This window comes from Schistocerca serialis, chromosome 8 (genome assembly GCF_023864345.2).
Source record: "Schistocerca serialis cubense isolate TAMUIC-IGC-003099 chromosome 8, iqSchSeri2.2, whole genome shotgun sequence".
In the NCBI taxonomy this organism is placed as follows: domain Eukaryota; kingdom Metazoa; phylum Arthropoda; class Insecta; order Orthoptera; family Acrididae; genus Schistocerca; species Schistocerca serialis.
Window position 1 is genome coordinate 397985921 of NC_064645.1, and position 144179 is coordinate 398130099.

A 144179-nucleotide genomic window follows, 5' to 3' on the forward strand; every position below is an offset into this window, starting at 1 on the left:
CTTTGCAGTGAGCTCATGGAGGATGACGCTAGTCACTGACAAGTGCATATTTGAGTAGTAATTCTTTCTATTCTTCTTCTAGCAAAACTAATACCCAACATAGAACTGCATGCTTGCGTCACTATTATGTGTTCTTGTCTATTTGTAAGTGCCCTTAATGATGATGAATCATGGGCGAATGTGTTAATAAAGCCTATGAGCCCATTCTCCATCATCAGTTCATGAGGTATGATGCCAGTCGCTGACAACTGAGTACGTGAGTATTCTTTTTCATATTTTTTTCTTCTTTTAACAGTAACAACACCTAAAACATGCAGCTACGTACAGAGATTACTAACGTGAGTGTTCTTGTGTTATTTACGCACTCGGTGGCATGAGCTACGGGACTGGGGATGTACCAGCTGAGATGGATCAAGTATTGCTCGAGATAGCAGCCAATAGTATCCTGTGGACTAAGTATGAAACGGTAAATTCCTGAATGTTAGTAGAAACAATATAGACACCTACACATATCTTTAATTTTTTAATTGTGCATTATTCTTAATATTTTTCCTCCTAAATTTGTGCTGGTGATATGGAAGATATAATGGGTAGTGGAATTTTGCCTACAGTAACAGCAAGTGACACATCAACGATGATATACTCACAAAATGAGGTGAAACAGCCCACACTGCAGCCCATGATGCACCCTCAGCTAGCTCTGCAGCACTCCAGTTCATGTACCTACACTCAGCTGGCCATGAAGCAGCCCAGACCGTCGATATATCGTCAGTTGGCTGTGCAGCAAACCAGTCCATCAATGTACTCGCTTGGCCATGCAGTAGCAGCCAAGTCCATGAATGTACCCACATTCAGATGTGCAGCAGACCTATCTGTGAATGTAACCTCGGCTGGCTGCACAGCAGTGGTCGGGTCAGTCATCATCTGTGATTATGTTCCTGAGGCTGTATGTGCAGCAACAGTAGCTGCAACCAGATCTTTCGAAACCTGCGGTTCAGCCCAGTTCAGTGACGTCCCAGGCTGGTCTGCTGCACAGAATCATGACTCCAGCACATTTTCTGTAGTTTGGGCCACACTCTCCGTGTCCTGCTCCATCTCCTCAGCATAAGCATTGGAAATTTCAGAGGCATCATGTTGGGTTCAGCAGCATCAGCAGCACCCCCCCCCCCCCCCAACCCTGTTACTGGTCACAAAGTAAGTCCTGTCGTCGCGCTGGACTACTCAATAGTTGCTTGCGCTTTTGGAGAAACGATCTGACTTGCCCACATTGTGGGTTACGGAGATCTGACCACTTTCCTTAATGCTTGTGAAGCTGGTCTGAAAAGGGAGCTCCCTGGATACATCAACGATCCACAGTGTCTGGGAATTAAGTGCAAAGCAGTTCAACATCTACGTCTACATACACATTCCATAAGCCGCTGTATGATACATGGTGGACGGAACCCAGTACCACTACTAGTTATTTCACTTCCTGTCCCACTGACAAAAAGAGTGAGGAAAAAACCACTGTTTATATGCCTCCATATGAGCCCTAATTCTCATACCTTGCCGGCCGGTGTGGCCGAGTGGTTCTAGGCGCTACAGTCTGGAAGCGCGGTTCGAATCCTGCCTCGGGCATAGACGTGTGTGATGTCCTTAGGTTTAAGTAGCTCTAAGTTCTAGGGGACTGATGACCTCAGAAGTTAAGTCTCATAGTGCTCAGAGCCATTTGTACCATTTCTCATATCTTATTTTTGTGGTCCTTAATAAAATGTAGTTTGGGAGTAGTAAAATCATTCTGCATTCACCTTCTAATACTGGTTCTCTAAATTTTCTCAATAGAGTCCTTCAAACAGAATGTCACATTCACTACAGGGATTCTCATTTGAGTTCCTGAAGCTTCTCCATAATACCTGTTTGTTGTTCAGATCTTCCAGTAACAAATCTAGCTACCTGTTCCTGAATTGCTACGATGTTTTTCTTTAATCTGACATGGTGCAAATTCCACACACTCCAGCAGTATTCAAGAGTAGGTAACACTAGCATTCTATATATGATCTCCTTTGCAGATGAAACATACATTCCTACATTGTCCCAATAAGGAGAAGTCGACAATTCGCCTTCCCTACAACATCCGTCGCTTACTCCTTCCATTTGAAAGGGCTTTGCAATATCATGCACAGATAATCAAACAACGTGACTTTGTGAAGCAGGATACTACGAACGCTTTATCTTAACAATACGGATTTGCTTTCCTAGTCATTCGCATCAACTTACATTTTTCCATCCATACAGCCTGCTGCTATTCATCACGGCAACTAGAAAATTTGTCGAAGTCATCTTGTATCATACTACAGCTACTCATCTTGGACGCACTCCCATACAACGCTGCGTCATAAGCCAACAACCACTGATTGTACCCATTCTGCACGTCAGATCATTTATGTATTTAAAAAATAATAGTGGTCCTTTGCCACTTCCTGGGAATCTGCTGACGACACCATTGTCTCTGATGAACACTCGCCTTCGAGGCCAACATATTGGGTTCCGTTACTTAAGAAGTCTTCGAACAATTCATGCATCAGGGAACCTGTACCTTCTGCTCATACCTTCGTTAACAGTCCGAACTGGGGCACCATGTCAAATGCTTTTTGGAAATCTGTGAGGTGATGCATCTCCTGAAAGAGGGCAGTGATGTTATTGTTGAGCAGAAGAGCATTGTCCGGATTTGAGGGGCTAGTGGCGTTATATCATGGGGTGTGTCAGTCACATAGTGGTTCAGAATTTCTACCAAAAGCAGCATACTGTGCCATTTTCTTCAAATGCAGGACAGAGGGTCGAGTTAGGAGCACAGCCGTGTACTCCATCTCGATATATACTCGCGTGTCTTTGATCCACTTATTGGGGAGTGGGGGGTGGGGGTCTAGGTGCATCCCTCTTCCAAAAGACATTGCCGCTAAACGTAATTGTATTATGAAGTGCTCCTGAGTACATAAAAAACATCAGACGTTTGCAGGCATTACAATTTCCAAAGCAACGCCTATCTTGTAAAACTCTAGGGCTTTCCAGAACTCGAGAAGTAGAACTCAAATTATTCGATTCACTAATTCATTTTGGTAATTTATGAGCCAGAAGACGTGCATGAGTGCACCGTGCCGAACTAAAAAGTAAGTACTTTTCCAAATTAACCGGTAGGCGTCACAAACATGTAGAATGGTTCAAATGGCTCTAAGCACTATGGGACTTAACATCTGAGGTCATCAGTCCCCTAGACTTAGAACTACTTAAACCTAACTAACCTAAGGACCTCACACACATCCATGCTCGAGGCAGGATTCGAACTGGCGACCGTTACTAATCTCTAAAGGCAGAAAGAGACACTGTGAGTGAATGAAAAACATATCCCACCTAATATCTACCAAAATGACCAAACATCATGGTGTTCGGCATTTTTGCCACGATTCTTCTATTTATTTACCATAAGTGAGCATCTTGAAAGGCACGTGATTTTCTACTTGATCCAGGAACATGTATGTGTGGAAATGCCTACAGAGAACAAAAATTTCTTAAGGTTTAAGAACATCCACCATCAGTAACCATGTCTCTTCGTCTTTTATATCGACTTTAGGTGCCTCGTAACTTGTGTGGCGCATTGTGAACGTGTCTCCTCTGCCTCCCGTATCACGTTCACAGAACAACACGTACCTTACGTTGTATGCTCAAAGGATTCTAGTCGCAAAAAATTCGAATCTTAAATTGGGATAATCTTGCGACATGGTTGCTCGCTGATCTCTAAAAAAATTTATGGAAAGTGATCGCATTTACCGCAACAATATCCCCATGATCATTTCGGAGAAGAATGATGGTTTTTGGAAGCAGGCGGTTGAGATTCAGATTTTGGGGATCCCGTTGGATAGAAAAGCAGAAATTTACGTTGGGATCATTGATATCTAAAGGGAAAGTATCGCGGTTCAGCTAAAAATGCATCTATCTTCATACACCAACTGCCACTGTATTAGCTTATACCTATCAGCTGAAGAAGATCTCATTCTTATCTGGTTTGTTTTGTAAAGGGTTGCAATATTTGAAATGTGCTTATGAGTGAAACTGTGTGGTACATTTTGTCGTATGATGTGTTTATGGTGATATAATGATTTTTAAGATATTCTCTTCAGTTTATACAAATAATTCTCGTGGTGCAGCACTACGCTATGGCAGTTTTCTGTTTCGAACGATGTCCGCTGAACAATGATGTATTACACAAACATGGTTATTATCACCGATTTGAGTCTCAGTTTCGTAATGTACGTGCATACCGAACAGAAAACGAACTTTAATATTTATATTGGAAAATGATTATAAGGAAAAGACTCCGCGACAGTGGTTAGGACCAGACATCAAAAAAATGGAAATTAATTCTGGCGCAAATACATCCAAGATATCTGAAAAAACATTGTATACGGTTATTGCACTGCTTCTGTCCTTACGATCAATTTACTAATGCATTACACTGCTGTATGACCTGTAGAGAAAACAGTCTATTTCTGTACAGACAGGTAAGGTACAAGCTCTAACATAGTCATTACAGACATCTGTAGAACGACACGCATCACTGATGCGAATGTTTTATGGCTGACAAAGACACAAAATATATTAACCTATGATCTACTTGAGCCTGAAAACGAACGAGTTAACTTATAAACCTTTCACTGTTTCGTAGAAATTGTGTTTTGTTTCAGTTTTCAGGCTCGAGTCTGTAATCTCCGTAGGGCTATTTGCTTTTGAAATGAATGTAAACAATTAAGTCTGGAAGTTAAGGTAAATTAGGTAAATAATGTACTACACTTTCTTCGTGTATGGTTGATAACGTCATAATGAAGAACTTACCATCAATTAACAATACAGTGCTTGGTAAAAGTATACCGTGACATGAAGTAAAGCAGTGTATGTAAAGATGCGTTACAGGGTATGCATTTAACGGCAGTGTCTGGCCGCAACCGTGCTATTACCAGTACCGCTGCAATATGGATATAATTAATGGCAGTAGGCTGTTGGAGACAGTAGCAGAGGTGTGACTGGTGTTTTCCACCGAAAATGGGAACTTTTTCGTACAGATTGGACATATTTACCTATTTTCATATCTGTAAATGCTTCCCTTTCACTCTCGGCCTTGCTTCCTCTTTCTCAAGCAGACAGTGATGCAGTGCCAAGTCACTCACTCTAAGCAGTGAAACAATATTATTTTGTTGTTGTTCGAAAGACTCCGCGCGTTAAGTATAGGCACTCGATTTGTTTGTTGTCTGTGCGAATGTAGCACTAGGCAAAAGAGAGAGACGTTAATTTCAGAGAAGTAATACGCATGTTCAAGATCAGAGACACACACACAGGAAGAAGCAGATACAAGAACCTCACTCTGATAAATGATGCTGCTGTCGCTACCGTCCTAATAGAACATCTGCTGTAGTGAGCCGTAATTGTTTTGAACATGCCCTCTTAAGACTTCCCAACTGTTTCAAGCTTCATCACGTGTGTACCCGTGTTCGTGGGTAGCAACTTGGTCTCATAACTCGGTCGTAGACGCACTAAATTTACGAAGTTCCTTCTCTTACTGCTCTGGAAAAACGTAATAAAATTATTACGTACACATTTTATTGTTACTTCTTACATCATAACGCAGCAAACGCCTTGTGGCAAGAATATACGAGTATATCTATGATAAGTGAATTTTGAAGAGGTACGTCAAAAGCCTGTATGAATCACCAGCAGCAAAAAACTGTAGGTTCGTTGCCAACATGATTGTAACTGTCATAGAGTCTTTGATATTTGAACTGATTTTAACAATTATCGGAGGAACTGATTTTACGATGCATTCAAAATAATGTTTCAGTGTTCTGGAAAAGATGTGTATCCAGTATCAGTTCACTAGTTAACGTTTTGGAAATAGTTCGCTGTCTTAACAAAGAACCAAAACACCTTGTCTCCCTTATTCTTGGTAAATAACTATTTTTTATTATGTAGACCATTGATGACTCCTATACGAATATACGTGAAAAAATGTTTGGATTGAAACAAGATACACATTCACTTGCGAAAAACTGATAATATTTTCTAATATATAGGATATATAGGCAGAACGCCTGAAAATATTTACAAATTCCGGGGTGTCAATAAAGTTCTCTACCATTTAAGAAACTCACAGGATGGAAACTATTAGAGACAGAGAACCATGGTTTTGTTGTAAAAGGTTTAGCAGCTCCCAAAGTTGTGTAAGCCTGTCATTTATTGCCGATAAGAAATAGAGTGCGTCGAAATAGCGAGAGACCTGGAGAAAGCGTAATGTGTCACATGATATGCATGATCCCTTTTTGTGACAAAGATAGTTTGGAATTATCGATGCATGTATTGTAGGGCTCAACCGTCAAAATTAAGGACAAGGAGGTGGTTCAAAAGCTTTAAAGAGGCACGTGTTGACAGAGTACAAGCTACTTTCGAAAAATGTTCAAATGTGTGTGAATTCCTAAGGGACCAAACTGCTTAGGTTATCGGTTCCTAGACTTACACACTACTTAAACTAACTTATGCTAAGAACAACACACACACCCATACCCGCTGGGAGGACTCGAACCTCCGGCGGAACGGGTCGCGTAATCCATGACATGGCGCCCCAAACCTCGCGGCCACTCTGCGCGGCAAGCTATTTTTCGACACAGGCCCACAGAAAACAATTCGTCGTGTATCACGCCTATTGCAGGACGCAAGATCAACTGTCTACAAAGAGTAACACGAGCCGTGACGTATTTTTGTCTGAAAAACGCAGTATAATTCAAGCACTGCAGCCAAATCATCGTTCTCGGTGGTCTGTATTTGCGTGTTCCATCCACACTGGCCCCCACATATGCTGACAATGACTACCGGAAAAGGTTCCTGTTTTGAGACGAAGCAACGCTACAGATTTCGGGAGATGAAAATTGGTACGAAACATGGATTTGGTGTCCCGAAAGCCCACTTAACACAAGTCAAATATCCCTGACAGCCCTAAGCTCAAGTGTTTGGTGCAGCGTAATACACAGTAGGATGATAGGCCTGTTTTTCCTTCTCAGAGAAAGCCCTAACGAGAAATGTTTACCTGGACAGGTGGACTAGCTCCTCTGCATGGCCTTCACGTTCTCTCAGTTTCACGCCAATAGGCTTCTTTTGTGAGTTTACGTCAAGGTTCGCGTATGCACAACCCCAGACAATGAAAATATTAATAAATGAAGCAAGCTGCATGTACATATACATACAACCTCTCGGCAGGCTACCGTACCATGCATGGCAGATGGTACCACGTACTACTAATAAGTCATTTACTCTCCTGTTCCAATCACCAATCGAGGGTAAAAGACTGTCTATAATCCTCCACACGAGCCGTAGTTTATCTCATGTTATCAACGCGGACCTTACGCGAAAGATACGTTGGCGACAGTAAGGTTAATCTACCGCCAGTCTCAGATGCCGGTTATCTACATTTCTGTAATAGTGATAGCAAAAATATGTTGGTCTTTCCTCCAGTCAGAGCTGCTGATGCTACAGTGTTGACCTGTACATGCGCAGAGCTCGAATATTGCCTTGATGTTCTTAGAGCGGCGAATACGGCGCACACTGAAGTCATGGCAAAACTGTGACAGCTAATAAACATTTCACAACAAACCACGTAACTCTACCTCTAATAATAAACATTTTGTCATATTTTCAACCGATATGGGAGTTTATGGATGCCCTGTATTATCAGGATATATCTATTAGCGGTGCTATGTTAAACATACAGTCCGCGGCACAACCAACAAAAAGACATAGAGCATGTTAGGAAAGCTGCTGACAAGTTCATACAGAAAACCATTGCGATAGGCGTTGTCTTACAAGGGGAGGCCGCGACGTTTGGAACGCGGATTTACTGCAAAACTTCGTACACTCGTAGTACTCCATGACAACAACATGTGTAAGCAGTAGCGCGTACTTCTCAAGCCTTATTGAGAAAATCGCAAGATAATTTCGGTCGTCAAATATTTTTACCACGAAGCGGCGGCAGTCGGGTGGTTAGCGTTCGAGCAACGAAATCGCTGGATCAAGTCCCGTTCGTCAGTTTTTTTTATTTTCAGCACAGACATTTTATTTACTATTTATATTACAATTGATTTAATGGGAAAAATACGTGTAATCCGATGACTTTTATTAAATTTACAATGATATTTGGCAGTCTACAAAATTTTTATTATCACAAATAATTTCATATTCCTAACTATCGACTAGTAAACGACCAAACTCATAAAGTGATACTGAAAATGTATGCTTGTCCGTGATTTGAGAAATGCCTTATACCTGGGAAGTGCCCGAGACTACCTGTTACCTGCAAGTTTTGACCGGCACACACGGCTTTCGAAATATGTAAAATTAATCGTCGCTTTCGACATTACGAGTACAAGTTGCAGGATGGTATTTTTCGTTAAAACATGAAAAACATAAAGTTAAACTGCACCAGCTGCATTGGATAAATGCTATGTTTCCCAGCACGCAGGGTCTCTTGAGGTTTTCCGTGGAAAACAAACCTCGTTAACATTTTCAAAAACCTCTATTTCAGACGATTATATGGAAGCAAACCATACATAACGCAGCATTTCCTTAAATATCGGCGCTGATATCTGGTCATGCAGTATCGACTGTAATTTAATAGCGTCTTCACGATAAGCAATTTCTCGTTCTCTTTCGATGAAATACGAACAGTTTTGAAGACAAGGACAAGCATACATTTTCAGTGTCACTTTATGCGTTTCGTCGTTTTCTAGTCGATAGTTCTTTGCGATAATAAAAAATTTTTGAGTGCCAAATAACATTGTAAATTTAAGAAACGTTCATCCGATTACACGTATTTTTCCCATTATATCAACTGTAATATAAATAGTAAAGAAAATGACTGTGTTGAAAATAAAAAAAAGAACGTTTTGTGTTAGCAGAAGAGCCAACACAGTGTTACGAGTGGAGGCCGAAATGCACGCGTCTTAGCTCACGCAGGCTGGCGTGAAGAGGGAAGAACTATACTGACGTGAGGTCTGGAACATGACAAGGAATGAGAATTCAGAAAGCTGACGTAGCTAGTTTGATACTTAACTTTAATCCATTACTGATGAACGTCGCTCTTCACGGTACATGAGTCACAATATTATCTGTTCAGAATATATTATAGTAACTGAATATGGCGCCTTGCTAGGTCGTTGTAAATGACGTAGCTGAAGGCTATGCTAAACTGTCGTCTCTGCAAATGAGAGCGTATGTAGACAGTGAACCATCGCTAGCAAAGTCGGCTGTAGCACTGGGGCGAGTGCTAGGGAGAGTCCGCAGCTCGTGGTGGTGCGGTAGCGTTCTCGCTTCCCGCGCCCGGGTTCCCGGGTTCGATTCCCGGCGGGGTCAGGGATTTTCTCTGCCTCGTGATGACTGGGTGTTGTGTAATGTCCTTAGGTTAGTGAGGTTTAAGTAGTTCTAGAGGACTGATGACGATAGTGCTCCCATAGTGCTCAGAGCCAGTGCTAAGGAGTCTCTCTAGACTAGACCCGCCGTGTGGCGGTGCTCGGACTGCAATAACTGATAGTGGCGACACGCGGATCCGACGTATACTAACGGACCGCGGCCGATTTAAAGGCTACCACCTAGCTAGTGTGGTGTCTGGCGGTGACACCACAGAACGGATGAACGGGACTCGATCCAGCGATTACGTAGCTTGAAGGCTAACCACCCGGCTGCCGCCGCTGCATGGTAAAAATGGCCACTCACAAGTATATATTTGATGACTGAAACTACCTCGAGATTTTCTCAATAACGCTTGAGAAGTACGCGCTACTGCTTACTCATGTTGTTGTCCTCATGGAGTGCTACGAGTGTACGAAGTTCGCGGTAAATCCGCGTTGCAAACGTCGTGGCCTCGTCTTGTAAGTACTGCAGCACGCAAACCCAACACTGCGCGATATATCTTGTAGAGCTGTCGATTCGCTGCCCCATTAGCAGCTCCCTACTCATTAAAAAGAAAGCCCTGCGAGGAGAGAGGGAGGGATGGGCGGCTGGGTCTTCCCCGGGCAAATCCGAGCCATCAGACGCCCCTGTGGCGGCGCCACCAATAACGCGGCTGAGGGGGACAGGAGGACGCGAGGTGGCGCTAGAGCGCTGATAGAGGATAATTGCCCAAGTTTCAAGGGCGGCCGCAGCCTGATAAGTGGACTCCGGAAAAATGGCCTCTGGCGCCGCTGCCGCCGCTGTGGGCGCTCAGAAAATATTTGCGATAAAAGGCTGGTCTGGTCGCCCCGTGAAATCCGCTCCGCTGCCAAAGTGAGTGCAGTGCACTCCTCCTCCCCACAAATTACTGACACTGTTATTTTTCCACAGTTTTAACTTAATCACTGAGTGAAGAACAGTTGGGATTAGCGAAAAAAGTATTCCTTTCGTGTGAATATCATTCAGTGTATGTGTGGATAAAATGGGTGAGCACAGGAAATGAAAAAATGACAGTTCGGAAGAACGCAGAAACTGATCAATGAGAAAAGAAAATTAACTGACCAGGCTAGAGAGGACTGAATGACGAAACAATGTGAGAAAATAAAAGAATGGGAAAATAAAGGAAATTGGGAAGAAATGTACAAAAGGGTAAAATCCATAGCAAAAAGGAAAATAAACAAACAACGAACGTTAAATAAACGTGGGAGAGGACAACATATATAGAAGAGGAGAAGGAAGTTTGGATGGATTATATGGAAGAGCTATGAGGTTCACAGGCTTATAGCATCATCCTTATTTTGGAAGATGAATATGTTGTTGTTGTGGTCTTCAGTCCTTAGACTGGTTTGATGCAGCTCTCCATGCTACTCTATCCTGTGCAAGCTTCTTCATCTCCCAGTACCTACTGCAACCTACATCCTTCTGAATCTGCTTAGTGTATTCATCTCTTGGTCTCCCTCTACGATTTTTACCCTCCACGCTGCCCTCCAATACTAAATTGGTGATCCCTTGATGCCTCAGAACATGTCCTACCAACCGATCCCTTCTTCTAGTCAAGATGTGCTACAAACTCCTCTTCCCCCAAATTCTGTTCAATACCTCTTCATTAATTATGTGATCTACCCATCTAATCTTCAGCATTCTTCTGTAACACCACATTTCAAAAGCTTCTATTCTCTTCTTGTCCAAACTATTTATCGTCCATGTTTCACTTCCATAGATGGCTACACTCCATACAAATACTTTCAGAAACGACTTCCTGACACTTAAATCTATACTCGATGTTGAGAAATTTCTCTTGTTCAGAAACGCTTTCCTTGCCATTGCCAATCTACATTTTGTACCCTTGGTATTGAAAAAAATGGCTCTGAGCACTATGTGACTTAACATCTTAGGTCATCAGTCCCCTAGAACTTAGAACTACTTAAACCTAACTAACCTAAGGACATCACACACATCCATGCCCGAGGCAGGATTCGAACCTGCGACCGTAGCAGCAGCGCGGTTCCGGACTGCAGCGCCTAGGTCCGCACGGCCACCGCAGCCGGCTCCTTGGTATTGAATAGAATTGGGGAGGAGTTTGTGGCACAACTAGCCTAAAAGAAGGGATCGGTTGGTAGGACATGTTCTGAGGCATCAAGGGATCACCAATTTAGTATTGGAGGGCAGCGTGGAGGGTAAAAATCGTAGAGGGAGACCAAGATATGAATACACTAATATGAATATACATTAATATACATTAATGACTTGCCATTCTATATTTACGAAGATGCAAAGCTGGTACTTTTTGCCGATGACACAAGTATAGCTATCACACCCAACAGACAAGAATTAACTGGTGAAATTGTAAACGATGTTTTCCAGAAAATCATTAAGTGGTTCTCTGCAAACGGGCTCTCATTAAACTTTGACAAAACACAGTACATACCGTTCCCCACAGTAAATGGAATGACAAAATTAATAAATATATACTTCGATCAGAAATCGGTAGCTAAGGTAGAATATTCAAAATTTCTAGGTGTATGCATTGATGAGGGGTTGAACTGGAAAAAAACACACTGAGGATCTGTTGAAACGTTTGAGTTCAGCTACTTATGCTATTAGGGTCATTGCAAATTTTGGCGATATACATCTCAGTAAATTAGCTTACCCCGCTAATTTTCATTCTCTGCTTTCGTATGGCCTCTTATTCTGGGGTAACTCATCATTGAGTAAAAGAGTGTTCATTGCAAAAAAGCGTATAATCAGAATAATTGCTGGAGCTCATCCAAGATCATCATGCAGACAATTATTTAAAGAGGTAGAGATCTTCACTGTAGGCTCACAATATATATATTCACTTACGAAATTTGTTATTAACAATCGGAACGAATTCAAAAGTAATAGCAGTGTACATGCCTACAACACTAGGAGAAAGGATGATCTTCACTACTCAAGGTTAAATGTAACTTTGGCTCAGAGGGGGGTAAATTATGCTGCCACAAAAGTCTTAGGTCACGTGCCCAATAGTATCAAAAGTCTGACAAAAGGAAATGAAAAGAATTTCTTAATGGTAACTCCTCCAATCATTAGATGAATTTTTGGATATAGTAAGTGGGTAATTTCCCCAAAGCTCACAAAAAAATTAGAGTATTAAGGGTCATGGGAAAAATTAAAGTATTAAGTGTCATGTAATATTTTGTGTAATGTAATATCTTGTACAGATACCTTTTAATAACCTGACACGTTCCACATCATTACGAAGTGCTGTGTTCATAATCTATGGAACATGTACTAATCTAATCTAATCTAAGGGAACAAAATGAGGAAGACTTAGGTCTTATGATATTGAAATGGAAATTGCAGAAACCAATTCAGGAGCTCCAGGGGAAGAAAGCAATGGGTTACTACGGAATTCCATCTCAGGCAATCAGTGTCAGATGTAAATTCAATAGCCAAATTGACCTAGGGAGTAAACAGAATTTTTGACATGGCAATTGGGCCTCAAGTTCTACTTAAGACCATTCCAGTACCTTTATCTAAAAGCTTTAACACAAGAGAATTCAAAGACTATAAGACAATCAGTTTTATCAGCCTTCTACAAAGGTATACACTAAAGGCGATTGGAAAGAAAATTGAAGAAAACACTAGGGAAGACCAGTTCGGCTACAGAAATGGTAAAGGAACAGGAGATGCCATACATAGTCTGAGGATGATTAGGGAAAGAACGATAGAAATGGAGAATTCGGTGTATATTTGTTTTATGTTCTTGGAATACTGATTACTGGACAATATGCTTAAATAAGGATAGGTGGAGGCTCTCTGCATACATTACTGTATTATCTTTGCATCGACCTGTGAACATAAAACAGCTCTACAGTTCTTTAGTATGTAGAGTGCGCCTCACACGGCAGGATGGAACTTGAGTGTAGACAGTGTGTTAACACTAATTACACACCTTAACGAATTTCGCTACTGACGGTAGGTACTGCAGTACAAATTCACCGTACTCCAACATTTCGTTCACGTGTAATATCAGTGTCGGTTCCATTTCTTTGTACTTTCTATCTTGGTTTCAGTGCCGCAAATGATTTTTTTATTTTATTATCTCACACCACTGAAAGAACAATAGCACGCATGCTAATATAAGTATTTTAATGTAAGTTTGTTTCATTGTACTATGACACTTTGAGGAACATGTTCACCACTTATCGTTACCCTAGAAAACAGATGGTTAAATGTATCTCATTTGTTCTCTCTGTTTCCATACACAATATAAAAGGTAGCTGCTGATAATCTGTTGACCAAAAGAGTGGGATAATGAAGGTTCCTTTCATCAGCATCTCCTTATGATTCTTATGTATGGCTATATTTATAACAGTTAAAATTAAGAAAAGTAAAAGTAAAGCAGGGCGGCGGTCGACTAAAGTGTAAAAAGCGAAGTCACCGAAAGAGTCGTGATCGCTTTTCGTACGTTATTTAAACGTTTCTTGAAGATGACAGTGTGTGAAGGGGCACTGCATGTTGATTTAGTTAAACGAGGAGAAACGCAAGGGTAACGTTTCGTGCCCGGGTAATGAGCAAAAAAGATCAGTTGGACATACGGCCTGAAATGCGTTCCATGGAGGATACAGCCACTTGAAAATGGAGATAAAAAGAGGATAACAGTTTAACGTCCCATCGTCATCAGGTTACACGATAAATAAGTCTAATCCATAAGCCGTAAATTCAACTAAATACCTAGGTATTACAATTACAAACAACTTAAATTCGAAGGAACAAATAGAAATTGTTGTGGGGACGGCTAACCAAAGACTGCGTTTTGTCGGCAGGACACTTAGAAAATGTAACAGATCTACTAAGGAGACTGCCTACACTACAGTTGTCCGTCCTCTTTTAGAATACTGCTGTGAGATGTGGGATCCTTACCGGATAGGACTGATGGAGAACATCGAAAAGTTCAAAGAAGGGCAGCACGTTTTGTATTATCACGAAATATGGGAGAGAGTGTCACAGAAATGATATAGGATTTGAGTTGGACATCATTAAAAGGCGTTTTTCGTTGCGATGGAATCTTCTCACGAAATCCCAATCACCAACTTTCTCCTCCGAATGCGAAAATATTTTGTTGACACCGACCTACAGAGGGAGAAACGATCACTACTATAAAATAACGGCAATCAGAGCTCGTACGGAAAGATATTGGTGTTCGTTCTTTCCGCGCGCTATACGGGATTGAAATAATAGAGAATTGTGAAGATGATTCGATGAACCCTCTGCCAGGCACTTAAATGTGATTTGCAGACTATCCATGTAGATGTAGGTGTTTAGAGGCGGAGCACAAACTTGGATTACGAAAGGATGGAGAAGGAAATCGGCCGCCACTTTTCAAAGGAACCATACCGGGATTTGCCTGGGGCGATTTAGGGAAATCGAAGGAAATTTAAAGCAGGATGGCAGGATGGGGATTTGAACCGCCGTCCTCCTGAATGCAAGTTCAGCAGACGTAAAAGATCTTTGACTGTGTGGATTTCAATGATTGGAAGCATACATGAGAACATACCTGTAAGTGGGAATGCTCAGTTTGTACCAGCGTTTTACCTCCACGCTCCATATGTTCATATGTCCGTATTGACTTTTTCGCTCCTTATCCTCTTAGGAACCGTTCCCTGTAGTTTGTTCCTATTTAGCAGACTCGCACTGAATAACGAACAAGGTAATTCCTAATTGGGAGAGGCAGTGGAGCTGACAAGGGAATCTCCCCATCGCACCCCCTTCAGATTTAGTTATAAGTTGGCACAGTGGATAGGCCTTGATAAACTGAACACAGATCAATTGAGAAAACAGGAAGAAGTTGTGTGGAACTGTGAAAAAATAAGTAAAATATACAAACTGAGTAGTCCATGGGCAACATAAGCAATATCATGGTCAATATGAGCTCAGGAGCACCGTGGTCCGGTGGTAGCGTGAGCAGCTGCAGAACGAGAGGTCCTTGGTTCAAGTCTTTCCTCGAGTGAATATTTTACTTTCTTTACTTTTGCATAGTTATTATCTGTCCGTTCGTTCATTGACGTCTCTGTTCACTGTAATAAGTTTAGTTTCTGTGTTTTGCGACCGCACCGCAAAACCGTGAGATTAGAAGACGAAAGGACGTGCCTCTCCAATGGGAACCGAAAACATTTGATCGCAAGGTCATAGGTCAACCGATTCCTCCACAGGAAAACACATCTGATATATTCTATACGACACTGGTGACGGCATGTGCGTCACATGACAGGAATATGTTGTCGACCCACCAAACTTGTACACTTGGCGAATTCTTCTACCTTGCCCGATTTAGGTTTTCTTGTGAATGTGATAATCACTCCCAAAAAAGTGATGAAAACATAGAGTTTTTCACATAAACTTTTCACTCGATGGAGGATTTGAACCAAGGACCTTTCCTTCCGCAGCTGCTCACGGTACCACGAGACCACGGCGCTCCTGCGTTCCCAGTGTCCTTGATGTTGCATATCTTCCCATGAACTACTCAGTTTATATATTTTGTTTATTTTTTCACAGTTCCACACAACTTCTTCCTGTTTTCTCAATTGATCTGTGTTCAGTTTTTCAAAAAATGGTTCAAATGGCTCTGAGCACTATGGGACTCAACTGCTGAGGTCATTAGTCCCCTAGAACTTAGAACTAGTTAAACCTAACTAACCTAAGGACATCACAAACATCCATGCCCGAGGCAGGATTCGAACCTGCGACCGTAGCGGTCTTGCGGTTCCAGACTGCAGCGCCTTTAACCGCACGGCCACTTCGGCCGGCTCAGTTTTTCAAGGCCTATCCACTGTGTCAACTTATAACTAAATCTGAGGGGGGGGTGCGTTGGGGAGGTTCCCTTGTGAGAAGTAGCGAACACTGTGTTACCACACACTGGACAGCTGACCGAGCATGACGTGATAAGATGACAGGCGCCGATGACGATGGCCACGCTCAAATCTTATTTGTCAGTATCCAGTAGATGATTTCTGAACGATTCCTCTGTCGATAGTTCTCTTGATTTCTATTGTCTTTCTATTTTTCTGCTGCTGTGCACTTTGTTTCGTACTGGTACTGGATATGGTTTAGTACGAAACAATCATACCTCCCGAACTTCAATCTACAATTACAATCGCACATATTTACTGCCCACTTTGAAAAAACATTTTGATTGCTCTTTAAGTATTGGGAAACCTCTTGACTCTGCACTTCGGGTAATTCACGAAGGGTAGTTCACGTAGTTTGTTAACTTGACCCCTAATTTGTCCTGTGCCAGGGATCTCAACTCCATTACTGTACTCGTGAGTTTCACTCATTTGTTCATATGTGTGTGAAATCTTATGGGACTTAACTGCTAAGGTCATCAGTCCCTAAGCTTACACACTAGTTAACCTAAATTATCCTAAGGACAAACACACACACCCATGCCCGAGGGAACTCTAACCTCCGCCGAGACCAGCCGCACAGTCCATGACTGCAGCGCCTTAGGCCGCTCGGCTAATCCCGCGCGGCGAGCTTCACTCTTTGCAGTATTAAGAACATGCACATTTCCGCCCCTTCTTCTATACATATCGCCTTTCGGTCTGCACAAGGAACAACCTTTTCCCTTTTATCAATAAACACTTTACACGAAATCTGTTATTCACCTCTTCCTATTTTCAATCGTGCTTCATAGTAACTCCTAACACACATTGTAACAGGTGCTGCTTGAGATGGCGTGAGATGATGAGATTAATTAAAAGTATGATAGCACTGATTATACTTGATAACACTAACCGGCCGTGACACAAGCCTCTGAGAGGATTTGGGAAATTTTGACCGCGTGTCTGCCTAATGAATGAAGGTATCGGACTGTAATTTTGAATATAGTGCAATTAAGATAAAAACTAAACAGGCTTTAACTTTGGGGTTAATGAAAGTAGTAAAATTCACATACGAATGAAAAATCGAACGATCACCAGTCCAATTAGGCACATTTATTTGAAACTATATGTTTAAGAAAATAGAATATTAGTTGTTGGAGTGACTTTCATTAAGATTCCCTTTGAATAGCACACAGGATACAAACGGACACAGTGCAATCTAAGCTGTGGGTAGCAGTAGCTATCAATAATGCACAAACCAGTAATCATTGAAAGCCAACTCATAATAATAACAGCTATAATCCCGATCATTACGTGACTCAGTACTGAGATGTTACTGCAGGCGCCATGTCACTAATCGTGCGGCCACTCCCGCCGCCGGTTCGAGTCCTCCCTCGGGCATGGCTGTGAGTGTTGTCCTTAGCTTTAAGTTAGTTTAAGTAGTGAGTAAGTCTAGGGACCGATGACCTCAGCAGTTTGGTCCCTTAGGCATTCACACAAGTTTGAACATTTTTGTTACGGCAGGAAGCACCGAACTAAAATTGGGCATGGAGGGGCTTCTAACTTAAGTGACGTATAACAACCAGTAATAAAAATAAAAAAACAAATAGTATCACAATTACACTGTTTATACTGCAATTTAAAGAAATATATCAGATTTCCTTAGTGGCAATAATACTCCAACATCTTTTTAATAGGAGAACAATATAGTGGGGACCCATAAACTAGCTCTATGATTATTTCAGTAGCAAAATTTAATTTAACTAAAGTTAATTCTTGGCTTCACATGGAATAGTTTATGTTTGTACTTTTTAAGGCAAATTGTTCAACACTGAGCTCAATCAACTTCAAATAAATCGTTCATGATGGTAATCAAGGCTAAATTATATTTCAAATAAGTTTAACTTATGTGCCTTTTTCATCATCTGTGAAGTAGGTATTTTAGACAGTAACATTTACACAGGCAGGCACTGAATTTTTCCAAACGATACTTTGCTATAAATTAATACTACTTTAACAAAATTCTAACTAACTACAACTTACGCTAATCCTTGCACATTTGACAAACATGAATAAATCACTAGTTCATTTGAAACATGATTATCGGTTTTAAAACGCTTAGGAGAAAACCCTGCATAGGTTCACGATCAGGATGTAAGATATCGTTTCAAACACAGGTTATTATTAAAATCACTCACACAAATTAACTGATCCCTGCTCTGATACATATCTGTATGCATGAAGTTGGTGGAGCAGTGAGGAAGTAGTGGTGGCAAGCGACTTGGCGGATAACTGTACTCACGGCTCTTGATGACTGAATGCTCTATTAAATTTCTTCTTGGCGACGGATTTTTAACGTGTTAGAACCACTCCTTATTCCCTAGACTACCATGCAACAGCCAAATCCGCATCCGAGGCAAAATTCCTTGCAAAGCGGCTTCCAATTGCCTCCCTTCGAACCGTCGATGTGTACCGTGCAACGGCGAGCCACTGACTGCGTACTGTTCACATCATGTAGCTGCCCAGTTTGACCGCATCGCGCCGAGCCACTCCCGTTGCGGAGGGACTTCACTACATCTGTTACATTTTACAATACAAGTGCCCTAAGCATGAACCAGCTTCCAATATACAATGTTTTTCTTCTAAATATACACTGTAAGTAGGCTGTTTAGGGTTTTTATGGAAGTGAAACATGGACGATAAATAGTTTGGACAAGAAGAGAATAGAAGCTTTTGAAATGTGGTGCTACAGAAGAATGCTGAAGATTAGATGGGTAGATCACATAACTAATGAGGATGTATTGAATAGGATTGGGGAGAAGATAAGTTTGTGGCACAACTTGACCAGAAGAAGGTATCAGTTGGTAGGACATGTTCTGAGGCATCAAGGGATCACCAATTTAGGATTGGAGGGCAGCGTAGAGGGTAAAAATCGTAGAGGGAGACCAAGAGATGAATACACTAAGCAGATTCAGAAGGATGTAGGTTGCGGTAGGTACTGGGAGATGAAGAAGCTTCCACAGGATAGAGTAGAGTGGAGAGCTGCATCAAACCAGTCTCAGGTCTGAAGACCACAACAACAACAACGCCACGTAGCGCTCTGTATCAAAATCACTGGCTGTGCTGTGTGCAGTCTGTGGCTGGTTTGCATTGTTGTAGTACTCGCCATTGTAGCGTTGGGCAGTTGGCTGTTAACAGTGCGTAGCGTTGCACAGTTGGAGGTGAGCCGCCCGCAGTGGTGGATATGGGGAAGTGAGATAGCGGATTTTTGAGAGCGGATGATTTGGACGTGTGTCCATCAGAAACAGTACATTTGTAAGAATAGATGTCATGAACTGCTATATATATTATGGCTTTTGAACACTATTAAGGTAAATACATTGTTTGTTCACTATCAAAATCTTTCATTTGTTAACTATGCCTATCAGTAGTTAGTGCCTTCAGTAGTTTGAATCTTTTATTTAGCTGGCAGTATTGGCGCTCGCTGTATTGCAGTAGTTCGAGTAATGAAGATTTTTGTGAGGTAAGTGATTCATGAAAGATATAGGTTAGTGTTAGTCAGGGCCATTCTTTTGTAGGGATTACTGAAAGTCAGATTGCGTTGCGCTAAAAGTATTGTGTGTCAGTTTAGTGTTGATCAGAATAGGGAAAGAGCGAAATGTCTGAGTACGTTCAGTTCTGCTCAGCTATTTGAAAATCAAATAATGTAAGAGGTTTATCAACACAGTAATTCATTAAGTTTTCTAAGGGGACGTTTCATAACACATATTATAAAGTTTCATTATTTTAAACATCACTCAGCTTTTTCCATATATACCAGGTGATTAAAAAGGCAGTATAAATTTGAAAACTGAAGAAATCACAGAATAATGTAGATGTTGTTGTTGTGGTCTTCAGTCCTGAGACTGTGCAAGCTTCTTCATCTCCCAGTACCTACTTTAACCTACATCCCTCTGAATCTTGGTCCTTCATCCCTTGGTCTCCCTCTACGACTTTTACCATCCACGCTGCCCTCCAATACTAAATTGGTGATCCCTAGAGGCCCCAGAACATGTCCTACCAACCGATCCCTTCTTCTAGTCAAGTTGTGCCACAAGCTCCTCTTCTCCCCATTTCTATTCAATACCTCCTCATTAGTTATGTGATCTACCCATCTAATCTTCAGCATTCTTCTGTAGCACCTCATTTCGAAAGCTTCTATTCTCTTCTTGTCTAAACTATTTATCGTTCATGTTTCACTTCCATACATGGCTACACTCCATACAAATACTTTCAGAAACGACTTCCTGACACTTAAATCTATACTCGATGTTAGCAAATTTCTCTTCTTCAGTAACGCTTTCCTTGCCATTGCCAGTCTACATTTTATATCCTCTCTACTTTGACCATCATCGGTTATTTTGCTCCCCAAATAGCAAAACTCCTTTACTACTTTGTCTTATTTCCTAATCTAATTCTCTCAGCATCACACGACTTAATTCGACTACATTCCATTATCCTCGTTTTGCTTCTGCTGATGTTCATCTTATACCCTCCTTTCAAGACAATGTGCACTCCGTTCAACTGCTGTTCCAAGTCCTTTGCTGTCTCTGACAGAATTACAATATCATCGACGAATCTCAAAGTTTTTATTTCTTCTCCATGGATTTTAATACCTACTCCGAACTTTTCTTTTGTTTCCTTTATTGCTTGCTCAATATACAGATTGAATAGCATCGGGGATAGGCTACAACCGTGTTTAACTCCCTTTCCAACCACTGCTTCTCTTTCATGCCATTCGAGCATTATAACTGCCATCTGGTTTCTGTATAAATTGTAAATAGCCTTTCGCTCCCTGTATTTTACCCCCGCCACCTTCAGAATTTGAAAGAGAGTGTTCCAATCAACAATGTCAAAAGCTTTCTCTAAGTCTACAAATGCTAGAAAAGTAGGTTTGCCTTTCCTTAATCTAGCTTCTAAGATAAGTCTTAGGGTCAGTATTGCCTCACGTGTTCCAATATTTCTACGGAATCCAAACTCATATTCCCCTAGGTCGCCTTCTACTAGTTTTTCCATTCGTCTGTAAAGAATTCGCGTTAGTATTTTGCAGCTGTGATTTATTAAACTGATAGTTCGGTAATTTTCACATCTGTCAACACCTGCTTTCTTTGGGATTGGAAATATTGTATTCTTATTCAAGACTGAGGGTATTTCGCCTGTCTCATACATCTTGCTCACCAGATGGTAGAGTTTTGTTAGGACTGGCTCTCCCAAGGCGGTCAGTAGTTCTAATGGAATGTTGTCTACTCCCGGGGCCTTGTTTCGACTCAGGTCTTTCAGTGCTCTGACAAACTCTTCACGCAGTATCATATCTCCCATTTCATCTTCATCTACATCCACTTCCCTTTCCATAATATTGTCCTCAAGTAAATCGCCCTTGTATAGACCCTCTATATACTCCTTCCACTTTTCTGCTTTCCCTTCTTTGCTTAGAACTGGGTTTCCATCTGAGCTCTTAATATTTATACAAGTGGTTCTCTTTTCTCCAAAGGTAGATAGAGAGGTACAAATTGGCACACATGCTTGGAATGACATGGGGTTTGATTAGAACAAAAAAAAAAAAAAATACAAACGTTGACCGGCAGGTGGCGCTTCATCTGATCAGAACAGCAATAATTAGCATAACAAAGTAAGACAAAGCAAAGATAATGTTCTTTACAGGAAATGCTTAATATGTCCACCATCATTCCTCAACAATAGCTGCAGTCGAGGAATAATGTTGTGAACAGCACTGTAAAGCATGTTCTGACTTATGGTGAGGCATTGGCGTCGGATGTCGTCAGTCAGCATCCCTAGAGATATCGGTCGATCACGATACACTTGCTACTTCAGGTAACCCCGAAGCCAATAATCGCACGGACTGAGGTCTGGGGACCGGGGAGGCCAAGCATGACGAAAGTGGCGGCTGAGCACACGATCATCACCAAACGACGCGCGCAAGAGACCTTACACGCGTCTAGCAGTATGGGATGGAGAGCCATCCAGCATAAACATCGTACGTTCCAGCAGGTGTTTATCAGCCAAGCTGGGGGTGATGCGATTTTGCAGCATATTGGCGTACCTCTCAGCCGTCACGGTAGCAATTTTGCTGTCCAGAGCCATCTGTCGGACATTTTGTGAACTTTGTTTCTTTTCGGTTCTAATAAAACCCTATGTGATTCCAAGCATGTGTGTCAATTTTTACATCTCTATCTACATTATTCCGTGGATTATTAATTTTTCAAGTTTATAATGACTTTTTGATCACCCAGTACATTACAATACTTTAAATTTCCTTTCACAAGTCAATGACCTAAATCAATAAAGAATACACACTTCGTAATTACAGATACACAGTTACATAATATAAACCTACTTCTAATCGATATACGTGATGACTGGGTGTTGTGTGCTGTCCTTAGGTTAGTTAGGTTTAAATAGTTCTAAGTTCTAGGGGACTGATGACCATAGATGTTAAGTCCCATAGTGCTCAGAGCCATTTCAACCATTTCTAATCGATATAGTTGTAACAAACTGTCTGTCTGCCTAGTTCCCCTAATGAGCTCTCCTGCTCCTCTGCTGTTGTCCCGGCCGCGACCGCATCAGGCTCCATCACGGTTAGCTGAGATTTCAGTATTATAACTGATAATAAAAAGAGACAGCAGAGGTAAGCCTCAGAAAAAAGAGAAACAGACAGCTCTGATAAAATGTTGCACGAATTGTCCAACAAGAACACATTAAATGAGAGGTAACATGTTACAAATGAATTACTGTTACTGCGCACAAACTGAGCTAAGAAACTGGCGAGAACTACTCACGCTGCAGGTCAAGACATAAGAAAAATTTAACAGAAAACAATTTGCGAACATTGTGATGAATGGTCCTACCCACGAATTAAGAGAGAGTGCGCCGAGAGATAATTGAAATACAAACAGTAATGAGAATTGACGAGACCGGCCAGACAGGGGCGGTTTAGATCGCCATTTAAGAAGAAACATGATGCATTCTCACCCCAATAGTTTGCTATACACGCCATAGCTTCGCGTAGGAATTATTACCGGTTAGAAACCGGAAACTGATCACTGACAATACTGCAGCGAGTCGTGCGATAAATGGCCGCTATCGATGCAAGAAACCTGCACACCCGTGCTTCAAAGTGGCTTCTCACTAGCTGAAAATAGCTACACACCTCCTCCAACTGAGAACTGACTTCTGCTGGGGCGTCGATGGCGTCTCTTACCATTATAGTGTTCGAAGACCCAACAACCTTGCCTCCACCAGCAAGAAGACGAGTTCCACGACCAACGTAGCAGGTGCGCCTGTTGCAAACTTGTTCCGGCCCGTGAAGGCAGGGTATGCGGCAGACAGGTTGGTAGACCTTGAATAACGGTTATTTTACAAAAATGGTGGGTTGGAAGTGTCCCTCCGCCGCTATTGAAGCAGGACTGCAATTCAGACTAACAGCTACTTTGGCCTTCCGAGAATACGCCGTCTTGTACAAAGTCCACATTAATTAAACCGTGCATCAGAAAATCATAATCTTTTCACGAGCCAGGAGTGTGGTTAGGCAAGCTTATGGAGGTCCCTAATTTATGTGGAAAATTAATGTGGTTTGCTTTAATCGGCATTTGTTTCAATTGACTTTTAAACTGCAGGGCTGGTTCGCCCGTGACCTACACTCACGTTCATAAATTAAGGATAATTGCAGAATGTGGTGCCATACAACGTGGCACTACACAAAACTGGCACTAATAGAATAGGCACATTGGGAACCCACACGACACAGACCTGTAAGTCCACGGTATTGGTGATAATTTGAGAAAACAGTCCCTAAACACATGGGCTATAAAACGCCACTGTTCCCTGAGCATGTTCAAATGTGTGTGAAATCTTATGGGACTTAACTGCTAAGGTCATCAGTCCCTAAGCTTACACACTACTTAACCTAAATTATCCCAAGGACTCGAACCTCCGCCGGGACCAGCCGCACAGTCCATGACTGCAGCGCCTTAGACCGCTCGCCTGCGCGTGTACCCCGACGTCAATATGGGATATGATCACCATGCACACGTGCACAGGCCGCACAACGGATTGGCATACTCTGGATCAGGTGGTCGAGTAGCTGCTGGGGTATAGCTTCCCATTCTTGCACCAGTGCCTGTCGGAGCTCCTGAAGTGCCGTAGGGGTTTGAAGACGTGCAGCAGTACCTCGACAGAGAGCATCTCAGGCGTGCTGATGGACCTATGTCTGGAGAACAGGCTGGCCACTCCATTCGCCTGATATCTTCTGTTTCAAGGTACTTCTCCAGGATGGCAGCTCGGTGGGACCGTGCGTTATCATCTATCAGGAGAAAGATGGGATCCACTGCACCCCTGAAAAGGCGGATACACTGTTGCAGAATGACGTCCCGATACACCTGACCTGTTACAGCTCCTCTGTCAATGACATGCAGGGGTGTACATGCACCAATCATAATCCCACCCCACACCATCAGACAACGACCTCCATACAGGTCCCTTTCAAGGACGTTAAGGGGTTGGTATCTGATTCCTGGTACACTGGTTCATGCCCGATGAAAACCCGGCGAGAATCACTGTCCAGACTATACTTGGACTCGTCCGTGAATATAACCTGGGACCACTGTTCCAATGACCGTGTACTGTGTTCTTAACACCAGGATTTATGGGCTCTCGTGACCAGGGGTCAGTCGAATGCACCTTTCATGTCGTCGGGCGAATAAAACGTGTCTGTTCAGTCGTCTGTAGACTATGTGTCTGGGAACAACTGTTCCAGTGGCTGCAGTAAGGTCCTAAGCAAGGCTACCTGCAGCACTCCGCGGCCGTCTGCGGGCGCTGATGGTGAGATATCGGTCTTCTTGTGGTGTTGTACACTGTGGATGTCCCGTACTATAGCGCCTGGACACGTATCCTGTTGTAAGTAGGTTGTTTAGGTTTTCTTATTGGTAACGCCACGTAGCGCTCTGTATGAAAATCACTGGCTGTGCTGTGTGCAGTCTGTGGCTAGTTTGCATTGTTGTCTGCCACTGTAGTGTTGGGCAGCTGGATGTTAACAGCGCGTAGCGTGGCACAGTTGGAGGTGAGCCGCCAGCAGTGGTGGATGTGGGGAGAGAGATGGCGGGGTTTTGAACTTTGTAAGACTGGAAGTCATGAACTGCTATATACATTATGACTTTTGAACACTATTGAGGTAAATACATTGTTTGTTCTCTATCAAAATCTTTCATGTGCTAACTATGCCTATTAGTAGTTAGTGCCTTCAGTAGTTTGAATCTTTTATTTAGCTGGCAGTAGTGGCGCTCGCGGTATTGCAGTAGTTCGAATAACGAAGATTTTTGGTGAGGTAAGTGATTTGTGAAAGGTATAGGTTAATGTTAGTCAGGGCCATTCTTTTGTAGTGATATTTGAAAGTCAGATTGCGTTGCGCTGAAAATATTGTGTGTCAGTTTAAACACAGTCAAGTACAATTGTTCAAAGGGGACGTTTCATATGTCGACCCTCAGCCGAGGATACCTCACTGGAATCTTCTGATTTTTTCTTGTAGTTTGTGTAATTAGTGTAGATTTTGTTTATTGCTAGCGTGTAATTGTAGAGAGAATCTCCTTTGTAGTAGCAGTCTTTCATTGTTGTACAGTAAAACAGTTGTGGTATGCATGTAGATTTGCACCAAGTATTTTGCAGCTACGCTTGCAATTAACTAGATATCATTTTCAGTGCTATGTTAATGTGTTTTCTTATTTTGCTCTTCAAATTGTGCTTTTCTGTGTTGTTGTGTGAAATATTGTAACAATAATGGCGTGTAATCATATGTTATCAAGTTTGAGTGTGTCGTATTTGCGATGCTTTCTACAGAGAAATGTCAATAGCGAGGATAATGGCTTTTTTTTTTTTTTTTTTTTTACCTGTGCCTCTGAAAGGCACACACAAATGGTTTTTTTCCAGGCGATTGTCGTGCAGCTGAGTGCCCACAACGCATTACGTGCAGGTGGTGACTTAACTTTCTTACCGAAATATTTACGACACCAGTGTGCACTACAGTGACAGTCTCATATAAAAAATTTCACAGGTCAAGAATTTGCGTTACAAATCTGTAGAAACAAAATCCTGTAAATATAACAGTGTCCAAAAAATTTTCGTCGGCATTGTGGTACATTCACGCATTTACACACGTTTCATAACTCTTAAAGTACGATTCTTGGTTTCCAACATCCTTTTCCACAAATCAGAGTCCCTAAACACTACTCATTATTCCTTACCTTATTACACATATACATATTCGTCGACTCTTCTTCAATATTTCATCATAATAAATACTTAGTATAATCAAATTCCTCATATACCATCAGCTTATTGATCATAAACATACCTCAACAGCACAATACACATCTTCATCGTAATAATAACATCATAACACCTCAGTCATATCTCAAAAACGTCTTAGCTTTCTGCAATAATTTCAAAACCTAAAAAAAATTCTCTGCTCATTTCAATAGTGTCATCTACCTCAAACGTACTTTAAAATCATGCTCCCTTACCAAATACATCATTCAAAGCTCTCATAGTATCACAATGGTTCCGAAAAATATCAACAGTTCACAAAGTACAGACAAAATACAATTTCGTAAGTGTGAAGTTATCCAACGGTGTAATTACGTAAACATCTGTCACTGCCATAGTAAAAAAGTTTGTCTCTCTCAGTTACATGATCAGATAGCTATGTAATTCTGTGTTACGGAAATATGGTACCGACGTGTAAAGTTGTATAAGCAAATACTATATTAGCTAGGGCTCCTTGTGCTTGCCAAACACATGGTACACAAAGTAGGCGTGTACCCCCCTGAGGATTAATGTAATTATACCCTCAGGTGTTACAGATTGCAGCAATGGAATGAAATGTGTCACGGAAAACCTTGGTATCATTGTACTTCAAATATCTTTAAAAATAAATGTTTTAAGTACAAAATTAATCACTCAAATACGTGTACTGTAGCACTAAACTGTGCATCTTGTTGTAAGATAATCTCTGTGGAAGTGTCGTAGTTATCGTCCTCCGAAAGCTAAGTTCTGCAGAAGTCAATGTACTTACCTCATGATAAACAAAAGTGAAATGCTTTGCGTATAGATATCTTAGTTATTACTCTTATTGTCGTGATGAAGAAACTACCGTGCTGTAACGTATTGTTGTCCTACGGAAAAGGCTGTCTCCTTGTAGCTACACCACAAAAGTAAAACATGTTTTACTTTACAGAAGAATTCAGAAAAACTGTGCAGATATAAAACAGATACACTGCAAAAGCAACATTGTAAATTGTCACTCATTAGTAGCGTCGTGATAAAATCGTGTAGCTGTCACATAAACTAACGACTGTGTCATCTGGTATCTCACAGAAAGTACTTTAAATCCAGAATGTATTTTCAAGTAAACCAAAATGTTGCATTAAAATCTCATTAACAGTACTTGTATATGTTCTAAGTATGTAAGCCTTATAGTCGTTACATAATCGTGCAACTAACAAGCAAGAATGTACACACACAATAACACTGTGTTGTCTGTTCACAATAGCAATACATTCGTAATTTCTGTTTAAATAAGTTCTCTTGGTTCTTGACTGGATAGTTAACTTTAAAACATAGTTGCATGTTAACAGTTTCTAAGATTGAAAAAGAGTACTAGTAACGTGAAGTGAAAAATTTTATAGCAAAGACTAAGTTAAAAAGCAGATTATCTCTCAATGAATGGTTTTACATGTGAAATTTGGTGTAACCCTTTGCTCTTCCTAGTATGCAGAGTTTCAACTTTAACGCAATTATCATGTGGTATACGTCGGTAAAGAATACTGGAATTTTTCTCAAGGTTAGCGTCTATGTTATTTTTCTCTGAGCCAGCCGGCGCACGCGGCTGCCTGCGGTGCGAGTCATTGTCTGTCTCTTTGTTGGCGCGCGTCGTTATTAGGATTAGGAGACCTAACCTCTGCAAATTCACCTTGTCGAGAAGGCCCTGCCCTGGTTGAAGCTCGCCAGTTCTGATGGAATTCAGGTCTGTCGTTTTGTTGGTAGTTTACATATTTTCTTGTTTGTCGGTCATGTGGTGGAGAATTTCTCCCGGAATCATAACTGCGCGCTGAACTGTTGCGTCTGAAGTTATTCTGTCTCCCTTGATAACAATAGTTCTGGTTGCCATATTGTCTGTTTCTATGATTGTCTCTGTCAAATTCATTACTACGGAAATGCGATCTTTCTCTGTAACTATTACTCTGCCAGAGGTTGTCATATGGGTGGTGTGTTTTGTGTTCACGATTTGCATTGTAAGAATAGCCTTGTCGTGTATTATTTCTGTCATCGCAGAATTGTGACAGATGTGACCTGTAATTGTTGTGCTCCTGTTTTCGCGTTCCGCAATTGTCAGTGTCAATTTCCAGTTCTTGTAACAGTCCCTGAAAAGCTTCAATGTCGTCTTTGCAACGTCCTGCTAAAATAATATGTCGTAAATGTTCAGGCAGTTTGATTAAGCAAATGCGGATGAGTTCCGAGGGGCTGTATGGGTTTGACAGGTACTGATTCTTGTACAACATGTCTTCAAAATATGTCACAAGACTGGAGAATTCAGATTGTTCGAAATGTTTCATCATTATGATGCTATGTTTTACTCGGTCTTGTGTAGCTTGAGACCAATACGCTGAGAGGAAGGCATGATAAAATTCTCCTTCACTGTGACAATTGTGAATGACCGATCGCATTCTTACAGCTGGTTCATTCTCTAAATAGCCACACATAAATTCTAATCTGTGCTCTAATGACCAGTTGGGAGGAAAACAATGAGAGAATTGATGGAGCCATGCTTGTGGATTCTTAAATGTTTTGAATTTACGTGTAGTAATGAACAGCTTATAGTCAAAATCATCATGTCGGCGAGTCGCATGTCCGTCATTGTTACGTGGTTTCGGCGGTTCCATCTCAAAATTCGGTGTACCTTGCCAATTTCTTTCATAATTTCCGAAGTGCCCTGAGTTATTATTTTGTGGCTGCTCCGTATTTCTATGTCCCTCTTCCCGTATTGTAGCGCGAGTGGCCTCTGAAATACATAATTCTTGTATTACTTGTGTCAGCTGATCTTGTACTTCCCGGATTTCTCTTTGGTGTTGCGTATTAACTTGATTCTGATTTTGTTTGAATTTCCTAATTTGTTCGCACTCTTCTATGTCATTAAAGACTACCGGTTTTGTGTCATTCAGATTATCATCTACCTTCGTAGATAAGTTAGTGAACTGATCCGAAAGATCGGCTACTTTCTGCGATAGTGAACACATTTCCTCAGTGCGTTTTACTGAACCAAGTTTCAGAGCGTCCATTTGTGTTGAAATCGAATTTACTGTGTCCTTTAAGTTTTCCTGAGTTTTTGCAAGTTGCGTAACCAAATCGGTAGATGCAACTGAGTCAATTTTAGTCCACAAGGTCTCATGATTTTCATGAACAATGGTTTGCAGTTCTTTTATGGCTGCTTCGTGATTCTGTAATGCATTTTCATGCCGCGAAAAAATAGGTTGAAAATGCTCACAAATTTGTGTTTTTACGTCATTACAGACTTTTTTGACATTTCGATTCAATGTTATGTAACTCAGTAGTTAAATCTTCACGTGTTTGTTCAAGTGTGGTGTCTAACTTCAGAAGATTTTGTTCCATTGTGTCTAACTTTTGAAGCTTTTGCTGTGTTTGTCTCTGATTTTGTTCCATTTGTTGCATTAATTTCAATAATAATGTATTAGTGTCTGGAATCTGTTCCTCTATGCTTTTCGGAAGAGAATTTGCACCGGCAACATTCACACTTTGACAAGCAGAAAATGTGTTCAAATGGCTCTGAGCACTATGGGACTCAACTGCTGAGGTCATTAGTCCCCTAGTTAAACCTAACTAACCTAAGGACATCACAAACATCCATGCCCGAGGCAGGATTCGAACCTGCGACCGTTGCGGTCTTGCGGTTCCAGACTGCAGCGCCTTTAACCGCACGGCCATTTCGGCCGGCAGAAAATGTGTCTTGACTTATTTGAGAAAACGGTGAGGACGCAAAACCTGAATCTACAGTATTTGCAAGATTGTGTCCTGTCGTTTCGGATTCCTGAGGCGAGCTCTTGCCGACCGATCGATCGATAATGCTTCCCTGTTCACTAATTGTTTCACTGCCTACACCATTATTTGCAGCCCGCTCCATTTCCCTATGCACAATTACCAAATTACTACTTTGAACATTAGTTACTTCATTACTCGGCGGCGCTGATAAGCTACGCTCGTCGTCACTGTTATTTCTCAAAAATGGTTCAAATGGCTCTGAGCACTATGGGACTCAACTGCTGAGGTCATTAGTTCAAAATGGTTCAAATGGCTCTGAGCACTATGGGACTCAACTGCTGAGGTCATCAGTCCCCTAGAACTTAGAACTAGTTAAACCTAACTAACCTAAGGACATCACAAACATCCATGCCCGAGGCAGGATTCGAACCTGCGACCGTAGCGGTCTTGCGGTTCCAGACTGCAGCGCCTTTAACCGCACGGCCACTTCGGCCGGCCTGTTATTTCTCAGTTTACTTTGGAGCCTATTAGCAGTTAGTGCCTCCAGTAGTTTGAATCTTTTATTTTGCTGGCAGTAGTGGCTCTTCCGGTATTGCAGTAGTTCGAATAACGAAGATTTTTGGTGAGGTAAGTGATTTGTGAAAGGTATAGGTTAATGTTAGTCAGGGCCATTCTTTTGTAGGGATATTTGAAAGTCAGATTGCGTTGCGCTGAAAATATTGTGTGTCATTTTAAACACAGTCAAGTACAATTGTTCAAAGGGGACGTTTCACTGTCTACTGGAATCGTTGCCATAATATTGAGATCACACTTTGTGCACAAAGAGCTTCCAGTCGCTCTAGTATTCTACCCCTCATAACGTCATCAATATGTGTTTTTTGAGCCATTTTAAACACACAGTCACCATTAGCACGTCTGAAAACGTCTGCACACTTACTAGCTGCACCGTACTCTGACATGTACCAACACACCTCTGCATATGTCCACTGCTGCCAGCGCCTCCGTGCGACGACCGCAGGTCAAGTTGACCGCTTGGTCATACCCCGAGGTGATTTAAACCCGCAAACCGCGCACCAGAGCGTTGTTTCACCATGTATCGGCATTCTCCTTAATTTATGAGCATGAGTGTGTTTCAGTCGGCTCGTAATTTGAAGATAGCGCTTAATCTGCAATTAAAAGCATTAATTAAATTTCATTTTAGTGCTCTTTCTTGGTCAGCGGGCTAGACTAGCTGCTGCCGCGCTTCCACGTGTTTCGTGGCTAGGTAGCACAACATACCAGGGCTACAACTTCACGCACAGAAAATCGACATCTAGAATACATCCTTAGACGCTCGTGTCACGCTACTCAAATTCTTGGTTACCAATACCTATAATTTATGGAGCATGTCCTTTTATGGAATGACTCTTGTCACCCACAACATTAATTATTCAGATGTTCTTTATTCGAAAAGTTTCCAGTTCTTGCCTGTTGGTTGCTGCCTCCTTCCTGGTTCACTTCCGCCGACTGTCGAAGTGTATACTGCGTTCGCACGCAGTGTTTCTCTAATTACATAACCCTCCAGCAACATATCCCCTTTTACATCTTCGTGATCGTAATATCGGAGTGTTGTGAACATTCGAATTGACCTGAACATTAGTTTCCCTATAATTTACTTTGATATCTACTCTGTCATTTGCACATATTTCCTGCCTGTTTCATTTAGTCACAATGGCCTCCTATCGATTTTTAACAGATTATAAAAGGACTGAACGCGTGCAGTTACTGACGACTGTTAATTTCTGCACGCTTTTTAGCACTGTTCTAATGGCATGTGTCTCGTGCTTCTTCATTCACCTTTTCACGTAAAACACCTGAGTACAAATGGCAGCCCTGGCAATCCACTACCACTTTACATCGTGTGTATACGATACTGCCGCCGTCTCTATATGTGAGTATCACCATCCAATAACTTTTGTCGCCTCAGTGTAAAGAACTTTATCCGAAAGCACCAATGCGATCGCCTTCCTGTCACGGTATAAACAATAATTTCATAGTGTGATATAGTTTCCTGAAACGGAAGAGTGAGTGTAGTTCAGTTAAGCTCGGGAGTTTTAAGGTAAAACTTGACTGTTCCTCTAAACGATCGCCAGGTCAAAATCGACATGCTGTAACCGTCACTTTTTGCAATATTCACTGACATAATCCCTTTCCGAGTATGCTGTTGCATTAGCTCCGTACTTAACAATCATTTACAACCGTTCGCTCGACGAAAGATCCGTACCCAAAGACTGGAAAGTTTGCACAGGTCACACCAACATTCAAGAAAGGTAGTAGGAGTAATCCACTAAAAATTACAGGCCCATATCGTTAACGTCGATATGTAGCAGGATTTTGGAACATATATTGTGTTCGAACATTATGAATTACTTCGAAGGAAACGGTCTATTGACACACAGTCAACAAGGGCTTAGAAAACATCGTTCCTGTGAAACAGAACTAGCTCTTTATTCACATGAAATGCTGAGTGCTATTGACAAGGGATTTCAGATCGATTCCGTATTCCCGGATTTCCGGAACGCATTTGACACTGTACCACACAAACAGCTCGTAGTGAAATTGCGTGCTTATGGAATATCGTCTCAGTTATGTGACTGGATTTGCGATTTCCTGTCAGGGAGTTCACAGTTCGTAGTAGTTGACGGAAAGACATCGACTAAAACGGAAGTGATTTCAGGAGTTCCCCAAGGTAGTGTTGTAGGCCCTTTGCTGTTCCTTATCTATATAAACGATTTGTGAGACAATCTGAGCAGCCGTCTTCGGTTGTTTGCAGATGACGCTGTTCAAATGGTTCGAATGGCTTTGAGCACTACGGGACTTAACTTCTGAGGTCATCAGTCCTCTAGAACTTAGAACTACGTAAACCTAACCAACCCAAGGACATCACACACATCCATGCCCGAGGCAGGATTCGAACCTGCGACCGTAGCGGTCGCGTGGTTCCAGACTGTAGCGCCGAGAACCGCTCGGCCACCTCGGGCGGCTGGCGCTGTCGTTTAGCGACTAATAAAGTCATCAGAAGATCAAAACAAACTACAAAACGATTTAGAAAAAAATTCTGAATGGTGCGAAAAGTGGCAGTTGACCCTAAATAACGAAAAGTGTTAGGTCATCTACATGAGTGCTAAAAGGAACTCGTTAAACTTCGGTTACACGATAAATCAGTCTATTCTAAAAGCCGTATATTCAACTAAATACCTAGGTATTACAATTACGAACAACTTAAATTGGAAAGAACACATAGAAAATGTTGTGGGTAAGGCTGGCCAAAGGCTGCGTTTTGTTGGCAGGACACTTAGAAAATGTAACAGACCTACTAAGGAGCCCACATACACTACGCTTTCCCGTCCTCTCTTAGAATACTGCTGCGCAGTGTGGTGTCCTGACCAGATAGGACTGACGGAGTACATCGAAAAAGTTCAAAGAAAGGCAGCACGTTTTTTATTGTCGCGAAATTTTGGAGAGAGTGTCACAGAAATGATGCAGGATTTGGGCTCGAAATCATTAAAAGAAAGGCGTTTTCGTTGCGATGGTATCGTCTCACGAAATTCCAATTACCAACTTTCTCCCCCGAATGGGAAAATATTTTGTTGACACCGACCTACATAGGAAGAAACGGTCACCACGATAAAATACGGTAAATCAGAGCTCTGTACGAAAAGATATAGGTGTTCATTCATTCCGCGCGCTATATGTGATTGGAATAATAGAGACTTGTGAAGATGGTTCGATGAACCCTATGCCAGGCACTTAAATGTGATTTGCAGAGTATTCATGTAGATGTAGATGTAGATGTCCTTCCAGATATAACAGAATACTCAGTTTCTTTTCCATCTCAGGGTTCTTTGCCTCTAGGCTCCTCTCCTTCGCTGACGAATGACTTGGTACGCGATCATTAGCTTCATCATTTCTGCCGCACTTCATTTCTATAACACGCCCCCCCAAAAAATACCATCACCTACTGCTTATTCATCCTCAAAACCAACTAGTTCCTTTTCTCATTCGCCTCTGCTCGCTAACTGTGCGAAATACTGCAGCATCAACCTCCTCAATAACATCAAACATAAGCGGAAGGCCAGTTTTATCTGTAGAAATTCTTCCAATCCATATGTGGCATACAGCAAACCAGTGCATAACAGTATTGGTTGAAAACAGCCTTGGTTTCCATTTTAATTTATTTTCTTTTTTTCAACTACGCGTTTCGCCTTATTTAGGGATCTTCAGGTTGATCTTAATTTGGTATTTCTTAAAACGATTCTTTAGACAGTGTAGCCAAAGGGCATCGTCGAATACATCAGGCCAACATCGCCTTCGTTAAAGTCAGTAACAAAAATTGCAACCAAGACTGTTTTTAACCAATACCGAACTATCAGTTTAATAAGTCACAGCTGCAAAATACTAACGCGAATTCTTTACAGAGGAAGGGAAAACTGGTAGAAGCCGACCTCGGGGAGATAAGTTTTGATTCCGTAGAAATGTTGGGACACGTGAGGCAATACTGACCTTACGACTTATCTTAGAAGAAAGGTTAAGGAAAGGCAAACCTACGTTTCTGGCATTTGTAGACTTAGAGAAAACTTTTGACAATGTTGATTGGAACACTCTCTTTCAAATTCTGAAGATGGCGGGGGTAAAATACAGGGAGTGAAAGGCTATTTACAATTTATATAGAAACCAGATGGCAGTTATAAGGCTCGAGGGGCATGAAAGAGAAGCAGTGGTTGCGAAGGGAGTGAAACAGGGTTGTAGCCTATCCCCGATGCTATTCAATCTGTATATTGAGCAAGCAATAAAGAAAACAAAAGAAAATTTCGGAGTAGGTATTAAAATCCATGGATGGTTCAAATGGCTCTGAGCACTATGGGACTCAACTGCTGTGGTCATAAGTCCCCTAGAACTGAGAACTACTTAAACCTAACTAACCTAAGGACATCACACACATCCATACCCGAGGCAGGATTCGAACCTGCGACCGTAGCGGTCGTGCGGTTCCAGACTGTAGCGCCTTTAACCGCTCGGCCACTCCGGCTGGCAAAATCCATGGAGAAGAAATAAAAACTTCGAGGTTCGCCGATGATATTGTAATTCTGTCAGAGACAGCAAAGGACTTGGAAGAACAGTTGAACGGAGTGCACATTGTCTTGAAAGGAGGGTATAAGATGAACATCAACAAAAGCAAAACGAGGATAATGGAATGTAGTCGAATTAAGTCGTGTGATGCCGAGGGAATTAGATTAGGAAATAAGACACTTAAAGTAGTAAACGAGTTTTGCTATTTGGGGAGCAAAATAACTGATAATGGTCGAAGTAGAGAGGATATAAAATGTAGACTGGCAATGGCAAGGAAAGCGTTTCTGCAGAAGAAAAATTTATTAACGTCGAGTATCGATTTAAATGTCAGGAAGTCGTGTCTGAAAATATTTGTATGGAGTGTAGCCATGTATGGAAGTGAAACGTGGACGATAAATAGCTTAGACAAGAAGAGAATAGAAGTTTTCGAAATGTAGTGCTACAGAAGAATGCTGAAGATCAGATGGGTAGATCACATAACTAGTGACGAGGTATTGAATAAAAATGGGGAGAAGAGGAGCTTGGTGCACTACTTAACTAGAAGAAGGGATCGGTTGGTAGGACATGTCCTGAGACATCGAGGGATTACCAATTTAGTATTGGAGGGCAGCGTGGATGGTAAAAACCGTAGAGGGAGACCAAGAGATGAATACACTAAGCAGATTCAGAAAGATGTAGGCTGCAGTAGGTACTGGGAGATGAAGAAGCTTGCACAGGATAGAGTAGCATGGAGAGCTGCATCAAACCAGTCTCAGGACTGAAGACCACATCAACAACAGTTTTATCTGTGTAAACACGAAAATTGCGGCTTTTGAGCTTCTTAAATGAACTTATAAGGATCTGTATTTTCATTTGTAAATCACGCCAGCGACTCATTCTGGTTACAGCTGAGTAGGCTACACTGATAAGCCAGATCTTTGTGACCACTGTCCACCCTGACGTTGGATGCCGCCTGACGGTTTTGCGGGCAGGTGACGCGGTAACAGAAGTACGTAGGCGGAACAGACACGGACGGGGAATCATCCTAGCGGAGATATGGGCTGCAAATGGGGAAATCCACTGAGATAAGCGACTTTGACAAAGGGCAGATTATTACTGCACAGAGCCTGTGAGCGAGTATCTCGAAAAGGGCGAAGCTGGCTGAATGTTCACATGCTGCTCTCGTGAGCATATACAGCATATACAGAAAGAAGAAAAAGGACAATGAAACTATCACTAGGCGCTAAATGGTAGACGTCCACATCCTTTCATAGAAAATGGGGTTCGGAGGCTTGTCTAAACTTAAAAGTAGGATAAATGGTGATCTGCGGTATCTCTGCAGAAAGAGCATAATGCTGGTGAACGCACAAGCGTTTAGGAGCACACCGTTCATCGTACACTGTTGAACATGTAGCTCCGCAGAAGACCACCCCTCCTGTTCATATGTCGACCCAGCGACATCGTCAGTTACGACTACTGTGGGCAGGGGACCATCGGGATTCGATCAATGGTAATGCGTTGGCTCTTCGGGTGAATCACATTTTTGCTACATTACGTCCCTGGTCGTCTCCACAAGCGCTGTTATTGAGGCGAACGGCGCCTCGGAACGTGCAGGGAGCCAAGGACGCGGGCTGGTGGGAACAATATTATGCTACAGGAGATATTCTCCTGCTCTTGCATGGCACCGGTGGTAGTAATCGAAGAAATTCTGACAGTTGCGAATCATCTGCACCCCTTCAAGTCTGAAGTCTTTCCCGACGGCGATGTCATCTTTCAGCAGTATAATTGTCCGTGCCTCGGAGCCAGAAACGTACTGCAGTGGTTTGATGAGCACTGCAGTGAATTCACGTTGATGTCTCTGCCACTAGATCCGCCTGTTCTAAATCCTATGGAACCCATCTGGCTCGTTATCAGGCGCCATCACCGCATGCGGAAATAAGCGGCCAGTTATTTACGCGAATTACACTAATGGCCATTAAAATTGCTACGCCATGAAGAAATGCAGATGATAAACGGGCATTCATTGGACAAATATATTATACTAGAACCGACATCTGATTACATTTTCACGCAATTTGGGTGCATAGATCCTGTGAAATCAGTACCCGGAACAACCATCTCTGGCCGTAATAAAGGCCTTGATACGCCTGGGCATTGAGTCAAACGAGGCTTGGATGGCGTGTACAGGTACAGCTGCCCATGCAGCTTCAACACGATACCACAGTTCATCAAGAGTAGTGACTAGCGTATTGTGACGAGCCAGTTGCTCGGCCACCATTGACCAGACGTTTTAAATTGGTGAGAGATCTGGAGAATGTGCTGGCCAGGGCAGCAGTCGAACATTTTCTGTATCCAGAAAGACCCGTACAGCACCTGCAACACGCGGTCGTGCATTTTCCTGCTGAAATGTAGGGTTTCGCAGGGATCGAATGAAGGGTAGAGTCACGGGTCGTAACACATCTTAAATGTAGCGTCCACTGTTCAAAGTGCTCTCATTGCGGACAAGAGGTGACCGAGACGTATAACCAATGGCACCCCATACCATCAAGCCGGGTGATACGCCAGTATGGCGATGACGAATACACGCTTACAATGTGCGTTCAACGCGATGTCGCCAAACACGGATGCGGCCATCATGATGCTGTAAACAGAATCTGGCTTCATCCGAAAAAATGACGTTTTGCCATTCGTGCACCCAGTTTCGTCGTTGAGTACACCATCGCAGGCGCTCCTGTCTGTGATGCAGCGTCAAAGGTAGATCTCCGAGCTGATAGTCCATGCTCCTGCACACGTCGTCGAACTGTGCGTGTAAATGGTTCTTGTCTTACAAAGGTCCCGATCTGTTGACTCAGGGATCGAGACGAGGCTGCACGATCCGTTACAGCCATGCGGATAAGATGCCTGTCATCTCGACTGTTAGTGATACGAGGCCGTTGGGAACCAGCAGGGCGATCCGTATTACACTCCTGAACCCAACGATTCCATATTGTGCTGCCAGTCATTGGATCTCGACCAACGCGAGCAGCAATGTCGCGATACGATAAACCGCAATCGCGATACGCCACAATCCGACCTTTATCAAAGTCGGAAACGTGATGGTACGCATTTCTCCTCTTTACACGAGGCATCACAACAACGTTTCACCAGGCAACGTCGGTCTACTGCTGTTTGTGTATGAGAAATCGGTTGGAAACTTTCCTGATGTCAGCACGTTGTAGGGGTCGCTACCGGCGGCAACCTCGTGTGAACGCTCTGAAAAGCTAATCATTTGCATATCGCCGGCCGAAGTGGCCGTGCGGTTAAAGGCGCTGCAGTCTGGAACCGCAAGACCGGTACGGTCGCAGGTTCGAATCCTGCCTCGGGCATGGATGTTTGTGATGTCCTTAGGTTAGTTAGGTTTAACTAGTTCTAAGTTCTAGGGGACTAATGACCTCAGCAGTTGAGTCCCATAGTGCTCAGAGCCATTTGCATATCACAGCATTTTGTTCCCGTCGTTTAAATATCGCGTCTGTAGCACGTCATCTTCGTGGTGCAGCAATTTTAATGGCCAGTAGTGTACATGACTTGTGCGTAGACAGCTAATGCCACATGCTTCCACAACACTACCAACAAACTGTAGGATTGCTGATACACAGAATCATTGGTGTATGTCGTTCCAAAGACAGACAAACAAGGTATTAAGCAAATTGTCATATTGTTTTGGTTCAGAAGTGTAAGTTTTTAGGGTAGGATGGCTTGTCTGGCGTGGCGGTATTAAATTATATACCTGCCTCGCGAATTGGCCTCTTAGTCTCTGTATTAATGCAAACACTATTACAATTCGTAAAATAGTTCCTGAGATCAGGCTTCGCATACAGGCCGGAAAAGGTGTAGGTTGGGAGCACTCTAAGTCATCATAGCACAGCCAAATTGCACGAAATGTTTGTAAATTATAAAGAGAAACGTTCCTCGTGAATCAATCTGTCTATTAGTGGAAACCTTATCGTCATACCCGAAGTAGTTTCTAAGTTATCACTCACAGACAGACAGAAAAACATGGTGGTAAACTTTGTTGGGTATTAAATAATACTTTAAGACATACTGTTACTTTTAATTTATTGTTTGTATTGCTTGTTAAAACTCTTGTTCTGAAAAGTTTGTATGCTACAGCAGCACCCAACCTCAGTCCGTGAGGAGCAAGAGCGATGAAGTAACAACCAACATTTACTGAATTTTCCGTCGGTGTTTGGTTGAACAGGACTACAGGCCTAAAATTAAATCGGAAATAGTTCCTAATGTTGCAGAACATTAGTAATTTTTGATATTAATCAACTTATCGTTCGCCTTATGGTGACAAGTGTAGCCGCCCTCCGACGATCTGCTGTCGCCGGCTTCTCTGACGTAAGACGTTGATGTTGTTATCTACTGTCTATGTGCGACTTTCCGTTACATCTACATATCAGATGAAGCAGCCACAAACATCTCCACTGTATCGGCGACTAAATTTCCGGTTTTTCTAATAATAATAATGTTGACTTTTTGCACAGTCGATCACCCTTCATTTGTTGCTGCATTTTCGAAGAGAAGATAGTTAATTACTTCTTTGGATGTTACTTATTATTTCAACTTCCTATTTCCGACGTTAATACTCATCCGCACCGTTTCTGATTTTGTTTGATTTCTGTCCGACTGAAAATGAAATGGGAGATAGTTTTTAAGTCACAATTTACTCTTCGTAATATTTGGTAATCGAACCTTCCGCCATCCAGCGATACAGCTTGCAGCTTGCCTATGATTATCGTTTAGTAATACACACGCTATTTTGGAAATCACTTAAGACTTTCAGTAACAACATTTAATAATAATTGAATGATCATGAATGATTACGTTTTGTATATAAGGAAAAGGACTCTCAGGAATTACGGCAACTAAAATGTCCGTGATTTTTATAGTTCGTCACTCATGGATATTAGAACAAGGTATATGGTCCATTACTATACTTCTATACAGTCTTTGAAACTTCTTACACTTTTATTTTCACAAAGCTAAGTGTCCAGTTCCGTTCTTATATTAAATTTAACGTCCCTTCGTATAGTCGACAGATCCTATAATATTAAAGAGTTTAATACTGAACGGTACTTTCTCTCACTCACACAATTCCTCAGAGTCTGGTAGCGCCAGCCGGCCGTGCCACACGCAGCAACAGGTAAGTAACCTGCTTTGTGACACTTACGAGCTCCTAACCAGGAGCGAATTGTATAACAACTTTCGCGTGCTTTAATAGTTTAGTTTCTGGAGTTTCTGCGTGTAAATTAAAAATCTAATAGCCACAGTTCTCGCGTTTTTGTTTGCGCTGGAAAGAAAACCGATTTTGTGACTATTATAAGTTCCTAATCAGAGGCGAATTATTCAGTTCCACCTCAGTGCTTCGAAAGTTAGGTTTTTGAATCTCTGCGTATTAATCTGAATTATTGGAGACAGCGTCTGCGTTTTCGTCAGCGTCTTCAGTAGAGTTCCGCAGCACGTGCCGACAGTCAGTTTATCTGGGTAGTGTAGTATTCTACGGTTTTTAGTATGAATATGGCCTGTGATTGTTGTGTGCGCATGCGAGCCGAGTCGGTGACACTTCGCTGTCAGATCCAGGCTGTGAGGCTTCGGTTACACAGCTTGAAGCTGCAGTGGATGGACACCGCTGTTGTGGGCCGCACGTGGGGATCCAACGGACGTCCAGGAAGTCAGAGTCCTTCGATCGGTCCTCACCGGTGATCAACCCAGTTATTGCTCGCACTGAGGCTGACCCCTCACCTGTGGTCGAGTGGGAGGTCGCCCCGGGGAGAAGTAGGTGGCGAAAGACATCTCAGTGGGCCACAAGTAAGGCCTCCCCGGTTAGTCTGACAAACAGCTTTCAGGTGCTGTCTGTCCCTCAGCCAGATGCTGTCGCCTGTCCTGTTTCAGAGGATACCTCTCAGCCTGCAATACCCAGGCAATCACAGAGGGTGGGATTATTGATAGTTGGGTGCTCCAACGTTAGGCGCGTTATCGGACCACTTAAGGACATGGGTGCCAAGGAGAGGAAGAAAGGAAATGTGCACTCCGTGTGCATACCAGGTAGAATCATTCCAGACGTGGAACGGGTCCTTCCAGATGCCATGAAGAGCACAGGATGCAGGCAACTGTAGGTGGTCGCTCATGGTGGTACCAATGATGTGTGTCACTTTGGATCAGGAGAGATTCTGTCTGGTTTCGAGCGGCTAACAGAAGTGGTAAATGCTGCTAGTCATGCTTGCGAGATGAAAGCAGAGCTGACCATTTGCAGCATAGCGACAGGACCGATTGTGGACCTCCGGTACAGAGCCGAGTGGAGGGTCTGAATCAGAGGCTCAGACGGTTCTGCGACAGTGTAGGCTGCAGATTCCGCGACTTGCGCCAGAGGATGGTTGGCTTTCGTGTTCCGCTGAATAGGTCAAGAGTCCACTATTCGCAGGAGTCGGCTACACTGGTAGCAGGACTGTGTCGTGTGGACTGGGCGGTTTTTTAGGTTGCAGGGTCTCGGGAAACATAAAAAGGGCTTCAATCACAAAGGGTGCAGGCTGAGCACAGGAAGAACGTAATTACGGGAACCATCAGTATAGCAGTTGTAAATTGTCGCAGCTGTGTTGGGAAAGTACCAGAGCTCCAAGCGCTAATAGAAAGCTCTGATGCTAAAGTCTTTATAGGCACTGAAAGCTGGATAAAGCCGGAGATAAGCTCAGCCGAAATTTTTGCGAAGAACCTAACGGTGATCCGAAAGGATAGGCTAAACACGGTTCGCGGTGGCGTGTTTGTTGCTGTTAGATGTAATTTATCTTGAATTGAAGTAGATAGTTCCTGTGAGTTATTATGTGGAGAGGTCATTCTTGGCAACCGGAATAACATAATAATTGGATCCTTTTACCGGCCTCAGAATTCCGATGATGCAATTGCTGAAAGGTTCAAATAAAACTCGAATTTGATTTCAAACACGTACCCGACTCATACAATTAATTACAGTTGGTGGTGACTTTAATTTACGCTCGATATGTTGACGAAAATAAATGTTTAATTCCGGAGGTACGTATAAAACATCAACCGAAATTGTGCCAAACGCATTCTCTGGCAATTGTCTCGAGCAGTTAGTTCACGAGCCCACGCGAATAGTAAACGGTTGTGAAAACACACTTGGCCTTTTAGCAACAAATAATCGTGAGTTAATAGCGAGCATCAAATCTAATAGAGGGATTAGTGAACACAGGGCTGTCGTAGCGAGACTGAATATCGTAACTCGAAAATACTTCAGAAGTTAACGAAAATATACCTATTCAGAAAATCAGATAAGAATTCACTTGACGCCTTCCTGAGAGGCAAACCTCCACTCCTTTCAATTTAACAATATAAGTGTAGACCACATGTGGCATGAATTCAAAGAAATACTATCGGCAGCAACTGAGAGATTTGTACCAAATAAATTAACAAACGACGGAGCTGATCCTCGTTGGTACACAAAACTATTCAGAACACTGTTGCGGAAACAACGAAACAAACATGCCAAATTTAAACAGACGCAAAATCCCCAAGATTGTCGATCTCTTACAGAAGCTCGAAACTCAGAGCGGACTTCAATACGAGGTACTTATAATAGTTTCGACAACGAAACTTTGTCTCGAAACCCAGCAGAAAATCCAAAGAGATTCCGGTCGTAAGCGAAGTATGCTAGCGGAAAAAACACAGCCAATGCCTTTTCTGGGCGATAACAATGGAAATACGAGGTGCATTCAAGTTCTAAGGCCTCCGATTTTTTTTCTAATTAACTGCTCACCCGAAATTGATGAAACTGGCATTACTTCTCGACATAATCGCCCTGCAGACGTACACATTTTTCACAACGCTGACGCCATGATTCCATGGCAGCGGCGAAGGCTTCTTTAGGAGTCTGTTTTGACACTGGAAAATCGCTGAGGCAATAGCAGCACGATTGGTGAATGTGCGGCCACGGAGAGTGTCTTTCATTGTTGGAAAAAGCCAAAAGTCACTAGGAGCCAGGTCAGGTGAGCAGGGAGCATGAGGAATCACTTCAAATTTGTTATCACGAAGAAACTGTTGCGTAACGTTAGCTTGATGTGCGTGTGCGGTGTCTTGGTGAAACAGCACACGCGCAGCCCTTCCCAGACGTTTTTGTTGCAGTGCAGGAAGGAATTTGTTCTTCAAAACATTTTCGTAGGATGCACCTGTTACCGTAATGCCCTTTGGAACGCAATGGGTAAGGATTACTCCCTCGCTGTCCCAGAACATGGACACCATCATTTTTTCAGCACTGGCGGTTACCCGAAATTTTTTTGGTGGCGGTGAATCTGTGTGCTTCCATTGAGCTGACTGGCGCTTTGTTTCTGGATTGAAAAATGGCATCCACGTCACATCCATTGTCACAACCGACGAAAAGAAAATCCCATTCATGCTGTCGTTGCGCGTCAACATTGCTCCCTGCCGCCGCTGGATAAGCAGCTGCAGCAGCAAGTCGTATACTCCTAGCTCACTCATTAGTTACATAGTTTAATTCTTAATTTCTTTGCATGTTTTTGGTACTTGCATTGTTTAATTCATAAATTTCGGGCGTATTATAGTATTTAAGAGTTGTAGCATCGCGTTTTAGTACCTGAATAGTGTAAATTCGCGTAGTAGTTTGTCTTCTGTTTTTGTTTTGAACGGCCAGTGTCGGTTGGTCACAATTAGTGTGCTCCCTGCCGCCGTTGGATAAGCAGCTGCAGCAGCAAGTCGTATACTCCTAGCTCACTCATTTGTTACATAGTTTAATTCTTAATTTCTTTGCGTGTTTTTGGTACTTGCATTGTTTAATTCATAAATTTCGGGCGTATTATAGTATTTGAGAGTTGTAGCATCGCGTTTTAGTACCTGAATAGTGTAAATTCGCGTAGTCTCCTTCCGCCACCGAGCAGTGTCAGCAGTGCGCAAGTAGCTGCATTACTGCATTTACTAGGCAATCTTGTATTTTAATAAGCGTTTAAATTTTGTCGATTTGTTTGCGCTCTCTGTAGATTAGTTCAGACGTTCTTTGCAAAACAGTTTTTAGCATGGATAGGGACTGCAACTGCTGTGTTCGGATGCAGGCTGAGTTGGCATCCCTTCACTCCCAGCTTCAGGCAGTGTTGGCTTCGGTCACACAGCTTGAGGCTGTTGCCAATGGGCATCACTGTGGGGGTCCGGATGGGGGTTTGTGGGGGCGGCCAGCTCGTCCCACGCATCCCCGATCGGACTACGACTGTGGTTGCCCGGGATACTGCCCGCATTGAGGCTGATCCCTCACTTGTGGTAGAGTGGGAGGTCGTCTCAAGGTGTGGCAGGGGGCGAAAGACATTCCGGAGGGCTGAACGGAAGGCCTCTCCAGTTTGTCTGACGAACCGGTTTCAGGCTCTGTCTCAGGCTGATACTGATCTTTGGCCTGACATGGCTGCTTGTCCTGTTCCAGAGGTTGCCCCTCAGTCTGCAAGATCCGGGCGGTCGCAGAGGGTGGGCTTCTGGTAGTTGGGAGCTCCAACGTCAGGCGCGTAATGGGGCCCTTTAGGGAAATGGCAGCAAGAGAGGGGAAGAAAACCAATGTGCACTCCGTGTGCATACCGGGGGGAGTCATTCCAGATGTGGAAAGGGTCCTTCGGGATGCCATGAAGGGTACAGGGTGCACCCATCTGCAGGTGGTCGCTCATGTCGGCACCAATGATGTGTGTCGCTATGGATCGGAGGAAATCCTCTCTGGCTTCCGGCGACTATCTGATTTGGTGAAGACTGCCAGTCTCGCTAGCGGGATGAAAGCTGAGCTCACCATCTGCAGCATCGTCGACAGGACTGACTGCGGACCTTTGGCACAGAGCCGAGTGGAGTGTCTGAATCAGAGGCTGAGACGGTTCTGCGACCGTGTGGGCTGCAGATTCCTCGACTTGCGCCATAGGGTGGTGGGGTTTCGGGTTCCGCTGGATAGGTGAGGAGTCCACTACACGCAAAAAGCGGCTATGCGGGTAGCAGGGGTTGTGTGGCGTGGGCTGGGCGGTTTTTTATGTTAGATGGCCTTGGGCAAGTACAGAAAGGGCAACAGCCTCAACGGGTGCGGGGCAAAGTCAGGACATGCGGGGACGAAGCAGCAATCGGTATTGTAATTGTCAACTGTCGAAGCTGCGTTGGTAAAGTACCAGAACTTCAAGCGCTGATAGAAAGCACCGAAGCTGAAATCGTTATAGGTACAGAAAGCTGGCTTAAGCCAGAGATAAATTCTGCCGAAATTTTTACAAAGGTACAGACGGTGTTTAGAAAGGATAGATTGCATGCAACCGGTGGTGGAGTGTTCGTCGCTGTTAGTAGTAGTTTATCCTGTAGTGAAGTAGAAGTGGATAGTTCCTGTGAATTATTATGGGTGGAGGTTACACTCAACAACCGAGCTAGGTTAATAATTGGCTCCTTTTACCGACCTCCCGACTCAGCAGCATTAGTGACAGAACAACTGAGAGAAAATTTGGAATACATTTCACATAAATTTTCTCAGCATGTTATAGTCTTAGGTGGAGATTTCAATTTACCAGGTAAAGACTGGGACACTCAGATGTTTAGGACGGGTGGTAGGGACAGAGCATCGAGTGACATTATACTGAGTGCACTATCCGAAAATTACCTCGAGCAATTAAACAGAGAACCGACTTGTCGAGATAACATCTTGGACCTACTGGTAACAAACAGACCCGAACTTTTCGACTCTTTAAGTGCAGAACAGGGAATCAGTGATCATAAGGCCGTTGCAGCATCCCTGAATATGGAAGTTAATAGGAATATAAAAAAACGGAGGAAGGTTTATCTGTTTAGCAAGAGTAATAGAAGGCAGATTTCAAACTACCTAACAGATCAAAACGAAAATTTCTGTTCCGACACTGACAATGTTGAGTGTTTATGGAAAAAGTTCAAGGCAATCGTAAAATGCGTTTTAGACAGGTACGTGCCGAGTAAAACTGTGAGGGACGGGAAAAACCCACCGTGGTACAACAACAAAGTTAGAAAACTACTGCGAAAGCAAAGAGAGCTTCACTCCAAGTTTAAACGGAGCCAAAACCTCTCAGACAAACAGAAGCTAAACGATGTCAAAGTTAGCGTAAGGAGGGCTATGCGTGAAGCGTTCAGTGAATTCGAAAGTAAAATTCTATGTACCGACTTGACAGAAAATCCTAGGAAGTTCTGGTCTTACGTTAAATCAGTAAGTGGCTCGAAACAGCATATCCAGACACTCCGGGGTGATGATGGCATTGAAACAGAGGATGACACGCGTAAAGCTGAAATACTAAACACCTTTTTCCAAAGCTGTTTCACAGAGGAAGACCGCACTGCAGTTCCTTCTCTAAATCCTCGCACAAACGAAAAAAATGGCTGACATCTAAATAAGTGTCCAAGGAATAGAAAAGCAACTTGAATCACTCAATAGAGGAAAGTACACTGCACCTGACGGGATACCAATTCGATTCTACACAGAGTACGCGAAAGAACTTGCCCCCCTTCTAACAGCCGTGTACCGCAAGTCTCTAGAGGAACGGAGGGTTCCAAATGATTGGAAAAGAGCACAGGTAGCCCCAGTCTTCAAGAAGGGTCGTCGAGCAGATACGAAAAACTATAGACCTATATCTCTGACGTCGATCTGTTGTAGAATTTTAGAACATGTTTTTTGCTCGAGTATCATGTCGTTTTTGGAAACCCAGAATCTACTGTGTAGGAATCAACATGGATACCGGAAACAGCGATCGTGTGAGACCCAACTCGCTTTATTTGTTCATGAGACCCAGAAAATATTAGATACAGGCTCCCAGGTAGATGCTATTTTTCTTTACTTCCGGAAGGCGTTCGATACAGTTCCGCACTGTCGCCTGATGAACAAAGTAAGAGCCTACGGAATATCAGACCAGCTGTGTGGCTCGATTGAAGAGTTTTTAGCAAACAGAACACAGCATGTTGTTATCAATGGAGAGACGTCTACAGACGTTAAAGTAACCTCTGGCGTGCCACAGGGGAGTGTTATGGGACCATTGCTTTTCACAATATATATAAATGACCTAGTAGATAGTGTCAGAAGTTCCATGCGGCTTTTCGCGGATGATGCTGTAGTATACAGAGAAGTTGCAGCATTAGAAAATAGTAGCGAAATGCAGGAAGATCTGCAGCGGATAGGCACTTGGTGCAGGGAGTGGCAACTATCCCTTGACATAGACAAATGTAATGTATTGCGAATACATAGAAAGAAGGATCCTTTATTGTATGATTATATGATAGCGGAACAAACGCTGGTAGTAGTTACTTCTGTAAAATATCTGGGAGTATGCGTGCGGAACGATTTGAAGTGGAATGATCATATAAAATTAATTGTTGGTAAGGCGGGTACCAGGTTGAGATTCATTGGGAGAGTGCTTAGAAAATGTAGTCCATCAACAAAGGAGGTGGCTTACAAAACACTCGTTCGACCTATACTTGAGTATTGCTCATCAGTGTGGGATCCGTACCAGATCGGTTTGACGGAGGAGATAGAGAAGATCCAAAGAAGAGCGGCGCGTTTCGTCACAGGGTTATTTGGTAACCGTGATAGCGTTACGGAGATGTTTAATAAACTCAAGTGGCAGACTCTGCAAGAGATGCGCTGTGCATCGCGGTGTAGCTTGCTCGCCAGGTTTCGAGAGGGTGCGTTTCTGGATGAGGTATCGAATATATTGCTTCCCCCTACTTTTACCTCCCGAGGAGATCACGAATGTAAAATTAGAGAGATTAGAGCGCGCACGGAGGCTTTCAGACAGTCGTTCTTCCCGTGAACCATACGCGACTGGAACAGGAAAGGGAGGTAATGACAGTGGTACGTAAAGTGCCCTCCGCCACACACCGTTGGGTGGCTTGCGGAGTATAAATGTAGATGTAGATGTAGATGCTTGGCAACATGCCACACGGGCAGCCATGTGGTCGTCCGTCAGCATTCGTGGCACCCACCTGGATGACACTTTTCACATTTTCAGGTCGTCATGGAGAATTGTGTGTACAGAACCCACACTAATGCCAACTCTGGAGGCGATCTGTTCAACAGTCATTCGGCGATGCCCCAAAACAATTCTCTCCACTTTCTCGATCATGTCATCAGACCGGCTTGTACGAGCCCGAGGTTGTTTCGGTTTGTTGAGTAACCTCCCCACAAAAATTTAAAAGTGACAATATTTAATAGAAATGGGACCAGAGCGTAACCTCACTAGCAATTAAATTTAATGACAATAAAAGTGAATCGCAATCTGACTCAAATATAAGTTCTTCACAAAAAAATTAAAGTCCATTCAGTGATAAGAAAATCTCAGTGATAAAGATAACTCAATTAAACCGAAATATCGGTCTTTGGCCCTTGTGTAAAAATCAGAATTAATTTCTTACCTCATTGAAACTGCTTGTCAAATTTCTGCTCTTATTGTTGCCCACCGCTTGGAGGAACTGCATTGCAAATAATATATTTTTTTTTTGAAATTTAACTAAAACTTTTCTTTAAGGGAAGTGGAACGAAATCGTTAGTTCAATTAAATAAATTTTTTTTGTAAAAATTGCTTTGAAATCAAAATTATTATTGGGGCACTTGTTGGAAATTAATTACAATAAATAAACTTTACATTATCTGATGATTACCTACATTAACAATATACCTCATTCAGCATCTTGACCAGAATGCCATGTCGACGCTCGCCGACTGCGTCCCGCTCGCGACCGTGACAGGACTAGACCACTACTGCCGACAGGCTACATCACACAACCGCACTGGGCTGCTACTACTGACCGAGTGCACTGGCCTACTGCTACTCGCGTACTGCTCTACATGACGACTACTAGCGTACTGCTCGCAACACTCGCACGGTCAAGCGCAGACTAACCACGATAATAGGCTCTCTGGTCAAAGATTTTAACGTGCCTCACCATCGCTGCTACGTTACATACGTGTTTCATAACCCTCCACTGAGGGGGCAAAAATTTGGCAGCGATGGTGAGTCATTTGGACTTGCCATCGCAAGAAATTTTTACAATTTACAGAATATTCAAATTTAGTACATAAATTAAATGTGGTGCACACGCACCGAGTACAAAATATATCAGACAAAGACAAAATGTGAGTACAAAACATAGTAGCAAATCAGAAAACTGTATATACAAATTATTTGAAACATAACACAGTGCACAGGCACTGAAGAAATTCTTTAGCATATTCAGAACAAATAAACAGACTGGCAAAAAAAAAAAATCATGTTGACAAGTGACATGAGTGCACATGCACTGCAGTTGAGAACATATCAGTAAATGATGAAATGTATATACAATGAGTAACAAATCATATTGAAAAATGAGAAAAGTGCACAGGCACTGAAGTTCAGTAGAAAACATATTAACACCTAACATAAGTGCACATGCACTGTAGTTCAGAACATATCATCAAAAAAAAATGTATATACAATAGAAAAGACAAGAGTGCACATATACTGTACTTCAGAACAAATCGAAAAAATGTCTTAGGCATTTTCGCAATAAATAAACATAATGGCAAAAAAATCATATCGACAAGTGGCATAAATGTACTCGCACTGGAGTTCAGCAAATCTAAAATGTATAACCCATGAACATAAATGATGTTAGCAAAAAAATGATTTTCACTATGTGACAAGAATTAGGATAGGAAAGGGAAGGATTGCATCATGGTTGTAGCACTTTAGATTGCACACAGCTGTTCTGAAAGTCCATATCTTTCCAAAGAAATATAACACCAAGTGACACAATTTGAAGTTCTTTTCCCATCAGAATTTATCAGCGGAGCCAAGACACTGAACTGTCGTAGTAATGTTCCATGTTTTCATTTTGGCAGTACATTAGGTACACCAAACAGTGGGACCATAATAACGTCTTCATCGCTCACGGTGGTGGACAGCATGTCGTGTCAACACCACGCTCTTACAAGGCACACCAACGTAGAATTAGTGCAAAACCAAATATAGTGCTCCATGATCACTAGGATAGACAGGACAAATGGACATTGCAGTAATTCAGGGTAGTTAGCTCATAAGGTGAAGCACATTATGTCACATACCAGTCTTCATTAGTAGTTTGTGGCATTCATATCCCAGTTATTGAACATTTCTGTACCAAGTATGTAGTATTACAGAAAAATGTTCATTAATTGTTTTACATAGAATCAGTAACCTTCTTTTCCTAGTTACAAAGCATTATGAAATAATCGCCTTCTTTTCCAGTTACAAAGTATAGCATAGTTAATTAATCATTTGTCATTCCAATATAGTATTAATCATGAGCCTTCTCCTAATTACAAAGCATTATGAAACAATCGCATTCTTTTCCAGTTACAAAGTATGGCATAGTTAATTAATCATTTGTCATTCCAATACAGTAAGAATCATTAGCCTTCTCCTAATTACAAAGTATCATTAAACAATCGCATTCTTTTCCAGTTACAAAGCGTAATTAAGAATCATTAGCCTTCTTCTAATTACAAAGCATTATGAAACAATCGCATTCTTTTCCAGTTACAAAGTATAGCATAGTTAATTAATTATGTGCCATTCCAATATAGTAATAATCATTAGCCTTCTCCTAATTACAAAGCATTATGAAACAATCGCATTCTTTTCCAGTTACAAAGTATAGCATAGTTAATTAATTATGTGCCATTCCAATATAGTAATAATCATTAGCCTTCTCCTAATTACAAAGCATTATGAAACAATCACATTCTTTTCCAGTTACAAAGCATAGCATAATTAATTAACCATTTTCCAAGTGACATATTATTCATTGCTGTTCAGCATTACTCAGAACTTTCTCGAACTGGTATCACTATTTGGGACTGTTAATACATTTTTTTGTTAGCAATGCATTTCGTTGGGATCGATAATTAATTGCTGAGGCATAACACTATTTGCTTTTGACCTATTGCTGCAAATGAGGATGGTTAACGTCATTCGTCATGAGTCAGCTGTAGCAAGGTTATGTAACAAGGCAGTATATGTGATCACATTTATAAATGATAAACACAAATGGGTAAAAAATAAAAATGCAAGTACTAGAACAGGTATAATAAGTAACAGGTTTAGTAAGTATCATGAAAAGCTTCTCCTGAAAAAAAATACAAAATGGATTATTGACCTGAAAGAAGAAACGCATACAATGCTGAAAAGTAGTGAACTTCGAATTAACAGGTAGTGAAATGTGTATAAAAATGTGTTCCATAGCTGTCCTTTCCAAAACATTCCGTCATCCTACTATGCAATATAACACCTGCTGTCAAAACAAACTGCAACAAATACTTAAATAACTACATAGCATAAATACATAACTTCAACATTATCCTCATCTGTAAAGAAAAAACTTCATTATCAATCACTTCATTATCCATATTATCATAACTTCATTATTATCATCACCTGTAAAGAAAAACTTCATTATTCATAATAGCATATTCTTCATCGTTATTCATCAGCATTCATTATCATCTGCAAAAAATCACTTCATTACTCATTACACAACTATTCCTTATCTCTAGCATATTTCATCACTAAAACTAAGATGTGTAGTTCTGTCTGACAGCCTGCATCAATCACCTTGTATTCTGAAAGAAAAAATTAGTTAAGACTGCTATTCTACGATGAGTATAGTATATTCTTGTTAATGCTTGTTAATCCTGATCCATTTACTCTTCCCCATAAAGTTATTGCATCTTCTTTCGTTTATTCCATAGGTGAAATTCCCATTTCTGTTGAATTTATTTCTTACACGCATCATTTCTTTCTGAAATTGATGAACAGAGATTAATGTCTTGCATTTAAATCATATACCCACTAAATAATGACTGGTTAATGGCGACACAATTAAGCATACAGCATAACATGACAGAAAACGTAATATGTCAAAGACATTGACAGTGTTCAGATGCAAAATGTACAGAGAATATCACAATGCAGCAGCAAAAGAAAATGTAAAACAGTCACGATGTTGAGATATCATAGGGCAACAAAAATGTCAAAGTCAACTGGTGTATGTTATATCTTAGCTATTTCACAATGCATATAAACAAAACATGAAAACAATCGTACATAAAAAGACAAAATGTGACGTTCGTTGTGTTCAGCTTGTATGTAGTGTAGTTAATAGAGGCGAGAATTAAAGACTTTAATGGAGAGAGAATTTGATAAAATTAATACGTCATTACATAGAATTGCATAATTATTAATAAAATACGTAAGTTCGTCTGGAAAAATATGCACGGTCTGAAGTGTAACGACAAGAAGAGCGACCTGCTAACCTTACCTTGCCGGGCACTTGCCAATAAAAAATACGATAATCATCAGTAATTAGTCATGTGAATATAATTGCATTAGTAAATGGCATCATAGTGTGTTGAATCATACAGTGTCGTCATTCAATAAAGGGTTTAATATTTGACCAATGGTGGTTGCCTTTCGATTTTCTGGTTCTCAAAGTTTCGACGTGTACAACATTGGGGTGAGGGATGCTGCGAATCCGATATGGACCTGCGTATAGAAGTTCAAATTTACTGCACTTACCTTTTAATTTGCTGGATAAATAGTGTGTACGTACTAATATTTTCTGTCCAACGTGAAAGTCGCGGCGTGTACAAATCTGTTTTTGTTGTCTTCTCCGGCGCTCTGCGGCACGTTTGATGTTGTTCAGCGCAATGTCAATTATTTCATGGTGTCGTAGGCGACGACATTTAGGGAAGTTTACTAATTCTTTAATTTTATTTGGTGGTTCAACGTTTTTCAGTATAACAGACGGAGATAGCATAGTGGATTCATTTGGAATGGAATTAATTACATCTTGGAATGAGAGTATGTGTGTATCCCAATCAATATGTCTTTTGTGGCAGTATATTCGACACAGCTTACCAATTTCTTTCATTAACCGTTCACAAGGGTTCGAAGAAGCATTGTACTTGGATATATAGATCGGAGAAATGTTTCTAGCTCGTAACATGCGTGTCCATATGCCACATTGAAATTGTGATCCATTGTCAGAAATTACTTTCATCACATGCCCTACATGAAATAGAAAATGTTTTACAAATGTTTTCGAAACAGTTTTAGCAGTAGCTTTGCGTAACGGAGTGAAATTAACAAATTTTGAAGTGAGCTCAACAGCGACAAATATGTAGCAAAAACCTCTGTTAGTTCTCGGAATCGGACCAAAAATGTCTACAGCGGCCATATGTCTTAATTTAACAGGTATAATGGGATATAATGGAGGAATATGTGAAGTGGTGTCTGATTTAGCTTTCTGGCAAATTTTACAAGACGCTAAAACTCGTCGTATACGTTTTTCCATGTTGGTAAAATAACAGTTCTGTCTCAGTATAAGAAAACATTTTCTTGCTCCGTAATGTGCGTAACTTAAATGAGTGTACCATATTAATTTGTTAACCAGTTCGTCAGGAATGCATAATAACCAATTGTTGCTGTCAGGATGAGAGCGGCGAAACAGAATGTCATTGCGTACAGTGTAGTGGTTTCTAATCGTAACATTATTCTTATCTTCCCAAAGGTGTTTAATTTCTTTCGACACATTGTCTTTATTTTGTTCTTGTGCTATGTCCTGTAATGAAGATGAAATAAAGTTTTCAAATGCAACTTGCTGAATGTACATGACACTGAAATTTGTTTTGCAGAAGTTGGTTGCTACGTCTTGCTGATTGTTGCTGAGAGAACGCGATAGTGCGTCTGCTATAACATTTTGCGTGCCGGGAATGTGAACTATTGTAAAATCAAATTCCTGTAAATAAAGTTTCCATCTACTTAATCTGTCGTGAGTGAATTTAGCCGAAAGTAAAAATTGTATCGCTCTATGGTCTGTGTCAACGGTAGTATGTCTGCCATAAAGAAAGTGCCGAAATCTCGTAAAAGCCCATACAACACATAATGTTTCCAATTCTGTAACGGCGTAATTTCGTTCAGCAGGTGACAAAATGCGGCTTGCAAATGCGATGTTTTTGATTACTGTAGACCCATCTTCTTCAATTTCCTGGAAAATATGTACGCCTAAAGCGTTGTTGGAACTGTCGGTGGCAATGGAAAAATTTCTGGTAAGATCTGGGTGCGATAAAAGTGGTGCATTCAACAGAGCATGTTTCAAATAACATTCTCGTGAGCAAAATTCTGCGTGTCAAAAGTAATGTTTGCGTTACTGTAATATGCAATCTGTGCTGTATCTGGTTAAAATCTATCGTACGTGTTATTATTTACGGGAGGATGCTGTGGCATTTCGACTATTTTGAACTGCTCTGCTATTTCTTCCTGACGTCTTACGCTATGGATGACACCTATTGTCTGTTTCATTCATGATTATTTGTTGTTGCTGATGTTGTTGCTGCTGAAAAGATCGACTGTTATTATATGTACACTGAAAATTGTGCTCATTATTTTTACGTTGGTCATGATAGTCACTTCCATACGGTGCATTGCGATAAGAATTCAAATACTGTGTTTTCTATACGTAGTTGTTTCCTTGCTGCCATGCGTTATTATTTGTTGGAGCTGGGACTATACGTGCACGCGGCGAAACATTGAAGTTTGGTTGACCTTGTAGACTGTATTGCTGGTTAGGTATGCTAAGCGGTTGACTTTCATGCTATTGTGGTGAAAAAACATCTATTGTTACAAAAATGTGGTTCCAATTACCAATAATTTTACACATACTGATGATTACGATTTTATCTGTAATTAAAATTACGGCGGTAGTTGTCTTTACGGGAGTGCCTAATAAAATTGTCACATTCGGTAAAGATTTGTCATATGCGGTTTTCATTACATACTCTTAATCCTAGATATAGCAATAGTTAAAGAGCAGTTTTGATAGATATAAAGGATAGTAGAAGAAAAGGCAGCAGTGCAGAAAACTAAAGATGAAACAGCACTACTACAGCTCGGGGCCCTATGCTCGCTACGGCACATATTCATTAAAGCGCAATGAATCCCCTGAGGACAATTACGCACTGCAAATCAATTTTAGCTTTTGCGTTGCAAGAAATGGCGGTAAAATTCCAAAGGCAAATTGTTGTATCAGTGCTAATTCAAATTTCTGCATTATAGGCAATGCTGATGAAAATGCAAAAATTAATTGTCGCATCTGGTTCAAAGCTAGCTTCTGCATTACAGGCAATAGCGGTGAAAGCAAAAAAATAAATTGTCGCATACAGTGCAAATCGTGTATCTGTGTTCTGCCATTATTAAATTCCTTACATTTTCTTACAAATGCAAACTGCTTATTATCAACGTTCTCGTCACTGAATTTGAGAACACGTTCGGGTTTGTGTGAGAATTTGTTTGTCTGTGTCATTTCGCACTTCAAGTTACGTAGCTTTTCAGATTTTAAGTCGCGTGGCTTTTCGGATTTTAAGTCGCGTAGCTTTTCGGATTTTAATTCGCGTAGTCTCTGTAAATTGTTCACATTATACACGCTGCGTGAGTCAGACAAATGCTCGCAACGTGGCGGATTCTGTGACGTATTGGTGACTGAAATAGTTTTCAACTCTGTTACTGTAACACTTTCGTCAATTTGGTTGATCTGTCGTGCAAATTTCTCGTCAACTTCCGTATTCGGAGTGTGTGAAACTTCCACTGACTCTAAATTAATTTCGTCGCGAATCTGTACTGCGTTTTTAAGGCATTGTTCAGTGACTGCATTAATTTCGTGTATCTGTGTTTCGTTCGCTGAACATTGTTCAGTGACTGCATTAATCTTGTCTTTATGTGATTCTGTTGTGCCTACACGTGTGCTACTTAATTCTTGTGCAACAGTGCCAACTTCTTCATTACTGTTATTAGCACAAGCCTTAGTATCCTCACGTAATTGTTCTTTACTGTCCTGACATTGCACGGTAACAGCTGTAATCTGCTCACTAACTTGTTTGTTCTGTTCTTTAAGGTCGTCTTGTTTTTCGTTTGTGAGTTCGAAACATTTATCAATTGCTTCACTAAGTTGTTTGAAATGGTTGTCGAAACTTTCATCAGGTTGTTGTTTGAGTTTTTCGTTATCTTGTTTGTTATCTACACTCTGTTGTTCGACCTGTTCATTAAGTTGTCTGAAATTTTCATCAATTTTATTAAATTTTTTGTCCTGTTCTCTAAGTTGTTGTTTGAGATCCGCATTATTATTGTCTTGTTTTTTATCTAGTTGTTTGATAACTGCACTAAGTTCGTTCTTAAACTGTAGCATTATTGTCCTAAATTGATCCAAACTTAAAGTAGCTGTTGCATTCTCAGTACTCTGTGATGGAGTACATGCAATTGTCACGTTTTGTGTGACCATTTGGTCATTCTTTGGTTCACAAAAAGCTTTCCCTGTCAATTGTACACTCTCATTCACTATTTCGGAATTAAATAACTCCGGCGTACTTTGTGTATCCTGTTCATTTTCATTAGACAAATTTGTCTGTTCGTCACGTGAATTTAGTAAACCGGTTGTGTTAAGCTGGGCAGCGCTCATTACAATAGTGCGCCCAGCGTCATCAATTGTCGTCAAATCAACACAAGACACAATCGAGTTCGTTTGTTCATCATTAATGTCTACATCATTATTAATGGTTGGAACGCATTGATTGTCAGTGAACGCAGGATTGACATCATTACACTGCGTGTCACATGTCCTATCGGTCACGTTGTTTAAGTCGGTAATTTCGTTCATAATACTTCGCGATACACTATCCACAGTCTTTCGCGGCATTTTTACAACAGTCACAATTATTCACAAAACAATTAAGCACATATGCAAAAAGCAACAGTCACTAATACAACAGAGCAAACGAATTGCCGTTGACCTGTAGAAAGAAAGTCACAAGATTAGTCAAAGCGTTGCGCCAAATCCTAATTATATCTAAGCAAATAAGAGCAGATATCTGACTGTTTTTCAAAAGATTCTCAACGAAATACGATCCTGGACTGGGTGTCGCCAAGTGTAACCTCCCCACATAAATTTTAATAGTGACAATATTTAATAGAAATAGGACCAGAGCGTAACCTCACTAGCAATTAAATTTAATGACAATAAAAGTGAGAATCGTAATCTGACTCAAATATAAGTTCTTCACAAAAAAATTAAAGTCCATTCAGTGATAAGAAAATCTCAGTGATAATGATAACTCAATTAAACCGAAATATCGGTCTTTGGCCCTTGTGTAAAAATCAGAATTAATTTCTTACCTCATTGAAACTGCTTGTCAAATTTCTGCTCTTATTGTTGCCCACCACTTGGAGGAACTGCATTGCAAATAATATATTTTTTTTTGAAATTTAACTGAAACTTTTCTTTAAGGGAAGTGGAACGAAATCGTTAGTTCAATTAAATAAATTTTTTTTGTAAAAATTGCTTTGAAATCAAAATTATTATTGGGGCACTTGTTGGAAATTAATTACAATAAATAAACTTTACATTATCTGATGATTACCTACATTAACAATATACCTCATTCAGCATCTTGACCAGAATGCCATGTCGACGCTCGCCGACTGCGTCCCGCTCGCGACCGTGACAGGACTAGACCACTACTGCCGACAGGCTACAACACACAACCGCACTGGGCTGCTACTACTGACCGAGTGCACTGGCCTACTGCTACTCGCATACTGCTCTACATGACGACTACTAGCGTACTGCTCGCAACACTCGCGCGGTCAAGCGCAGACTAACCACGATAATAGGCTCTCTGGTCAAAGATTTTAACGTGCCTCACCATCGCTGCTACGTTACATACGTGTCTCAGTTGTCACACGATGTTCTGCCTTCATTAAACTGTCGCACCCACGAACGCACTTTCGACACATCCATAACTCCATCACCACATGTCTCCTTCAACTGTCGATGAATTTCAGTTGGTTTTACACCACGCAAATTCAGAAAACGAATGATTGCACGCTGTTCAAGTAAGGAAAACGTCGCCATTTTAAGTATTTAAAACAGTTCTCATTCTCGCCGCTGGCGGTAAAATTCCATCTGCCGTATGGTGCTGCCATCTCTGGGACGTATTGACAATGAATGCGGCCTCATTTTAAAACAATGCGCATGTTTCTATCTCTTTCCAGTCCGAAATAAAAAATATCGGAGGCCTTAGAACTTGAGTGCACCTCGTACTATAGACGACACTGCTGCCTAAGCGGAGTTACTAAACACAACCATCCTAAATGCTTCACAAAAGAAGACGAAGTAAATATTCCAGAATGCGAATCAAGAACAGCTGCCAACGAGAGTAACGTAGAAGTAGATTTCCTCGGAGCAGTGAAGCAACTCAAATCACTTAACAAAAGCAAGTCTTCTGGTCCAGACTGTATACCAATTAAGTTCCTCTCAGAATATGGTGATGCAATGCTCCATACTTAGCAACCATATACAACCGTTCGCTCGAAGAAACATCCGTACCCAAAGGCTGGAAAGGTCACACCAACATTTCAGAATTACAGGTCTATATCATTAACGTCGATGTGCAGCAAGGTTATGGAACATACATTGTGTTCGAAATAATGAATTACCTTTAAGAAAACCGTCTATTGACACACAATCAACATGTGTTTAGAATATATCATTCTTGTGAAACACAACGAGTTCTTTACCTGCATGAAGTGTTGAGTGCTATTGACAAGGGATTTCAGATCGTTTCCGTATTTATAGATTTCCGGAAAGCTTTTGACACTGTACCACATAAGCGGCTTGTAGTGAAATTGCGTGCTTATGGAATATCGTCTCAGTTATGTAACTGGATTTGCGATTTCCTGTCAGAGATGTCACAGTTCGAAGTAACTGACGGAAAGTCATCGAGTAAAACATAAGTGATTTCTGGCGTTCCCCAAGGTAGTGTTATAGGCCCTTTGCTGTTCCTTATCTATATAAGCGATTTGGGAGACAATCTGAGCAGCCGTCTTAGGTTGTTTGCAGATGACGCTATCGTTTATCGACTAGTAAAGTCAACAGAAGATCAAAACAGATTGTAAAATTAGAAAAGATATCTGTATGGTGCGAAAATTGGCAATTGACACTAAATAACGAAAAGTGTGAGGTCATCTACATGAGTGCTAAAAGAAATTAAACTTTGGTTACACGATAACTCAGTCTAATCTAAAGGCCGAAATTCAACTAAATACCTCGGAATTACAATTACGAACAACTTAAATTAGAAGGAACACGTAGAAATTGTTGTGGGGAAGCCTAACCAAAGACTGCATTTAATTGGCGGGACACTCAGAAAATGTATCAGATCTACTAAGGAGACTGCCTACACTACGCTTGTCCGTCCTCTTTTAGGCTGCGTGTTGTAGGATCCTTACCAGACAGGATAAACGGAGCACATGGAAAAAGTTCAGAGAGGGGTAACACGTTTTGTATTATCGAGAAATAGGGGAGCGAGTGTCACTGAAATGATACAGGATTTGGGACGGACATCAATAACACAAAGGCGGTTTTCGTTGCAGAGGAATCTTCTCATGATATTCCAATCACCAACTTTCTCCTCCGAATGCGAAAATATTTTGTTGACGCCGACCTACATAGATAGAAACGATGACCATGATAAAATATGGGAAATCAGAGCTCGTACGGAAAGATAAAGGTGTTCGTTGTTTCCACACGCTATACGAGATTGGAATAATAGATAAGTGTGAAGGTGGTTCGGTGAACCCTCTGCCAGGCACTTAAATATGATTTTCAGAGTATTCATGTAGATGTAGATGTGGATGTAGATTCTTAGTCTGTGAGCTTACGGCAGAAGTCTGTTCCGTATAAATTAATTAACTAGAGTCAACTTTCTTGCAGTTTAACAAAAGTGCCCTGATACCTTCCGTAGCATATCACACGGAAATACCAGCTATATCGCACGTCACAGCTACGTTGACATATTCAGAGCGCATAAAACAAGACAGGACATGTAACAATACTCGCGCATGGATTATATAGTGAAATTTAGAAACAAAAGTAGCAACGTTAAACCCTCTTTCATTTTCCTGAAGTGCTACTTTGCCACGGGTGTTATTTTAATGAGAAATTATATATCGATTATTTTAATCAAAACTTTTTCAGTGCTATTAATTATTTCCGATATTATTGATCACCTCTCCCCTTGTAACCTTCCCGTATCCTCTATATCTCTTTTGTTACGCAACCTTCCCTTCTACAATAACCTATGAAACCTTCCCTTAGGATTTCTATCTCTTGCTTAATAATAACAAATGAAATCTTCCCTTTGAAATTAATTCTCTTTCTCAATAATAATAAGTACAATCTTCGCATACAAATTTAAATGCTCCTTATTAAAAGTGATTTGCTGATTATTTCGACGAAACAAAGAATGTGTCGTCGTCGTGGCCCTCAGTCGTTACCTGCAATAATCCAAAACTGTTCCTTACCTTTTTTACTGTTACTGGATCGCCATCTGACTGCTACATTGAATTGCGTTATGAATATACTTACTCTGTTTTACTATACTCTATTAGCTGCTGGTGGGCTGTCATAATAAGTGGCTGTGTTTATTAACAAAGCTGACGGTATTCTTTAACAGCAAAGCTGACGTTATTCTTTAATTAATCTGACTGAAGTTATGTAATTCATAGTTAAACTTTTCTTGACAACAGTAAAATTTTGTAAAGTTTTATGTTGATGGTTTTTGCGATGTATTATAGTCAGTAATGCAACGCTGCTGGCAAAAATTAATTATATTCTACAAACGATTCTTCAAATATTTACTGTTGCTAATGAAATGATTTTACAAACGTTCAAACGGGACTTACTTTTTACAATAATCTTACATCTAACATTGCGCAAACATACCTTCAGTAGTCTTCAGCTTCCCAAAAAAAAGAAAAAAAATTCAACACTATTAGTTCCTCTTATGATAATAGTTAGCTGATGTCTCTGTACATCCGTTTATAATCTCTTGTAAATCATAGCTGGTGGCTGGCAGGCACACCGCTCCTCTCAACCTCTCGCTTCAAACCTGCTACCGACTTGCTTCACATCTCGCTTACTACTTACTTCCTACGAACGCTAAAGTGGGATCTCTCCCGCCAACAATGCATTCTGGTGCAGACAATTCCTGCTACCATTACAAAATATATCAATGCGCAGTCTTTCCAGCTCTTTTCTTAAAAGGTATCCATACGCGGTTTCTATCGCCCTTTTTAAAATTATATCAATGTGCGGTCCCTCCCGCGAACAGTACTTTGGTGCAGACATTCCCTGCTACCACAATTATTTCCAAAATGACAAATATTAATTATTCCTACTTAATCCTATTAATAAAATATAAACATCTTTCATACATTGTGGGTTGACAATAGACAATAAAAATATACACGTCTTACACCCGTATGAGAATAAACCTGATAATGTTGTTTTCAATTAAAAGAGTGGTTATAGAAGGAATAAACATGAAGAATACGGCGACATACATGCACAACGATAGTGTTATATAAATTAATTTTCTGCATTAGTGACTGGTTTATAGTGCCAATAATCATTTTGGAAATTCAGACGATCGTTTGAAGACAACGGTGAAAACCATTGAAACGAGTAGTGATACAATAAAGAAGCGACTGTGGCGGGAAAACTTACTTATACGTAAGCATTGGTCGTAGTCTTAATAATAGCGCACTTTGAAGATGAGATAACTATACCAACCAAGTTCTTTCTCTGCCATAGAGCGCGAATGCAATACGAAGGAGGAGAAATGTTTATTGCGCGTCTCTGTCTCATATCCCACGGCAGATTAGAGCAGATATATAGATATGCTTCTAGCTATTGTTTTGTTTGAGGAGACCGGAAGGAAGCAAACGCAGCCAACAAGAGGCCCTCTTTGATGTTTCTCGGCTGCGGAAGTAAGTAATTTTGCCACCAGCTTGTCTCATGAATACAACCAATCGAGAAGTTTCCGCAGCCGGGAGACGCGAAGTTTTCCGTGTAAACAGACCGCACTGCATCGCTGACATTCTCCGGCCGGCATTTCCCGACCGGCGGCCGCTTGTCATCTGTTGTCGGGGAGAAATATTTAATTGGAACGGGGAGGACACAAAAGCGGCAGCACAACGCCGTTTCATTATTCCGCTCGCCGCGGCGCTGCGCGGCACGCAATCTCCTGCCCCGAGAGCGGGGATAAGGAGTTATTACGGGAGCACGTCTTCATCTGGCATTCCGCGAACCGCCGCGCCGCCAACCTATTCCGAAGGGACTAAATTAAGGCCGAGAAGTACTGATGCCGGGGAAGTCGGCGCCGGGTCCCCAGAAAAAGCCACGCCGTACTTGGCGACTAGCCGAAAGCACGCAAACACCGCCGTGGCGCAGGAAGGGGCTGACCGCGACCGCCTCCAACACATTATACCAGCACTGCTTGTGCAATGACGTACATCTAGTATAACGCCGATAGTAGTGAGCAACAATATGAGATTTCAAAATTTCTTCACTTATTAGTCAAGTGTTGGGAGTATTTACTAGTCGAAAACTGAAGAATCCGTGAGAAAATTCTGGTAAGTACAAAACTATGAATTTCCAGATTTTTTCATAATTTAATAATTCAGCCAACATAGTTTAAGATGGTTTTTCTGACCTAGGCAACAGTCTGACTTATTTCTTCATCTTGAAAATGTGTGCAGGAGAAGAATTTCCATGCAAAGTGGGGGAATATTCTCACAAGTCCAGGGATTGCAAAATTTAAAAATGTAATGCTTCCTAGCCTGTGTAGGTCTGTCGCAGCTAATGCAGGGTGTTCGGAAACTCTTTCCTTGATTACATAAATAGGTAATTCAGGCTAGAAGTAAGATAGAAATATGAACTGGTGTCTAATTGTTTACAAACTATCAAAGGTTTTTTTCAGACATCAGTAAACTTCCACTTTTATTGTTGCCCAATGACAGTACACGTCGATATGACATTGCGGTCGAAATGCTATCACGTATTGAGGACGATGATGGTTATCTCAAAGAACTGCCTTTTCCGACGAAGCGACCTTTTTTGTCAGTGGAGTAGTGAATCGCCATAATGTGCGCATTTGGGTTTCGCAATCCCCTGGCGAGGTCATGGAGTGCACCAGAGGCAGTCCAAAGGTGAATGTTTGGTGCGCGCTATTGCGCGATCGAATTATAGGGCCATTCTTCTTCGCTGAGGCTACCATCACATTAGCAGTGTATCTGGACATGTTTCAACTGTATGATGTTCCTCAGCTGCTTCAGCATCACCCCGATGTCTTGTTTCAGCAAGACGGTGCACCGCCTTATTGAGGTTTGGACGTCCGTGCCTATCTCGATATGACCTTTCCTGGGCGATGGATTGGTCGTGATGGGCCAACGGTTTGGCCTCCTCCCTCTTCTGATATAACCCCATTAGACTTCTTTTTATGGGGCTATGTCAGGGACGAGGTCTACCGAACACGTGTACCAGATCTTGAAATCGTGCGGCAACGGATAACCACAGTCGTTGAAACGATCCCTTCAGTGATGTTGGCTAATGTGTGGACGGAAATTGAATATCGTCTAGATGTGTTACGTGCTACCAAGGGTGCTCATGTGTAAGTTTACTGATGTGTGAAAAAAACTTTGATAGTTTGTAAACAATTAGACACCAGTTTCATATTTGTATCTTCTACATCTACATCTACATCTATACTCCGCGAGCCACCTTACGGTGTGTGGCGGAGGGTACTTATTGTACCACTATCTGATCCCCCCTTCCCTGTTCCATTCACGAATTGTGCGTGGAAAGAACGACTGCTTGTAAGTCTCCGTATTTGCTCTAATTTCTCGGATCTTTTCGTTGTGATCATTACGCGAGATATATGTGGGCGGTAGTAATATGTTGCCCATCTCTTCCCGGAATGTGCTCTCTCGTAATTTCGATAATAAACCTCTCCGTATTGCGTAACGCCTTTCTTGAAGTGTCCGCCACTGGAGCTTGTTCAGCATCTCCGTAACGCTCTCGCGCTGACTAAATGTCCCCATGACGAATCGCGCTGCTTTTCGCTGGATCATGTCTATCTCTTCTATTAATCCAACCTGGTAAGGGTCCCATACTGATGAGCAATACTCAAGAATCGGACGAACAAGCGTTTTGTAAGCTACTTCTTTCGTCGATGAGTCACATTTTCTTAGAATTCTTCCTATGAATCTCAACCTGGCGCCTGCTTTTCCCACTATTTGTTTTATGTGATCATTCCACTTCAGATCGCTCCGGATAGTAACTCCTAAGTATTTTACGGTCGTTACCGCTTCCAATGATTTACCACCTATGGCATAATCGTACTGGAATGGATTTCTGCCCCTATGTATGCGCATTATATTACATTTATCTACGTTTAGGGAAAGCTGCCAGCTGTCGCACCATGCATTAATCCTCTGCAGGTCCTCCTGGAGTACGTACGAGTCTTCTGATGTTGCTACTTTCTTGTAGACAACCGTGTCATCTGCAAATAGCCTCACGGAGCTACCGATGTTGTCAACTAAGTCATTTATGTATATTGTAAACAATAAAGGTCCTATCACGCTTCCCTGCGGTACTCCCGAAATTACCTCTACATCTGCAGATTTTGAACCGTTAAGAATGACATGTTGTGTTCTTTCTTCTAGGAAATCCTGAATCCAATCACAAACCTGGTCCGATATTCCGTAAGCTCGTATTTTTTTCACTAAACGTAAGTGCGGAACCGTATCAAATGCCTTCCTGAAGTCCAGGAATACGGCATCAATCTGCTCGCCAGTGTCTACGGCACTGTGAATTTCTTGGGCAAATAGGGCGAGCTGAGTTTCACATGATCTCTGTTTGCGGAATCCATGTTGGTTATGATGAAGGAGATTTGTATTATCTAAGAACGTCATAATACGAGAACACAAAACATGTTCCATTATTCTACAACAGATTGACGTAAGCGAAATAGGCCTATAATTATTCGCATCTGATTTATGACCCTTCTTGAAAATGGGAACGACCTGCGCTTTCTTCCAGTCGCTAGGTACTTTACGTTCTTCCAGCGATCTACGATAAATTGCTGATAGAAAGGGGGCAAGTTCTTTAGCATAATCACTGTAGAATCTTAAGGGTATCTCGTCTGGTCCGGATGCTTTTCCGCTACTAAGTGACAGCAGTTGTTTTTCAATTCCGATATCGTTTATTTCAATATTTTCCATTTTGGCGTCCGTGCGACGGCTGAAGTCAGGGACCGTGTTACGATTTTCCGCAGTGAAACAGTTTCGGAACACTGAATTCAGTATTTCTGCCTTTCTTCGGTCGTCCTCTGTTTCGGTGCCATCGTGGTCAACGAGTGACTGAATAGGGGATTTAGATCCGCTTACCGATTTTACATATGACCAAAACTTTTTAGGGTTCTTGTTTAGATTGTTTGCCAATGTTTTATGTTCGAATTCGTTGAATGCTTCTCTCATTGCTCTCTTTACGCTCTTTTTCGCTTCGTTCAGCTTTTCCTTATCAGCTATGATTCGACTACTCTTAAACCTATGATGAAGCTTTCTTTGTTTCCGTAGTACCTTTCGTACATGATTGTTATACCACGGTGGATCTTTCCCCTCGCTTTGGACCTTAGTCGGTACGAACTTATCTAAGGCGTACTGGACGATGTTTCTGAATTTTTTCCATTTTTGTTCCACATCCTCTTCCTCAGAAATGAACGTTTGATGGTGGTCACTCAGATATTCTGCGATTTGTGCCCTATCACTCTTGTTAAGCAAATATATTTTCCTTCCTTTCTTGGCATTTCTTATTACACTTGTAGTCATTGATGCAACCACTGACTTATGATCACTGATACCCTCTTCTACATTCACGGAGTCGAAAAGTTCCGGTCTATTTGTTGCTATGAGGTCTAAAACGTTAGCTTCACGAGTTGGTTCTCTAACTATCTGCTCGAAGTAATTCTCGGACAAGGCAGTCAGGATAATGTCACAAGAGTCTCTGTCCCTGGCTCCAGTTCTGATTGTGTGACTATCCCATTCTATACCTGGTAGATTGAAGTCTCCCCCTATTACAATAGTATGATCACGAAACTTCTTCACGACGTTCTGCAGGTTCTCTCTGAGGCGCTCAACTACTACGGTTGCTGATGCAGGTGGTCTATAGAAGCATCCGACTATCATATCTGACCCACCTTTGATACTTAACTTAACCCAGATTATTTCACATTCGCATTCGCTAATAACTTCACTGGATATTATTGAATTCTTTACTGCTATAAATACTCCTCCACCATTGGCGTTTATCCTATCCTTGCGGTATATATTCCATTCTGTGTCTAGGATTTCGTTACTGTTCACTTCCGGTTTTAACCAACTTTCCGTTCCTAATACTATATGCGCACTATTTCCTTCAATAAGAGATACTAATTCAGGAACCTTGCCCTGGATACTCCTGCAGTTTACCAATATTACGTTAACTTTTCCTGTTTTTGGTCTCTGAGGACGGACATTCTTTATCAACGATGATAATGTCCTCTCTGGTAAGCCGTCAGGTATTTTATCGTTTCGCCCAAGGGGGGGTCCCTCTAACCTACTTCTAGCCTGAGTTATCGATTTACGTAATCAGGGAAAGACTTTTCGGACACCCTGTATTATCATTTTTTCACTGTCATGGTCGTTTTCAATGTTTCCACTTCAGTTTGTTTTGTGGCGTTTATGAAAGAACTTCTATCTAGCAATGTATTGCGTCGAAAAAAAATGTGACCCATCTGTTCAGGAAGAAAAAATAGTACGACTTTGGAGAGGCGGACTAAAAATAGAAAGACGTTTGGTCACATTAGCAATGCTTCAAAACGTTTAAGGCAGCAATCTCATATAACATATGAACCACGTAGAGTAAAATTAATTTGGTACTGTCAGCGATGAAAATAAAAGGAAAATAAAACGAAGTCTAGCGCAGTTGTTAGATCGGTTACTGCTGCTACAATGGGAGGTTATTAAGATTTAAGTGAGTTTGTACGTGGTGTTATAGTCGGCGCACGAGCGAAGGGACACAGCGTTTCCGAAATGGAGCTAAAGTGGGTATTTTTACGTGCGGCCATTTCACTAGTGGACCAAGAATATGTCCGCAGCTCGTGATCTTGCGGTAGCGTTCTCGCTTCCCACGCACGGGGTCCCGGGTTCGATTTCCGGCGAGGTCAGGGATTTTTCCTGCCTCGAGATGACGGAGTGTTGTTGTGTCGTCTGCATCATCATCATTCATCCCCATTACGGTCGGAGGAAGGCAATGGCAAACCGCCTCCACTAGGACCTTGCCTAGTACGGCGGTGCGGGTCTCACACATTGTCCCATAGGTTCCTCGGAGTATGGGACCTCATCATCATTACCATGAATATCAGGAATTCGGTAAAACACCAAATCTCCGACATCGCTGCTGCCAGAAAAAGGGACCAACGACGACAGAAGAGAATCGTTCAACGTGACAGAAGTGCAAACCTTCAGCAAACTGTAGCAGCTTTCAATGCTGGGCCATCAACAAGTGTCAGCGTTCGAACCATTTAACGAAACATCATCAGTATGGGCTTTCGGAGCCGAAGGCCCTCTAGTGTAATCGTGATGACTGCACGACACAAGGTCTTACGCCTCGCCTGGGCTCGTCAACACCAGTCTGATGGTGTTGACTGCAAACATGTTGCCTGGTCGGACAAGTCCCTTCAGATTGTATCGAGCCGCTGGACGTGCACGGATATGGAGACAACCTCATAAATCCATGAACCTTACATATGAGCTGGGGACTGTGCAAGCTGGTGGCGGCTCTGTAATGGTGTGGGGCGTGTGTGGTTTGAGTGATATGGAACCCCTGATACGTCTAGATACGATTCTGACAGGTGGCTCGTACATAAGCATCCTGTCTGATCACCTGCATCCATTCATGTCCATTGTGCATTCCGACGGACTTAGGCAATTCCAGCAGGACAAGTGGCACACCACACTTCCAGAATTACTACAGAGTGGCTCCAGGAACACTCTTCCGTGTTTAAGCACTTCCGATGGTCACCAAACCCCAGAGATGAATATTATTGAGCATACCTTTGATGCCTTCCAACGTGCTGTTATGTGTGTAAGTATAGACAGCTGACGACAATTTCAGTGTAGATGCACGCTACGTCCGAACTCTTGCGGGACTCATCCAACCAGAAGCCGCTGGCAAAAAAACAGTTAATTAACAATGGACATTACTAGCCCGTGAAAAGTTAAGAATTCGTGGCAGATGGTAAGCGTGTCAAGATGGCCAAGGCGATTAAGGTAGGAAATTTGGTTGATGTCCTGGTCCACCACAAATTTTTATTTGTCACAATTAAATTTATTTCAGTGACCAATTGCGGCCGAGTTCTTCGTTTCTTGTAAAATCTCTTGTTTAAGTGGTTCAGTCACAGTAGTCCCTGTACAGCGCTGGCGCCTCAGAAGAGAACATCAGGAGGCGTAGTGAAACGTCCCCTTTGAACAATTGTACAGGACTGTGCTTAACCTTACACACAATATTTTTAGTGCAACGCAATCTGACTTTCAGAAATCCCTACAAAAGAATGGCCCTGACTAACATTAACCTATGCATTTCACAAATCGCTTACCTCACAAAAATCTTGGTTACTCGAACTACTGCAATACAGCGAGCACCACTACTGCCAGCTAAATAAAAGATTCAAACTATGGAAGGCACTAACTACTGATAGGGATAGTTAGCAAATGAAAGATATTAATAGAGAACAAACAATGTATTTACCTTAATATCATCAAAAGTCATAATATATATAGCAGTTCATCACAAATTACAAAACTCCGCCATCTCTCTCCCCACATCCACCACTGCTGGCGGCTCACCTCCAACTGCGCAACGCTACGCGCTGTTAACAGCCCAGCTGCCCAACACTACAATGGCGAGTATTACAACAATGCAAAGCAGCCACAGACTGCACACAGCACAGCCAGTGATTTTCATACAGAGGTGGCGTTACCAATAAAAAAACCTAAACAGCCTACTTACAGTAGTTTTCGAGAAGCATCTCACACATTCAGTATTTGTATTACCCTTAATGGAACAATACGAAAAACATTTGCAAGCATATATTTAAGTCATTACATGGAATAAAGATTGGCAAGATGGATCATTTATTCAAGAACACAAGACCCGCCCACGGGCTTTAACAGATGAAACACGTGAAACAATAGGAGGACACATAAGTTAATTAAAAAGAAATAGCCACTACCGTTTAACGAAGACCGAGAAAAATTTCGTACCTGCCAGAATGCTTGAATATACAGGGTGAAGGGAAATTCGCACTCTCGCCTTCGAAGCCCAACTCCTCACATTCCAACGATAAAAAAAGTCTGTCACAAAATTTTCGTCCGGCGACTACATCCGGCAGAAAAAGATCGTTAAACAGTGTCAATCTGGCAACACTGTAACCACATGTTTGGTAAATAATACTGTGAGCATACATTTGTTCTGATGTACAGTTGGTGCTGTGGATAGCTTTTAGAGTTAGCATCCTGGAGATCGAGGGTTCGATCCTGGGCTAAGGCGAATTTTTTTATTTCCCGACATTTCGTGCTGTAATATACACCGTTTCTTAGATCACATGTATCCTAGATTTATAGCATTTTGTACCGCTGAACATAAAATATACGTGGTTAGACATATAGGAAATAGACAGTTGAAACAAATAACCTGTTATAGGACAGAATAACTACAAGATTTCGAGTTACTAAAGATGATAGCGCACTACAATGACACATCATCTACACACAGCAAAAAAAGTTTAGCATCGCCTCGGTTTTGAGAGTTCTGGAACCTGTACAGAAAATTGGAATAGAGATCAACATAAACGTCATTTCCTCCCTTTTTATTGCTCATGAAAACCACACATTGCAAGTTGTACCATTATACAGCGAGAGCTGCAGAGGTGGTGGTCCAGATTCCTGTACACACCAGTACCTCTAATACCCAGTAGCATGTCCTCTTGAATTGATGCATGCCTGTATTCGTCGTGGCATACTATCAAGTTCGTCAAGTCACTGTTGGTCCAGATTGTCCCACTCCTCAATGGAGATTCGGCGTGGATCGCTGAGAGTGTCTGGTGGGTCACGTATTCCATAAACAACCCTTTTCAATCTATCCCAGGCATTTTCGATAAAGTACTTGTCTGGAGAACATGCTGGCCACAGTAGTCGAGTGATGTCGTTATCCTGAAGGAAGTCATTCATTATTCAGCATGGTGGCGTTGCTGTCAGGGTTCCTCCGAGCCATAATCCGTAGGTAGTGGTCATCCACTGCATTAGTAGCCCTTGGGCAGCTTAATCGAGGCATTTCATCGACAGTTACTGCCTCTCCATGTCTCCTCCACGTCCGAACAACATCGCTTTGGTTCACTCCAAGACGCCTGGACACTTCCATTGTTGAGAGCCCTTCCTGGCACAAAGAAACAATGCGAACGCCATCCAACAGCGGTATTGACCGTCTAGGCATGGTTGAACCACAGACAACACGAACCATGTACACCCATCCTGGTGGAATGACTGGTACTGATTTGCTGTCTGACCCCCTCCGTCTATTAGGCACTGCTCATGCGTGGTTGTTTACGTCTTTAGGCATGTTTAGGGACATCGCTGAACAGTCAGAGGGACTGTGGCTGTGATACAACATCAACAGTCAAATTCTATCTTCAGGAGCTCAGGGAACCGGCGTGATGCAAAACTTTTTTTGAAGTGTGTACTTATGATTTACACTACATGTAATATGAGTACTCAGGTGTCGCACATTAGCAACCAGTGACAATAATAATGTCCATATTAATGACCGCATGTCCTTCACAACAGAATACTTTGTCCTCAGAACAAGAGATGCTCAAAGCGAACTCCCTGCACGTCCAATTGTGTCAAGTGTACCAAGAATAGCAACACTGCGAGAAATAACGCAGAAATTAGTGTGGGACGTTATGGCTCTTTTAGCTCCCGTTGTGTGGCCATAATCACGTCGGAAACCTTTTCACTTGAATAACCCTTATACGTCCATACCGCTATCCCATAACTTCCTCACAGTGTATGTACGTTGTAAACAACAATGATCCTATAACACTCTCTCGAGGTACTCGAGGAATTATCTTTACATCTGTCGACCTAGTCTAGTCAAGAATAACACAGTGATGCCTGACTCTCAGGAAGTCCTGAATCCAATCCAATTAAAAATCTGGTCCGATATTCGTATTTTGTTTACTAAACGACAGTGCGGAACGTTATCGTATGCTTTCTGTAAAACAGACTGATACTGTGCAATGTCAAAAATTTTGTGAAATGAAGAGAACAGATGACAACCTGCCGGAATCGATAACTGCATTAAAGCACATTAGGATTATTGTGTGGAACGTTAGCAGCCAATCCGCACTCTGGCTTTGCTACACTCTGTGTTAGGATTGTCCGTGCACCTTATGAGATGCCGCAAAGTAGACTGCCTATACAATTAGCAAAACGAGTATCATCCTTTGCAAGCCTTGTAACGCTGAACGCTCGAATCGTAATGATAACGATTAATTTTTACTTCATTCGATTCCGTGATCTGTTAGTGTACAGGTATTTTTAGAACACACCATGCGTATTCTCACGCCATGTTTCCTTAAGGTTTTTCGTACAAAGCGCAGGCTCGCTTCTTGGGTAGTTGGTTCTTCTCCACTCTTTCCGCCTACCACACGCGGAGCTGTATTCCTGGCCGTCTCCAGACAAACTCCGGCAGCCAAAGACAATGAATGAGTCGCATCCAGCAAATTTACGGCTTTTAATAAGCAAGGAATTCACATTTTAATAAAACTCGAAAGTTAATTTCACCTCCGGCGCTTGGAAAAAATGTACTCCGATTAAATGAATAATTCAAGTTATTTTCGCGTTGGCTGAAAATTGTTTTAATTTTTTCGAGTTATACGTCATGCTTCGTTAATAAAGAGTCAGCATGTTACTCGGTGAACCTCTTTTGTCTTTTCCCGCGTTTAATTTACGGAACTGTTGCTCCTAATATTAGATCTGGGAGGCGTACGTCTGTCTTTGGCATCTCACAGTTGCTGTTCCCTGGAAATACGCTGTTCCGTGGCTACAAAGCAAATCCTTATACGTCATTGTACCATTTCCAGTGAAGTGCAAGAAAAACTCATAGCGCATTTAATTTGTTAGTTGACGTACAGTTTCATATCTAAGCAGCCAGTTACATAAAATTTTTAATCTGTGGTACTTCATTTCAAAGAATTCCTAATAGATCTGTAATTAAGTGAAGTGGATAGGGCAACCAAATTTGGCTTAAAGCATGTATGTAATGAGTAGGAATTAAAATGTTTATTGATTTGATGAAATGGGACGGACTGACCACCTTTTTTAAAACAAATACGCAAAAATCCAAGATGTTAGAACGAAGGCTAAGAATTGGACATAGTGTGGTCTCACGAGACATTAGTTGAAAAATGAAAGAACAAGGAGAGGAAAATACCGTAACACAAATTACATAGCACATGGATAACTGAGCGTTTCACGTAAGGTAATGCAGTAAACGGTACTTTAGTTATAAGACTCGAAGACGTAAAAGGTTCAAAAATGGCTCTAAGCACTATGGGACATAACTTCTGAGGTCATCAGTCTCCTAGAACTTACAACTACTTAAACCTAACTAACCTAAGGACATCACACACATCCATGCCCGAGGCAGAATTCGAACCTGCGACCGTAGCAGTTGCGCGGTTCCAGACTGTAGCCCCCAGAACCGAGCGGCCACTACGACCGGCGACGTAAAAGGGAAGCAGTAGCTCACAGCGGAGTGAAAGAAGGTTGCAGCTAAACTCTCACAATTTTCAGTCTGGGCAGTGAATAGACAGTAGGGGAAAAGAGGGAGATATTAGAATGAAATTAAATTTCAGAGAATAGAAAAAAACTTACAAATATTTGCCAAACGAAATATAAGGGGCGATCAAAAAATTTCGTTCGAAGGCCATACATTCCAGAATAGATACGACAATCGGATAAAATTGCCATCAGCATTAAGGCAGTCATCCCACAGAAGCACCAGGCTGAAGACACCCGTTTAGTGTAACACTCTGTCCTCCTGTGCGAAGAAGACCGTAGTTGCCGGCAGCACTTCTCGCCCGACTGGAATTGTCGACAAATTAAGGCCTTTTTTAAGGGACTGAAGGCCTAATAATCGCTTGAGGAGAGATCAACACCAGGCGTAACTTCGACGTTACATCTGCGGTATGGTAACGTGCGTTATCACGAAGCAGCAGCATTTTTTTTCCCGGACGTTTCGCCTTAACTGCCCCATACACAATCTTCATTTTCCGATGGATGTCTGTCGGAGTTTCCTCGTGGCCACAAAAAAAAAAAAAAAGAATATATAGCAACAAGCTGCACCTGTTTGGACACATTTGGTAATAACGTCGATATAGTTCACGGTTCCGTACGCACGCCGGAAAGATACGAATGCCGAATAATAATCCCTTGCTTACATGTCGGTGCTTATATACATGTATCGGAGTCGCGTTACGTTGACTATACACCGCTGCAACGCCCTCAAACGAAAGTTTGTGATCGCCCCTGGTGCTGTGGGCACACATGAAAGGGCGTACTGGTCACTTAGCATCGGTGTAGATGGTGGAGACGTGGCAGATTGGCAGAAAGGAAGCTATCGTCTTTGGACGTGGCACAACTTGAATTACAATGAGGTAACAAACGTCATGGGATACCTCCTAATATCGTTACGTGTTTCCTTTTAAGCCGGGCGGTGTGGCCGAGCGGTGCTAAGCGCTTCAGTCTGGAACCGCGCGACCGCTACGGTCGCAGGTTCGAGTCCTGCCTCGGGCTTGGATGTGTGTGATGTCCTTAGGTTAGTTAGGTTTAAGTCGTTCTAAGTTCTAGGGGACTGATGACCTCAGCAGTTAAGTCCCATAGTGCTCAGAGCCATTTTAGTCATTTGAAATTGTTTCCTTTTAGCCAGCGTAGTGCAGCATGGAGAACAAGTCGTTGGATGACCCATGCAAAAATATTGAGCCGTACTTCCTCTATAGCATTCGATAATTGCGAAAGTGGTGCCGGTGCAGGATTTTGTGCTCTAACTAACCTCTCGGTTATGTCCCATAACGTTCGATGGGATTCACTTCGGCGGATCTGGGAGGCTAATACTTATTCTCGAATTGACCAGAATTTCTTGAAACCATCAGCGATCAGTTGTGGTCCGGTGACCTGGCGCATTGTCATCCATACACAGTCCATCGTTATTTAGGAACATGACGTCCGTGAACGGCTGTATATCTTCTCTAAGCAGCCCAACACGCAGAGCACCCAGTCCATTCCATCTACAGACAGCCCACAGCATTATGATGCCACCACCAGGCTGCACAGTGCCTCACTGACAACTTGGGTCGACTGCATCGTGGGGTCTGCGCCACACCCGAATCCTACAATCTAGTATTACCAACTGGAATGCGGACTCGTCTGACCAGGCCATATCTAGGGCGCAACCGATGTGGTCTCGAGAAAACGAAAGGCGCTGCAGGCGACGTCGTGATGTTACCAAAGGCACTCGCGTCGGTCGTCTGCTGCCATAGCAAATTAACGACAGATATCCCCGCACTGTGCTAACGCATACGTTCGTCGTACGTCCCACATTGATTCCTGCAGTTATTTCAAACAGTGTCACATTTTCCGGGCACTGACAACTCTACGCAAACGCCGCTGTTCTCGGTCGTTGAATAAAGGTCATTGGCCATTGTGTTATCCATCGTGAGAGGCAAAGCCTGAAATGCTGTATCCTCAGCATACTCTTGACACTGTGGGTAGCGGAATATTGAATTCCCCAACTGTTTCCTATATGAATGATCCAGGAGTGCAGTTCCAACTACCGTTCCAAGTCCAAAGTATGTTAATTCCCGTCTTGCGGCCATAATCATGCTGGAAACCTTTTCTCATAAATCAAATGAGCTCAAATGACACATCCGCCAACGCACTGACCTTTTATACCTTGTGTTCGCGATACTGCCGCCATCTGTACATGTCCACATTGGTATACCGTGCGTTTGGTCACCTTATTGTACGTTTCCCGTATTGCCTCATAAGAGGCTACTGGTCACACTAGCAAATAGACCTCCAAGTTGTCAGTCGAACAAACCACACACCTTCCGAACAGTAACTAACTGGAGGCGTCTAGCGTTGTTCGACGAGTCGCCATTTTGCGTCTTTTGACACAACGCAAGACGTCAGATGCACTGCCTGCTCAATGAAGCGTTTGACTCAGAGTGTGGAGCTTGGAGTTCAGGCCGAATGTGATGTGGTGGTGTTTCTGTTGTGGCGTAACAAGACAGCTACGCCACACTGAAGTAGCCAAAAGGCACGCGTAATCTCACGTAGGCTAGATAGAGGTCTGAAACAGGATACGTAATGAATGGTAGCAAGAAAAGTACGTAGCTATTATAATACTTAACTTTTAATCCGTCATTGGTTTACAACGTTCTTGATGAGACATTTCATACGATAACTGTCAAACTATGTTAGGCTAATGGCGCCTTGCTAGGTCGTAGCCATGAACTTAGCTGAAGGCTATTCTATCTACTCGGCTAATGAGCTATGCTTCGTCCGTGTAGTCGCTAGCAAAGTCTTCCGTACAACTGGGGCGAGTGCTAGTCCGTATCTCGAGACCTGCCTTGTGGTGGCGCTCGGTCTGCGATCACACAGTGGCGACACGCGGGTCCGACATGTACTAAGTGGACCGCGGCCGATTTAAAGCTACCACCTAGCAAGTGTGGTGTCTGGCGGTGACACCACAGTTTCTTGTACCATGATTTGGGCCACCCACTTGAGATTACCGTGAACATGTATTAGGATGTTTATGTCATAATTCTCGGTGACCGAGTGTGGAGCTTTCTTCTACATCTTCCTGTTGTATTACACCATCACAAAGCTGATAATAGAGGTGCTGGCAATGCTGTTACCCTTACGTCTCTGGTTTGACGAGTACTCAGGCACCGAGGCTGGTCTTCTAAATTAAGCGATCTTAATACCACAGAAAATTTGCGGGAAGATTTAGAACAGTGAATGAACGTAGCAGATGTTAGTCCCTTTACTCACTGGATCTAATCATCAGTGAGTGAATACAGCTGGCTGTAGTATACCTGAAGAAACTTGTACACTCCATTGTTCGCAGAACTGAAATCATTATGAAAGCTAGAAGCTTTCTCCTAGTTCCTCTCCTTCATCTTCTTCAACGTTTGTCACACAGTGTTGCGTGGTTGACTCTTTTGACTGTCTGCCTCCGCGTTGCGCTATTTTGTGGTTTGTGAGGGTGAAGAACAGCTGTCTTGAGGTCTACATGAAGTATGTCTAGTCAAGTTGCCTCAGTCTCCCAGAAATTCGTTTCCATCGACCTTCAACGAAAGCCAATGTTTGCTATTGTTTCTCGGTCTGCTCGAAGTAGGTGTCCGTATCTTGTCAATGAGAGATGGGACTCAGTAGCACGTCTGAGTTTCGTCTTTGGTTGCATGGTCATAAAGTGTCGGATCAAATGTCCACCAAAGCGTTTTAGTTCCCGTTACATTAAGTCGTAGCTCTGCCTGTTTTGTTGCTGACCAACATGCTGCATCATACAGGGACATTTGGCGGATCGCACAGCGACATATTTAGACTTTGGTCGTCTGGGATCTTCTGTTCGCTAAGCATACTATTCATTATCTGCCATTTAAGTCATGGGTTGTTAAAGCTGTATGAGATTTCAGAAACGAGTAGGTGATCTGCAGCGATTGTTTTACGAAGGTACCTGAAAATATTTCTTTGATGTGTAGCTTCAAGTAGTCTCTGTATCTAGATGTTGTCCAAACCATTCAAGGTGTGGTCGTTCAAAGTCTTCAGTAGCCAGAAGCACACCATCAGCAGTGGCCAAGCAGCTAATGTCTGAAGACTTCTGGTGGGCGTGACCATTACTATGATGAAGAATATGGGAGAAAATGGATATCCCTCAGGGACACCACAGATACAGGAAGGGCTCCTGGTAACCCTGTAGCAGATAGTACACGAGTTTTAGGGTTATAGTAGAGCATCCGCACTGATTCAAATAGTTGTTAAGGTATGTCATGCCCTCCAGATCAAGCCATATGAGATCACGTGGCACTCGCTCGCAAGCCTTACCTGTGACCAAAATAGCGAAGCAGAAATGCTTAGACTTCTTTCAGTGTTTCTCAACTACCAACTATATGGGTGTCTAAGTCGTTTGTCTGATACGAGTTTCATGTCATGTACGAACTGAGGATCAATAAGTAGACATTCTTTATTGGGGAGGGGGAGTTGTCATAGTTAATACGACACTACACTATAGTGTAATTCCAGAGTAATTATTTGGCACGAAGGTTTGCGAACGACAGTATTCGACGTCTCTTACGACTGATGAGAAACGATTATTTGAGTATTTGGACCGAGCTGGAGCGTTGGAATGCGCCGAGAAGCGGAGAGGCTGGCCTCGTCAGCGCGACTTGGCGCAGATGGTCGCCAATTAACAAGACCTGTCGCTCCCCTAATCGTTGCCCCTCTGCGGGCAGCAAAGCTCTCTCTCCCCCCCCCCCCCCCCCCCCCCCCTCAAGACATTTGGCGTTTCGTGTATTTTGTGATCATGGTCAGCAGCCAATGATCACCAAATACACGAAAACTACGGAGGTAACATTTGGAAAGCGGGATGATGATTCAAGACATCCACATATTTATCGGGCTAGTTTTATTATCGTCTCCCGGTGTTACCAACAAACTCTGTTCTTGGGCATCTCCATTCTATGAGAGTAGAAACCAGGGTTATTCGTCAGTGGCGCTGGTAGTCCTGGGGGCGTCCTTGAGTGGCGGCAACGGAGATTCGGCAAACAAGTAACTGAGTGTAGGGGAGAGGTGGTGCTGCGGAGGGGGAGGGGGGAGCGAGCTTTGCTGCCCGCAGAGGGGCAACGATTAGGGGAGCGGCAGGTCTTGTTAATTGGCGGCCATCTGCGCCAAGTCGCGCTGACGAGGCCAGCCTCTCCGCTTCTCGGCGCATTCCAATGCTCCAGCTCGGTCCAAATACTCAAATAATCGTCTCTCATCAGTCGTTCTTTAAATGGAATTGTATGGTGACTGAAGTACGGCAGTAGTTCAGTCTGAAGGACAGCAGTTATCACAGTCTAGCAAATCTCTGGAGGAGAATAAGTGTAATTGGCTGCTGACCGTTAATCGAAGAGGATATGTTCAATGCTAGAAAACTGATACACTTTCCTAAATGTCACGAACTATAGTATCGTGAAAGCAAATGGTCGCCTCAGTTGACAAGGCAACACCGTAGTGGAGGTCACTAACGAAGACGTGTATGGTGGGCGTTGACACCGAGATTGCTGGTTCGAATCCTGGCCGGGAAGGGGGAGAGTCGTACTCCTTGGTACTATTCGAGAAAAGTAGGTCTTGTGTCGCTACCGGATTTAACCCCATACCTTGTCTCATCTATATACTACACAATCACAACGTCACACTATACACACATTTATTACAGTTACGTAAACTCTACAGACGCATTTAAAACACAATTGTAACGCTTTGTGGAGGGAATGTGCGAGAAAAGTAGTCGTTTACTATTAAGCAGAGGGGCTTTCTTGCCAAAGCAGTCCAAATCTACATTGAAAATACCAACATCAATACCAAGAAATAATTAATGTAGGGTAATGAAATTTCGGAGATACATTTTGCTAGGTAACATATGTAAGTGTTTAACATTGCAAGATCACATGTTAATATAAGCGCGAGGTAAACCATTGCAAATGTGAAATGCTGGTACACCAATAACTGGTGTAGTCGCAACAATGTTGGATGCAGGCACGCAAACGTGCATGCATTGTGTAGAAAATTGCCGGATGTGAGTTTGTGAGATGGCGATCTGTGGCTGTTGCAGTTGGTCATTCCACACAGGGACGATTAATGCTGTTTGTGGAAGACACTGGTTTTGCGTCCCATGATGTCCCATATGTTCTCGAGTCAAGACAGATCTGGCGATCGGGCAGACCAAGGCAACACGTCGACACTCTTTAGAGCACGTTGGGTTACAACAGTGGTATGTGGGCGAGCGATATCCTGTTGGAAAATAACACGTGGAATGATGTTCATGAATGGCAGCACAACAGGTCGAATCACAAGACTGGCGCACAAATCTGCAATCAGGGTATGGGGGATAATCACGAGAGCGGTCCTGCCGCCATATGAAATCGCACTCCATAGCATAACTCCAGCTGAGGTCCAATGTGTCTGGAACGTAGACAGATTGGTTGCAGACCCTCATCTGCCCTCCTTCTAGCCAACGTACAGCCATCAATGGCACCGAAGGACAACCAGCTTTCATCAGAAAACACACCAGACTTCCACCATGTCCTCCAATGAGCTCTAACTTGACACCACTGAAGTCACAAATGACAGTGGTTTGGGGACAGAGAAATGCACGCTACAGGGCGTCTGGCTGCAGCAGACGCAATACGATGCACCAGGGCCATACGCCGAACATGATGGTCTTTCCTCCCATAGTACCCCGTGGCGGTCTGGAGCGCGGTCTCGTTGCGACCATACGTTGTTTTGACCAGCAGCAGTCACGTACAATGGTTACATTCCCCCCAGTCTTTCTGCAGTATCTCAGAAGGAACATCCAGCTTCTCGTAGCCGTTCTACTCGATCCCGTTCAAACTCGGCGAGGTGTTGATAATTGCATCTTTGTCGCCTCAAAGGCATTCTTGACTTACACCAGCTCGCCACTTCTAATCTCAAAGATGACTAACGTTCAAGACCTTTACAGCGTATATTTAAAGCAAACCTGATTTTCATGCTCATAGTGATGGTACTAGCGCCACTCTTTGGTGACTGTCGAGAAATTTAAACAGACATGATCTGTCAGATATAGAAACACGCCTACCGACTTTCGTTTAGGCCACATACCTCCTTCTTGGTGCTGCGATTGTTTTTTCGTCAGTGTGTACTGATGATGGCCTGATTTAGTTTTGACGCTTTGTCGGAAAGAACAGGCTGACTGTAATTTCAGTGTCGTGATTCATTAAAAAGTCCAGGTTACTTATTATTTACCGGAATTCTCTTCCTTTATTCTCGACCTAGACCTTAACCTACTCTTCGGTTAACTCTCTTTTCGTGACGTAGTGTAGGTATCTAAGCTTCCGGCACAGTACCAACTACCAAGAATCAAAACAAATGTTTATGACCAAATCTACGTATTTTTTATGTAGAATCTGATTCTGCAATAAACAGTGGGCGGTTCCCATATGAAATTTTAAAGTTACCTCCCACACCACCCCCAGGGCGCTGGGGTGGCGGGCTAATTTTAGCACCAGCAGATGTCCCCCACGAAAATAATGAACTTTGGATTCTACACATTTTTTCATGTGAAGCTTATTTCTCGAGTTATTCTAGTTTGTCAACTTAAAATTTACACCCTGTATAAAGAACGCTATGTGAATTGACGTGTACGCCGACAGATATTTTGTGACAACTAAAATATACGTACACGTTTCCTTTGCGTAAGAGTGACATAGTTGGTAGAAAATAAATTGTAGGTTATATAAAATGCCAGGCGCATAGAAGCGACACGTATTTCAGTCGCATGTCGTAGCATCGGCAAGACGATACCTTATACTTCCACGAAATGCCTTCAGCATGAAGTTTACAGTGCAGGTTTGCCACTTATAAGAAAAGAACGTAGATATACTGAGCAGTAATTTTAAGATTATCAGGAAAGTTGCACATATAACTCATCTCATTATTGGAAGTGGCATTGTGGTGAAGAAACTTCCTCCTCGCTCCGAGACCGTTAGTGCGTTAAGCAACAGCGGTAAATAGGCCACTGCACGGTTGTTTACGGAAGAAAAGACATCTAGGGCGGGTAGCTGGATGAAAGGATCATAAACAATGAGGTTACTAGACCGAGTCGCAGTTATAGATAACGCAGCAGGATTGAATGGCTTAGACATGAGATTATCTGCTGTGTTAAGTCCTAAAAGCAATAAAAATACAGTTGAAAACACAAAGATATTTTACTTATTCTAGGAATCATATATATTATTTCTCAAGTAAATCTCTTTTTCTCAACGTGTACTAATCTTGCAGAGCTGAATGAAGCATTGTCAGAAAGATTTCTTAATCGGCTTCGGAAATTGCATGCGATTTTGCGTGGAAAATTTTAAGATAAAGAGATTTTGGACTACCATAGACAAAAGGGCATCATGGATGCCCAGCTTAGTACAAATATTTTACGAAGCTAACTCTTTAATCACGAGTAAGAGACTCCCTTTCCATATTATCTTATTACAAATACCATTATATTTGTTTTAAAGTACTTATCGATGGGATAATTTGTGTAGTTGTCATAGGTAATAACCATGACCACTGCGGTAGTCCATTATCTGTGCCCGTCGAAAAAGTCAATTTCTCTAAACGAATATACCACTTTCGAAACGACGAACGTATTTGTCACTGTCACCTTGAATTGTGGTTTACCTTTTGCTACTGCGGCCTAAAGTGCTCACCGTAACTAAAAATATTTGTCGAACTAAAGTTATAGGTCATATGGCTCTACTAACAGTCGTTAATCTCTGCCGTGACAAACATTCCGAATGCAAAACACGTTTTTGTACACATGAAAACGAGTATACAAGTATGTTGCGTCTATATCTGATTATTATTTCACATCATTCGGTTAATTTTTAAAGATGTTCTCTCTGAAGCAGATACCCTTATCCCAACGACTACAATTATTCAAAATAATGTCATTATTTAAAAGTATGAAACTGTGAAAGTTTCACACGGATCCCCTGGTTTTATCGATTCCTCGAGAAGCTCAGAAATTAAGTTGCTTGTCTGTTTGAATTCCAGGCAACGGCTACTCATAAAGATAGAGCTCGCAGCACCTGAATATGACTACTAGGTTGGAAGCAGAAAAATGTAAACAGTACTCGGCTTAACACCCATTAGTCAACCACGCCGAAAAAAAGTGAGAAATCATATCTGTACAGAGATATTTACGTCGGTTCATTACATTGTGATGCCGTTAGCCTTAGGAGATACAGCCACGACAAAACTTTTCCACCTGGTGTGCAAGGTATGTGAAAGAGGGCAAATACCCTCAAACTTTGGGAAGAATGTAATAATTTCAATTTCAAAGAAGGCGAGTAGTAACACACTTGAATACTACTATTTTAGCAGACACAGACATGGGTAGAGACGATGTATAGATGCAACCACCTACAAAATCGTTTCAGGTTACTTAATCGAAAAAGTTGCAATACCGGTTTTGAATTGAGTCATCATCAGACAGCTTTCATGCTTTCGTGAAACTATACGATAAATTGGTTTGTAGAATAATTACTCTTGGATAAATAATAATTCACAATTAAAAAGTGTTGAATGCACTATAGACATTTCTAAGACTGCAACTTACTTGATATGTGCGCCTGGATCATTTGTTTTTACACACACACACACACACACACACACACAGACGAGCGTAGCCTATTCACGACATTATTGAGTCTGGACACAAAGCAGGGATTAAAGGTTAAAGGAAAGTGGGGAGAAATTAGAAAAAGGAATTAAAGTTCAAGGAGACGAAGTGAAACATTTGAGATTGGCCGCCGAAATTGTAAGTGTATCAACGAGAGCAATGGAAATGAGAGAGCCTTTCAATTGAATGGATGGTGTCTTGATTACGAGATGAACATTAACGGAAGTAAAATAAGGGCACCGAAATATGTTTGAATTAAGTCACGCGATGCTGAGGATATTAAACTGGGAAATGAGAGACTGGTTGGTTGGTTGTTTCGGGGAAGGAGACCTGACAGCGAGGTCATCGGTCTCATCGGATTAGGGAAGGACGGGGAAGGAAGTCGGCCGTGCCCTTTGAAAGGAACCATCCCGGCATTTGCCTGGAGCGATTTAGGGAAATCACGGAAAACCTAAATCAGGATGGCCGGACGCGGAATTGAACCGTCGTCCTCCCGAATGCGAGTCCAGTGTCTAATCACTGCGCCACCTCGCTCGGTAAATGAGAGACTGATAGACGGATTAGCTATTTGGGCAGCAAAAATTCTAATGGTGGCCGAAGACTTTTCTGAAGCTATTTGTGCGGTGTGTAGCCTTGTATGGAAGTGAAACGTGTCAATAACACAAGAGGAAAACAGAAGGTTTTGAAATGTGATGGAATATAAGAGTACTTGGGTCAAATGGCTCTGAGCACTACGCGACTTAACTTCTGAGGTCATCAGTCGCCTAGAACTTAGAACTAATTAAACCTATCTAACCTAAGGGCATCACACACATCCATGCCCGAGGCAGGATTCGAACCTGCGACCGTAGCGGTCTCGCGGTTCCAAACTGTAGCGCCTAGAACCGCTCGGCGACTCCTGCCGGCATATGAGTACTGAAGATATATCACATAACTAATGAGAATGCAATGAATCGAATTGGGGAGAGAAGAAATACACACCACAAATTAACCAAGTTGATAGAGCACATCGAGGAATAGACAATTTGGTAATGGGGGAGACGTGTGGTAAAAATTGTGGCGGGAAACGTATGGATGAATACAGTAAGCATGTTCAATGAATTCAGATATAAAGAGACTCCCACAGAATAGATTAGCATGGAGAGCTGCTTGAAATCTCTTTTCGGACTGAAGTTGCTACAACAACAGTGTTACTGGTGGTGTGTGCATCACTTGACATTTCATTACCATAATTTTCAAATCCTTTAAGGAGGTAATATTACCCTTTACGAGACAAAATATGTTGTTGGTGGACCGTGCATTCTCGGTTGATAGAATGAATTTGTTTGTTTCATTGTGGGTGTGTGTCTGACCTACCTGGTTTGGGTATGGGTACGGGTAACACAAAATATTGATCGAACGAGATATATTGCTAACACAAACATTTCCTTGAAACATTCCCTGTAGCTCATACTTTATTTCATGATTTTATGTTTATCGAGCTATTACAAGTTTGTTGAAACACATGTCCTTAGAAACTGGAATTTTATCGGCAGGTCGTTTCTTTCTGTGGTGGAATTAATATAAACTGGAAGAACGTGAAACAATAAAGTAAGTGTAACGAAGGAAGAAGTGAAATTAAGTACGAGAGAAAGAGTGTAATGTCATCAAAAACTGACTTCAATAACACTTTCTACAAATTTTTGGTATTAATTCGATAACGTGCTGTGAGCTATTTTTATACGACAGTGGGCGGCCAGAAATAGAGGATGAACGGTACGCATGAAGAAACTGGGAAATCTGATTGTGAATAAAAGGACTGTAGGGAAGTAGTCTACATTTCAGATACAAGTCTGAATGACTGTCATCTCCACGTGCCAGCGTTGATATTGCCGGACCAGTCTCCATTTAGAATGAACATTGTTACTGCTGTTCTTTATTAGATCATCTCAAGTAATGAAGTAATGCAAATCCATTACCTATTCACTCTGTCTACACGTACACGTAGGACTCACAACGACTGAAGCCGAATTAAACCAGCAACCGGATTACGGTAAGCACATCTAACGGTTGCTGGTGACCAACAGTCCATGCTGCTACTTCTGCGTGCGGCGACTGTTTTAAGCAAGAGCAATGTCCATTGACCTGCGTCACAATACGCTATTTTTACTCCATTTCATTTTCGTATTTATTTCTAAAAACATGGCTCGTATAGGAAAAGATTAGCTTGAAAAACTTAAAACGTGATTTGTTAGCTCGGCATGTTTCGTAATTTTTAGGCTAAATGACAACGTAATATAATCCGCACAATGGGCCTGTACACTCATGATTAGCTCAATGCAAAAACAAAAAAAAATCAAAAATATAATGAGGTTCATGTTGTGCTGCTACAAATGTCACGGACGTTATCTAAAAGTAAAAAAAGGCGAAGTCTATAAAAACTTATCTATCAAGCAAAAATATAGGAGCTCAAAATCGTTTCTTGTGTTTAGAATCTGCAAAACTGAATTTTCCACAGTGTAAATCTATGCCGTTTGATATCAAATGTTGCCTTGTTCTGTCGTAGTGCCGTATCGCTCGTAGAATGTGTCGTTCTATTCCATAAAAACCATTCTCGCAGCTCAGAAAGTTCAGAATAAATCCTTTCTTATATCAACTGTGTCTGTCATGTACCTATTGGAAATTTATACACCCTGAATGCTGGTTTGGTCCATCGTTTCCGCCGTTCCGTCCGTAATTACCTGAACGTTGACGGGGATGTAAACTCCAGTAAGCTGTAGATGGGGGCAGGCCGTCCCAGCGGGACATAATTGCGAGAGGATTGTGAGTTCCAGCATTTTCCCTAAAATCAAAAGAAACTTGCCGAAATGTTTCGTATTCATTCCAGCCGGAATTAGTATAAATGTTTCTCCCAGTTGTTAGCCACAGGAATGTTGCCAAACATCAGTGTTTGATAGCATTCTCTTGCCGTCATCCAACTTACTGAGAACTGAAATTCACGGCATCAGACCTTACCTAGTTACCATACGTTCTTCCTTTGCGTCGTACTGCCACCGTCGATTCGTCGATGTAGTAATACATCAGTCCCTTTGAACATCATTAATCGGTGTAGCATTACATCAGTCCCTTTGAACATCATTAGTCACTTTCTCAACAAGCAGTCCTTTCCATTTACAGCTCTTAATCACAATTGCAACTGCAAGAAAATATCACTAAGCTCAACTACATCTGCATCCATATGAGTACCTTGCAAATCACACTTAAGTTTATGGCCGAGCGTTCATCGAACCACTATCACAATAATTCTCCATTATTCCAACAGCGAACAGCGCGCAGAAGAAACGAACATTCCGTGCGAGCTCTGTTTCATCTTATTTTATTATGATGATCGTTTCTCCCTATGTACTTTGGCGTCAACAGAATACTTTCTCATTCTAAGGAGAAAGTTGGTGAATTTTGTGATATGATACCGCCGGAACGAAAAAAGCTTTGTTTTAATTATGTCCACCCCAAATCCCGTATCACATCCGTGACACACTCTCCTCTATTTCTCGATAATACAAAACGTGATGCTCTTTTTTAAACTTTGTCTATGTACTCCGTTAATCCTGTCTGGTAAGGATCCCACAACTCCCAGCAGTACTCCAAAAACGGACGGAGAAGAGTAGTGTAGTCAGTCTCTATAGTAGATCTGTTTGATCTTCTGAGTGTTCTACCGATAAAACGCAGTCTTTGATCCATCTTCTCCACAAAATTTGTTATGTGTTTTTTTCCAATTTAAGTTGTTCGCAATTTTAATTCCTAGGTATTTATTTGAATTTATGGCCTTCATATTTGAATCATTTATCGTGTAACCAGTGTCAATTTTTGCACCATACGGATATCTTATCTAAATCGTTTTGCAATTGGTTTTGATCTTCTAGTGACTTTACTGGACGACAAACGACAGCATCATCCGCAAACATCCTCAGACGGCTGCTCAGACTGTCTCCTAAATCGTTTATATAGATACGGAACAGGAATGGTCTGTAACGCTGCCTTTGGAAACGTCAGAAACCACTTCTGTTTTACTCGATGACTTTCCGCCAGATACTACGAAATGTGAACTCTCTGACAGAAAATCACGAATCCAGTCGTATAACTGAGACGATATTCCATAAGGAACCAAACTGATTACAAGCCGTTCGTGAGGAACGGTGTCAAAAGCCTTCTGTAAATCTAGAAGTACGGAATCAATTTGAGATCCCTTGTCGACAGCACTCAGCACCTCGAGTGAGTAGAGAGCTAGTTGTCTTTCACAAGAACCACGTTTTCTAAATACGTATTGACTGTATGTCAATAGGCCGTTCTTTTCGAGGTAACTGACGTAATAGATATCGCCGCATCATTTTCATCTACACGTTCAACCCACTTTCCGTACAATACAGCTTGTAGCTGCTCCTGTGCAAGAACGCAAAAATGCGTGTAAACGTTGTGGAGCTGCGTGAAGTAGCTGTTCAAACGTGCTGAAGAAGACTGTCTGGAGTGCACCAAGTCCACTTCTGATCGCAGTAGGTCTTACAACTGACGGACTTACACTAGCCTCAGATAGATCTTCGTTCGACCACAGTCAGACGAGACAAGTTTTTGTTGCAGTTTCCAAATGAAGCAATCATGCTATATTACAAACAGAGCATCGTTGTCAGATGATGTACCTGCAGGCTTGCACTTCGCTGCAGGTATGTCTCAGAAGATCGATAATCCCGTTCTGGTGATAACAGCAACTGTCATTTTTATCCATAGGTTAGGTATGAATTTCACACAATAGGGCTTCAAAACATTACATGGTTTCAGTGTGAGACACTTTCTGGAAAAGCGTTAAGACGAGAACGAATCTCATGTGTTAGTTACTTTTTGACCGTATATTGTATAGAGTTCAGAAAAAGGGACCGATATTCTAGTCAGGTGACAGCCGCAGACGTGGGATCGAACAAAATTTACCGGATAGCTATCGGTCGGCAATGCACCGCTGTAGACCCACGGCAATATAACGACAACCAATCAGCGAGTACCGCGAAGGTCAGTCGGTAGGTGGGAGCTGCTGCGTGCGTCCAGCAGTGTTGATTTGTCTGATGAAGATCGCTGCTCTCATCGCTTGTTGACGAACTCATGTTATTACAGTACTTCCAGCGCAGATGACTTGATAGTCAAGCTTTATACAGTGAATATGACAGAAAAATCACGCCCAACGTAAAAGTAAAGATGTGAACAGAAACTTCAAGTAGGCTTGAATTTAGCATTAGAGCTTGAATAACTACCTTGATCTAATTTTACAAGCGGCATTTCAGTAAATAGTGTCCACGCTCGCCATCCCTAGCATAACTGGAAACAGCTTCCTTCCCTCTTGTCTTGTAAAGATGTAGCTGTTGACCCAGCTGGTTTCTTCTTCGTTGGCCACAGTCTCTAAATTGCATGGTTTAAACATTGATAAGGAAGTGGCAAATGGGATAGAATTCAATGCTATTAAAATTTAAATTACAGAGTACTGTGATGCCATTAGATTTTTTTCTTTTTATAGAAGAAAAAGATAGCAAGAAAAAGATTCTGAGAGCCAGTCTATCATTATTCATGGCAAAGTTGCCGGATAATAATCATTTCTAGAGCACCACTAAAGACACAGCAGAAATCTCTACACGATCTTGGAATTCACACGAGATTAACGCAAGATGCCATAAGAACGCAATCCGAGGCAATTTTTTAACAACTATTCCGTCTCTACAGGTGTTCAGATTTTATACACGGCCACATGTATTACCTTCACGGAAACTTATCGTAAACTCATAGTGAGCTGTCTTAGAAGTTTGGCGCCTGCCTTCTCATGGCGCACTTGTCATTGGCCCACCTTTTCCGTAAATAACTACTGACAGTAACTAAAATATGTAATTTGCGTTTCCTGATGAATTGAGTGATTCTGGAATTATTATTAACCAGTTCTCAGTGCAAGTAACGTCATCAGCTGGTTGGAGCTTCATACTAATACCTAAACAGTAAATATAAATAATAAAAGATTAGTTTCTTGGCATCCAGCGTTGTAGGTGAATCTTGACTGGTTCTCTTTGGTCCAGTACGATAAGGCTCTTGATTGCCGAGCCGTTCCCACGCTACGTAACCATCCGGTGTGTCGTTCGATGAGTCTGCCTTCTGATCCTGCCTATTCACTAACCCCCGTAACAAAATTTTCCTGTACAGAGCATTAAAACCTGGCAACAAAAAATGTAAGGAACGTGGCCAGGGATGCGGAATAAACGCTACAGTAGCACTAAGTATTCATAGCCAGCCTACTTGTCTGTGGTAGCGGTAAATTTGTTGACGGGACACTGCATATAATTGACGATAAAGAAGCAGAGAACAATGTTAGGAAACTGAATATAATCATTTTTATATAAATTAAGCGATTTAAGCAACACAGACACCTTACCACGTGGAATTGACGAGGACAGCGAAAGGGTGCAAAAATGGGCAGCTCGTTTTGTATTATCACGTAATAGGGGAGAGAGTGTAGCAGATATGATACGTGAGTTGGGAAGGAAGTCATTAAAGCAAAGACGTTTGTCGTCGCGGCGAGATCTATTTACGAAATTTCAGTCACCAACTTTCTCTTGCGAATGCGAAAATATTTTGTTGAGCCCAAACTACATAGATAGGGATGATCATGAAAATAAAATAAGAGAAATCAGAGCTCGAACAGAAAGGTTCAGGTGTTCGTTTTTCCCGCGCGCTGTTTGGGAGTCGAATGGTAGAGAGGTAGTATGATTGTGGTTCGATGAATCCTCTGCCATGCACTTAAATGTGAATTGCAGAGTAATCATGTTGATGTAGATGTAGATGAATCACAGAACTTACCTGTTCCATACTTAATTGGTGTTTGGAGTGACATCTGGTGGATGCTATACGAGTTCGGCGTGTGTTACAGCCACTTACCAGTGTGGCGTGGTCTATCAGACATTAACAGAACTCGGCGGGATTTATGGCCACTTGCCGGCCGATTGCCTACAGTGCCAGTCCAGCGCTAGTTACATTTACTGTGTTACCTTTTCCCGCAGTTCCCAATGTAACATCACCACAAAACACCCTCTACCACACAATGTCGATAGGATGCACATTCTGCCTCAAAACATCGTTAAAAAGCACGCCCTGCCATGTAACGTTGATATGAAGCACACACTGTCACCCACAATCTCAACATAGTACGAAGCAACCTCTGCCACGAAACATCCCTATGAAGTATCCTCTGCAACGTAAAATTGCTGAGAAATGCCCTCCACAGTGCAACATCGTTATGAAGCGTCGTTTGTCATGCGACGATGGTACCAGTACCCTCTGCCACGGAACGTCGGTACGAAACACCTTGTGCCGTGTAACTTTGGTACAAACACCCGCCGTCAGGCAACAATGATAAGAAGTAACATATTCGAGTGATCATCGGTACGAAGCATCTTCTGAAAAAAAAAAAAAAATTACGAACATCCTGCACGGTGCAACAGTGGTACGAAGCAACAACTACCAGACAACATCGGCACCTGCCATTCATCGCTAAATGGCAACGGTATTGCTTTCACGGCGGCATGGAACTATTAATTTAGCAGAAATTAACACCTTTGCACGAAACATTTATAAATTATGTAGAGAACCTTTCTCGGAAATCAGTCTATCCATTAGTGAAAATGGTATCACAGTCGCTATATTAGTTCCTTAATTTAGCCTGAACATACAGATAGAACTGTGTCGTGGAGTGTTGTATATGTATAGATGATATAAGCTACGACATAGTCGCGGAAATATTTTTATGTATCCTAATAGAATAAAGCTTTATTGTAGTATGACATGTTTTGAATAAGAATGTTTTGTCACATAATTTAAGTTCATGTATTCTATATGAGTATGGTTTCTCTTCATTATGTCATAATTTATTGTTTGCACGATATAGTTGTAGTTGTATTTTTTTGCCTTTGCCTGAAAGATGTGAAGACGCTCACCATAGACCGAAGTCGTTATTCCGACGGCAGTTTTAGAGTCATTGACTAAAATTAAAGAAACAAAATCTTTGTTTGGCAAAGAAAGTTGAGTACCCAGAATATATGCTCCAATCTCAAAGATCCGAAAGATTAGAACTGCTGTTCTCTGTGACAGGCAGGATCACCACAAGAGTGCATTACTGTTGTTCGTGGTTAGTGTTGTTACCAGGCCTGGCAGAATGTACAGGCGACATGAACAGCGCCAGATGTTGGTTTGATCACCGTGAAGGACGTGGCGATGCCACGCACACATGCGAGACGCCGTGATCAGCACCTGTCAGTGTTTGAGAGATGCCTCAGTGAGTGTCTCCATTTGACCGGTTGATCGATGTGACATTGCTCAAAGCTGGATTGCATGGTGGCGTGAGGGCAGGCATAATTGTCATCAAGGGTCAGGTCGGCCATATCTGACAACTGGAAGGGAGTATCGCCATGTTGTGTACCAACACTGTACACCGCTTCGCATCTACACCTGCCGTTCGAGAACGAGTAATGGTCTCCCTGCGAATTTGTGTGTCATCACGCACCGTTGTTCGCAGACCAGCAGCAGCCGTAGGGAAATATCGCCCCGTGCGAAGGTTGCCACTGCAACACAAATAGCTGCGTTTGTATTGGCGCCATAACTGGGAATCAACGACGTCTTATGAATGACGTTGCGTTGTGCGAAACAGTGAACTACAGTGCTGTAATACCCCGAATGACCATCATCAATGAGTATGGCGGCGACCTAGGGAGATGTTCCAAACTTGTAACCACCCCACAAAAATTATTATATTGAAATTAAAATAATTATTATGGATAGCGATTCTAATTTTTGTGTGACCTCAGAACAAAATTGGTTCCCATTTATAATCTCCGTGCACAAATGCATTCACATTTAATGTACCCACAAAATTCTTTTCTCATTTAACGTAAGCTCGAAACAGAAAAATTCCTAAACCTAATAATAAAAAATAAATTCAGTAACCTGGTAAAATTTGGACGATAGCAGTGCTGCGTCATGGCCCTGCAAGATCATTCTGAATAAGAAGCAAAAATTCTTACCTCAATAAAAAAAAACGGCGAATATATCTGCTCTTACCTAAAAAAATTTTCGGCACAGCTCCGTGCAATGCTGGCTTATACATTTGTGATTTGTGAAAGGAAGCAACTGATTTTTTTGAAATGAATGCTTTTTTTAAAAAAAATTACTTTATATTACCAAAATTATTATTAGGACATTTTTAAAACATTTGGACGACAGCTCAGATACATTACTAGATATGCGCGACACTGCTTCTTTACCTTATACAATAATACTACATCTCCAGATTCCCGACCAGAGCAGACTGCAGACAAGCGCAGACAGCCTCAGACAAGCGACTAGCCACAACTAACTGCTACAGTAACACAGTTCGTACTGCAGTTAACACTGCTCTCTGGTCAGCGATTCTATATCGCAGGCAGCGCATACCTCTTACATAACCCTCCACTGGGGGGGAGGGGGGGCCAAAATTTGGCAGCGATGGTGAGTCAATTGGACTTGCCATGAGCAACAAATTTTTCTTAAGTAACTAAGTTTACAGTCACAGAATATATACACGTATATATATATAAGTGCAGAACATGAAATAAAATATAGTGCACATGCACTGAGTACAGAACATATCAAGCAATGACAAAATGTATACGCAATGAGTACAAAACATATTAACAATGACATAAAGTGCACACGCACTGTAGTACAGAACATATCAAGAAATCACAAAATGTATACGCAATGAGTACAAATCATATTAACAAATGACATAAAGTGCACACGCACTGTAGTATAGAACATATCAGGTAATGACAAAATGTATACGCAATGAGTACAAATCATATTAGCAAATGACATAAAGTGTATACGCACTGTAGTACAGAACATATCAGGCAATGACAAAATGTATACGCAATGAGTACAAATCATATTAGCAAATGACATAAAGTGCATACGCACCATTTTACAAGAACTAGAATAGGAAAGGGAAGGATTGCATCATGGTTCTAGCTCATTAGGTTGCACGTAGCTGCACTGAAAGTCCATATCTTTCTACAGAAGCACAACACCAAGTGAGACAATCTGAAGTGCTCTTCCCGGAAGTATTAATCAGTGTAGCCAAGACAGTGAAATGTCGTGTTAATATTCAATGTTATCATTTTGGTAGTACATTAGGTACACCAAACAGTGGGACCATTATAACATCTCCATCGCTCAAAGAGGTGGACAGCATGTCGTGTCAACATCACGTTCTTGTAAGGTACACCAACGTAGAATTAGTGCAAAAACCAAATATAGTGCTCCATGATCATGAGGCTAGACAGGACAAACGGATATTGCAGTAATTCCTGGTAATTAGGTCAGAAGGTGAAGGACATTAGGTCTTATGCTAGTCATCATTGAGAATTACGCTAGTCTATCAACTGATTTGAGTAATTGGTGGCACTCATCGCCTAGTTACTGAACATTTCTGTACTATGTATGAAGTATTACAGAATAACGTTCATAAATCATCTGATTATAGTGAACATTGGCACTCATTGCCCAGTTACAAACCATTTTATGCATTATTCGAAAGTGATCATTCAACAAGAGTTAATTAATGGCATAATATTTACATAATTCAGCTAGTTATAGTAATCATTGGCACTCATTGGCCAGTTACAAAACATCAGAAGTCATCCTTCAAAACAGGAGCTAAAGAGTGTAGCATCAAGCTACTAGTATTCATATATTTAGCATGTAAGTGACATAATACAAATATAAGGAACAGTGGCATTCATTGGCCAGTTACTAAGCATATAGCAAGTATTGAATATTACAAAACATTTTTCATCATTCAAGTAACATACGACATATTTAAAATAATTATTGGCACTCATTGGCCAGTTACAAATCATCAGAAGTCATCATACAAACGGGAGCTAATGAGTGTAGAGCATGTATGCACTATTACAAAATATCATTCACTATTACTCAGAACTCATTATTCAAGTGACATATGACATATTTAAAATGTAACACACTGTAACTATTACTCAAGGTCTGTGATTAGAAAAACATCTTTCAGTATTACTCAGAACTCTCTTAAACCGGTAGCATTATTTGGGACTGTTAATACATTTTTTTTATACTAGCAATGCATTGCGTTGGGATCGATAATTAATTGCTGGGGCATAACAATATTTACTCTTGACTTATTGCTGCAAATGAGGATAGGTAATGTCATTCGTCATGAGTCAGCTGTAGCAAGGTTATGAAACAAATAGAGTATATGTGATCACATTCATGAATAACACACACAAATGGGTAAAAAAAATGCAAGTACTACAACAGCTTTAATGACCAACTGCTTATAGCACATTAATTTCATGAGTAGCTTCTCCTGGGAAAAAATACAAAATGGACTATTAAGCTGAAAGAAGAAACGCATATTATGCAGAAAAGTAGTGAACTTCGAATTAACAGATATGTGTATTAAATATATATGTTCTCTAGCTGTCCTTTCCAAAACCTTCAGTCATCATACCATGTGACATAAGACATACTGTCAAAACGAACTGCAACAAATACTTAAATAACTACACAGCATTTCTTAACTAACAGTAAATATATAAACTTCATCATTATCCTCATCTGCAAAGAAAAACTTAAAGTGGTGCGTTTAGTGGCCATATAAAGTTTATCACTATCAACACCTGTAAACAAAAACTTCATTATTCATATCACCATAACTTCATTATTATCATCACCTATAAAGAAAAACTTCATTATTCATATTACCATATTCTTCATCACTATTCATCACCATTCATTATCATCTGCAAAAGGGCACTTCATTATTCAATATTCATATTACCATTTACTTCAAACAACTATTCATAGTATAGAGTTTCTTATTTCTAGCATATTTCATCTCTAAAACTAAGATGTGTAGTTCTGTCTGACAGTCTGCATCAATCGCCTCGTGTTCTGAAAGAAAAAATTAGTTAAGACCGCTATCATACGATGTGTATAGTATATTATTGTTAATGCTTGTTAATTCTGATCCATTTACTCTTCGTGACGAGGTATTGCATCTTCTTTCGTTCACTCCGAATGTGAAATTCCCATTTCATAGTAATCCACAGTGGTTTGTTTAATTTATTTCTTTTACACGTTATTGCTTTCTGAAAATGATGAACAATGATTAATGTCTTGCATTTAAATCATATACCCATTAAATAAAAACTGGTTTCTAGTGATATAAATGAGAATACAGCATAGCATGACAGAAAACGTAATATGTCAAAAACATAGACAGTGTGCAGGTGCAAAAAATGTATACAGAGTACCACAATGTAGCAGCAAAAAAATATAAAATAGTCACGATGTTGAGATATCATAAGGCAAAATGTCAAAGTCAACTGGTGTTTGTTATATCTTAAAGATTTCATAGTGTATACAAACAAAACAGGAAAACAATCATACATACATGAAGAATGGAAAATGTGCACGGTCTGATGTCTAACGACAAGAAAAGCGACCTGCTAACTTTACCTTGCCGGGCACTTGCCAAGAAAAAATACGATAATCATCAGTAAGTGTTCATATAAATATAATTGCATAAGTAGTCATAAAATATGTAAGTTTATCTGGAAAAATGTGCACGGTCTGATGTGTAACGACAAGAAAAGCGACCTGCTAACCTTACCTTGCCAGGCACTTGCCAAGAAAAAAATACGATAATCATCAGTAAGTAGTCATATAAATATAATTGCATAAGTGGTCATAAAATGTTAGGAAATGGCATTACAGTGTGATAAATCATAAAGTATCTTCATTCAATAAAAGGTTTGACGTTCGACACGTGGTGGTTCCCTTTGGTTTTTCTGGTTCTCAAAGTTTCCACGTGTACTACATCGGGGTGAGGAATGCTGCGAATTCGATATGGACCTGCGTATAGAAGCTCAAATTTACTACACCTATTCTTTCCTCTGTTGGATAAATAATGTGTGCGTACTAATATCTTCTGTCCAATGTGAAAGTCACGGCGTGTACAAACCTGTTTTTGCTGTCTTCTCCGGCGCTCTGCGGCACGTTTGATGTTGTTCAGCGCAATGTCAATTATTTCATGGTGTCGTAGTCGACGAGATGTAGGAAAGGTTACTAATTCTTTAATTTTGTTAGGTGGTTCAACATTTTTCAGTGTAACAGTCGGAGATAGCGTAGTAGATTCATTTGGTATGGAATTAATTACATCTTGGAATGAGAATATGTGTGTGTCCCAATCAATATGTTTTTTATGGCAGCATATTCTACATAGTTTACCAATTTCTTTCATTAGTCGTTCACAAGGGTTCGAAGAAGCATGGTACCTGGATATATAGATCGGAGAAATGTTTCTAGCTCGTAACATACGTGTCCATATAGCAGATCGAAACTGTGACCCATTGTCGGAAATTACTTTCAATACATGCCCTACATGGAATAGAAAATGTTTTACAAATTCTTTCGAAACAGTTTTAGCAGTAGCTTTGCGTAACGGATTGAAGGTAACAAATTTTGAAGTGAGTTCAACAGCGACAAAGATGTAGCAAAAACCTCTATTAGTTCTGGGAATCGGACCAAAAATATCTACAGCAGCCATGTGTCTCAATTTAACAGGTACAATGGGATGTAACGGAGGAATATGTGAAGTCGTATCTGACTTAGCTTTCTGGCAGATTTTACATTATGCTAAAACTCGTCGAATACGTTTCTCCATATTGGTAAAATAACGGTTCTGTCACAGTGTAAGAAAACATTTTCTGGCTCCGTAATGTGCGTAACTTAAATGAGTATACCAAATTAATTTGTTAACAAGCTCGTCAGGAATACATAATAACCAATTGTTGCTGTCAGGGAGAGAGCGGCGAAACAGAATGTTACTGCGTACAGTGTAATGGTTTCTGATGGTAACATTATTCCTATCTTGTCAAAGGTGTTTCATTTCTTTCCATACGTTTTCTTTACTCTGCTCTTGAGCTATGTCTTGTAATGACGACGAAATGAAATTTTCAAATGCAACTTGTTGAATGTACATGACGCTGAAATTTGCTTTGCAGAAGTTGGTTGCGATGTATTGCTGATTGTTGCTGAGAGAACGGGATAGTGCGTCTGCTACAATACTTTGTGTGCCGGGAATGTGAACAATTGTAAAATTAAATTCCTGTAAATAAAGTTTCCGTCTGCTTAATCTGTCGTGTGTAAATTTAGCGCAAAGTAAAAACTGTATAGCTCTATGATCTGTGTAAACGGTAGTGTGTCTTCCATAAATAAAATGCCGAAATCTCGTAAATGCCCAAACAACACTTAATGTTTCAAGCTCTGTAACAGAATAATTGCGTTCAGCAGGTGACAGAATGCGACTTGCAAAGGCGATGTTTTTAATTACTGTAGTACCATCTTCTTCAATTTCCTGAAAAATGTGTACGCCTAAAGTGGTGTTAGAACTGTCGGTGGCAATGGAAAAATTTCTAGTAAGATCTGGATGTGATAAAAGTGGTGCATCCAACAAAGCTTGTTTTAGATTGACTCATTCAGACTATTGATTTTTCATGTAAAAGTATGTCTCAGATGTCGTCAAAAGTAATAACATTTTCGTGAACAAGATTCTCTGTGTCAAAAGTATTGCTTGCGTTGCTGGAAGATGCAACCTGTACTGCATCTAGTCAAATTCTATCTGACGTGCTATTATTTTCGGGAGGATGATGTGGCATTTCCACTATTTGTACTGTTCTGTTATTTCTTCCTGACATATTACGTTCGGGATGATATCTACTGTCTGGTTCATTCATGATAATTTGTTGTTGCGGATGATTTTGCTGCTGGTAAGGCCGACTGTTATTAAACGTACGCTGAAAATTGTGCTCATTACTTTTACGTCTGTCATGATAGTCATTTCTATATGGTACATTGCGATAGGAATTGAAATGGTGTACGTACTGATTCCCTTGTTGCTGTGCGTTACTATTTGATGGAGCTGACGCTATACGTGTAGGCGGCGAAATATTAAAGCTTGGTTGACCATGCAGACTGCATTGTTGGTTAGGTATACTAACCGGTTGGTTTCGTTACTTTTGCGGTGAAAAACGTCTATTGTTACCAAAATTTGGTTCCTGTTGCTGATAATTTTGACGATACTGATAATTTAAATTTTGTCCTCTTATTAAAATTATACTGGTATTTCTTGTCATTTTGGGAGTGTCTAATGAAAATTGTCACTTTCGGTAAAACTTGTCATATCAGATTTCTTTACTCATTCTTAATCCTAGATAGAACAATAGTTGAAGAGTTGTTTTGATAGATATAAAGGATAGTAGAAGAGAAGGCAGCAGTGCAGAAAACTAAAGATGAAATAGCACTACTACAGCTCGGGGCCCTGTGCACGCTACGGCACATATTCATTGAAGCATAATGAATCCCCTGAGGTCAATTACGCGCTGCAAATAAATTTCAGTTTCTGCATTACAGGCAATGCCGGTGAAAATTCTAAAGTAAATAGTCGTATTCAGTCCAATTCTAGCTTCTGCGTTACAGGCCAAGCTGATGAAAATACTAAAGCAAATTGTCATATCCAGTCCAAAGCATGACTTTGTGTTCTGTCATTATTAAGTACCTTAAATTTTTTTACGGATAAAAATTGCTTATAATAACCGTTATCGTCTCTGAATGTGTGAACAGGTTCAGGATTGAATGAGAATCTATTTGTCTGTGTCTGTTCCGATTCTAAGTCGCGTGGTCTCTGTAAATTACTTAAGTTATACTGGCTGTGTGAGTGTGACAAATGTTCGGAACGTGGCGTATGCTGTGACGTGTTAGTGACTGAAACATTTTTCATTTCCGTCACTTTAATACGTTCGTCAATTTGGCTGATCTGTTGTTCAAATTTCTTATCGACTTCCGTATCCAGAGTGCGTGAAACTTCTGCTGACATTATTTTACACTCATCGCGTATCTGTGTTGCGTTTTCTGAACATTGTCCAGTGACTGCCTTAATTTCATCTCTAAGTGATTCTGTTGTGGCTGCATGTGTATTATTTAATTCTTGTGCAACAGATCTAATTTCTTCACTACTGTTACTAGCACAAGCCTCAATTTCGTCACATAATTGTTCTTTAGTATCATGACGTTGCATGGTAACGGCTGTCATCTGTTCAAAAAAATGGCTCTGAGCACTATGGGACTCAACTGCCGAGGTTATTAGTCCCCTAGAACTTAGAACTAGTTAAACCTAACTAACCTAAGGACATCACAAACATCCATGCCCGAGGCAGGATTCGAACCTGCGACCGTAGCGGTCTTGCGGTTCCAGACTGCAGCGCCTTTAACCGCACGGCCACTTCGGCCGGCTTGTAATCTGTTCACTGAGTTGTTTGTGCTGTTCGTTAAGGTTGTTGTGTTTTTCATTCGACCGTTTGAAACTTTCATTAAATTGTTATCACGATTCATTAAGTTGTTTAAAATGGTTGTCGTGTTTTTCATTCAACTGTTTGAAATTGTTGTCTTGTTTTTCATTAAGTTGTTTGAAGTTGTTGTTTAGTTTTTCATTCCACTGTTCGAGATTTTCATTACGTTGTTTGTACGATTCATTAATTCGTTTGAGATTTTCATTAAGTTGTTTGTGTTCATTGTCTAGTTTTTCATTGAGTTGTAGTAATAATGCCATAACTTGATCCCAGCCAAAATTACCTACTCTATTCTCTGTGCTGTTTAATGGTGTATCTGCAATTAACACATTTTGTGTAACCATTTGGTTATTCTGTGATTCTTGAAAATGTTTGGTAATCGGATGTGCACTGTTGGTCACTACACCGGAATTAAATAAATCTGACATATTCTGACTACACTGTTCATTTTCTTTAGAAATATTTATCTGTTCGTTATGTAAATTTTGCAAACCGGGTGTGTCAAACTGAGCAGCGTTCATTGCATCAGAACGTGCCGTGTCATCAATTGTTGTTAAATTAACAGAGAACACAATTGAATTTGTTTGTTCATCATTAGGATCAAAATCAATATTAGTGATTGGTACGCACTGATTGTCTGTAATTAGTGGATTATCACTATTTCACTGAGTGTCGCAAATATTATCGGTGAAGCTATTCGAGTCGGCTAATTCACTAATTGCACATCGCGATGTACTGTTAACAGTTTTTCGCAGCATTTTCCACAAATCAAAATTAAGCACAAAATGAAAAAAAGATAAAGCAAAAATGGAACAAACACAATTACAACAAAGAGCAATATATTGCCGATGATCTGTGGAAGCACGAGTGACAAATTAGTAAATGTGTTGCGCCAGATGCAAACTACATTTAAGTAAATAAGAGCAGATATATGACTACTTCTCAGAAATTCACAAAGAATTACGATCCTGGCAGGGTCGCCAAGTGTAACCTCCCCACAAAAATTATTATATTGAAATTAAAATAATTATTATGGATAGCGATTCTAATTTTTGTGTGACCTCAGAACAAAATTGGTTCCCATTTATAATCTCCGTGCACAAATGCATTCACATTTAATGTACCCACAAAATTCTTTTCTCATTTAATGTAAGCTCGAAACAGAAAAATTCCTAAACCTCATAATAAAAAATAAATTCAGTAACCTAGTAAAATTTGGACGACAGCAGTGCTGCGTCATGGCCCTGTAAGATCATTCTGAATAAAAAGCAAACATTGTTACCTCAATAAAAAAACAGCGAATATATCTGCTCTTACCAAAAAAATTTTTCGGCACAGCTCCGTGCAATGCTGGCTTATACATTTGTGATTTGTGAAAGGAAGCAACTGATTTTTTTGAAATGAATGCTTTTTTTAAAAAAAATTACTTTATATTACCAAAATTATTATTAGGACATTTTTAAAACATTTGGACGACAGTTCAAATACATTACTAGATATGCGCGACGCTGCTTCTTTACCTTATACAATAATACTCCATCTCCAGATTCCCAACCAGAGCAGACTGCAGACAAGCGCAGACAACCTCAGACAAGCGACTAGCCACAACCAACTGCTACAGTTACACAGTTCGTACTTTAGTCAACACTGTTCTCTGGTCAGCGATTCTATATCGCAGGCAGCACATACCTCTTACAAACTTCAGCTGTTTTGGAGAAGCACAGCTGTGTTACTCCCGACTGCAAGGTGTGGGTAGCCAACGGGTATGACTTGAGGACATAGCTGGTAGTGATTGAGGAAACTCATGGTACGGACGTACGTCACGGAAATCCTACTGCTAACAATAGCAGAACTAGCTTTTCTTAAAATTTTGTCTGTGGAAGTCGATTTTGTAGATTGTACTAACCTGGTAAATTTCGACTCTTAAGACCAAGATTATTGAGCATTTCAAGCTGTTTACTGAGGTGTTGGACCACGTGAAAATTCCGAAATACCTTTTGATGTCGGGTTTTGTGTTTGCAGAAGGGTCCAACCGTGAAGGCAGTACGATTCCTTCAAGTTACTTGAAGGAGAATGCCTGTATAATCGTCCCACATTCCACCACTAGTAGATCTTTGCTGCTGTTTTGATGGAAATTTTTCGTGAATTGTGTTTTCTCGTAAGATATGTGGAGTTCTGACTTTCGCATTATTATTTGCAGTTTTTCTAAAGCGTATTTTGTTTCATCTTTAGTCTTAATGGTTACTACTAAATCGTAAATAGAGGCTCAACATTTAGCACTGGATCTGCGACAGCAGTTTCCCATGTCTATACTGGAGTGGTGTGTTTTCCTGTGGTTTATTTATTACTAGCAGAGAAACGCGGCGTTGCCCTGGTATATATTTATAGCTATGCGTCAACGTCTAGCTTCTGGCTTTGCGCTTGATGTATATGACTTCACATATCGTAAACTATGTGCCACACAATGATTTATTGTTGTAGGTACATTCTGACTCAGCTTCTACAAAATGTGTTGCAAATGGTATTAGTAACAACGAAGTGATAAATTCAAACCTCATGTATGAAGGGGAATTTATTGACGCATCTCACTGTTTATGACATCATATATTCTGTCGTACAATGGTATTTATATTGTAGATACATTCAGCGGCATATGGAGATATTGTCTGTGATATTTATTGCGAACAGAGTTAGTAGCAAAGGAATAATAAGTTTAAACGTCATGCATTTTTATGACGTCATATCTTGTGAAGTATGTCTCGCTCAGATTTATAATTTTACACTTATATTCAGTGGTAAATGTGCATACTGTCTGTTGAATGTGTCAGGAAAACATTTTGTGGTAAGCAAATAATAAATTATAACGTCACGCCTCATGCGGTACTTTTACTGCATGAACAGCAGAAAAGTAGTAAGCGATAAACATTTTTCCTATCATCACTCCTTACGGGTTATCAGCCACAGAAAATTTCATAAAGGTTTAAAATTATGTGTAAAGAGAGTTGCAAGTCGCTAAGTCTTTTCATTGTAAAGTACTGGAGGAATGAAGTCTGGCAATTCACTAATAGAGGGCTACGCTTCTTTTCCACCCCAACACCATCCCTTCGATATGTAGGTGGTTCTGATCCCCACAACGATTCTCGGCTGACAGTAACGGGTATGTGTACAAAGTTTGGTTGAAATCGGTCAAGTGTTTTTGGAGGAGACGTGGAACTCTCTCTCTCTCTCTCACACACTCACACACATATATATATATATATACAACAATTTTTATAATATGTGTGGATTTTAATTATTATTAATAACATTAATCATTGTGAGCAATGTTAGTACTGGTGCTGCCATTAATTTCTTGTCAGTCCGGTTATTTCAAATGACCTGAGATACACAGGGCGGTCCAAAAGCTTCTAACCTAACAAATAAAGATTGACTGATATTTCATAATACCAATTTATTTCTGAATGTGATACCTGTGTGCACTAACGCACTTACGGGCGCGCTCAAATAACCTCCGAAAATCATTCAAATAAAAGATCTTCGATTTCGAGTCCAAGCAAGCGTCCACAGCATCAGTCGCTGCATCATCATTGTCAAATCGTCGCTCTTTTTAGGTTTCAGAAAAGAAAAAAGTCTGATGGAGCCAAATCTGAAGAATATGGAGGATGATGTAACAATTCGAAAGCGTAGTCACGCAGTGATTCCAGTGTTGCTTTGTGCGCCCGTGCGTTGTCCTGATGCAAAAGAAATCCGCGAGCGAATTTTCGGCGCCTTTTCTTCATTAACTCTTCTCTCAAATGGTGTGAGAGGGTGCAATAGTATGATACATCGATATTTACGCCTTTTGCAAGTAATCCACCCTAATTACCCCTGCTGCATAAGCAGAAGGCCGATGCCATAACCTTACCGGCTTATTTTTGCGCCGCTGCCCGCACCTCGTGGTCGTGCGGTAGCGTTCTCGCTTCCCACGCCCGGGTTCCCGGGTTCGATTCCCGGCGGGGTCTGGGATTTTCTCTGCCTCGTGATGGCTGGGTGTTGTGTGCTGTCCTTAGGTTAGTTAGGTTTAAGTAGTTCTAAGTTCTAGGGGACTGATGACCATAGATGTTAAGTCCCATAGTGCTCAGAGCCATTTCATTTTTGCGCCCTTAATTTTTTCGGGGTAGGGGATGAAGATGTTTCCATTGTTGTGGCTGTTGTTTTGTCTCAGGACCAAAGTGGTGAACTCACGTTTCGTCCATTGCCACGTACTTTGCAAAACAGCCGTGTTCATCTGCTTCACAACACTGCACAGGCTCCCATCTCTGTACTGCATTCAAGTCTTTCGGGACCCACCGAGATGAAACTTTCCGCATTCTCTAAAATTCGCAACAATGTCATGAGAAATCCCACGGGAGATTCTAAATGTCGTTTCAATGTGCTGGAACGTCGTTCGACGAACCGGAAAAGTTTTATCGTAAATGGTTCAAATGGCTCTGAGCACTATGGGACTTAACTTCTGAGGTCGTCAGTCTCCTAGAATTTAGAATTACTTAAACTTAACTAACCTAAGGACATCACACACATCCATGCCCGAGGCAGGATTCGAACCTTCGACCGTAGCGGTCGCGCGGTTCCGGACTGTAGCGCCTAGAACCGCTCGGACACCCCGGCCGGCAGTTGTATTGTAAATGGTAGTGACTGTTTCATCAGTGCCAACGGTCACAAGCGTTCCGCTCCTTGGCACATTTTCCACACTTGTTCTTCCGCGTTTGAAGACGGGCGCCTTGGTTGTCACTGTTGCATAAGGCGGAGCGCTGTCCTTATGTGTATTCTGCATGTCCTCCGCAATTTCCTTGGGTGTCATTCCCTTTAAATGAAGATATTCAATCGTAGCACGGTTGTTGATTCTCTCGATATTCGCCATTTTGCTTACACTACGCTACGCGACGCATTCTAGCGGCAAAACAAACGAAGCTGGAGCAGCGAAATTTGACTTGCATACCCACAAATGGTCGCCATAAAAGTAGGTGATGTTATTTGTGCGACATATTACGTTAACTAACCCTGTATAGAGACTTTACGACCGTCCATCGTACACACTGAGCATCCTTCCGTTCTTACTGTTGTCATTTTAATTCTTTATAATATGATAATACTTAGCATTATTTCATTAAAGTGTGATGTAAAAGGATTTGTACTCGTAAAACCCTGGTATCATGTTAGAGTGAGCCTTAAGGTGCCAATCTGATCTGTTTAAGTAAATAAATTGCTACTTGCTTCATCATAACTTAGTAGCATACATCCTCGGAATAGTGAAGTAATTTAAATCACTTAACAAAAACAATTCTTCCGGTGCAGGCTATATATCAATAGGTTCCTTTCAGAGTATTCTGATGTATTATCTCTTTACTTAACAATCATATTCAACCGCTAGCTCCACGAAAGACCTGTATTCAAAGACTGGAAGTTGCGTAGTTGACATCAATATACAAGAAAGACAATACGAGTAATCTATAACCCTCCTACCTCTCCGGATAATTGGGCTCTTCTATATGACCGTGTACCTAAGTGTGGGAAAAGGTATTTACTCTAAAGAATAATGCAAAACCAAGAGAAGTAGATGATGTTATAACCGAATCGCCACTTCTCGGTACTTTAGCAATGACGATTAGAAACAAAGTTCGCTTAACTTTATATATTTTTATTACGTAAACTAATTTTTAATTAACGGTCGTTAATGGAAAATTGGGAAAAAGGTATTCAAAGTATGTCATTACTGAAAATAACCATCAGTCGCCAGTTCCTCACCGGAACAAGAATAATTAAATTGAAACAGAACTTTATATTCGTAAGCAATCTCACGTAAGAATAGTTATTGGCGTCATGACGTGGGAACAGTACCTAACGTAGTCTTTCAAGTACCGCTACTTCACACCACACATGTCACAGTAGTCAGATAACAATCAAATAGCAACACATTCAACATATTATAATTATTTTCAAAGCTCAATTAAAGTAGGATTGTTACTGGCTGTGGACAGAAACTTTTTGCTACGTTATTCACCGTAATACTGATTGTCGTAATTGTTAGGAAGCAGAAAGATTGTTTGAATTTACTCATTCGTAAGGACAGTCGTTTACCCAGCAGCTACTCTGATACTTCTTTGTAATAAAACTTATAAACTATGCCACAGGCTATAAATTAGAAACTGTGCTTTGACAGTGAAATTTACGTAAAATCTTACTACCAATTTTTTATTATGAAAGTTACTGTGTTTTTAGCAAATGAATTAATACTGGCTTTTGCACCATTCTATTTATGATATTATTCATACTACAGCCAAAGATTTCATTATTACGTAATTGTCCACAAGTTAGAAAAATTATCTTTTCATAAGCTAATAAATTAATTGTCACTTCATTTTCAGTTGATTTTCTGATTATCTTGGTTCGTACAAAGGGATAGGATGGATACTACTTAGATAACGACTTAGGAAAATTATTTTCGTGACAATGTGCACGAAAACAATGTTATTTAAGCAATTAAATTCCAACTACGCTGGTCAGACTACTACATTTCCAGTTAAAAAAAGTCTAGATCTTACTTCACTTTATGATGCCGTTGGTATGTCGAGCGGCTTCATTTAGCGGTAAAATAGGGCACAGGCTGGTCTCCTTCCCATACCATAGCCAATAACAAGGGCCCACAGTACTCTTGATGTCATGTGAATTACTCTTGCTGCATTTGTAATGTGCCCAATAAATGCCATACACATAGCTTGCCCATATTAAACATCCACCAAAACAACAATTTCAGTTTTCACTGCGCCCCATTTCGGAAACAGACTTTTTATCTCCACACTTTTGCATAGCCACACCGGCGAATACTCACAACGAACGACAACAACCGTCTCCTCGCGACTCCGAACTGCTACTTCTTTGGCGCGCTCGCACGCCCAGCGATAATGCATTTACAATGTGTGATACTCTTTGACATTAGCCAACGTTTATACTTACAAAATGTTAACATTCCATGCGTATTCTCTTTCTTAAATACCTAATAGAAAATTGTACCTTAACAACATATTTACAAGAATAATATTCAGCACAACTAATGAAACAAACTTCGTAAAACACGTAGAAAATATATAATCGTCCACAGAGTTGTGGAGTTCTAAATTCACTAAATTACAGGTCCATATCATTAACGTCGATATGCAGCAAGATTCTAGGTCATAAACTGTGCTAGAAAATTATGAATTACGTGGAAGAGAATGCTCTATTGACATATGGTCAACACGAATTTAGAAAACATCGTTGTGAAATGCAACCATCACTCTTCTCATACGAAGTGTTGAGTGCTACTGACAAAGCATTTCAAACTGACTCCGTATTTGTAGATTTCCAGAAGGCGTTTGACAACGTACTTCACAGGCGGCTTGTAATCAAATTGTGTGCTTATGGAACATGTCTCATTTATGCGACTGGATTCGTGATTTCCTATCAGAGAGAGCAAATTTCCTAGTAAGTGTCGGAAAGTTATCAAGTAAATCAGGAGTGATTTCTGGCGTTCCCCAAGGTAGTGTTATAGGCCTTCTGCTGTTTCCTATCAATATAAATGATTTAGGAGACAATCTGAGCAGCCGTCTAAGGATGTTTGCGCATGATGGTGTCTTTTATCGTCCAGTAAATTCATCATAAGATCGAAATTAATTGCAAAACGGTTTAGAAAAGATACCTGTATGGTACGGAAATCGGCAGTTGACCCTAAATAACGGAAAGTTTGAGGTCATTCACATGAGTGATAAAAGTAATCCGTTAAACATCATTACAGGAAAGATCAATCAAATCAAAAAGCTGTAAATTCAACTGAATACTAAGGGATTACAAGTACGAACAACTAAATTGGAAAGAACACATCGAAAATGATGTGGGAAAGGCGAACCAGAGACTGTGTTTTATTGGCAAAACGCTTAGAAGGTTCAATAGATGACTAAAAAGACTGCCTAAAGTACGCTTGTCCGTCCTCTTTTGGAGTACTTCTGGACGGTGTAGGATCCTTTACAGCCAGGATTAACGGAGTACATCGAGAAAGTTGAAAGAAGGTCAGCAGGTTTTGTGTTGTCGAGAAACAAGGGACGAAAGTGTCACGGACATGTTACGAGATTTGGGGTGGATATTATTAAAACAAAGGCTGTTCTCTTGCGACGGGATCTTCTTACGAAATATCAATCTCTAACTTTCTCCTCCGAATGCGAAAATATTTTGTTGACGACGATCTGCATAGGAAGGAACCATCATCATAATAAAACACGGGACATCAGAACTCGCACGGAAACATTAGGTGTTTGTTTCTTTCCGCGCGCAGTTCGACAGTGGAATAAAAGAGAATTATTGTGAAAGTGGTTCGATGAACCGTTTGCGAGGCACTTGCATGCTATTGGAGAGTAGCCATGTAAATGTAGATCGTCTACGCATCTCCTCTTTTTAGTCTGTTCATGGGCTGCAGGTGAGGAGATAAAGAAGCAGAACGCTCTCTGTGTCTAGATGGTCTGGCGTGACGCCGGACTATGGCGGACGCAGGGTCCCTTCAGTACGGCAAGGCAGAAGGGGGAGGGGGAAGCGGTTGGAGAGTGGGAGGGTTGCTCCTCTTATAATTATCCGGTTAGTAACAATCAGCCAACCCCTGCTGCAGTTTATGTCTTCACTCGTCAGGGGCGCCGCTCCATCATCTTAATAACGCCGCCCCAGCTGTCGGTTAATCTGATTTCGGCTGTGCTCCGGACGAACTGCCGAAATTCACAGAGGTCTCCACAACCGTGGCGAAACTCCAGCACTCTACTGAAAGAGGCACCATGTTTTGAAAGCTACCCTACCTAGCTCCTTTACGTGTCGAAATTTATGCGCCTCACCATTTCATATTAATTACGGGTGTCAGTTTATTTATGTTTGCACCGTATAGCTGACGCCGAGGTATGCTTTATGTTATAGAACTATCGTTTTGGAAGGGTCGATACGGTTTCCTGCTTATGGAAGGTCATTTTAGCGTGGTTTCGTGCCTGAAGCCAAGAGAAACAATTCAAATATTGCAATAATGTTCACTTGAAACTGATCTCATTATTAAGTAATAAACTCACTTTACACCACAGACCTCAGTGAAAATTAGGAGCTATTATACATGAGCTAATATAATAATCACCGTGGAGAGTAAAATCTTCACTGATTTTCGACACCTGAATTACGCGTCACGAGTTGCCAATCGATTAGTATAATAAATACGTACTAAAAATAAACAGACATTGAATCAAATAGCAATACCTATCTCACTTCATTTTTATTTTCGTTTGATACTGTCCAATTAGGGTCACGTTCCAATTTCAGTTCACCTTCTCCTCGGCATGTTGATATTTTCTCTTCGTCCGTACTGATTTAGTTTAGCTGGTTTCCCAGTCTTAAAACACTTCCATATTTAACGTAGTTTGTATCCTTTTCCCCGAGAGATCTGAATTTAGCTTTCTTAATCTGTTCCCCCTCACACTGTAATCCTCTTCGTTCGGGAAAGGGGCTTGGGGACGACAGCTGTAGACGACCCCCCCTCCCCCCCCCCCCCCCCGTATTTTCTTGGCAGATCACTTAGACAAGTGAATTTTGGGGAAATGATTGCGTAGTTCTACTATTGTCGGAACGTACGATCTCGGAATTTCAATGGTGAACATCTCCGCGATGCGCAACACATGTCGCTCAGTGTCTGCTATTGCAATCTGCTTAGCATGTCCGTTAGGACCTTGCGCCTTCTAAGCGAACTCTTTGGGATGACAGCGATAGTACCTCTACATCAGTCGCTTCGTCACGTAAAGAGCGAGATGCTGAGTTCTGTCTGCGAGGTACTCCTCAATAGAGATACAAATCTGGTCCGGTAATCTGTATACTTGTATTTCCTTCATTAATCTGCAGTGCGGAAGTGTACTTTCCGCCTCACAAAGTTAGAGATCAAACAAGTATTAATAGCCGACTTGCTGGTCCTCATGGGCTAACAGAACGAGCTTAGCTCCAAAAGATCACTGTCTGTCGAATCTATGTTGATTCTTATAGAGGAAGATTTCGCATTCCAGAAATTGCATAATAGGTGAGCATTTTCCATAAATCTACAAAATACTGACGTCAATGATATAGGTTTATAATGTGCATCCCCCCCCCCCCCCCCCCCCCCCATCTTGAAAATGCGAATGAGACACGTTTCTCCCTAATTGGTATCCTTCACTGTTCTTGCGATCTACGATAAGTTGCTTTTAGGAGGAGAGTCAGTTCTTTCGCTTAACCTGTGTAGAATCTCACAAGTATCTCATTCAATAAAGATGTCTTTCCACCGTTGATCGACTGTCTCAATACCTGCCATTTCGATGTCGTTGTGATGTCTGAAAGGAGGAAACGTATTACGATTTTCCACAGCAAAACGTTTCAGAAAACCGGGTTCAGTATTTGGGCTTTCTCTCTTTCATCCTCATTTCCCACGCCTGTATGGTCACTGAACGACCGAAAAAATTACTTCAGTACACTTATTGACTTAACGTAAGAACAAATTTTCTTATGATGTTCGGCCAGTTTGGATGGAAAATTTTTTCTTTAAAATTCGTGAACGCTTGTCTCATTGCTCTCTGACGCTCATTTCGTTTAGATTTTGCTTGTCATCTAGGTTTTGACTTCACTGCAATGCGTGATGAAACACTCTTTGCAATGTACGGCTATAGAACCGCGACCGGTCTTTCCCATTCCTCGCTACCTTGATGAGCTAATGTTTTTATTTTTAGGGTTTAATTCACATGAAATGCACACGTAAGAGATTTACATATGAAGTCCAACTCGCAATATGTTCTACTAAATGCATCTGTTCATAAATCATCAACGTTTGATAATCTTCCACATTTGCAAAATAGGCATGTTCCCCCTCCAAATAATTTATACACAGGTTTCCAGGTGGGCCTAATCTGTTGTTCGCCAATACATTCGACAGTTCAGTTCTGTACGTTTTCCGAGTTTTGTGCCTCCCCTTGTTACTGATGCTTAAATTTTAAATGATATTTGTTTGGATCACGTTTGTCTTTCAGCTACTAATGTTCAGTAAAGGACCGCATAACTGCTGCCTCTTTTTCCGAATAACTGTAACAGTATTACATACTCCCGCTAATTTAGTTCTTACTTTTAGTCTAGTCGGATTCTCTCATTTACATAATTTTTACATTTAATGGTTCCCTTTCAACATATTTTTATCTCAATTTTTTATAGCTCAAGAAAAAGACTCTCGGTCATACTGGTTAAGTGGAAATAAAAATAAAGTGCTAAATAGAAACCAGCGCCACATGCTCCACAGTCCTAAAAATAAAAGTATATTGTGACAATAACAGTGTGTGTCACACATTTCATTTTCCTAAAACAGAATTATTGTCACAATGTGTGGACCACAATGGAGCTAAACTCTCGTGGACGAGACATGAAACGTAGTCAACTCCAAAGAGCTAGAAGAGTAGAGAGAAGAAATAGAGGGAAACTCTACAGTATGCAGAACAGGTTGTCAACATGTTGATTACATAGAAAAATAAAGATGACGCCAATGTCTATAGAAACTAGGTCGAGAAATTATGTAATTCGTGTAGCCACGTCCCAAATATTGAAACTAATATTTAAAGGGCGAAATATGAGTATTTGGATCAGTAACCAGATACCCTTGACAGTAACTGAGCTACCTAAGTTCGTGCTGCAGTCTTGATGTTCGTCCCGTCAGCAGCCTGTTCGAATCCCACTGATACAAATAGCTCACTCTGATTCTGCGGTAAATGGAGAACTGTGTATGGTTCGCATCGCTAACCTGGATTTAATCCCACACCTCTAGGAAGCATCTCATGCAGTTGGGTCACGAGTAACAGTAGTCATGTTCACAATCGTGGGTTTAGAAATGCGGTTCGAAAAGAGATAAGCAGGAAGACAGATCAGAGTTTATATTTTTCACAAACGGATGATGTATGAGAGTTGCTTCCCATTAGATTACAGGTTTTTGTGACGCCAGAGAGGGCATACGGCTAAGGAAACAGGCCCCAGAAACTGATCAGCAAAATGATCCATCTGCTGCTGACACTGAGCTAAAGGCAGGAAACGGGTAAACTGCTCTTTACTAACTGATTCTTAAACTGAATACTCACGACTGAAATGTTAATTCACACTGGGAACTCTATCACAACACTTAATTTCAGTTGTCCGTTTAAAATATTGAAACCACCCACAATATTGAGGGATGTATACAAATTATTTTAGAAAATATCGAAGTATTGCCATACTCCTTGTCAGTCCTCTACGGGACTGTGGAACACGAGAAGGATGGTAACCGAAGGAAACAGTTGGATTCTGGGCTGACGATCAGCGTTCGAATATTATTAATATAAGACATTAGGTACGCTCGATGCGTAAACCAACAACATCAAGTACTCGTGAAAGTCTTATGAAACTATTTACCAACAAACCACTACCAATTAGTAATGTACATAGATGATAGTGAAGGAAAATGTGTGTTTATACATCACATATTACATTACGTTTCATATGATAAACAAGGGAACAGCCTCAGTAGTAAGTATATGACTCATGCCTTCATTTAAGGCAATGTGGTTATTTCAATGATGCAGTGCTTAAGTCTGCAGCACCACAGTGATACGTAACTTACAGAAGGGAAACACTTCCGAACTATTGGCGCGTCTATTATTCCTTTGGAAAAACATGATATTTGTGTAAGCTACTTAGATAGGAGGAGCTACATACAATACACTGGATTATTCATGTGTTACATTTTATCATGGCTGCTCCTCAGAGCAAACAATATATTTCTCTGGGAATCATCATTTTTGGACAGATCATCATCCCTAAAAAGAAAAGAAAAAAAATGCGTCTCTTTCCGCCAGTCTGACATCACAGATCATGAATAATCTGCTGTTTTCGATTACAGATGTTGTTACTGAAACCAATTAGGAATCGTACCTACGTCAAACCTGGTTTTTTACATTACTAAACTGATCTATATGCTACATATGCATCCATATTCTGCAAACCACTGTGGTTGTTTTCACCAAATGACTGGTTTGTTTTTATCATGTAAAATTATAATATCATCTGAGATTAGATACTATCCTATCACTATCTTACTTACATAATATTGTATGGAAAAAATTCATATACAACTGTCCCTTCTTCTAGTGTATTTCTTTTACTGTAATTTGAGCTTATGTGTATCCTCTGTGACGGTACTATAGCGGACACACATTTTGTAACTTGTTCTTCGACCTATCATCTTTGATTTTGGGTTGCAGTTTCTTTGATCAACTCTTTTGTGTTAGCCTACTAGGTCTTGTTATACCTGAGCAATGGTGCTGCGCACTAACTGCTGTCACAGGTTTTCGTGTTTTCAACGTTGTTTTTTGCTTGGTTAATACTGCGCTGAGGCGTTAAGAACCAAGTTCGTTTCGTTTCCAGTTGAGCAATGGTGTGTACATTCCTGGTTAATAGCATGTGTACTATGTGAAGTTGTTGCAGTAGATATATTTCGTAAGTACACTTAATTTTTTGGACGAATAACAAACTTGTTACTGTTCTTTGTGCTCGTTCAGAGCAACTTCCTTCACACATGAACACAAAATTTTACCGTTCCTGTTATACAAAGACTTGATCCCTAATATTAAGTGGCGAGGTCGACGTCACTTCGGAACTGCTTCCTAAGCCACGACTTTTATTGTTCTACGTTCTTTCTTCGCATTTGAACCAGACTTGGTTCTGCTAATGGAAAGTGTAGGTGGAACAAGCAGCAACTTCGATTTCCCAAGGATTAGTCTTCATCACAATATCTGTCTTATTTTCTAATGCTTCTGACGCTTGTAACAAGTAATTCCACTTGCATCGCTAGAAAGTATTGTCTACTATGTACGTTGTTATCTGTTATTGGAATTATATAATTACCTTTGATTTTAACCAGCATGTAACAGTAATTCAAAATGATTCTCCCCTTTGGCTAGCACTTTTTTCCACTGAGCTCTTCAATTAAACATTTCTACTTCAAGTTACGTATTTCGGGAGTGGTTCTTATCAATTTGGAAATGAATTCATAAATTAGGGGAATACAAAACGGTTACTCATTAACGGTTCTACTTCGCGCCGTTCGTCCTGCAGAGAGCAGCAACTGTTTGCGCCATCTGTTAGCGATGCTCAGAACCTCGCCATCCCTCCCGGGCGTGCAGAGCCACCTGTTGGTACAACCGCTGCTCTGCAATTCTGTGAACTACAGTGCCATCTCTTGGTTGACCAAAAACCACACGGACGCAAAGCTTCCTTTCCTTGTGCATCCTTCGGTTTCGTCGTCTACGGCTAATCGTTTTAACAAGCAGGCTGCTAAAACAATGTGTGGCCAGTAAAACAAGAGAGAATGTCAGTGTGTTTATTAGGTTTTTATTGCTGTATCAAGGTCAAAATCGGCAAAACATTTAAAAATGTTTTGATCTTCACTTTTAAGGGATCTGTTGTTGTGAATGGTTTACACATCCACCTTCACCATCGTTATAAACAACATTATTACAGGTGTGGCCATAATACTACAAGGTAGATAAAATGATGTCCAGCACAAGGGATGGAGAAAATAAGTACTGAAATACTGTGTATTATTTCATGGTTTCTGTATGACGATCCTGGTAAGACATAGTAAGTAACTTCTTAGTGTTTACTATTGAAGAGGCAAAACCAAATCAAATCTGTAGTTACGTCAGATTTAATTTTCTCATATTGTACCAAGTAGTCCCGTCGCTTTGTTTAACAATACTCTGGTTCCTTTGGTGTTAAACGCTACTCATATGTATGCCAATAACAGACACTAATTATAAGCCAAGAAATATAGCCTTTTCCCCTCTTACTTTTGAATTTAGCATGCCGAAAGTAAAGGGAAATTAATTTCATTAAAACTATGAGTGATACTTGAGGAAAATTACGAGGTCAAAGGTCATTTAGTTAAGCAAGTGATGTAACGTGTAGAAATCATAGTCATAATCATATCTTTTTAGTGAAATCAGTGCACTGACTAAGAAATAAAAGCAACAATTGTTGATCAACCACAAGCGTTTAAGAATCGCCAGTCTGATCGTAAATGATTATGGTTTCAGAATAAGGGCAATAGAAGGTCATAGTATTGTTAAAAGTCGGATTAAAAGGTGGCACTGTGACTTGTATATACGTCAGAAACCCCATTATTCCAGTTTCCTTTTACTCTCACCATTTAATTTATATAATACTAATTAGATCAGAAATACATGTTTCACTTAACCCTTGTTCTTCATTTGTTTTCTGAACTGGAAAAATATATTGAATCACCTCATCTGCACATCGTATGACTTAAAGTATAATCTGATAAATTACATTTGGTGTTTCAGGTGGAAGGATAAATAAGTTTTGCAATTGTCCAACATGCAAACAAGCTATGTATAGTTCTACGTGTGTGACAGACAATTGCTGATGTTTTAAATTCGCTCCCAACATTGGAATGTATGCCCCTGTGTGTCATTGATAGCCATATTGAATGCGTATCGATATTTTTAAAGTCCAGTGGTGAGTTAATTGAAATGAGTGAAATACGTGGTATGAATAATGACTTACCTTTCTTTTCCGGTTGATTTTTCCGTTTCTATTATGTTGTTTACGAGCTTTTTGCGAAGACATGTCGGAAACACTAAACGAATTTAGGAATGCTGGTGAATTTTATCCTCTTGCTTTGATCAACTTTGCTTTTGTGACATTATATTGTCTATCTTTCTTCCCATCGTATCGTAACTTTTGTATTCGCTCGGGACCTTTGCCTTTCGCGGGCAAGTGCTCTACCATTTTTCTTTTTTTTAATCTCATTTTGTTCGCTTTAGTTCGTTGAATCTGCTCGGGGCGGACGTCGTAAGACATCCATTTATGTTCGTTGTTAATCGTTTGACTCAGCTTTTTTTATTACAGAGGGCGCGTAACCCTCTGACCGAACACGCTGAGCTACCGTGCCGGCGAATCACGACTCACGCAGGGTACTCACAGCCTTATTTCTGCCAGTATCTGTCTCCTACCTTCCAAACTTTACAGAAGCTCTCCTGCGAACCTTGCAGAACTAGCACTCCTGAGAGAAAGGATATTACGGAGACATGGCTTAGCCACAGCCTGGGGGAGCTTCTGTAAAGTTTGGAAGGTAGGAGACGAGATACTGGCAGAAGTAAAGTTGTGAGTACAGGGCGTGAGTCGTGCTTCGGTAGCTCAGATGGTAGAGCACTTGCCCGCGAAAGGCAAAGGTCACGAGTTCGAGTCTCGGTCAGGCCCACAGTTTTAATCTGCCAGGAAGTTTCATATCAGCGCACACTCCGCTGCAGAGTGAAAGTCTCATTCAAGAATAAGTTGTTTATTTGTTAGAACTATTAATTCAAGGAAACATTTGTCCCTCAGAAAACTAATAATACACTCCTGGAAATGGAAAAAAGAACACATTGACACCGGTGTGTCAGACCCACCATACTTGCTCCGGACACTGCAAGAGGGCTGTACAAGCAATGATCACACGCACGGCACAGCGGACACACCAGGAACCGCGGTGTTGGCCGTCGAATGGCGCTAGCTGCGCAGCATTTGTGCACCGCCGCCGTCAGTGTCAGCCAGTTTGCCGTGGCATACGGAACTCCATCGCAGTCTTTAACACTGGTAGCATGCCGCGACAGCGTGGACGTGAACCGTATGTGCAGTTGACGGACTTTGAGCGAGGGCGTATAGTGGGCATGCGGGAGGCCGGGTGGACGTACCGCCGAATTGCTCAACACGTGGGGCGTGAGGTCTCCACAGTACATCAATGTTGTAGCCAGTGGTTGGCGGAAGGTGCACGTGCCCGTCGACCTGGGACCGGACCGCAGCGACGCACGGATGCACGCCAAGACCGTAGGATCCTACGCAGTGCCGTAGGGGACCGCACCGCCACTTCCCAGCAAATTAGGGACACTGTTGCTCCTGGGGTATCGGCGAGGACCATTCGCAACCGTCTCCATGAAGCTGGGCTACGGTCCCGCACACCGTTAGGCCGTCTTCCGCTCACGCCCCAACATCGTGCAGCCCGCCTCCAGTGGTGTCGCGACAGGCGTGAATGGAGGGACGAATGGAGACGTGTCGTCTTCAGCGATGAGAGTCGCTTCTGCCTTGGTGCCAATGATGGTCGTATGCGTGTTTGGCGCCGTCCAGGTGAGCGCCACAATCAGGACTGCATACGACCGAGGCACACAGGGCCAACACCCGGCATCATGGTGTGGGGAGCGATCTCCTACACTTGCCGTACACCACTGGTGATCGTCGAGGGGACACTGAATAGTGCACGGTACATCCAAACCGTCATCGAACCCATCGTTCTACCATTCCTAGACCGGCAAGGGAGCTTGCTGTTCCAACAGGACAATGCACGTCCGCATGTATCCCGTGCCACCCAACGTGCTCTAGAAGGTGTAAGTCAACTACCCTGGCCAGCAAGATCTCCGGATCTGTCCCCCATTGAGCATGTTTAGGACTGGATGAAGCGTCGTCTCACGCGGTCTGCACGTCCAGCACGAACGCTGGTCCAACTGAGGCGCCAGGTGGAAATGGCATGGCAAGCCGTTCCACAGGACTACATCCAGCATCTCTACGATCGTCTTCATGGGAGAATAGCAGCCTGCATTGCTGGGAAAGGTGGATATACACTGTACTAGTGCCGACATTGTGCATGCTCTGTTGCCTGTGTCTATGTGCCTGTGGTTCTGTCAGTGTGATCATGTGATGTATCTGACCCTAGGAATGTGTCAATAAAGTTTCCCCTTCCTGGGACAATGAATTCACGGTGTTCTTATTTCAATTTCCAGGAGTGTATTTATGATTGGTGTTAATTTGATCTGTTTCTCTTCATTAAGTCACAAATTACCCAGTTGACTGACAAGTCTGTAATTTTTGTTCTGAGAGAATTTCGCAATTGTTAGCCTTCTTACAATGTGCAGTCCTTTCTATCAATAATCAGACTTTAATGTTTCAAAAATGGCTCTGAGCACTATGGGATTTAACATCTGAGGTCATCAGTCCGCTTCAACTTCGAACTACTTAAACCTAACTAACTTAAGGACATCACCCACATCCATGCCCGAGGCAGGATTCGAATCTGCGACCGTGGCGGTCGCGCGGCTCTGGACTGAAGCGCCTAGAACTGCTCGGCCACACTGGGCGGCAATGTTTCAAGAATCATTTTCTTTAAAGTAATACACGCTCTCATCATCCTTAGTAAAGTGCGAATGTTTTGTCCAGTGATGCATTGCATTTTAATGTCACATGAAGCAGCAGGTAGTTACTGACAAGAAAAAGCAAATTAGAGAGCGTTATTTTGCTTCAGCTGCTACATCTGCTGATTTCTATTTGCTTTCGAGAACGTCAGTACATCAGATGCTGAGCAAGAGGTAAGTCACTTTTGTTTCAGGATAGATCTTACCTTGCTTTCTTCTGAGGAAACAGTACATAGTGTTTTGTTAAGCAAGCAGTTTAATTTTCAGTGAATAGTGCTCGTAAATTTATACGGTTACTTTTTTCTGAGTGGAGCAGCAATTTAATTTTGTGTTTATTCCAAGTCAAACGTTGCACTTAATATCATGCAAGGCCCATAATCTACTTCGGTATTAAGTTTCAGTTATATAGTTTTCACTGAGCACAGAATTAGTTTCCTTTGGCAGTTAATTAGATTCATTTTCGTTATTTCAAATTTTGCATTTCATTAAAGTTTTGTTTCACGACACTGTTCACATACGCAACGCATGGCCAACCAACAGTCAATACTGTTCAGTAGTTGAACAAGGTATCTCAAGCACATGTAACAAGAGAAGATAGTACTAGGAAACAAAATTTTCAGTATTAATACATACAGATAGTTTTTATTTATAGAAAGCTTACACATGTCGACCCTACTCGCCTAGGATAATCCTCTAGTTTTTCTGTTATTACGTAGCTAGACTACATCATAGGTTCTCGAAAGCAAACCAGCGTCTCGCATAGAAGCACTAACGTTTGTATTTTCTCTTTCAGTTGTTGTAATTTTACATTCCAATACTATGGATAACAATAAAGTATTCTGTCGTGCTACGAGATCGCAAACAACGTCACAAAGTAACGACTCAGTTATTAATGAAAGAGAACAAGCAGAACAGTCGTTAGGTATAAATAATTTATTTGAGATTTCAGAGCATCCAAATAACTTACCAGCAAAGAGGAGTTCTTTATTCGGAAACACAACAGAACAGATATCCAACAGTGGACAGGAAATTGCGGAAAGTCGCCTCAACGGTGCGAGATTCCGCAGCGACTACTTATTATGAGACTGTCGATTCTGGTCTGCCTTGCATTTCCTTCAGTCAAACAGTACACGTGCCTACATCTATTACTGACTATGCGCACTCAGTCGTTGCAAATCTAGTCAACATGTATGCCGAATTTAATAATCCATCTTTGTTAGAGTTGTTACCAAAGATGGACAAAACTCTTGAATAAAACACAAAATCACAAGAAGAAATAAGTAAAGATATCAAGAAACTTGAGAACAAACAGCAGAACTTTTGTGTATACGTCTAACAAGAGATTAGAAATGACTAACAACCAGATTTTACGAGGCTAGAGGCCAGGCTACGCAGCCGTTAACCTGAACAAAATAATTTAAGAACTAAACAGCATAACAACAAAGAAGAGCTATCGGAAAAATTTGTGAACAGGTAGATGCATTAAAATTGAACTCTGATGCATAAAGATAACAACTTTGGCGATTACAAAGAATGCAGAAGATTTGACAACAAAGACGCAAAATCTGTCTACAAATACTGACAGTGATCAGTGATCCTAATGTTACACATCCTCTAACATTGTCAGACACAACCAAATATCACGTCCTTTATAATTTTAATGAAAGTCAGGTTAAAGTCAGTCGACGATAGAAAAAGACATAAACAACCCGCGAGAGCAGTTGACTTGTATCGAAAGCTATCTAAATAGTAATGACGACACCAGTGACTTCATGTGTTCACGTTCACTCCCACGATCTGAAGCTAGTGATGAAGCTTAAAGTTCGTCGCGCCTTTGTAACTCTAACCAAGGAAAAATACTTATCACCAAGACATGATACTGAGATACCCGTCAGGCTCTCACCGGAGCGACAGCTTCTATTACAAACACGTTCTCACTGTTGGTAAATTCAATTTTTTTCAAAACTTTGGCAACGACTTTCACCTCCAAGCCTAATTTAATTGTATCAGTTTTTGTTCTCTCTGGGATAAGATTTGTCTTTGGGCCATAAAGTGCGATTCATGTGTGGATATTTCGGAAGAGAGCCAGCTGTGAGAATACGGACTGTAATCAGAGACTGTCAAAGTGAAACTAATTTTTATAGCGCTTTCCTGTCTGCTTGTCTGTTGCAAGCTACTCGAGATCGAGTAAAGCATAGTATAATAATGACACAAAATTTAGATCAATCTGACTTTTCTTGTCCGTTCAGTTATTTTGAGGAGAGGTTCTGTAGGAACCGATATCCTACAAACCTGTACAGTGGATCTAAGTTGATACGCATTTGCTTAACAAAATTGTCTTCACATTTGCGTCACGTAATATTAACGGGAAAATGCAGTGTCTGCTACAAGAACTGGACCTAGATACCAACAACCATATCACTAGAAAATATGACAACAGATATCGTGACTCTCGACATTCATCTCTGCCATACGATCGTGGAAATGACGAACGTTCTCGCGAAACTCATTATCACAGAAACAATTACCGACTCATACATTTGTTATGACAGTAACAATTTCCGTAGTGACGATCATTATAATGACAATCAACAGAACAGACACTATGGAAACCAACATAGACCTATAACAGCAACCTGAACAATTATAGATGCAATTTGTATTCTAAGGGATACAACTGTGATAAATCAGCCACAAAGAACTCATGACCAAACAGAAATTACAGAGTCATCAAAGTGGGGAACACTATCAAAACAATAACAGACAACAACACAGTCAATATTGGCAAAATGCGGGTAGAGGTAGTTGAAGTGAGACGGCCTAACCCGACCAGCAATCAGCGGATTGGAAACACCACACAACAATGACTCGCAACGCCGGAAGCTGACGACATTATAGACAGGACTGAAAATCTCGCCACCCAAACAGGAAATTTCGTACTTCTTGAACACATAAGAGGTACTTTATTACAGGTATCGGATATTACACAGAATGCTACAGTACATCCAGTGACACGCCCTAGTATATGTTTACTTAGGTAACTTGGTCTGCTGTTCTTGACTCAGGCAGTCCCACCTCTGTGATTAGTGAAATTCCATTTAACAGATGTACAAAGACAACAGACTGTGCTACATTACCTTTACGCTAACTCGAACTCCAAGGTGATATTTCAGGCTAAAGAGTTGATGTACATCAGACTTGTTTGGATTTCACATGTGAAGGCCACAAATATGTAATGATTTCTCAATTGTATCGCATTTGTTGACAGAAATGATATTGGGAGTAGACTGTTTAAAAGAACACAAAGCGATTTTAAAATTTAATGGTGCTGAGATAATCGTAGAAGCTGAAGTAAGTGAATTATTCTGAAGTTTGAAGACTAGGTCTCAAGATAAGAGGCTGAAGCTAATCGCCTCTGCTTTTTGTCAGACCAGGCAACATATTTTGCACCTGATTCTTTTATGATTACAAAAGTTGTACATGTACTTCTTGTGATGAAATTATTCAGGAAATAGATAAACACATTTTGATTCAAGACAAAATAGACAAAGTAGAGAATAACACTGATACAGATACTAGGAACCTTTTTGATATTTTGTATTCACACTCATTTATTTTTACGCACCATACAGGACCTATAAAAGTTTCCCAGCACAGATTTCAGCTAAAAGAGAACAATAAATTTTATGTTACTCCATATACTACTCCTGCTTGCTACAGACAGCAGTGAAAGATGAAATTCAGTCCTTGGGACAGCAAGGTCTCGTAGAACCGACGGTTAGTTCATACAGTAGCTCATTGCACATATTAGAGAGAAAGGCTGGATCGATCAAACTCATATTAGATTCAAGACAAATTAACACCCTTATCTTACCTGAGAGAGAAGGACTCCAAACCTTAGATGAATTACATCAAAATTTTTATTGTGTACAAGTCTTTCTGCTGTCGACGTGAGAATAATTTTCTGGCGTTCTGGCAAATAGGTTACCCCCCCCCCCCCCCCCCCCGCACACACACACACACACACACACACACACACACATTAAAAAATAGACTGCTTTTCTCTGTTTTGGTGTATGCTACCAGTTTTGCAAATTACTGTGGGGTCTTAACATTTCTTCTGCCACCTTCATTCACAGTTGAAACTCCAACTTATTTGGATACTGGAATTGGCACGTTATATATATATTGATATCCTCATAGCCAAAAAATCTTGGTTACAACGTGACCGTATTCTCAATAGTTTGATACAGATTTCTGAAGAATCAGGAATTACTATCATTTTGGAAAAATCGGAATATGGCAAGACCAGAGTAAAGTTTCTAGGACACATCGTCTCGTCTGGAGGCATAGAGCCTCATCCCAAAAAACTAGAGGCTATCAGAGGCATTCCTGTTTCTACAACCTAAAGACAAGTTTATATCTTCCTGGGTTTAAAGATCTTTTATCGTCGCTTCTTGAGTATGAAAATTCTGGCCATCTCAAAACTTTGTTCCCTTACTGTTAAAACACAGTATGGCTCTGGTACGAACAGTTGCAAACATGCTGTAGTTTATAAGGGTAGGGAATGCACTTTTCAATGCTCTGATCCTTCACACTCAGAAATGTCACGCTGTTTTTGTTTGGAAACAGATTCATCAAAAGCTGAGTTATGGCTCATCTACTCCAGATATTGGAGAAAAATTTTCTCATTCTGCAAGGGGGTGTAGCTTTTAATAGCCATGTTCTAATCAAATCAGGATGAAACTACTCGGTAACTGAACTAGAAGTCTAACAATTACTTGATAATTTTAAAAAATTTTGTGTTCTCTTGTTTAGAAAACACACTAAAATTTATCATGGATTACAATTTTTAATATTTTCAAAACTGAATCCGGCACTGAGTTGCCGAGTGGTTTGAGGCAACATGTCACGGATTGCTCAGCTCCTCCAACCAGAGGTTCGAATCCTCCCTCGGGCAGGAGTGTGTGTGTTGTTCATAGCATAAGTTAGTTTAATCTAACAATGGAAAACCCAGGATGGAATGCAACAATGTTATGAGAAGTGTGGGTTCAGCTGCCTGAGACTGCAGTCGTGTGTGTGAGTTTCGTTTGCGTGAGTGTGTGTACGTATGTGTGTCTATTGTTGACAAAGTCCAGTGGCCGAAAGCTTCAAGTGTGAAAATCTTTTTGTTGTGTCTATCTGCGACCCAGCATCTCCGCTATATGGGAGTAGCAATTTTCCTTCTCATAAAAGTTTTTAATAAGTTTGTTTAAGTAGTGTGTAAGTCTAGGGACAGATGACCTCAGCAGTTTGGTCCCTTAAGAATTCACACATATTTGAACATTTGAACAAAACTGAATCATGACAGATTAATACGTTGGTCACTGTAGCTTCAAGAGTTCCGTTTCACTGTAGTTCATATTCTTGGTTCACAAAATGTTGTTACTGACACTTTACCCCGTGCACCCATTGGCCTAGAAAAAAGTAATACGAAAAACAAATCTTAAGAAAAACTTCAGTATATTGTATATTCGGAAAGTTACCTTTGAGAACTTTATTGCTTTCTGCTTAAAAGATATTGCACGGGAATAGGATAAGAGTCCGGCCTGGAGAGACCGGAAAAATAAGCATGACAAAATAAACACGAGATAAGACAGTATTCCCTTGTACGCAACAGCATTCTCTTTAAGCGATGTACTATCAACGATTCCGTCTGGGTCTTATGTATTTCTGATGATTTCATAAATAAAGTTATTTGGCACAAGCTTCTCAGTTACACTCATTTAGGACCACGTAAGTGTTTCAGCAAACTTTGCACAAGCTGTTACTTCAATGAGATGGAAAAGAGATACAGAACATTTTCACCTGTGTGCACATTGTCTCAAATAGCAAAACCATCTACTGTGATACATCTTGCTCCACTGTTTCCTGTTATTCCTCCAAAGTTAAAAGAATAAGCAGCTTTAGATCTTCTAGGCCCATTCGTAAGAATTCAAAATGGGTTTTAGTATGTTTCTGTTGCCGCAGAGCTAACTTTCAAATTTGTTTCACTCACCCAATTATGGAGGGCCACTGGCAGAATTGTATCTCACGCATTTGTAAAGTATTTCCTACGTGAAGTAATCTCGGACAGTGGTACCCAGTTTCAGTCAGGCATCTGGGCAAGAACTTGAAGATTCACAGTTTAAAACCATATTCGTCTCTCTATTCTCAGCAAGATAATCTTTTAGAACTGAAGCGAAAAGTCAGCGAACTTTGTAAATTATTCTGTCATCGACAACATCCGAAATGGGATAGACAGATACACATCTTTCAGAGCATTTGAAACGAACTGACAATGGTTCTACTTCACTGCCTTAAGAACGAACAGCCAGCACACAGAATCAGAGAGCTTGTACCATTTCTTAAGTCACTTAAACTGCATCACAAATAGGTAATAGACCCAGCAATGAGTAACTTCAAGAAATCCACAGAGGCAAGGAAGAAGTTGCAACATGCTACGGCAAATGTCAAGAAGCTATACATTGGTCAGAAAGTACTTGTGAATTCCTTTCCTTTGCCACACAATAATAAACATCTAAGCCATGAGGTTTCCTTTACTTTTTTTTTTTGTTGACAGTGGACCTTACAGAATTTATCGAATAGCGCATGACAACTTAGTGGACGAGGAAACAATATGTACTAAAAGGAGTAACGAACTCCACCACATGCCACGTGTGAAACCATTTGCCGAAATGTCATTTTTGCATTTTGCTCAGATATCATCGTTCTGAAAATTACATTGAAATGTTACTGATATGTCAGACATTTCTGACAAATTATGTACTTTGGTATATTTTTTGATCATTTTTTTTTATTTTCTACATGTGGCACATGAGAGCATTATCCTGTTGAAGTACTATTTTTTTCTTTGGTAAAAAACCATACACCTTTTTTTCTTTGGATGAGATTACGACAGACATACGCATATATATGAAAACGAATTTGGTTATTATGGATATATTCCGGATTTATGAGACTTAGTGCCACGTGGGATGCACTGTTGAATAAGTTTTTATGATGACACTAGGCGGGGATGGAAAACATGAATGAGAAGAAAGTTGATTGAAATAGAGATGCAGTTTATCGTAAAATGAGTATTTTAATTCATAATCCATTTTTCCGTTTTGCATTTCAGCACTATCATTAATTTTCTCGCCGTGGCCTAGGTTAATGTTGTGAAATGTATATAACTTTGTTGTGTAATATGACTGTTGCTTAACACAGCAATTGCCATACGTGAGCTCGTCCATTACAAAATTATTGGTGGCCGACCGTATTGGCCGAGCGGTTCTAGGCGGTACAGTCGGGAACTGAGCGACCGTTACGGTCGCAGGTTCGAATCCAGCCTCGGGCATGGAATTGTGTAATGTCCTTAGGTTAGTTAGGTGTAAGTAGTTCTAAGTTCTAGGGGACTGATGACCTCAGAAGTTAAGTCCCATAGTGCTCAGAGCCAACCAAAATTATTGGTGCACCAACAAGCTTTTGACACTGATATTTTATTGACTTTTGTGATGACACCGGTGTTTAGCGTTTTTGTGATGACTTACGGGCCGTGCAGTCTTTAATCTTGGCAGCATGGCACTCCGCTGGTGCCACTAACCACTTCGGTAGCCGATATCGATCTGTTAGTATGTCACGAGCTAGGGTTTTTGGTCCAGGCGTGTGTTGTTAGTTGGCCCTGGTACAATCAGTTGGCCGGAGAGCACGTGTCTCGCAAGTTGTTGCCTTTTGGCGGACTCCGGCTGTCCGGCACGGGCGTCGAGAAGCCGCGAGTGATTAAATCTTTCGGAGCAAGCCTTGCCAGCGAGGCGCTCTCTGATGGACTGGTAGCGGCGAGGTGCGGGAAGAGCAGCGGACACAGCGTGCAACCTGGTTGGCATATTCTGGGCATATGCCGACTCTGGGAGCTTACGTTTTACAGTAGCTTGAAAACCACCTGTACGGATTAGAGGCAATGACCCAGGCTTGGAATCCTAGAGGACGCCTCCTTCACATCTGAGTGGAGTTACGTTTTCATATTTTTTGGTTACCTGAAATTGCGAGCCTACGTCTGTGTTAATGTGGAATTGGACCTGTTATATTAATACTCCTCCGAGTGATTGTGTGTATGATGATCAGTCTGTATATCTGGTCGAAATTTGTTGTTCCAAGCATCTTCCGTGCAAGAGCACGAGTATTCTGTTATAAGTTGACTCGACGTCCGTCCCCAGTAGCTCAGTGGTCGCCGGCACGGTAGCTCGGCGTTTTCGGTCAGAGGGTTGCGTGCTCTCTGTAATAAAAAAACTGAGTCAAGGAATCAACGATCAGCTTGAAGTGATGTCTTGTGACGTCCGCTCAGACAAAACGCAACGAATTATGTCGAAAAAATAAAGTGGTCAGCGCGACAGCATGTCAATCCTAAGGGCACGGGTTCGATGCCCGGCTGTGGCGGAGATTTTTCTCCGCTCAGGGACTGGGTGTTGTGTTCTCCTCATCATCATAATTTCATCCTCATCGACGCGCAAGTCGCCGAAGTCGCGACAAATCGAAAGACTTGCACCTAGCGAACGGTCAACCCCACGGGAGGCCCTAGTGACACGACATTTATTTATTTATTTGAATCGACGAAATTAAATTTGTAACATGATCTGTGCCGGAGGCAAAGTACTCTTGGTAGATGAGTATGCCTTATTCATTGCATCAGCAGCCGGTGATATTCCGTCTTCTAATTTACAAGTAAGTTTAAGCAGTGTTAAGCTTGTAACTTGTACGTGTAGTCGTTTCTGTGGTTAGTTGAGATTTCCTACATCTTAGGCATTCCCGACTGGAGTCTTATTTTCACAGATGACTGATCCCATCTGATGTGTGTTGGCAGGGTAGCGTTGGCAGCGGCCCGGATAAGAGACGTGTTTGGTTTCTGCTGCAACGGCACTTGAGTCGTCATACCATGTCTGGGTTGGACGGCAATCTAGTGCCTATACCATCCGCGTCGCGGTGGCTCAAGTTAAGTAGATCGTTTCACGCGTGCCACGGCGGAGTATCGCCGATTAATCGGGAACTATTAATGTGTCCTTTTTGGTTAATTCTTTAAGCTCATGCGGTTTAAGCATGTTTTGCAAGCCCGAAGTTTCTTTTCGAATTACCGGCCCTTTAACTACTCGTTAAACCTTGCACCTTTATTTGCTACTTCTGGAACGAGTTAAGTTTTAAGACCTTCTACTTATCAATATGAACTGTTGAACCTTTCCTTTGATCCACAGTCATTAGCTAACTCACACTGCTTGTTCCTCGTGGGCTGTGATAACAGTCTACTGTAGTTCTCATGTTACCTTGTATTTTGGGCAATTGTATTTTTATAAATGGTCATCGTCACCGTTTCTGCTGGGGTGTACCAGTTGGGAGTCACATTTAAACTGTATGTCCTCCCAACTCATTTTGTACGTTTGGCAACGGCATTTTTTTAAGGGTCATCGTCGTCGATTCTGCTGGTATGTACTAGTTGGGAGTCACATTTCAATTGTATGCCTTGCCAGTATGCGTGAATTTTGGGGGATTGTGTGTTTTATTGCTTAAGGGACTTTTACTAAGGCTTATACATTAAGAGCTTTCCAACAGTCACCATCAGTGGCGTGACGTGTTACCCTTCCTGTATTTTGGACTGGCGTTAACTACTTGTGTAACGTGTTACCCACGCTTGGTAACTGTTAGTACATTTTGTGGCTCTCATTTTAATTCATTTTACTGATGAAATTGTTTGTGGAATCCGACTGCAACGACACCTAGTTGGTCTGACCTCTCTCTTGTATTTGGAAACCGTATACTCCTGATTTCAAGCCCTGCCCTTAATGGTATAAATTGTTTAAGTTTGTTATTAATGAATGGTGCCTATTCAAGTTTTTTAAATGATTTTGAGCGTCGTTACTCTTTCACAATGTTTTTAAAATTGTAATTTAATGGTGTTTGTTAAGTAATAAAGTGCATTCCATGAAACAACAAATGATGAAATATGTGGGTCCACCTTTCATGCGATTTTCCTTAAAATTATTCCAATCCTATTTGTGAGGTATCAACATATTTTGCTTTAGTAACTAAGTTGCTTTTGTGATTAAACTCTTGTGCATGATTTGAGTCAGCCTAAGAATGTTTATCTGATTTTGTTTACTGACTTAATATAATGATTCTTTTGCTGTATATGCATAGGATAAGATACTTAGCTGCATTGCTTTTCTGATGAAATTTTTAGTGAATAATGTATATTTAGGATAAGCATTTACTCTGAGGTTATAAATAGGGTAAATATCATGACTAATAACAAAGTTCTGTACAACAGGTGTATGAAGACAGTAAGTCAACAGCATAGTAGGGACCTTGAATTGAGAAACAAAGGAGTACTAAGAAAAGGATGTAGTAAATGTCTGACTAGGCAGGTCGAATTAAATTGCATATGTGCCGTGGTTGAAGAAAATGTTAACTGTGATTTGTAAATTTGAGTATAGACAAGTTAAATAACGTTTCTATTATGTGGTTTGATGAGATAACGAAAGATTCGAAGGAAATTTGAATTTGATGATTTTGGCAAGTTGTTGTTGTTGTTGTTGTGGTCTTCGATCCAGAGACTGGTTTGATGCACCTCTTCATGCTACTGTATCCTGCGCAAGCCTCTTCACCTCCCCGTACCTACTGCAATCTACGTCCTTATGAATCTGTTTAGTGTATTCATCTCTTGGTCTGCCACCTTCAGAATTTGAAAGAGTATTCCAGTCAATATTTTCAAAAGCTTTCTCTAAGTCTACATCTGCTAGAAACGTAGGTTTGCCTTTTCTTAATCTATTTTCTAAGATAAGTCTTAGGGTCAGCATTGCCTCGCGTGATCCAACATTTCTAAGGAATCCAAACTGATCTTCCCCGACGTCGTCTTCTACCAGTTTTTCCATTCGTCTGTAAAGAATTCGTGTTAGTATTTTGCAGCCATAGCTTATTAAACTGATAGTTCGGTAATTTTCACATCTGTCAACACATGCTTTCTTTGGGATTGGAATTATTATATTCTTGTTGAAGTCTGAGGGTATTTCGCCTGTCTCATACATCTTGCTCACCAGATAAAAGATATGTGGAAAGTATGTTTCGGTGAAAATATATTGTGCATCTACATTTACATCTACATAAATAATCCGTAAGCTACCATACGGTGCCAGGCTGAGTGTACCCTGTACCACTCCTTACCATTGCCTTTCCCGTTCCTCTCGCAAATAGAGCGAGGGAAAAATGATTATCTATATGCCTTCGTATGAACACTAATTTCTCGAATCTTATCTCCATGGTCATTACGAGCAATGTATGTCGGCTACAGTACAATCGTTCGGCGGTCAAACTCAAATATCAGTTCTCTAAATTTTCTCAACAATGTTTATTGAAAAAGAACGTCGCCTTCCCTCCAGAGATTTCCATTCTAGTTCTCGAAGAACGAAGCATCTCCGTAACACGTGTTTTGAGCCTACCGGTAACAAATCTTGTAGTTCGCCTCTGAATTGCTTCGATGTGTTCCTTCAGTCCGACTGGTACGGATCCCAAACACTCGAGCAGTACTTAAGAATAGGTCAAACCAGTGTCCTACATGTTCTCTCCTTTACAGATGAACCACAATTTCCTAAAATTCTCCCAATAAATCGAAGTCGACGAGTCACCTGCCCTACCACAGTTCTCACACGCTCATTCCATTTCATATCGCTTTACAACATTACGCTCAGATATTTAAACGTCTTGACTGTGTTACGCAGGAAACTGCTAATACTGTATTAAAACATTACAGGTTTGTTCTTCCTATTCATCCGCGTTGACTTAAGTTTTTCCACATATAGAGATAGCTGCCATTCATCACACGAACTATAAATTTTGTGTAAATCTTTGTGTACCTTTCTACAGTCACTCAAACTCCACACCTTAGCGTACACCACAGCCTCATCAGCAAACAGCCGTAGATTGCTGCCCATAACGTCCACACAAATGATTTATGCTATATACAGGAAACAGCGATCCTGTCACAGCTGGCCGGCGTGGCCGAGTGGTTCTAGGCGCTACAGTCTGGAACCGCGCGACCGCTACGCTCGTAGGTTCGAATGCTGCCTCGGGCATGGATGTGTGTGATGTCCTTAAATTAGTTAGGTTTAAGTCGTTCTAGGTTCTAGGGGACTGATGACCTGAGCAGTTAAGTCCCATAGGCTCAGAGCCATTTTTTTGGTCCTGTCACAATACTCTGGGACACTCCTGACGATACCCTTGTCTCTGAACAATCGCCGTCGAGGACAACATACTGTTTTCTATTACTTAAGAAATCTTCGAGCCACTCACATATCTGTGAACTTACTCCACGTGTTCGTACCTTCGTTTATAGAAAGGTTAATCACTTGATACTTTTTCATGGGCTGCATAAAGTGTTTTGGCATACAGCATCATTAGACGTAAAGTGGTGCGCAAACAAGCGATATCTCCGCCGTGAAGTCGAGATTTTGGTTTTCCTAGGATTTCCTATATCGAACAACTTGAATTCTAAAACATTTCCGTGGAATAGATTAGAGTTGACATCCTTTCTCATTCATGCCACTCCGAGGTTGAACAGAGTCTCTAAGGCTCTCGCTTTGACTAGGAGAAAATTCCAGAAGTTCCTTCCTTATTATTTATAGCAAGTACAATTGTTCGGCGAAATTCTTCCAGGTGCGTGTGCTGTTCTACAATTTCGAGGTTAAACTGCTCGTGGATGAGGGCTGCATTCTGGTAACTACTGCAACGTATATTTTTTCCGTGTGTCTGCTTTAATTGAGATTTATACTACTTTGACACAAAGTATTTACAAAAAAGCTGTCAAATATACTTAGAGAAATATGAACAGTATGTTGTTAGCAAGGTTTGAATCTACCTGTAATGACAGAAAATCCCAAATTCTGTAACCTTTCAGCGTTGAGATATGTTGTATACTGGTGCAGACATCAAATGCTTCTGGATGGGTTGTAAAGAAGCAGAACCGGACTTGAAACAGCACTCTCTTTTGGAGGTTAGGAATCGACGTCAGTCGACACCCCCGGGATAACAAGGCCGCCCAGCAGTGTTAGTGACGTCACACTAAGCGGCCCATAGCCGACGTAGCAGTCCACGGACACCTCCGTACAGACGCGCCTGATGCTAACGATCTTCTGCCCATCATACAGAAAGAGCGAACTATAATTCGAACCAAATACCAAATTATATATATTCTTGTAAACAGCATAAAGGTTCATAACGAAATACCGATTACATATACGGGCAGGAATAAGTTTAATCGATTGAGGAACTTTGCCACTATTTTATAATTGTCAGAACACTATTTAGCTTTAAAACTCGCATACAGGTGGTGACAAATGCCAACTGACAGCAAGACTTAACATTTTCAAGCTATTACACTGAAAGTAAATTATCTTAAACACTGTCATACATAGCAAAACCCGCACAACTTTCGTTTACAATAAGGTAACAAGAGTTCGCTTTATCTCATAAAATACATGACTATTGTTAATTTACTCATATGTTCATGGTGACAGCTCTTTTCAAGAATTTTTACAAGTGTATCCCCAGTAATAAAGAATGGAAACAAAAGATAGATATCAAATATTCTCCTTTTAACATAGACATCACTGAACACAAGATTCTGTCTTGCACTGTGATACTAAGGGACTGCTCTTCCCTTTAAGAAAAGCCTGACAATTTGAAGTTCACTCTGCTATTGAAGATACACTTCTTGAAACAATATTAAAAATGTTATGGAAGGTAGGGAAACGAAAAACAACCAAGTGCATTACATGTTAGAATGTGAGCAAAAGGCTGAGGCTCTCTTTACTTACCATTTTCAATCTCTCTACCGCTTATTTCCTTTTCCACGTAGAAATCACCAACTGCAAGTCTCATTATTGCTGTTGCATGGGGGCTTAATTAAATAAATATGAATGCAATGCAAATACTTTTAATTATTCGTAGCTGTATGTCCGATTACGTAGTCTCGTAAACGGTTGGCCCTGACTAGTTTTAGTAAGCAATCTGACTGCATAGAACAACAACAAAGAATGAAATGAAAATTTCCGTTAATACAATCAATTGATTAAGTCCCCAGCAACTATAAAACCTACGAACCCAACAAAGCACAAGTATAACTGTTCTGTGTGTGGAAGTGTGATTCAACGTACGCATCTGGCACGGTTCTTCTTCAATAAGACAAAAAATTTTAAATATCATTTATACTGAAGTAATTAAAAAATAGAAATACTATAATTGCGCAAGAAAACCAGAATTACACTCTAATACAAGAACACAAGCCAGATGCTTTGTTGACTGAACCTGTAATGACGCATTATTCAAGACATTGAAATAATGAGAAAAAAACCGAGTTTTGTTACCTTCATATATATTGACGAAAAGCACTCTAATCATTACAACATCTCCATTAGAACAACATCTGCTGTCTATCCCATCAAACAACTGCATAAAACATGGAACAAGCACTCACTACTACGACCTCTCGACAAGAACTCTTCACTACGACATCTCAGCAAGCACTGCCTACTACGAGTCCTCGACAAGCACTGACTACTACGAGTTCTCAACAAGCACTGCCAGTGGAGGCGGCGAAACAAAACTCTCTGGCGCGATCTCTGGCGCTGTGGCTCAGTGTAGCCACCTTTCATATGCCCTTCCTCCACGAGCCAGAATTTGATGGTATTTTTGCCAGCATTGGTGCTGAAAATACCACCAAATTCGTCCACAAAAATACAGACAAAAATAAAAGATAATATTAATACGTAAATATCACATAATTAGATAAAATTTTTGCTTTGCACTGACCTTTCAATAACCTAATATATGAAATACAGTAAGCAATACAAATTCTTTCATTCATGTGATTTTACATAATATTTTACACAATACACAAAAAATCAGTTTATACAAATGTTCACATAAATAGTTCAAGAAACAAGTAGTTGACAGTTCCAGCAGTGGCACCCAGCAATGGTCAACAGGTGCAGACACCAACAAGTGACATCATTCAGCAGAAGCAGTTCCATTAGTGGCACCCAGCAATGTTGAACAGGTGCAGATACCAACAAGTCACATTATCTCAGTAGAAGCAGTCCATCAGTGGCACCCAGCAATGTTGAACAGGTGCAGACACCAACAAGTGACATTATGTCAGTAGAAGCAGTCCATCAGTGGCACCCAGTAATGTTGAACAGGTGCAGACACCAACAAGTGACATCATTTCAGTAGAAGCAGTCCATCAGTGGCACCCAGTAATGTTGAGCAGGTGCAGACACCAACAAGTGACATTATGTCAGTAGAAGCAGTTCCATCAGTGGCACCCAGCAATGTTGAGTAGGTGCAGACACCAACAAGTGACATTACGTCAGTAGAAGCAGTTAATCAGTGGCACCCAGTAATGTTGAACAAGTACAGACACCAACAAGTTATATCATTTCAGTAGAAGCAGTTCCATTAGTGGCACCCAGCAATGTTGAGTAGGTGCAGACACTAACAAGTGACATCATTTCCGGAGAAGCAGTCCATCAGTGGCACCCAGCAATGTTGAGCAGGTGCAGACAGCAACGTGTGACATTATTTCAATAGAATCAGTTCCATCAGTGGCACCCAGCAATGTTGAACAGGTACACACAGCAACGAGTCACATTATTTCAGTAAAAACAGTCCATCAGTGGCACCCAGCAATGTTGAACAGGTGCAGACACCAACAAGTGACATTATCTCAGTAGAAGCAGTCCATCAGTGGCACCCAGTAATGTTGAACAGGTGCAGACACCAACAAGTGACATTATGTCAGTAGAAGCAGTTCATCAGTGGCACCTAGCAATGATGAGCAGGTCCAGACAGCAGTCCATAATATTCACTATCACTAATCACACTGTTCATCAGAGTTTATAAGCAGAAATTAAACATGTCCTAGTGGCACCAATCATGTAGAAAAAGTACAAGTAACAGTCCATAATATTCACTATCACTAATCACACTGTTCATCAGAGTTTATAAGCAGAAATTAAATATGTCCTAGTGGCACCAATCATGTAGAAAAAGTACAAGTAACAGTCCATAATATTCACTATCACTGATCACACAGTTCATCAGCAGAAATTAAACATTTCTAAGTGTCACACATCAATGTTGAACAGGTGCAGGTGTGAACAACAGTTTGAATGCACACACAATTGCTTTTACAAAATTATTATCAATGCTCTTACACTAAACATACAAATTATAATAAACACACAAATGATATCAGATAATTGTCATATTAACTATTACAAATACACAAATATCAGTAAACCTATAATATTTATGGGTGTCAGTGCAAGCCACAACAAACAAGTAAAATAATATTTAGGAGATAGGTCGGTACCAAATTTGGGATAGGAAAGGAAAACACACAAAACACACTCACTCATCTTTCATCCACATTAAGTACTACTGTGTAATTGAATAGTGTTAACTGTGTAAATGCAATTCTGCCAAAATTTGATGTTCATCTTGTGTATCAAGTAGTAGTGGCAGCAATGTATAACAGTCAATATTAGTTAGTCAACGTCATAGTCATCATGTCAAGACCAATGTTTGCCAAGCCAGATCTAAATTTATGGTTGCTGAACAACTGTCAGTGAGCCAAGATATGCAATTACTTCCTTTCTCCAAAAAAAAAGTATGTACTGCTTATTGATTTAACAAGGTGTGTGTAGACAATCTTCCTTCCACTTTAGTGTTCTAGTCTGCCATCTTCATCCTCCTTGTTCCATATAAACCAACAAAAATAAATAAATAAATATTCACCTTACTTACTTTACCTCTTGTCCACCAAAACTCCTATAATCATCAGCATCACATAATCTCAGTACTTCAATAATACCTCTTACGTCGATACATATAAACCTTATCATCAATATCATTTACCTTACCTCTTGTACACCAAAACTGCAATAATCATCAACTTCACGTAATCTCAATAATACCTCAATAATACCTCTTCAATACGTCGATACATATAAACCTTATTACCAATATCATTTCACTTCCATAACAACTCTTTCCTCTAGTCAGTCTCCTCGAACAAGTACAGATGAAATCCTAGTGCGAACTTCAATTCATCATCCCATGCAATCCAATGACACAGTCTCCACACACAACCTCTGTGTAATCCATCTGACCCAAATCTTCTACTCATTATGAATTATAAGATACATTTTGGTTACCTTGTCCATCATTAAATAAGAGAAATGCATACATGAACTCTAACAGACTTTAGTTCGAGTAACTCTCAGTAATTAAGTACGATTACGGAGTGTGAATGATCATAATATTTCACAGTGTGTACACCACTTCAAGAATAATGGCAGAAGCAAACATGTGGATTATTTTTGTGTCAAGTGTCACTATTTCAGTTGCTCACGAAGAATGCAGTGTAATAACTGTCAATGGTCTAAACCTAGTATTGGTATGTCATGTCGTTAGCTTCCTTCCTATTAGCATAAATTTATACAGCTTCCATAAAACCTCAGCTCATGTGACTTCTATGAAGTTTCTTGTACTAATGTCGTTCGTCGAATTATAGCAGTTCATTTTCTTATCTTAAAAATATAAGGCACTGAGCTTAAGCAAAACATGCAATAGCGAGTAAATATACCAGTGGAGAACAGAATGTCAACAAGTGGATGCTGCACAGTTCTTACAACGAGGCTCTGCCAAACGAACACTCTATAATTAATACAATAGTGTGACCTACACTCTATGTTCGTACACAGTACATCAACATTTCTATATACCAAATTAAAGAGTAGTTATGACAACAAACAGAAATGTGTAAATATGCAATCCATACGCATAGCAGCAAACATATATCTTACACAATAAACAGGTCATTAGCATCACATCAGCATAAGCAAATGAATGTTCATATGTAATCTTAATAAGTAAACATGAGGGCGCAAGCAGATAAATGACAAAGTATAACTTACATACATAACCATATCAGCACAATTAATCAGGTGACAATTATAATTTAAATAAATAAGTACAACAGGCATATAATAAAAAAAATATGACATCAGTGAAAAAGCAGTGCAGCCAAGCGATGCATAATATACACAAGTAACAACCCTGTTCATTAATCAATCATTGTCAAAATCAGTAAACACAAAGTATAAATCACGTAATCGCGAACAGCAAATTACGTCTAAAGTACGTACCTAAGTGGAAATATGTTACCTGAAAAATAAACTCAATTAATAGTTACCATTTTAGTTTATTAGTTTCTTCTTCGAAATGACATTCTTCCTGAAATTCTCTCGATAGCAAGTCGTCTTAACGTCAGACACGCACAGAATTTACCTGAAGTTCTTAAATATATTATAGAACCGTATCCTGAAAAATACTGAACGTTAATAACATAATTCATCTAGTCACTATAGCTTTATACTGAATTTATTCAGAGAAATTAGACTGTGTATTTGTTTTCGGCTGTCAGTGCATTCGCACTGAACGCTCGATCAGCTGTAGGCGCGTGACGTAGGAAGTAATTATTTGCGGTCAACGACTGCCTTGTGCGGCGCGCAGACTTGACTGTTGCTTTGAGTATGTGCCGCCGCCAAAACACAGCGCGGTATCCTTGTATTCTCTGCATGTTTACATGTAGCTGTTAGTTTCTCTAAAGTATGTAATTACACAAAAATTTTAACGTTCGATATAATGTATTCCCTTGGAGCGTCGAGATTTAAGAGTTTCTACTTCGACAGTGTTATCATGAATAATTTTGCGAATTCTATATGGACCGTTATAAAGCAGAAAAAATTGCGACACAAGCCTTTTCCTTTGTGAGACAAACGATGAGTCTTAATTAATACCTTTTGGCCAACTGAAAAAGTTTTTAAACGACCAGGACGTTTTGCTGATTTCTCTCTTCTAGCAGCCGCAGATGCAATATTTTGTAGAGCCAGGTTGACAACTTCAGAATGCCGCAGTTTCCGTGTAGGCGGAAAAGGAACGATTTCAGAAATGCGATTTGTCGGTGCTTTGTTTTTTAATATAAATACAGGCGGTAAAGAAGTTGAGTCATTAGGGAGTTCATTCAGAATGTTTTGAAAAATATGAAGATGCTGATCCCAAATTCTGTGATTCTGATGGCAATAAAGTCGACACAATTTATTAATTTCCTTCATCCGTCTCTCTGAAGCGTTAGATTGAGGGTGAAAAAGTGAAAAGAAAATTGGTTTAATCTTACAACCCGTAGAGTTCGAAGCCAAATTTTAGAACGAAACTGTGTTCCATTATCTGATATAACCTTATCAACATGACCCACTTCTTTAAGAAAATGTTTGATGATTGCGTTAGATACTGAACGAGCTGTTGCTTTGCGTAAAGGTGTAAAACACACATATTTTGATGTCAATTCCACTGCTACGAAAATGTACGCAAAACCATTAGTAGAACGAACCACTGGACCGAACAAATCGACTGCAGCCATGTCCTTTAATTTCGCTGGAATGATAGGAAATAACGGTGCTCTGTGAGAAATAGTTGGCGGCTTAGCCTTTTGACATAATTTGCATTTGGCAAGAACAGATCGAATACGTTTTTCCATATTACTGAAGTAGCAATTTTCTCGTAATTTATGAAAGCATTTTCTGGGACCAAAGTGTGCATAACTGAAATGTGTGTACCAAATCAATATATTGACCCACTCATCAGGAATACAAACTAACCAAACAGAGTTGTCGACCGATTTTCGTTTAAAAAGAACTTTCCAGATAGTTCGCAAAAAGGAGGTGTGGCCAAATCGTCCAATCTAACAAAGCTTGTAAGAAAATTACAGACACCAAGGAAACTACGAACATCACGTTTTGTGGTAGGAGCAGCATAATTACGAATAGCGTCTAATGTCTCTGGATCAGGAAGAAAACCTTCTGTAGAAATAATGTGACCGAGAAATTTCACCTGAGAACGACCAAATTCAGATTTTTCCAAGTTCACTGTAATGCCAATTCTTGCAAAAATACGTAATAACGAATCCAAAATTTTGTTGTGCTCACTCCAAGAACGGTTAGCAATAAGAATACCGTCTACATATGAAGTAATATTGTCACGAAGATAAACAGGTAAAATTTCGTTTAAACTACGAATGAATGCTGCTGAAGGTACAGTAAGTCTAAATGGTAATTTCCGAAATCACTTTTGGGTAAAATAGTCATATCCGGTTATTGTTTAACGATTCTCTAGATAGATTGATAGTTGAAGAGTTGTTTTGACAGATGCAAAGAATAGTAAATAGTAGGCAGCGGTGCAGAAAACTAAAAGGGAAATAGCACCACTACAGCTCGGGGCCCTATGCACGCTACGGCACATATTCACTTAGTGTAGTGAATCCCCTGAGGACATTAATAGCTGCACATAATTTCCAGTTTGTAACATAGTGGCCAATTTGGTGTAAGTGCGTACATAAATTGATCTAGCCATGCACATGGATGTATGTTATTCTTAGAATTGCGCAAGATCTTAAATTTCCGAACAGTCAAAAAGTGTTTATAGTCAAAGTTTTCGCCTCGTGGCGACAAAGACCTACCGTGTCTGTCCCAGTCACAATGACGATTATTGTTAAATTAACGCGCCTGGCGCTCTCTTGTTGCATCCCGTACATGAAACAAATTACTTTCTTCAAACCCCTCTGGTATCTGTGATTCTAAATTTCTTTTGCTGTCTTTTCCTACGATTTCGCCTTCAATTTGTTTGACTTGCTTTCGTAATGCCTCAAATTCCCTTTTGACGCGCTCATTGAATTTTCCCTGATTTTCAACATGCTTATTTATATTCTGGTACTCTTCGGTTTCCGCAAATGGTAATGGAGCTGTATCATCCGAATCTCTGTCCCCATTTAAGCTAAGACTCGTCAATTTATCTGCAATCTCCTCAACTCTTTTCGATAAGTCACCTATTTTTTCTTTCTGTTTATTTACGTCTTCCGTAAGTGTCGCGACTCGGATTTCAGTATTGACACATTTAGTAGTTAACTGTTCATATTGTTGTGTTAGGTTATTTAATCTGTCATTTGGTACGGATTCCTCGATTCTCTCAAATATTTCTTCCTTATCGTGTGCACGTTGTAAATTTAACTCTGAAAATTTTTGTACTATCACGCGATCTCTTTCTTCCTGTTCTCTATCCTGTTCCCTTTGTCTAATCTCTACTGCAATTAATCTATTATTGTGAGAATTCAAAATCGGTTGTACTTCTTCTCTGATTTCTTTCTTTAACTCATCTTTCATATTTTTGAAACATGTCCCTATTCGTGAGTCTAACCGTGTTTCCAGTGTTCCCATCTCATTTCTGATTGTTCCTATTTGTGAGTCCAACCGTGTTTCCATTGTTCGCATATCAGTTTCTAATTCAGATCCCAAAGTTCCCATCTCGGTTTTAATTGTTCCTATCTCTGTTTTAATTGTTCCTATCTCTGTTTTAAATTCAGATCGTATCTGTGATCCCACTGTTTTTAATTCAGATCCCCAATTTAACATTCACCCATCAACTGCTCCATATTAAATGGTTCAAAACTTTTTTCGCCTCTAACATTTCCCGCAAAACCAACGTCTTCCGTCAAAGCTGTAAAGCTATTTGTGTTCGATACTATTCCAGAATTTTCTGTCGTTAATCTCGAATTCTGAAAATTTTTTGATTGAGAAAAATTTTGAAATGGTTCTGGACTATTTTCCCGACTTATTAAATTGTTTTCCACTTCATTATTCATCACACTGTTCTCCTGTGTTGGCGAGTTCGCCATGTTAACAATTTCGTCATTCTCACTATTCATCATTTTTGCCTTTTTCATTGATCGTGTAATCATTTACAAAATATACAAAACTCGTCACTATATGAAAATTACACACAATGACACTTTATCATCAACAATATCATTCACACGAAATGCTTCCCTCAAACATGATTAACGAACAATAGAAGAATGACAATTACCAAATCTACACATGCAATACAGACTACAATTACTAAACTACAAATTACTGCAACAATACTACTGTCTACTATTTTTACAATCAGAAGATTTCCAAGGGACGATCCTGGCAGGGTCGCCAAGTGCATGGGGGCTTAATTAAATAAATATGAATACAATGCAAATACTTTTAATTTTTCGTAGCTGTATGTCCGATTATGTAGTCTCGTAAATGGTTGGCCCTGACTAGTTTTAGTACGCAATCTGACTGCATAGAACAACAACAAAGAATGAAATGAAAATTTCCGTTAATACAATCAATTGATTAAGTCCCCAGCAACTATAAAACCTACGAACCCAACAAAGCACAAGTATAACTGTTCTGTGTGTGGAAGTGTGATTCAACGTACGCATCTGGCACGGTTCTTCTTCAATTAGACAAAAAATTTTAAATATCATTTATACTGAAGTAATTAAAAAATAGAAATACTATAATTGCGCAAGAAAACCAGAATTACACTCTAATACAAGAACACAAGCCAGATGCTTTGTTGACTGAACCTGTAATGACGCATTATTCAAGACATTGAAATAATGAGAAAAAAACCGAGTTTTGTTACCTTCATATATATTGACGAAAAGCACTCTAACCATTACAACATCTCCATTAGAACAACATCTGCTGTCTATCCCATCAAACAACTGCATAAAACATGGAACAAGCACTCACTACTACGACCTCTCGACAAGAACTCTTCACTACGACATCTCAGCAAGCACTGCCTACTACGAGTCCTCGACAAGCACTGACTACTACGAGTTCTCAACAAGCACTGCCAGTGGAGGCGGCGAAACAAAACTCTCTGGCGCGATCTCTGGCGCTGTGGCTCAATGTAGCCACCTTTCACTGTCTGTTGCTAACAAAGTGCTTTTCTATTTAGAAAACCTGACAATTTGATGTTCATTCTGGTACTGAAGATAAACACTTTTCAGAGGAGTTCTAGAACCTATTCCTGCCCGTACATGTAATCGGTATTTCGTTATGAACCTTTATGCTGTTTACAAGAATATATATAATTTGGTCTTTGGTTCGAATTATAGTTCGCTCCTTTCTCTATGACAGACAGAATATCGTTAGCATCAGGCGCGTCTGTACGGACGTGTCCGTGGACTGCTGCGTCGGCTACGGGCCGCTTAGTGTGACGTCACTAAGAGTGCCGGGCGGCCTTGTTATCCCGGGGGTGTCGCGTCAGTTGCCACGGTATCTAACGCTTACTGCTCAGTTGTTGCTCTTCTGAACAGCATCGCATACCAGCAAACTAGTTTCGTTTTTAAAAGTGGCTATTGTTGCTTCAGATACTGGGGCTTTGCACTGCTATGTGTAAAATGAATAGCTCGATGTAGTCACAGGGTCGAGCCACACACGTTTGCTCGCATGCTCCGCAGCTAATACGCTGCAAATAATAACCTGTCGATGTAATGCTGCAGTCAAATACTTTATGCATTGTCTAGAATTGTCAGTTAAGAAAATACACAGAAGTACAAAATAAAAGTTAAATGAGTAATTTAATAACAATGGTTTTGTTACAGCGTCTGTGATTGATGTATACAATGGACAGTTATGCTGAACACCGTTTACTGAAGAAAGGACATCTGAAATAGATGGGAAGTGGTCCTTCGATAATCAATTAAAATAGAAACAAAGTACCCGTATGAAACGCAGTAAAGGGCCGTTGAGAGCTTCATGAGAATGATACCAAAATTCCCAAACTAAATAGTTATCGCAGGTACGAGACACTAAGTTAATTTTATTTTTATAATACACGACGAACTCAAAACAGTTCAGAATTCAACGTGATTATTCACAAATTAATACATGCGATGTAAGAATAGTAACTCATAGTCCAGCCTCAGTTCTATAATACAAGCAGGAAAAGTTAGTCCTACGCTGGAGCGCATTGAGACCTCTCGAAATATAAAGTTCCTTGAGAAACTCAAGTACGGTAGCAGCCGTTAACCGCCCAGAATCTGTCAGCCACACGACCGAATAGGGCGCTATACCACAGGCAGTCAGCCATCTTGAAGAAATCGACGTAAAGTGTCCCGAATTCGGGAATTCCCAGTCCCCACTTGACTCCAGTACTGTTCCGCTACTTTCCAACTCTCGTTGGCTGACAGCTATCTCCACCAAAAATACGTCGATCTCAGGTCCTACATGCATGATTTGCCTTACCTTCATCACTTCCCGGACTAAACGATGATATTACAATATTTAAATAAAGGAATGTCCTGAACAGCCGGCCGTGGTGGCCGTGCGGATCTAGGCGCTTCAGTCCGGAACCGCACGACTGCTATGGTCGCAAGCTCGAATCCTGCCTCGGGCATGGATGTGTGTGATGTCCTCAAGTTAGTTACGTTTAAGTAGTTCTAAGTTTTAGGGGACTGCGGACCACAGATGTTAAGTCCCATAGTGCTCAGAGCCATTTGAACCATATTTGTCATGAACATGCGGATACAGTCAGATCATTTACAATAAATTTAACTAATAATTTGCTCACAAGTAAATCAGTTAGCAGTCTTGCACAAGTGTGCTCACGATAAACAACAGATTGTCCTTAAATATAATATAAACAAATACCTATGCCTTCGTGACAGGAGCGCCTTCCACGTCTACATCTACATGGATACTCTGCAAACCACATTCAAGTGCCTGGCAGAGGGTTCATCGAACCACCTTCACAATTCTCTATTTTTAAAATCTCGTATAGCGCTCGGAAAGAATGAACACCTATATCTTTCTGTACGAGCTCTGATTTCCCTTATTTTATCGTGGCGATCGTTCCTCCATATGTAGGTCGGTGTCAACAAAATGTTTTCGCATTCGGAGGAGAAAGTTGTTGATTGGAATTTCGTGAGAAGATTTAGTCGCAACGGGAAACGCAATTCTTTTAATGATTTCCAGCCCAAAACTTCTATCATTTCTGTGACACTCTCTCCCATATTATGCGATAGTACAAAACGTGCTGCCTGTTAGAGACATGTCGCATTGAAGTCCGCGCTGAATTTCGAGCTTCTGTAAAAGATCGCCAATCTTGGTGATTTTGCCTCTTTTTAAATTTGGCATGTTTGTTTAGATGTTTCTGCAACAGTTCTCTGACCTGTTTTGTGTACCAACGAGGATCAGCTCCGTCGTTTGTTAATTTATTTGGTATAAATCTCTCAATTGCTGCCGATACTATTTCTTTGAATTTAAGTCACATCTGATCTACTCTTATATTCTTAATTTGGAATGAGTGGAGATTGTCTCTTAGGAAGGCGTCAAGTGAATGTTTATCTGATTTTTCGAATAGGTATATTTTTCGCTGATTTTTCGAGGATTAGCGGATTACAACAATAAATCTCACTACGACAACTCTGTCTTCACTAATCCCCGAATCGGTTTTGATGCTCGTTATTAACTCAGGATTATTTGGCGGTAAGAGGTCAAGTGTGTTTTCACAACCGTTTACTATTCGCGTGGGCTCATGAACTAACTGCTAATTTTTTTCTTCTCTTTCCAGTTGTGGAGTCCGCTAACACATGCGATTGGATGTTTTTGAATTAGCATAGTTTTTTAATAGCACTTGCACTCAGTATTTAAATTAAGTTACTGGCACTATTGTTAAGTGCTAATGAAATAAAAACACAAGTATGGCAAAGTGTGAGGTATTCATGCTGTATTCGTTTGCTGTATCATTGTGGCGTATACTATGTTCTGACAAATATTTGCGTAATAAAACAGATATAAAACACGTCGGAAATAAATAAAATATATACAGATACACAGCTTTCAGGGATGACAGCTATAGTGCAATGCTATAATCTGAGATAAAATTTGTTGAAATCGCATGAAGCAATTAAGTTGTAAATTCAGAGGTTCACTGTGAAAATATTTATTCCCTGTGAAATATTAACTACTGCAATTTTGAAGCCAGCCGTTGTGGCCGAGCGGTTCTAGGCGCTTCAGTCCAGAACGGCGCTGCTGCTACGGTCGCAGGTTCGAATCCTACCTCGGGCATGGATGTGTGTGATGTCCTTAGGTTAGTTAGGCTTAAGTAGTTCTAAGTGTATGGGACTAATGACTTCAGCTGTTAAGTCCCGTAGTGCTTAGAGCCATTTGAACCGTTTTGTTGTTTTTGTGTCTTTGGATATGCCTCATTTTTGGGAGATAGCCGATGTAATCAGATTTGCGCTAATATCTGACTGT